This window comes from Cibotium barometz, chromosome 20, assembly GCF_041138505.1.
Source record: "Cibotium barometz isolate CiBa-2024 chromosome 20, ASM4113850v1, whole genome shotgun sequence".
Lineage (NCBI taxonomy): Eukaryota > Viridiplantae > Streptophyta > Polypodiopsida > Cyatheales > Cibotiaceae > Cibotium > Cibotium barometz.
This window is the reverse complement of record NC_141065.1, coordinates 2,365,608-2,509,786: the sequence shown is the minus strand read 5'-3', so window position 1 is coordinate 2,509,786 and position 144,179 is coordinate 2,365,608. Positions and strand designations below refer to the sequence as shown.

The 144,179-nt window shown below is 42.7% G+C and overlaps 1 protein-coding gene across 1 annotated transcript; it reads right to left on the bottom strand.

Moving 5' to 3' along the window:
• Nucleotides 1-50,650: 50,650 nt before the first annotated feature.
• LOC147627446 (protein CANDIDATE G PROTEIN-COUPLED RECEPTOR 2-like) lies at nt 50,651-114,238 on the bottom strand. Its single transcript, XM_086814336.1, has 6 exons — nt 113,750-114,238; nt 99,189-99,380; nt 72,053-72,215; nt 52,288-52,390; nt 52,095-52,176; nt 50,651-51,182 (listed from the first exon to the last, which is right to left on the bottom strand). Exons 1-6 carry the CDS (start codon nt 114,044-114,046, stop codon nt 51,108-51,110), a joined length of 912 nt encoding a protein of 303 aa, XP_086670462.1. The 5' UTR covers nt 114,047-114,238; the 3' UTR covers nt 50,651-51,107.
• Between the last annotated feature and the right edge of the window lie 29,941 nt (nt 114,239-144,179).

The window sequence follows — 144,179 nt, the reverse complement described above, 5'->3', positions numbered from 1 at the left end:
CCAGTTTCTGCTGGACTGGGACAATGCTTGGAGAGCAAATTTTAGGTGGCAAGGTACTTAAAATGAGATCAAGCAAATAATAGAAAATATGCTTGCTCTTAAATTAACCCAATATAACTTAAATTAATATAAATTAGTCTAATTAATCAAAATTAATTGAAAATATGATGAAATGATAAACAAATGATCTTTCCATACTTAGAGTGATCCAATTTATTTTTCCATAGATGCACCATTACAAGTACACTGGTCCCTATAGGTTTTAGATGATTCACATCAAAAATGTAATTTTACTTATTAGATTAATAATATTTGCAGGCCTTCTGATAGTCTGGAAGAATTTTAAAAAAGAGATCATTAAAAATCCAACCATTGGATTTGCAATTTTCACTAACCACCACATTCTACTAATGTCTCAGTATCTACCCACTCTTTTGATCTACAAGATTGAGGATTTTAAGTGGTAGCTATTGTGGGTACAAAAAGTGGCGTATATTATAACTCTTTAAAGACCTTGAAATAATTAAAGAAAATAGACAAATATCTTAAAATTTTCTCAAAAAATCAAGTTAAGCTCCATATTATATGAAGATCTAAGGTACAAAGTGGGAATCTCATATGAGTTTATATGTAAAAGATATTAGCATTTTATGGAATCAGCTCAAGTTTGGGACAGGGTGCATACATTGACTTTGTACCTAAGAAAATGAGGACTTTTGACTATCTAATGCTTAATCAAATTATGCAACTATATTTTCAACTTTGAATATGATGTTCCAACAAAAGAACTTAAAACGAAATTCCTTCATTTACTAGGAGAGATTAGCCACTAAAGGTAAACAAATGCCTGTTTTTTTACTGTTTACAGGGTGCCTGAGTGGACAAAACTGGGCACCCTGATCTTGCAACCACCCTTCATCAACATCAAATGGCTCACCAAGGTGGCAACAAAAAATACCCAACCTATAAGGGTAAGAAGGATGAATACTCTGACACCCATGTCACAAAATTCGAGGCTATGTGGAAGGTAAATCACACTTGTGCCAATGTTCTTGATGAAAGGAAGTGGGACCAGTTCTAGGCCACATTTGAGGATATACCAATGGGTATCCTAGTATGACCCATACCACTTTCACACCTTCCATGCACTAAAAGAAGCATTCCTCAAAAAATTTAGAACTGTCAAAACTAACTCTGAACTGCTGCGAAGTCTGAAACAAAATATGCTGCAAGTAGAAGATATGCAGCCAAGTTTTACACTCTACGTGGATGACTTCCTCTAGTTGATAGACCATCTAAAGCAATTCTTGTGGACTGGTTCCTGCATGGTCTCAACAAGGAACTAAAACCGATAGTGGCAGCCACCATCAACATAGAAGGGTTCCATGGGCTCGTGGGGAATGCAACATGGGATTGGAAGAGAAGTCAAAGAAAAAGAAGAGAAAGAAGTACAACTCTTCAAACAGTGACTTTGGAAGAGAGTCGGAATCAAAAGACTCAAAATTTGAGTCAAATATTGAGGAGGAAACTGACGCAACAAGAAGAGAAAACGCAAAGGTAAGAAGGACAAGGTGGATGTCTTGGTCAAGAAGGTTGTGTAGAAGCTCGTTTTGCACTCTGGTAAGACCTCTAGCTCCTTTGACTATAGAACAGGCATCTTTCTTCTGTCCAACCAAAAAAAATGAAGGACATCTGAAAGAGAAATGCAAGATGCAGATGACATGTGCCATTTGCCAAACATTCACACACCTGACATAGCCAATTTTCGATACAATATCAAAATCAGGGCAGGCGCGCAGCCGTCAATGTAGTAACAACTCAGGGAGGGTAACACGTGGGTTCAATAGAAGGGATTTTGAAAATCCCTTTTTTACATAGAGAAGGGTACCATTGAAAGGGGGTATTCACAGGTTGAATAGAAAAAGGATATGTTTTATTCATGAAAAATTCACAGATAAGGGATTTTAAAAATAGGCCTTAAACTTATGTTTATACATAGAGTTTACTTATAGTGAACCCCCCTGAGGGTAACAACAACAGCACCCATAACTGCTGCACCGGCACCTTATAGACCTTACTATGGACAAGGTCAAGGTAGAGGAAGAGCTCGTGCTAGGCAGGACAAGTTCCAATGTTATTACTGTTGGAAACCTAGACACCAGCAGAATGACTACCAGCTATTTCAACAAGAGCTACATGAAAAGGTAGGAGGGACGGATGCACCAACAATGTCCATATAAACATCATGGACATCAAAGAGCTAGAAGGATTACAACCAACGGTGGCCATCACCACCAGATCCCAAAAGGCGAAGCTGGCTGTGTCAGATGAACCAAGCACAATCAGAAGAAAAACAATGTGGAATGGGAAAAACAAAAACAAGTGAGAGACTCTACAACAAAGGAGGTGCAAGAAGCACATAAAGAAAATTGGAAGAAAACCCTTCAGATCAGACATCATCCAAGAGAAATAGAGGGAAGCCTGGAGGAGGCAAAATAACAAAAGCTGCAAGAAGATAAGCCTCGCAAAAGGAGTCAAACAAAGAAGTGACATGGGAGAATAAGATTCCCGGCACGATGGCCATGATGGGAGAACAAGGGAAGCTGTGAGGAGAAGGTAAGCCTCGCAAGGTATAGGAACAAGCTGAAGGACCAAAGGAAGAAGAGAATCCCAGGCAGCCACCACGGTCAGTAGAAGACAGTGTGTGCTCATGAAGTAGGTATAGCATGCATAAGAGTAACAAAATGGAGTGGGAGTGGGCAAGTCCACATAAAGAGCTCAAGCAGAAGCAACAATAAGGTGAAATCCTCAGGCACTGTGAAAAGAAGACAACAGCAAGCAACAAAACAAGTTCCTCCATAAAACAGCAAGCCACAGGAGAAGGCAAAACAATGTGACATATGGGAGGATATGAAGGGGTTAAAATTGGACATATCCCTTGATCAACTCATGTCCTTAGTGCCTAACTACAGGAGGAAGTTGCTGAGCAATCTGCTAGGTCCCAAGGAAGAACACAGCCGCTTATCCGATTCCTCCAGTGAGTCGAAAGCTGACTGCTGCAAGTTACTCAAAACAACAAAAATCACAGTAACAGACAATGATGTGCCCCAGATAATAGTAATGTTAAAATGGAAGCATATCCATAGAGCGATACTGGGTGGAGGCTCAAGAGTAAACATACTATCGGAATCCACAGCAGATGAACTCGGCCTCACAAACTATGACCATGCTCCTTTTGTTGTGAAGATGGCGGATCAGTGCGTAGAGTCCAGCCCCTAGGATTAGTCCGAGGGAGGGGAACACATTTAGATCGCTAACTATGATTTCCCTATCGGAATCCACAGCAAAAGAACTCGGCCTGTTAAAACTGAACATATCCCTTGATCAACTCATGTCCTTAGTGCCTAACTACAGGAAGAAGTTGCTGAGCAATCTGCTAAGTCCCAAGGAAGAACACAGCCGCTTATCCGATTCCTCCAATGAGTCGAAAGCTGACTGCAAGTTACTCAAAACAACAAAAATCACAGTAACAGACAATGATGTGCCCCAGATTATAGTAATGTTAAAATGGAATTAGATCCATAGAGTGATATTGGGTGGAGGCTCAAGAGAGTAAACATACTATCGGAATCCACAGCAAAAGAACTCGGCCTCACAAACTATGACCATGCTCCTTTTGTTGTGTGAAGATAGTAGATCAGTGCTGCGCAGAGTCCAGCCCCCAGGATTAGTCCAAGGGAGGGGAATGCATTCAGATCGCTTAGCTATGATTTCCCTATCATTTTTCTTGTTCTCCAAATGGAAAATGAGGAATCGTACCCGATGCTACTAGGAAGACCATGGCTCCGACAAGGCAAGATCATGATTGGCATAGGGAACAAATCACAATCAGAAAGGAAAAAAGAAGGTAAAAATCTTTACAAATCCCAAGAGGGAAGTCAATCTCACTGTCAAGTCATTGTATGTAGAAGGATGAACATGCCGAAGGAATTAAAGAGGACGAGGAGGAAAGAATCCTCAGAGAAAACCCACATTTCATATCCTTATTCCAATTGGACATAGAAAATATCATGTCCAAATACTCATCAGAAGTACTAAATGTCCAACCAGCAAAAGAAACTGCAACATAAAGGAGCATACAAGAGAAGCTAAATCTTCAAAAAAAAGAAGCTGCACAATCGACGTAGAAGCAGTGTCAAAAGAGCATACAATAAAAGATAAAGCTCATAGAATTTAGAAGAAGACATATCAGCCAAGGGGCTAATCAGCAATCCATCCAAGTACAACAAGAGAAGCTCATGGAGCTCAATCTGGGGACATAAGAGCAATCACAGACATTTAAAATAAATGCAAAACTAGAAGAAGAAATGTATAACAAACTCCAAGAGCTATTGATGCACTATAAAGATGTCTTTGGAGATACACAGATATGACCAGCATTGACCCAAGCTTCTACCAACACAAAATAAACCTGAAGGAAGATGTAGTTTTGATTAGGCAACAATGGTATAGGATGAATCTTAACTATGCCAAGCAAGTCAAGGAGGAAATCAACGAAACTATTGGGCAGTAGGATCCATCCAACCAATAGGAAAAGCAACCTGGCTAAGCCCCAATGTGATCGTGCACCAAAAAAGAATAATAAGCTCAGAGTCTGTGTGGATTATAGGAAGATAAATGAGGCAACCATACTGGACCCATTTCCTTTGCCATTCTCACAGACTTTGCTAGATGTTGTAGAGCAGGCCACAAAATGTATGCAAATTGGATAGTGATAGATGATGGATATGGAGTACACTAGGATGTTTTGCTTATATCTTTTACTTGTACACTATGATGTTTTGCTTATATCTTTTACTTGTACCTTTATCTTGTTCTTGATCCATGTCTCTTACACCATGCTCATGTGTACATGTGTACTCCATGGCTATGTGTGTAGGAGCATGTGTTTTTCCCCATGTTAGCAAGGCTATGCTAACACTGACATGGTTGTTCTTGGAATATCACATCATGTCCCACTATGATCTTCTTTTCCTAAGGGTCATGTAGCCAATATTCCTTTGACTCCATGTTGTAACACAACAAGATGCATACTTGGATTTTGGCATCTAATTTGGTTCTTTGAGCATTTGGAACTTGTGCATAACATTCACACTCAAAAACTTTCAAGTGTGTAGGTGAAGGTTTCTTACCCGAGTAGAGCTATAATGGAGTTATATCTTTTTGACGAAATTTATTGCACTCATGTTAAGAATGTACACAACAATATTAAATGCCTCATCACAAAAGGATTTAGGTAGATTCGTGCCATTAAGCATACTCCTAGCCTACTCTTGTTTGCCATCGCAATAATATCACGATTCTTGCACTCTGCTGCACACCATTTTTTTGTACAACCTATTTTAGACATAAGGTAAATAGTACCTCTGAAACATTTATTGAGCACTTTGCATCGTTGCCCATTGCTACCATGATGCTATCTCCCAAAGGATTTAGGGAGAAATACCAATCCTTTCAATTGGTCATGTGTCTAGAAGCCCCACTATCGATGATCCAAGAATCATTATGTTTTAGCCATCTCACTACACAATTCTTTAATGTCAATAAAGAGATCTATTTTTTTAGCATGATTAGATTCTTCCTTGGTCTTTAGAGTGTTCTTCACATCTGCTTTCTTTTTCTTACCCTCTTTGGCTATGTGCCCTTTCTTGTTTTATAGGAAAAGTGTTTAACCTTTTTCTTCTGATTTGAAGAGTTAGAATCCATATCCTTCTTCTTTGCAGCAAAGAAAACATGTTCCCCCACCATTGTAGCTCTGCATCCCCTCATCCCAAAGTAATGAATTTAAATCCTCGAATGTGAGAGCCTAGAGGAGTAGACTTAACACCAACATTCAAAGATGTAACAAAACTATCATACTTAGGTAACAATACCCCTAGACAGTGATGAACAACAAAGAAGATCCGACGAGAGCACACTCATGTTGATTATAGTCCCATCTGGTCATGGAGATCTTTGATTTTGGTGAGAAACACCTTTTATTCAGTTTCACCTTGTTGAAGCTTATTTTTTAGATTATGAATCCTTGAGGGACTTGTGGCCTTGTACTAGCTTTACAAAAAGATCCATGCTTCAGTGGGCTGTGGAGACATGTTGAACCATTGTTAGCACACTATATTCCATGCTCATAATGATGGAATAGAGAGAATGAATCCCTTTGTCTCCTATACGTGTGTGTACATGCTTGTCAATGATGGCACAGAGAGCATTTGAATCCCTTCGTCTCCGATATATGTGTGTACGCATGTATATGTAGTGTGTGTATATGCAGGTGAGTGTGTTAAGAGAGTGCACATACAGGAGGGTATATGTAGAAAGTGTGCACGTGTAGTGGGTGGGTGTGTTAAGAGAGTGTATATATGCAGGTTGGTATGCGTGTAGAGAGTGTGCACGTGTGGGTGTGGGTGTGTGTTGTGTACATATGGGTAGGAGGTGTTCATATGCACATTTTTAATTTTTTAGGGAGTGTGCATGTTTATGTGTAGTGTATGCACACAAATGTGCAGTCTCAAGTGAACATACACATGCATGTGTAGTCTGTGTACATGCTCACGGATGTTTTAGGATCATACACATACCCACATGCATTTGTACATACATGCCCATGTGTTTGTTCTATTTTTTTAGTTGTTATTAGTTTTGTTTTAGTTTTTAGGTTTTTATCATTCCTCAGTATATGTATCTGAATAGGAGGTGCTATGTACACAATGAGAGTTTAAGGTTCCACCTTACCGTGTGGACTCATTGAGCAAAGGTGGAGAACCACTTGTGCATCCATGATGAAAGCTATGAAATCATTGGTACTTCCTTTGTTATGGTTTATTGAGCTTTTAATTTCCAATTCTAGCTTCTAGCGAGTTGGTGTTATGGCATGGTGCACGTGGATGGTGTTTTGATGATATAACTATAAAGGCATGAAGTAAGATATTCTTGAATTCAAGACCCAAATATAGGGGTTCCCTTTACAGAGGCCTTGCACTTCTAGAGAATCTTTGTTGAAACCCACTAGAATGTCATTAATTTGGCACAACTGGGGTTCAGGGTTGCCGTTTGATTTTCTTTAGCTTGGGAAGTGATATGTTCTCTTCTTGTAGTACGATGTGTGTCTTCTCAATCCCCATACATATTTGAACCTATCAGCTCATAACATTCATATCCATTCTTGGCAGTATTAAATTTTTTAAGGAAAAAGAGCCCTGAGACCTCAAAAAGAAACCCTCACTAAAAAATGATGTCATGTACTTCAAATGGTGAACCCAAACAAGTGCACATCTCCCCAATGGCATAAGATGCCTGTGAAAACTCCTAAGAACCAATGGATTGCTCACAATCTACTGTAGATTTAAAGGTAGATCAAAGATTTAATTGAGTTTTCACACGTTTCAACGTGAGTCAAGGGTGTGTTACAAGCACTATTGGCTTTACAAGTTTTTCGCAAACACTCTGTGAAGTGTCGATTTTAACTATATGTGCCCAATTTCTAGTTCGATGTAAAGTTGCAACAACAACAGATTCTATGATTATGTTTGTTAGTGTAACAGATTCTATGATTATGCATATATAGGATGCACAAATGCCTAGGGAGGCTTGGGACACCTTGGTGAAGATATACAACACAAACACTCAAATATGATGATGATATGGTTTCGGGGACCTTGAGTGGTCTTGGTAAGGAATACAACTAGTTTAAGTCCTCTTTAAGAGAACTTTCATGATTTTCAGGGACTAAAATTCAAATGAGTTGTCATTACAGATATTAAAATATGACATAAGTACATTAGTTATGTGAATATATACAATGGCTAAAGTTTACCCAAGCCAAAATATTGTTGCAAGGCTATCAAAGTTTAAAGTTGATGGTATACAATGGTAGGGGAAAGTATTTTTCTAATGAGTTTAGTGACTTTGTGAGAAAGCAGGGAATCAAGAGACAATTTACATTTTGCAAGTAGAATGGTGTTGCAAACAGGAAAATGGTGTTGCAAATAGGAAAAATAGACACATTGCAGAAGTGGCAGATGCCTTGATGTCTGAAAAGAATATGCCTGATTATGTTTGGGCAAAAACAATAGAAATTGTTGTTTAATTATGAACATGGTCCCCACTGCAACTATTCATAATATGACACCTGAACAGAAGTTTACAGGCATAAAACCAAATGTGTCTGACTTGAAAGTGTTTGCGTGTATTACATATGTGTATGTTTTCGATGAAGTGAGAACAAAGTTAGATCCAAAGGTAGATAAATACATCGTCATTGGTTATGATTTGGAGCAAAGATTATAGATGTTATAATCCTACCACTCATGATATACGAGTAAACAAATATGTTGTCTTTGATGAGATGAGTAGCTACTAGCATGCACCAGTAAACACAACAAAAGGTGTAAATGTAAGAAATAATGATGTTGTCCCACATTATGGCAGCAAAGGGTTGGTCTTTATATCAACAAAAAATGGATATAAAGAGAGCTTTCTTGCATGGTGATTCGAAAGAAGAAGTATACATGATGCAGCCATCGGGTTATGAGAATGATAAACACCTACATACTGTGTACAAGTTACACAAAGCCTTGTATGGCTTGAATTAGGCACCTAAAGCATGGTCAAACAAGATCGGGGAGATTGGATTTCAGATATATAATGCAGATTTTTCACTTTATGCAGAAAAGATAGATAGAGGGATCATGCTATTAGTCATTTATGTGGATGACTTGATTATCACTAGTAATAGTGACGTTGACGTACATGATGTCATAATTCTTTTAAAGCAAAAGTTTGAGATCAAGGATTTGGGTGAGCTTCGGTATATCTTGGGTATAGAGGTAGTGGATCACCTCATCAAAGGCAATATGACTTAGACATGTTGTCCAAGCATGGTATGGCAAGTTGTAAGCCTATTTAGTGCTATTAGAGTAGAACACAAAGCTTTCTATAGATGCAAGTGAGCTTTTGGAGGACCCCACTATGTACATGTGCATAGTGGGTAGCTTGATCTATATAACCATTACTAGGTCAGATTTAAGCTATGATGTTGAACTTGTGAGTTAGTTTATGTAGGCCCGGAGGAAGCCACACTTAGATGTGGCTAAACAGATTCTCAGGTACATAAAGTCCACAATTGATTATGGCCTTGTCTATGAGGGTGGCATAGAGATATAGCTACATAGGTACATAGATGTTGATTGGGCTGGTAGTGTCATAGGAGATGTACCATTGGTTTTTTTTTTTGGGAGTGTTGTCGTGAGTTGGAGTACCAAAAAACAGCCAACAGTTGCCTTATCAAGTATAGAGACAGAGTATAGGGGATTTTCTTTTGGGAGTGTTCTTGTGAGTTGGAGCAGCAAGAAATAGCCAACAGTTGCCTTATCGAGTACAGATGCAGTGTTTAGGGGGGCACTGCTATGGGAGCTTGTGAGGTAGCTTGGTTTCAGAAGCTACTTGGTGATATGGGAGAGCCCATGGATAAGGCCATTGTTATTTATTGTGACAACATGAGTAGTATACAGTTGTGGCTAGTAACCCAGTATATCATGCTAGGACAAAGACATTGAGGTGCATTATCACTTTGTGAGAGAGAAGGCTTTAGCAGATGATGTAGATCTGGTATATGTCAGCATAGAGGATCAAGTAGCTAACACCCCCATGCCTACCTAAGAAACCAAAAAACCTGCTGGCAAGGAAACCCTATACCAAGACAGCTTAAGATCTCTCAAGCCCTCATTTCTTACAGGGGAAGAAGCCTTATTCATGAAGAGACGGTTTTCATCTACATCACTTTGAATCAAAGGTCAAAAGAAGCTATTTCTCTCCCATAATAGCAACACAATCAAGTGTGTAGTAACAACCCCCTCCAAGGTCAAGTTAAGTCAAAACGTAAGGCCATAAGAGTCAAGAGTCGAGTGGTAAAAGGCCAAAACAAGCCCAAGTGTAAACCAGAATACACCTTCTCCTCACTTCAATTTCAAGGTCTGGAGGGGTATGCATAAAGGTCAAGTCAAGTCGCCTATGCGAGATGCGATAGGCATAAGACTCAAGTCCAAGTAAAGTTGAAGGAGTGGCAGAGTGGTCCTCACAACCACGTACTATTCACAAAAGGAGAAGCCTTGACTCTAAAAGCCACTCAAGTGCATCTCTAGATGGGGGGGACCCTAGCAAGTCACTAAGGGGGAAACCTCGAAGTGTCTTGACCTAGTGTACGACCCATTACCTAAGGATCCATGATCATAATATCCCTTCTTGCATAGCATGATCTTTAATTGCTATCTCATGAAAGATCTCAGGGTGTCAGATTACAAGGCACATGCAAATAGGCATAAGTTAACTGTTTTTACCAGGGCACTTGCATGATTGCACATCATTCATGCACCAAGCACCCAAGTTAGAAGCCTCACCGATGGCCCATGACCCCCATTGATCTCTCTTGCACAACATGCCATAAATGCATTGAGCATAGGGCACTACATTTTAGGATGCAGGGATCATTGGTGATCTGACTATTGGACGATTCCACTTTTTTAACGATTTAAAATCTTCAACTGTCACCTCACTCCTACAACTAGTGATCTAAGTGCTCTCCAATTGACAATTCAAGTCATAAGACCATATTAGGGAGTTTGGGAAAATCCCATTACTTTGGGAATTTTCTTCTCAATCTACTTTTTGGTGTATCTTGAGCATACTAATTTCAAAGTTGTCGGAGAATGTGGATTTAGAACCTACTCTTCAAGAGCTTTCTAAATGATATGTCAAATTAGGGGTTTTGACAAAATCTTTAAAGGATTCACCGTGCCCCCTTTTTTTGATCTTGAGAAATGGGAATTTGGATTTTTCCAAACTCCCTAATATGGTCTTTTATCTTCAATTGGCGATTCAGGTCGGCAATTCAGGTGGAGTCAAATCGGCAATAGAGGTGCCACATCATCATAAATCGCGATTCGGTTTCTTCAATCGTGCGATTAAACAATTAAATCGTGATCCAACAAACTTTGATCATGCTATTCCAATCGCCATCAAGATCCCCAATTCTGATCATCATGGTCCGATCGTCGGATTTGATTGTCAGGGATTGTCAAGTTTCGATCGCTAGATTTCGATTGTCCCGGGTTCTGATCCGTCGATTTCTGATCAAGTTCCAATCGCCAAGTTCATCATCCGGGTTCCAATTGTCATATTCCAATCGTAAAGTTTCGATGTCAGTGTCAGATCGTCCAGTTTCAATTTATTAGGGTTAGATAGCTTAGTTTAGATTGTCAAGTTCCTGATCGCGCACAAAAAGGGGCGCCCAATTGTGATCATCCAGATTTGATCACCAATGTAAAGCACTTTCCACGTGGCCGATTAGACTAGGATTTGTATATAAAGACGCCTGTAGACCCTAGCGGGAGTGTGTTTACCCTCAACAATGGTAAACCTCTCCAAAACAACTAACAGCGACGGTGAAACACTTCCACTAGATGTCGTCGTCTTGTGAAGATCCTCACATCGATGCACCGACCTTTCTCAGCTTCCAAGGACGAAAGCCGATCTAGGCAAGAGGGGTTGTTAACTCTTTTCCGTACACGTAAAATCCTTGCCTCTAGCCTCCTCTTGTATATATACAACTTTTGATGATGTGAATCATGGGTAATTCTATCATTTCTCAAGTGTAAAGCTTTCTTCTTCTTGAGGTCTTGCCTTCTTGCTTACTTGATTGTAGTGTGCATGCTTGTGCGTGTTGATGGTGTGTATGACGTGCTCATGCTTGCTAGGCTCGAGTAAGAGAGTGATTGAGCATGATTGTAGGAGAGAGTGGCTAGATTAACCATTGCCTTTAGGAAGGATTGTTCAGTTGATTACACCTCTTGGATTCCTTAGCCTCTCCAAAGGGACTTCCATGATCTAAGACAAGTAGTCTAACCACTAGTACTATGATTTCTTGCTAGAGAGCAAGAAAGTTCATGACTTGAATAAGCACCAACAAAGCAGAAGATGTAGTACTAGATAGAGGACTAGGACACCATGTACGGATTGAAATGGATCCCTCAACCCTTCTTGCTTTTAGGCTGCCCTATTGGAGTTGATATTAGCAACAACAAGCACGGATTTGAGTGGTTCTACTAGAAAATCCAAACCAAAATGGCCCACTAGAACTAGACCCAGCTACCCTTTGTTGAAACGTTGGTGATTCTCAAGCAAGCATGTTCTTCTAGCGTATGTTGTGTTTTTCACCACTTATTGTGTATTTAGAAAAGTGGAGAAGCTATTCCAAGATTCCTCTGGGAAGCTCAAGATGTAAAGCCTCGGACTCAATCTCCTCGGAACAAGTTTGTACACCTAAGCAAAAAGGTGGACTAGGCATCACCAACTTAGCCACCCAAGCAACGAAGCTCACCCTCGAGTGGCTGCAGAGAATTGAGATGGATAGACCATGGGGTGTGATCACAAGACACAATGGAACACAGGATAGCCACCACTGGGAAATGCTCCATTAAAAGCTCCCCACTTCTCCAAGGCCTGGTGTGTGGGTGGCAAGGGATTCTAACTACACCACAATGGACAGGGCGAGTGATGATGCGGTGGTCACATTGCAATAAAAAACAAAGAAAGCCGCAAGCACTCATGCACAGACACCAAGCCTGTAAGCCTCCGCATTTGGCACGATCTCTAGGAACCCCGGCTTGCGCAGTAGTAGCTACAACATTCTGTACATGCAGCTATATTCATCACGAGTTAAGCATTTTTCACATTGCTGATTTTTTTTCATGAACAAACTTTCAGTGAAGGTATAGACTTTAATACAAAAGGAAAATCATCGAATGTACGTATTTACTTTAATACAAGATAGTAAACATGCGGTGTTTGCATGTATTTGACAGCTTTAATCTTATAACAACAGAGGACTTGGATAGTAATCCAAGCTAACAGGATCATCAAAAGAATAATTCCCCATCGAGTCGAGAAATAACATATGAGGGTTACTGAAGAAATCAGCTGAATTGAGGGTCCCGAACTGTTCCTGGTCATAATCAGCTTCTGCAAGTAGTTGCCGGATCTCTTCATGATCAATCGCATCTGCATTTGCATGGCCATGATATGTGCCATCTGAATGAAGGTCGTGATCGCAGCCATCCGAATCAAGCTGCTCGTGGTGAGAAAATGTTGATTGGTATTCATTATAATTTGAGTTAAGTTGGGAGGAGCAGGAGGGGGAGGAGGAGGATTCTTCTGAATCAACCTGCCCGTGATTGCAGCTAGGAACAAATGTGCGTGTAGCCTTTCTCCTGCTGCATTCATAAAGTGCGAGTCGCTCCTCTCCTGTTGTACTATAACTTGAGTTAAGTTGGGAGAAGCAAGAGGAGGAGGAGGAAGAGGAGGAGGAGGGTTCTTCTGTGGTGTTGTTAATCCCAATGACCTCCTCCAAGCTCCGCACCATCTCGCTGATCAGGAGCTCCTTCTTGCTGGTCGCCTCTAAACTGCAATCATCATCATCATTAATAACCTCATAGAGCTCCTCCTCCAAGGAAGAGCAAGGAGGTACGCAAGCGCGTTTGGCCAAGGGGGGGTTCGACTCATGACCAATATCTCCGTCGTCGTCTTGCAAGGCGCCCATGCAGGTCGACAGTCGCTTGAATCTCCTCTCGGGATTAATAACAGGCTCATCATCTTGCATAGAACCCATGATTATTATAGCCTAACAACGTTTTTTTTCTGTGTGTGGCAAATATAAGAAGAAGAAGAAGGCGGACGTGAAGAAGGATGATTATAACAACGTTTTTTCTGTGTGTTGCTAATATAAGAAGAAGAAGCGGACGTGAAGAAGGTGGTCACTGCTTTTTCTTTTTCTTTTTAATCGTCGTCGGCTCTAAAAAGGCCAAGAACGCGTGCGCCACGGCTTTTTTGGACGAGCATGCCAAGAATCCCGAATTTTCTAGGCTGCGCGCTGACGCGGCCCTCCTACTATTTTAGGCCGGCCGCCGACGTCAGTAGTAACGGCTACGCGCTCGATTCCACGTGTCCCCAGCGAAGCCCGCCGTCGGTGCCGCCCCCCGTGCTCGCTTCTTTTATCGCAAATTAAATCGAGACACGTAGCTTGTACCCCCCAGGGTCAGCTAGATTCGTCACCCATGGCGCCACGCTTTCCTTCTTGCGAAGGAGTTCTTACGTCCAATCCTTTTTCACCATTTGAACGACAAATACATACGCACCCACAACGTTTTGTGGGTGGATATTAATTTATTAATTTCTCCCTTATTTCTCTACTTACACGTGTATCCTTTTACTTAAAGTTTTTTTTAAATTTTCCTTCTTTTTTAGTTACGCGCATGCGCTGTATATGCACCCACAATGTTTTGTGGGCGGATATTAATTTATTAATTTCTCCCTCATTTCTCTACTCACACATGTATCCCTTAAAGTTTTTTTTGTTGTTATTTTCCTTCTTTTTTGGCTGAGTGCATATGTTGTATATGCACCCACAACGTTTTGTGGGTGGATATTTATTTATTAGTTTCTCCCTCATTTCTCTACTTACACGTGTATCCATTTACTTAAAGTTTTGCCCTTTACTTAAAGTTTTTTGTTGTTGTTATTTTCCTTCTTTTTTGGCTACGTGCATGCGCTGTTCGCCATGCCTCTGCGCGCATGTGGATTTCTTGGGACCTTCTGGCTACCTTCTGCCTTGCAAATTTTGCGGTGGTCGTTTGCTAGATGTTTCACGTCGATCTTATCTTCACAACTGTCTCTACATGCTGTAGATTTCTTCAAACCTACCATGATCTGGATTTTTCTGATTGGATTTGCTTCTATGGATCTAGATCGCCTTCTCAATATGGCAAGTTATGGTCCTATTTGCTATTTAACGATATCGTTTGCTCTCTTGTTTATTTGTCTGTCGCTGTGCTGTTTGGTAGTTCCTCCCTTGCTACTCATCATCATGGCTCCTAAAAGAAAGCCTATGCATGATATCACTAATATCATGCAATTGGATCGTCGACCTTCATCTTCTCCTTTTGATGAACCTCGTCCGTCAACTTCAACCTTTCCACCACGAGCAACAACAGTTTCGAAGACGCCAACTATGTCGACTATTCCCAGACAAGAAGGTGCTTCGTTGGTTAATCATATTGTCACTCCTCCAGAGGGTCCTGCTTCAGTTCGTAACCTGCATGCAGTTAAACAGGGAGCAAGGTCTTCTAGTCTGTATTCCCACAGCATTGCATGCATCTTTTTTGTTTAATAACTTCATTAAACCTGACTGATAATTTGGTTTGTTTTTTCCTTTATCGTCAGGTTTCATTCGTGCTTTCAGATATGAATAAGCAATATACGATGTATATATGCATCCACAATTATTCACGATAATATAATACCACCCACAACTTATATAATATAATAATATGAGTTTACTGAACTTGTTTCTTTAGTCTTTACGATATGTATTTGATAACAGTCGTGTGATTTGCTGCTTTAAGAAGATGACACAGTGTATCTGTAATGTTTGTAGATAAAAGAAACTTATATTTGTTTTTTCTATTGTCATGTCTCGGATTGCATGCATTGCATCGTTGTTTTCTACAAAAGAGCAAATAAATAATATTTTCATTAATTAAATATGTTTTTTTACGGTTGTGTTTACCCAGCACATGCATATATGCACTCACGCCCATGAAATGCAACCACATAGACATGCACTCCTACATTCTATCCAATTGTATCCCATTACATGCAACAACATACACAATTAATTCATCTTATAATTTGGTGCTATCTTGCATACCTTTTTTTGAAGGATCCAGCAAGCAAGACGTTAACGGGAAAAAACCAATGCAAAATGAAAAAAATACAGAGTCAGAGCCTTCCGTTCACAAAATTCCCTCTTTTTCGGCAGACCAAAAAATGTAGGCTCTTCGAAGTATCTGTCACAATCGCTATTGGGAATGGAGATATTAAGTTATCATGTTGGGAGCCCTTGGATAAATTTGTCAAAATGGACAGTTTAAAAGGTCTCTTTGCACTTGAAAAAGGTGGCACCTTAAACCACGTGCACTTTCAGATGGTTGTTAGTTTGATGGCCCTGTCCCTTATAAGTATACGAAAAACTATAAAAAGATATTTGGGATGATGGGATTTATTTAAGCCTGAGGGTGCATTAGTTATGTGCAGAGGGCTTAGGTAGATTAAGATGCACACCTTTGAAGGGATGGTAGGTTATTGTATGAAAGATTTGCACAAAGCACATTTTAAGTTTTTCTCGCACAACATATCTACTAATGAGATAACTAGAGGTCGTCAGCTATATGCTTTATATGGGCAAGTGGACTTCAAAAATAAAGTCTGCTTATCCCCTGTCAATCTATTTGAAAGAGCATATGTCTACATGGATAATTATATATATAATAAGCTTGGCGCATCTTCGCAAACAACTCTTCTTAAAATGGTTCGTACTGGAAAGTACTACCCGACAGCCTCATGGATAATTCCACAAACTGGCTCAGGTATGAGCAGAAAAAGATCTACTACAGTGTGGAAAGTTATGAAATTGTTGCACCTTACCCACTGCATAGATATAGAAGAGATTTTCTTTGTGGATTATCCTCCTATGAGGTACTTCAATCTTGATAATGCTAGAGCAAACAGAGATTCAAAAGAAGATGACAGTGACGATAGCAATGGACTCCAAAATATGCATGGCAATGATAGTACTATACGAGGGACAGGCTCAGGTATGAGCAGAAAAAGATCTGCTACAGTGTGGAAAGTTATGAAATTGTTGCACCTTACCCACTGCATAGATATAGAAGAGATTTTCTTTGCGGATTATCCTCCTATGAGGTACTTCAATCCTGATAATGCTAGAGCAAACAGAGATTCAGAAGATGACAGTGACGATAGCAATGGACTCCAAAATATGCATGGCAATGACAAAACTATACGAGGGACAGAAGCAAATCCAATAGTTATTAATGATGATCAAGAAGCCCAATCACCACATGACTATAGCACATCTTATCTATCTATATGGGAGAGTGCATATAAATTCAAAAAAGCCATCATGGATGGAGATGAATTTGTCCCTGTCTCTCCAGAAGTCTGTAAGTTTGTTGGCCTCACAGAAGAAGAGGCTTGTTTTGTGTAGTGTCGTCTTTTCTTTCTCCACAAATGTAATTACTCTGCCACCTTCTGTAAGCTTCTGGAATATATTTCATGTGTGGTTTTTACAAATCTCTTTGCTTCTCAATTTTTAATTTCTACAAATTGAATATGTAATTTATGGTATCCGATTAGCTTGTTGTTGCAACTTTCATGAATTCGTATACCTTCCAACCTTGTGGTTGCAACCTTAAAAATAATCATTTTTAATATTCACCTTATACTTCATAAGGTTGTAAACCTTACGAAGTCTAAGGTTCGAGTGACTATGCACCACCAAAAAAAATTGAGAACAAGTTTTCTTTACCAATTCTATAACCAAAACTTAAAATTTTTTAAAAGGCTTCTCTCTCTCGCTCGTTTTTTTCCAAATTGTGAAACATCATCATCATTCTCGTTAGGTTGTCGTGCTGCATGTTCTAAAGTTAGGTTTTAAAACATCATCCTGCAAAAAACAACTCAAGTAGTTAAAAACCTCCATTACCTAAAACCCCTCTAATTCTGTCCTTTTTTGGCCTCCAAATAGGTATCTTACAAGTTGAAAATAGTAAACTTGTGTTTTTCCTCATACTAATTCTAGAAGTGTGCGTCTATCTATGTTTATGATACTTCTATTATGTAAGACTGCATGCACATGTTACACAAAGTGTGCATTATACTTCTATGATGTGTTTGATGGGGAATGTGTACATTTGTACATATGAACCCCCTCTAGCCAATTAGTGTGCTTCCTAAGGTCAACCAAAACAAGGAGAAATCTCTCACTACCCACTCACCTTTCAAACTAGAATTGAAGCCATGTGCAAATAAATCAATCATGGCAAAAACACATAAAAGCATGAAGAAAATCAACATAAGACAAAGCACTCCCCACCCACCCCCCCCCCCCCCCCCCCCGGCGACGTGAGTGGCTTTGCTTCCACATGTAGATACTTTTAAAATTTCTTCCAAAATAGAGCAAGGAGCCATAATTAGCCTTTTTTAAATAAAATTGAGCTTGTCTTTTACAAAAACAACCATAAGTCTTCCAATGAAGGTCACAACCGAAAATAATTACACTCACATGTACACAAAATATAACATGTCCCAACTATACAAAATGGACGACAGACATAATAACGCAATGTCAGGACGTGGCCAAATAAATGAGGTAACTCTGCATGGTACTACAAGTAATAAATATACACTATGCATAACCCTACACCTATACGACGTCCTAGTCGACTCTGTCATAGTGCTCATCACCTACTACTTAACAATGCTAACCATGTTAGTTACATAATACAATCAATTGGACTCCATACAATCAATCCCAACATGAGATCATATGATAGGCACAAACATAAACACCAATGACACTAGCTCAATATATAACAAAGAATCACTCGTAATACCAATAACACTAGCATGGCCCTAAATATGCGTGCACCATAATACTAGCTGTTAGTGTTACCCATGATACCAACTATTAGCATGGTGCAATGATATTTTAGGTGTCCCCAATCCACCATAGAAGGGTATAGCTAACATCCCCTAGCAAACATCCCTCTCTTTCTCGATTTAGCAATATTCCTTATATGAGTGGATGAGGTGTGGACAAGTACAAAATATCGCTCTGGCATCCATCGAACATCTTATGTAGGATGGTTCTTGAAGGTCAAAAGATACTTGGTGTAAATGTTTCTCATGCTTAGTTCCAAGTTAATGGGGTCTGCATCATTTTGATAAACTTCCAGCTTATGTCCAAGTTAAGAATGAGGCCTTGATGGTCTTTGGGCTCTCTTATGCTCGGACATTCTACACACCGTGCTCTTTAGAGGGTTCAATGGGTGCGGATGCTAGGATTTTGTGTAGAGTTAAAGAACAACAGAATCCTTTAATTTTGTTTTGAAGTCGTTCTTGCTCTTCCATAGTCTATGAGTGCTCTATATTAGCTTTCCTTTTATCTTGCATTTTGGGCATTAATTCCTAGTTTGGTGTGACTTGTCCATGCATGGTCCTTGAGCATGGTGATGATTTTGTTAACTTTTCTTTTGTCACTCTAAGGGTTGCATCTTTTGGAAGATTGCATTTTTGGCACCCTGATTTGTATCTTCCTTGGTAGTATCCTTGGGCTATTAGTGAACTTTGTGGCGTCACCCATCTTTTTTTAATGTATGTTTATTGGTTTTTTCTTAGCTTAGGGATCCACACCATCTTGCCATCCACTTTCATCGGCATTTTGGGGATACTTTCCTTTTTGGAAGAGCTACTTAGGCTTTTTATTCTTGGACTTTGGTTGTTTGGTGGGAACATAAGATGGTTTCCTTGGCATATTTAGTACCCAAGGCTTGCTTTATATGACTCCTTATGAGAGATTGAGGTAGCAATACTAAAAGTATTAATTGTTGGCCATTGGTTTCTCTTACTGTGCCTCCTCGGTTTATTGACAAAGTGTTTGTCAAAGGGTTGACAATGGCAACCAAACAAAGAGCAAGCTAGCAACCGGAAGCTATGGTAGCAAGGAGATGTTGACCATGGCCAACACATGATCATCACCATAGATGAGGGAGATGATTACCACCATTGTGCTTATGCGTGAGAGAGAAATAATACCATGAAAGAGCAAGTGGAGAAAGAGCGAGAACTCAAGTTTGGATCCAAGAATAATGATCTTAGATTTCAGCCAAAGTAATGGCTTACCCCACACAATGGTGTGTTAGGGTTACCTCCCCTTTATAGTGGCTTATCACCACAACCCTAATTAGGGTTTCCTCATTACATGCAAGCCTTAGTGCTTGTTCACACACACACACACACACACACCTTCTCTCCATCCCACATACATGTATTGCTTCATTCTCATCAACACTCCCCTTCAATGCCTACCATGGGACTATGCGTCATGGAGCATGGTAGAGCTTTGGATACAATACAAGATCAAAACAATAGACCCCTGTTCAATGGGATTAGGTAGCCTTTATAAATGTAGTCTTTTACAAAAGAGATAGAGTTATAGTGTTTAATGTCTTCAATTACTATTCATGGTCATGTGTGCTTCTCTCCCTTCATTATAGGAGATGATTGGATGAAGAAATTTCCAAGAATGAAGACATCTTTGAGTGTGCTTGTACTTCGCTTGACATGCTTCAACCATACATGCCATTTACCATATGAGACATGCTTCTTGCATACATGCCTCTCCCACATGCTTGCTACCTTGGGCACTCTCACACCATGGCCAACACATGGCTGCCACCCATGCTTGAGTAAATTACAAATGGATCTCCATGATCATATGTCAACATGGTTCTTGCATCTCTTCTCCCCATTCCTCTTTGCACATCTCCTCCAATCAGTGTGAGGATAGCATCACCTCCTTCTTTGACCACCATGAGGGCATTCCTCTTACACAAGGATAGCAACACCTCCTCCATTGGCAATGAGGGCATCCCACACATGCATGGCAAAATGAGATACAAAATCATGGGTTTGATGGAAATAGGAGGGTTTGATGGAAATAGGAGGGTCTTACAAAATCATGGGTTTGATGGAAATAGGAGGGTCTTACCACTTGCCTCCTTTTGGGAGTGTTAAGGGCATTGTAAAGAGCTTCTATGCACATTGAATGAATGATGCTCAAGTGGATTTACAATAAGGATAAGCTTCCAAGCTGATGCTTCAATTACAGGAATGGGAAAGGAAACAAGAGATAGAGACAACCACGACTTTACCCATGTGTTTATCAATTGGTGAAGAGCTCCATACACTCTTCCCTTGTACATAGGCTTCATATGATGATTGCTTCTTCCATGGCTCTTCATGGACTTCAATCGGCACATCCCCACCATGATGTACACATCCATAACCTCTTTGAAACATGGCTTCATGCTCCTCCTTGGCTCGTGCATGCTTTGCCAAGGATGCTTACCATGATGATAAAGGATTGAGGTTGAATTGGTGTGGGGTTTCACTTGAGCAAGGAACAAGGAACAAGCTTCACTTTGTAGGGTAGAGCAATACTTGAACCAAGAGAGAGAATAGGTAAGGAAAATTGAGAACAACCTTACCAAACACCACCAAAAGTTGGTTGTCTAGAGCAAAGAAGGAGACGCCAAGACAAAACGTAACTTTGAGAATTCGACCTGTGAAAAAAACTGCAAAACAGAAGATCATCGTTTTGATCATAACTTTTTGCTCACAACTCGAAATTAGGATCCAATTGAAGCACTGGAAAGTTTGCAAGTTTTTCTATGACTTCTTAGAAGAACACAAAATTCAAATCAGATCAGAACGAGGTCGAAAGTTGGTCCGAATACAGGGTAGTCCATGAAAAAACGCAAATTGGTTCTTGAAGCTCCCTCTTTTGATGATGAGCTTGATCTTCTCCTCTCCTCCTTGATATTTGCCTTCTCCTCCTTGTGGACCTTAGCCTTGCAATGGCTCTGATACCATGTCAAAGGGTTAACAATGGCAACCAAACAAAGAGCAAGCTAGCAAGCGAAAGCTATGGTAGCGAGGAGATGTTGAGCACGGCCAACACATGATCATCACCATAGATGAGGGAGATGATTACCACCATTGTGCTAGTGTGTGAGAGAGCAATAATACCATGAAAGAGAAAGCGCATAAAGATAGAGAACTCAAGTTTGGATCCAAGAATAATGATCTTAGATTTCAGCCAAAGCAATGGCTTACCCCACACAATGGTGTGTTAGGGTTACCTCCCCTTTATAGTGGCTAGGGCATCACCACAACCCTAAAAGGGTTTCCTCATTACATGCAAGCCTTAGTTCTTGTTCACACACACACACACACACACACACACCTTCTCTCCATCCCAGATACATGTATTGCTTCATTCTCAACAGTGTTTCCTTTTATGGTTAGGATTTGGCCTCCTTGGCTTTTGGTTTTACAGGACATAGAGAAAGTTGATTAGATAAGGCCTTGAATATATGGATAACTGCACTTATCAACTTGATAGGACCTGCTTTTAACATGGTGTCTTATTGTAGTTGTCATTGTCCCAACTCTCCTTTCTCAAGAAGAACACTTACAGTCCATTGATTGTTGCGAGTTTAATTGTAGTTTTCATTTTTCAATCTATGTTGGAATCATGTTTGGCTATCCATTCCCTTCTAAGAATGATTTCTTTCGGCATCATACTTACAATCATAACATAATTGCCTTCCACGGGGTAAGAAATGATATGGAATTTGAGCTTTAACATACCTTTGCATACATTATAGAGGCGAGACAGTTTGTGCCAAAGCTTGAGTAGGATCAAGGGCAGGTTTTCCTAATGAGACCCAAGTCTCATATGACATTAAGTTTTTTCCTACTCCTATATCCAATAAAGCAAGTTTGGCTGTTGTTTGTATGTTTAGGAGGAGCCTTAGGGTTTAACCGCTTCCTTCTCGCGTTATGCATTTCAGCCATGTGGATGGGTATAATACCTCTCCTTTGCTTCTCTTTTTCTGCCTGGGATTTAGCCTCCTATTGGGCTCATCTCAGCCTCTTGTTTTCTCCTTTCTTCAACCTCATGAATGGCTTGAAGTTTTTTAAAGCGGCCCATAGTACTTTTTAAGTTCACTCCCATTGAGGAATCCTTCCATCTAGACTCCATCAAGGGTCTCTAGGCATGTTGCCCCTCCAATTGTGAGCTCATAGATCCTAAAAGGACCCATCCCTCTCAACTTCAATTTCCTTTTGTTTTTCTTGAGGTTATAAAGTAGGACTAGGTCCCCTTCCTTGAACCTCTTAGTTTTAATGTTGGCATTAAACCACCTTTTTTATCTCTTTATTTGAAAGCCTTGGAGAGATGCTACTCGAAATAAGAATGGTTCCTGCTCTTGCACAGTCTTCTGTGAAGGTTCGATAGTAGATGGTGTGATTTGTGTAGCTGATTGAAAGTGACAAACTCAATTTCTATGCTAAACTCTGGTCTCTAGGTACCATGATTAGGGAGAGAGGCATTCCCATCCTGTATCTTCTTGGTTGGATCTAGTTTTTTGAGGGCTTAGCTTAATTAGGGTTTTCTTCATCCTGGCTCCTTTTTCCTTCTCTGAGTCCATACCTACCAAAACTTCTTTACAATGAGTATGTCCACCTCCTCTAGTTCCTCAAGGACAACCTCTTGGTTGTGTGACTAGTTCCGACTCCACTAAGACTTCCTCTTCCATGGGAAGTGGTGTACATGGGAAGTGGTGTACATGTGATGTGGCTTAATACCTTGGTGAGGGGGTATGCACTAACCACTTTGTGTTGATTGATACCGACTCCACTATGTGATGCTTGGGCAAATAAGTATACAGTTCTTTGTGCAAATATTACTTCAAATTCATATAAATCTTCTGAAGTTTATGTAGGTCAATTCTATTGTACCTGTCCAACCACTGGATTTATCTACATGATCATGGACACTACTCGTCTAATCACTTCATCCGCTTTCTCCCTGCTAGCATTTTTATATTATTTTTAAAGATCTTATCCTTTAACATGGTGTCAAGATGAATGACATATCCTTCTTTTTAACTCATTGGGGTGCACGTGGTCGGGGGTATCTACATGGCTTCTTGGATGTCATCTTCTTCGATCATCGCCCTTTTATTACTTTCCTCTGGCGGCATGGTCACTTCCCTAGTCTTCATCCTCTTATCATATGACTTGATGAACTCGGTGCAGAGAGGGGCATTGATGATTCTTGGTAGTTGCTCGACGTATTGGTCCAAGTTAATAGCTTAAAATTTCTCCTTTACCTCTGGTGTTTCTAAGAAAAGAAAGCACTCTAGGGAGTGGTATTGTTGGAATTAGGGTTGCAGGAATGCACACACAACTTCAAGAAGATGAGGAAGCTTGAGCACAACACAGTAGTGTATTATGAGTGCCAAAAATGAAAGATGACAAGCCCTAGAAGATAATGGGCGTATATACAATGCACGGGGGAAAAAACCTCCTAGTGAGGGAAAAAGTGCCCCGGCGGTCCTAAGTGTGTTCACACACATCACTACTATAATATGGTAACAAATCCCCCCTGGAGTGATGCGGTGAACAAGAGCTAGCACTCATGTATAGGGAAGTGTCTAGCTATGTGGACGAATCCACAAAAGGGAGTAAGCCCAAAGCTTTGCGAAAAGCTTCGAACTTCTCACGAGGCAGAGCCTTTGTGAAAAGGTCTGCAAGGTTATCCTGTGTTGGCACATAAGCCAAACTGATCTCTCCTGCAGAGAGTCTCTCCCTGACATAATGGTAGTGCACCTCAATGTGCTTCGTACGAGCATGGAACACTGGGTTCCGCGCAACTGCCAATGCGCTCTGACTGTCAGTGAAGATGGTGGTGGCAGATGGCTGCCCAACATCGAAATCAGCCATAAGGCGTCTGAGCCACACACACTCAACCGTAGCTGTGAAAGCTGCCCTGTACTCAGCTTCACAACTAGAAGTGGCCACAGTAGGCTGCTTCTTGCTCAACCATGATATGCATGAGCTTCCAAGCATGAAGCAAAAACCACTCGTGGACACGCGTGTGTCATAACAACCAGCCCAGTCAGAATCTGAAAAAACATGTAAATCTGGCGGCAATGATCCCCCCTTGGGATAAAACAACCCAAGATGCCGAGTACCACTCAAATAGCGAAAGATACGCTTCACTGCCTGCCAATGCTTAATGCCTGGGCTATGCATAAATCTGCTCACCTGTGAGACTGCAAACTGAATGTCTGGCCTCGTAATGCATACATAAATGAGGCAACCAACAGCTGTCTGATAGAGTGTGACATCAAAGTGATCTCCAGCATCATGAAGACTCAACTTCAAACCTGTCTCCATTGGAGTAGCAATAGGCTTGCAGTCTTCAAGGCCAAATCTCCGCAACAATGTTTCAATATACTTTGTCTGACACAAAGCAATACCTCCATCACACTGCTTAAATTGTATCCCCAAATAATGATGCAAATGCCCCAAATCTGACATCTCAAAAGAGGCATTCAAATCAGCCTTAAAATCAGCAATATGACTCTTATTTGGTCCTGTGAGCAGCATGTCATCGACATAGAGAGCAATGATTAGATGTACACCATCCACACGTTTAACATACAAAGTGCTTTCTGTTGGACTATTCTGAAACCCATGTGCAGTCAAATATGCATGTATTTTTTCATACCAAGCTCGTGGAGCTTGCTTTAAACCATATAAAGCCTTTTTTAACCTGCACACTTTGTTTTCCTGCCCTCTTTGAACAAAACCACGAGGCTGCGATACATACACCTCCTCATGCAAATCTCCATTTAAGAACGCAGTCTTTATGTCCAGCTGATGTACATTCCAACCATTATGAGCTGCTAATGCACAGATGCTACGAACAATGGTCATACGACATGTGGGAGCAAAAGTCTCATCAAAATCAATGCCCTTCTCTTGAGCATAACCTTTTGCAACAAGCCTAGCCTTATGGCGATCCACTGTGCCATCAGGCTTACGCTTCAATTTGTATACCCACTTAGTGCCAATGGCCTTCTTGCCAGGGGGCAAGTCACATAAAGACCATGTACCATTCTTCATAATAGCATCGTATTCTGCTTGCATAGCAGCCATCCAATTTTCTGAACTTTGTGCCTCATCAAATGAAACAGGCTCACTTTCATCGCACATACTAGAAACAGCCAATGCATAACAATCTGACGCATAAGAGGCACCATGAGAGCCAGAACGAGTGCGACTAGACAAAGGGGCATCCAACTTGCTGTCACGCAAAGTCTGCACCAGCCATCTAGGCATATTCCTAGAGCCCTCAATCTCTTGTCTCTCATCCTCAAGTGCATCATGCACATCTGCATCAGATATAGACTGATCTGTGCCATCATTTAAAACCTGCATAGGCTGAAAAACTGCCTCATGAGGTATTGCACTTGACTGTGCACCACTGAAAAGAGGCAACAATGTATCATAGACATCACGTGAGCTGATATCTGTCTCCTTAGTACATGAAACCAAGGGCTGAACTGCATCTTCCACAAATACAACATCACGGCTAACCAAAATGCGCTTTGTCTGTGGATGATACAAACGATAGCCTTTGCTCTCAGCACTATATCCAACAAAAATACATTTGACAGCTTTGTCATCCAATTTTCTGCGATGTTGCACAGGCACTAATGCATATGCCAGGCAACCAAAAACACGTAAATGGCCAACAGATGGCTTGCGGCCATGCCAAGCCTCATATGGAGTGACAACCTGTAATGCTTTGGTGGGACACCTGTTTAGTACATAAGTGGCACACATGACAGCCTCAAGCCAAAAACCATGTGGTAGACTTTGACTCTTAACCATACATCTTGCCATTTCCATGAGAGACCTGTTTTTTCTCTCAGCCACACCATTTTGCTGTGGTGTATACGGCACTGTACATTGGTGTTTTATCCCACGCTCAGCCAGAAATGCATTAAATTCTGAAGACATATACTCCCCCCCTCGATCTGAACGGAGGGTGCCCATCTTACTTTCTGACACATTTTCAGCCATAACCAAAAACTGTTTGAAGCACAAAAACACTTCGGACTTTGCCTTCAAAGGATATACCCATGCATGCCTGGTAAAATCATCAATGAAAGTCACGAAGTAAAGGTAGTTTCCAAATGATGGAGTTTGCATGGGACCACAAACATCACTGTGAACAAGCTGCAATCTGCGTTCAGCTCTCACTGATCCATCTTTGGGAAAGGAAGCACGCTGCATTTTACCCAATATGCAGCCCTCACAAACATGCTTGACAGGTGCCTCAAGCTTAGGCAAAGAAGACACCATTTCAGATTTCTGCAGGCGCAGCAAACTTGCAAAATTCAGATGACCAAAACGTGCATGCCACAGTTTTGCATTTGAAATAGCCTGCGTATCCATAATAGCACATGCTGAATCCTCTACACATTTGCCATCCATATTGAGCTTATACAGCCCTCGACATAGTGAACCAGATGCTACAATGATGTCACCACAAGAGAGATCATGAACAGTACATCTGTCATCCACAAATTTTACAACCAAACTTGTTTTGGCAAATGCGGAGACTGACAGCAGATTCTTTTTGATCCCTGGCACATACAATGCATCAAAAAGTGTAAAGGTGTTGCCATTTGCAACATTCAGCACAATCTGTCCAACTCCTTTAACGGGATAAGAGGAGTTATTGGCACAAGTGACAGTATTCCCTGTGGGAGCAGACTCAAGGAAAGTGAATAAACTGCGCTGCGAGGTGATATGCTTAGTGGCACCACTGTCAAAGTACCATACATCTGAATCTACTGCAGACATACATGTGTCATGCAAAGATGGGTCATAACTGCACTGCGCATTGAATGCCCATTCTGTATCTAGCACAACATTAGCAGATTCATTGTTAGAAGGAGAGGCATCTGCAACAGCCATACCAGCCTCTTTCTTCTTAGCCTCTTTCGCAGCCAGCTTAGGACACGCTTTGATGACATGATCATTTCCCTTACAGTACTTGCAAAATGTCTTCTGTTTGTCACCCTTCTTCTCATCTTTGTCTTCCTTCTTTGGTTGCGCAGCATTTGCAGATTTCTGCTTACTAGAAGAAAAGCCAGCTTTACCTTTCCCGCTTCTCTGACTAGCAACGAAAGCTTGATCTGCGACACGCATATTATTCCTGTTTTGCCTTGACTGGTCTTCTTGCAGCAAAACAGAAACTAACTCCTCAAATGATAAGGCATTGGGATTGCCTTTCATCATCAGGCGAAGAGTGGAAGCAAAACCCTGATAAGAATCTGGTAGACCATTCAAAACAGTCTGCACAAGTGAACTGTCTGACAGGATTTCATCTGCAGAAATGAGCTGCTCTTTGAAATCCTTGATCTTTGTCAAAAAGCTATCCATAGAATCACCTTCGTTCATATGCTCATTCTCCAACTGTTTTCGGAGATAAGCAACACGAGCCTCATTTCTTGCCTGATACAATGTGGCAAGTACATCCCAAGCATCCTTAGAAGTCCTGCAGGAGCGAATATGTGGGATAATGGTACGTTTGACAGACAGCGCAATCAAGGCATGAGCCTGCGCATCTCTACCATCCCAACGAATCTGCTCTGCTGAAAGTGGTGGTTCTCGAACAGCTGCTACAGCACTTGTGCCTGCACCATCATCAACAGTACCTGTTTCTGATGTGTTTGCAGCATTCCCAGCCACAATAGGACGTGCATCAATACCCTGCACAATGTTCCATAACCCCTTTGCTACCAATACATGTCGCATCATATATGCCCACAATGGATAGTTGGTGCCATCCAACTTATCCTCAGCAGCCAACATGCGGAATACATCATTGTTGTCAGCCATGGCCAATGACTGTACTACTAGATGTAAATGCTGTCTGTAAGAGGTAAACCTGTATAAAATCGACCTGTGCTATGTAGCACAGCCCAAAACAGACGAATGGGCACCTGTCCTGCAGATTTTAATCTTGACAGAAAATCTGCACAGTAGGACGATTTTGCCTGCGCAGTACTTGGAATGCAAAAACGGAGGGCGAAATGACTCCAGATCAAAATTCTGAAACAACCGAGCCCTTCGGGCTCACCCACGGCATATACTAACCTGCAGACGCTCGTGAAACCTCGTTGCAATCGGAGGAGATGAAGCGGCAGGTGCCGGTGATGCTGCCCGGGAGGAGGAAGCCTGCTCTGATACCAATTGTTGGAATTAGGGTTGCAGGAATGCACACACAACTTCAAGAAGATGAGGAAGCTTGAGCACAACACAGTAGTGTATTATGAGTGCCAAAAATGAAAGATGACAAGCCCTAGAAGATAATGGGCGTATATACAATGCACGGGGGAAAAAACCTCCTAGTGAGGGAAAAAGTGCCCCGGCGGTCCTAAGTGTGTTCACACACATCACTACTATAATATGGTAACAAGGTATTAGAAAGAGACATTTCCCTTTGTCATAGGCACTTCTCTGTTGATGATGGTCTCGGACGCATCCCGTAAGTATGGCCCGAGATGAATAAGCTTATGGACCCGAGGCACCTTCTTCTTGCCCTTCTTTTTGGTAGGGGAAGCACTGGTGCCTACTGAAGCTTTGGTTCTAAAGGTGCGTACTCAAAATCTTCATTCTCCTCTAGTAAAGCGAGCCAACCTGTAACATTAGACATCAATAACATCAACCTCCATTGGTTGGTACCTTGCCTATACATACCCTGTTTTTTCTTTTCTTTTTTCTTTTTTCTTTTCTTTTTTTTGAGTTAGTATGTTGGGGCTATTTGTAGATGTTAGTGTAGCTTTCTAGAAACTTTGAGTTTTTTTGGCTTGGTTTTAGTTAGGCATGAAAAATATTAGCTCATAATGGAGTTGAACTCACACGCACACAATGCTTAGTGAGAAGAACACAAGGGGGTAGAGTGTGAGAGAGAATGGCTAGCTCAATAGCAAAGGAGCAAGAGCTCAAAGCTAGTATGAGGTGAAAGTATAAAATGAGCAACAACCCTAAACAATGGATGTAGTTTCTTGTATACTAGCTAACCCTAAGGTGTGTTCACACTTGGATGGCCATGTGAAAACCTAATGGGAAAAAAAGTGATCATGGAATCAGCACATGGTACTACCATAAATATGTAACAAACCCCCCCTATAGTACAAATGTGAGGTTTATAGAGATTGAAAAAAATAAGTCTTTGAAAAGGGATGAGGCCCAAATTTTTGTGAAAGGTCTCAAACTTTTCACACGATAAGGCTTTTGTGAAAAGATTTGCCACATTGTCGTGTGTACTGCAATAGATTTGATTGATCTCACCTGCATGGAATCCTTGGGGGGTGCACTACTAAGAAATCCTATGTATCCGTGCATTCAAGGGGTATTTAAAAAACCCCTTACCTATAAATTTTTGAAGAATAAATGATCCCTTTTTCTTTATGTACTTAGGGGTTTTTTACAATTTTGATTAAAAAACCCCTTCTATAAACGTATTTTTGTAAATTTACCTATAGATTTTGAATTAATAAATGCCTTCATTTTAACTCACGTGATATACTTACATATTTTTAAGTGAACCCCCCAAGATGGAGTCTCTCTCTAACATAATGGTAGTGCACTTAAATATGTGTTTGGTGGCATGAAAGACATGATTATTGGCTACTATCATTTCACTTTGATTCTCAGTGATGAGAATTAGAGTAGAAGTGTCTGTTGAGACACAAAGATCTTCCATTAATCTTCTTAACTATACATCAACTATTATAGTGAATTCTACTCATTTTATACTTTCACCTCTTGTACTAGCTTTGAGCTCTTGCTCCCCCGTTTTATTGAGCTAGCCATTCTCTCTCACACTCTACACCCTTGTGTTCTTCTCATTAAGCATTATGTGTTTGTGAGTTCAACTCTATTATGAGCTAACATCTTCATAGGACAAGGTTTTCACAATCTTCTTAGCCAAGAAATGCATGAATGTGCCCAAGAAAGAAGCAATTTCTAGATGTGGATTGTCGTGTATCATAGTCACCTACCCAGTTAAAATCATCAGTTGAAGTTAGAGAAGGAATGTAACTGTATTGCCAATGCTAAGTGTCTGGGAAATGCTTTAACTTTGAAAGCTATGACATACCAAATTGAATGTCTTCCCATGAGTTGCATAAATATATAAGGCATCCAATAGCTTGATCATAAGTGGTTATGTTGAATGGTTCTCTGGGATCCTACAAGCTCATCTTTACACCAAGTTCCATTGGTGTAGATATTGGTTTGCAACTTTCCATATTGAACCTTTTGAGCAATACCTTGATGTACTTGGCTTGCTTATGACTATACCATCATCTTATTATATATATTGCATATCCAAGTAGTGGAAAGATCTAACACCTCAAAATTTAATATTGTGACCATCCTACACAAATTCCATATTATTGACCAAACTTCTTTGAGAAGTAATGTTCTTGGAAGACCCACTGTTAAGATACCAACTGTATGAAGCAGTTGCACTCAGAGGCGAATCCTAGTCAAGATAAAGCTGCAAACAACCATAAGAAGTATTCAAGGAGGATAACATTTGCAGAGTCCTTTTTCTTAGCACTCAAGTTATCTGGGTAGAACCTTTGCTATATCCCTTTTTCTTCTTTTCTTTTGTCTATAATTTATAGCACTATTCAAGTGCTTTTGTTACAATTTATAGCACTATTCAAGTGCATGGCCAGGCTTCTTGTAATATGCTGTAACATTCTTTATCCTACAACTTATAGCATTGTTCAATTGCATGGCCATGCTTCTTGCAATATACCGGCAAGTAACCTTCTTTGGCTTATTGGAATCATCCTTAGCCTTAGAATATTTTATTCTTTCACTAGAACTTCTTGCAACATACTGGTGGCAAGTAACCTTCTTTAACTTAATGGAATCATCCTTAGCCTCAAAATATTTTGTACTAGAACTTTTTGACTTTTTCCTTGGTGACAAGAGCTTGATCTCACTACTAGAACTAATAGATGCATTCTACTAATACATTCTTTCTAGGCTGCACCTCTTGCAACAATAAGCTAACAAGATCTTGGTAGGTAAGAAGGGCTATACTGCCTCTGAAAGAAAGATAAAGGAAAGTATTGAAACCCAGATAAGATTCATACAAAAGAGTTAAGGGTAGTGTTTGTTGGAATTAGGGTTGCAGGAAAGCACACAAAGCTTGGAGAAGAAGAAGCAAGAATGCACACAACACAAAGTGTATTAGATTGTGTCAATGTACAAAGATAAGTTAGCCCTAGAAGGATGGGCGTATATACAAGCCGGGGGAAAAAACCTCCTAAAGAGGGAAAAAGTGCCCTGGCGGTCCTAAGTGTGTTCACACACATCACTGCCTATATATATGGCAACAAATCCCCCCTGGGAGTGATGGTGTGAATGAGAGCTGGCACTCATGTATAGGGGAGTGCCATGCCCGAAGTAGATCAATCCACAAAGGGGAGCAAGCCCAAAGCTTTGCGGAAAGCTTCGAACTTCTCACGAGGAAGCGCCTTTGTGAAAAGATCGGCGAGGTTGTCCTGTGTTGGCACATAGGCCAAGCTGATCTCTCCTGCTGAGAGTCTCTCCCTGACATAGTGATAATGCACCTCAATGTGCTTTGTGCGAGCATGAAAAACTGGGTTTTTTGCAACTGCCAATGCGCTCTAACTGTCAGTGAAGATAGAGGTGGCAGACTCCTGTCCAACACCCAAGTCAGCCATAAGCCGTCTGAGCCACACACACTCAACCGTAGCTGTGAAAGCTGCCCTGTACTCAGCTTCACAACTAGAAGTGGCCACAGTAGGTTGCTTCTTGCTCAACCAAGATATGCATGAGCTACCGAGCATGAAATAAAAACCACTTGTGGACACTCTTGTGTCATAGCAACCAGCCCAATCTGAGTCCGAAAAAGCATGTAAATCTGGCGGCAATGATCCCCCCTTGGGATAAAACAACCCAAGATGTATGGTGCCACTCAAGTAGCGAAAGATGCGTTTAACTGCCTTCCAATGCTGAGACCCTGGGCTATGCATAAACCTGCTCACCTGTGAGACTGCAAACTGAATGTCCGGCCTCGTAATGCATACATAAATGAGGCAACCAACAGCTGTCTGATAGAGTGTGACATCAAAGTGATCTCCAGCATCATGAAGACTCAACTTCAAACCTGTCTCCATTGGAGTAGCAATAGGCTTGCAGTCTTCAAGGCCAAATCTCCGCAACAATGTCTCAATATACTTTGTCTGACACAAAGCAATACCTCCATCACACTGCTTAAATTGTATCCCCAAATAATGATGCAAATGCCCCAAATCTGACATTTCAAAAGAGGCATTCAAATCAGCCTTAAAATCAGCAATATGACTCTCATTTGGTCCTGTGAGCAGCATGTCATCGACATAGAGAGCAATGATTAGATGTACACCATCCACACGTTTAACATACAAAGTGCTTTCTGTTGGACTATTCTGAAACCCATGTGCAGTCAAATATGCATGTATCTTTTCATACCAAGCTCGTGGAGCTTGCTTTAAACCATATAAAGCCTTTTTCAACCTGCACACTTTGTTTTCCTGCCCTCTTTGAACAAAACCACGAGGCTGCGATACATACACCTCCTCATGCAAATCTCCATTCAAGAATGCAGTCTTTATGTCCAACTGATGTACATTCCAACCATTATGAGCTGCCAATGCACAAATGCTACGAATGGTAGTCATACGACAAGTGGGAGCAAAGGTCTCAACAAGTCTAGCCTTATAGCGATCAACACTACCATCTGGCTTTCGTTTCAATTTAAAAACCCACTTACATCCAATGGCCTTTTTACCAATAGGCAAATCACACAAAGACCATGTACCATTCTTCATTATAGCATCATATTCACTTTGCATTGCAGCCAACCAATTTTTTGAATTTTGTGCCTCATCAAATGAAAGAGGTTCTTCCTCTTCACACATACTAGACACAGCCAAAACATAACAATCTGATGCATAAGAGGCATGCTGAAAACCTGAACGAGTACGACTAGTAATAGGTGCATCAATCTTACTATCACGCAAGGTTTGCACCAGCCATTTAGGCATACCTCTAGCCTGCTCATTTTTCAGCCCTATCCTCATGAATTACATCCTGTAAATCTGCATCAGAAATAGGCTGATCTATGATGTCGTTTGAAATCTGCATAGGCTGAATATTTGCCTCATTAGGACTTACATTTGAATTCCCACCTGTAAAGAGAGGCAACAACGTATCAAATACATCCCGTGAGCTTACACCTGTCTCTTTGGTACATGATAACAAGCGCTGCACAGCATCTTCCACAAAAACAACATCTCGACTAATCAAGATACGCTTTGACTGCGGATGATACAATCTGTAACCCTTGCTCTCAGCACTATAACCAACAAAAATGCATTTGACAGCCTTATCATCCAATTTTCTGCGTTGTTGCACAGGCACTAAAGCATAGGCCAAGCAACCAAAGACACGCAAGTGACCAATAGAAGGCTTCCTGCCATGCCAAGCTTCGTATGGAGTAATAGACTGCAAGGCCTTAGTGGGACACCTGTTGAGTACATATGCAGCACACATGACAGCCTCAAGCCAAAACGCATGTGGCAAAGCTTGGCTCTTGACCATACATCGTGCCATCTCCATAAGTGACCTGTTCTTCCTCTCAGCAACACCATTTTGCTGAGGGGTATACGGCACTGTACATTGGTGTTTTATCCCACGACTAGCCAGAAATGCATCAAACTCTTTAGACATGTACTCCCCCCCTCGATCAGAACGGAGGGTGCCCACAGTACAATTGGATACATTTTCAACCATAAGGAAAAACTGTTTGAAGCACAAAAACACTTCGGACTTTGCCTTCAGTGGATATACCCATGCATGCCTTGAGTAATCATCAATGAAAGTCACGAAGTACAAGTGTTTACCAAATGACGGAGTTTGCATAGGCCCACATACATCACTATGTACAAGCTGCAATTTGCGAGTGGCCCGCACAGAACCATCCTTTGGAAACGCAGAACGCTGCATTTTGCCCAAAATACAGCCTTCACAAACATGTTTCAATGGTGCCTCAAGAGGGGGCAATGAAGCAACCATATCAAATTTCTGCAAACGCAGCAAACTAGCAAAGTTCAGATGACCAAAACGAGCATGCCATAGTTTTGCATCTGAAACTGCCTTTTCATCAAAAACTGCATTTGCTGAATCTTCCACACACTTGTCATAAGAATTGAGCCTATACAGCCCACGAAACAAGGTGCCAGATACAATAATCGTATCACCAGAAGTCAAATCATGAACAGTACATCTGTCATCCACAAATTTGATTACAAATCCAAGTCTAGCAAGTGCAGAGACAGACAATAGATTCTTCTTTATCCCTGGCACATACAAAGCATCTGAAAGTGTGAAAGCGCTGCCATTTGCAGCAATAAGCATAATTTTACCAATGCCCTTCACTGGGTAAGAAGCATTATTGGCACATGTGACAGTATTCCCATTAGGGACAGCCTCAAGAGAAGTGAACATATCACGATGCGAGGTAATGTGCTTTGTAGCACCACTGTCAAAATACCATACATGAGAGTCAACAGAAACTGCCAAACATGCATCATGTACAGATGGGTCATACTGGCAATACACGCTAAACGCCCATTCCGTATCCTACACAACATTTGCAGAATCTGCATTTGTAGAAGCATCCGCTATTGTGGCTGCATTTGACTCTTTCTTCTTTGCCTCTTTAGCCTTTAGCTTAGGGCAATTCTTAATGACATGATCATTTGCCTTACAATAGTTGCACCTGGTCTTTTTCTTGCCTTTATCAAGAGCCTTCTCAGACTTATTGTTGCTACCTGTGGAAGGAGAAGAAGTTGCAGACCTACTAATAGGAGAAGAAACAGTGGAAGGGGCTGCCTTACCACTTCTTCTCTGTTGCTGGGCAGCAATAAATGCTTGATCAACTGCACGCTGCCTGCCCCTATTTTGCCTGGACTGCGCTTCTTGCAAGAGCTTGTTGACTAAAGTATCATACTTGACAGCATCAGGTCTGTCCTCATTAAGAAGTCTCCACGTGGAAGCAAAAGTCTGATATGTCTCAGGTAAAGCATCAAGAACAGTCTGCACAAGAGAATGATCAGGAATAATCTCACCTGCAGAAATCAATTATTCTTTGAGATCTTTAATCTCAGCAAGAAAAACATTCATGTCATCATCTTCTTGCATAATCTTCAATTCTAGCTCTTTACGCAGGTAAGCGATTTTTGCCTCGTTACGACCTGCATATAAACCAGCTAGAATATCCCAAGCCTGTTTTGCTGTTTTAGCTGAACGAATATGTGGGGTGATGTTACGTTTGACAGAAAGTGCAATCAAGGCATGAGCCTGCGCATCTTTACCATCCCAACGAGCTTGTTCAGCAGTGGGTAAAACAGCAACAACAGTAGAGCTGCTAGAACCTGCAACATCCTCAACAGATCCTACATCCACAGAACCTGGACGTACATCTATACCCTGCACAATGTTCCACACTCCTTTTGCAACCAAAACATGCTGCATCATGTATGCCCAAAGTGGGTAGTTGCTATCTCCATCCAGTTTGTCTTCAGCAGACAACATGCGAAATACATCATTGCTGTTATCAGCCATGGCCACTGACTGAAACTGATGCAAAAGCTGCCTGTAATGAAGCAAAGACTGAACAAAAAACAACTCGTGCTATGTAGCACGGTCCACAATAGAATACGTATGCCTGTTTTGCAAGAAACTGCACTGTCGAAATTTCTACAGAAAATGACGAAAACACCTGTGCAGAACTTGAAATGCAAAAACGGAGCCCGAAACGACCTCAGATGCGATTTCTGAGAACGCATAGCCCTACGGGCTGATTTGCAGAGTCTAGGGACCTGGAAGCTGTCGTGAAAACTCACCTCAATCAGAGAACGTGAGTCGGAGGGTGCTGGCGGCGTAGCCCTGGGAGCCGATGCCTGCTCTGATACCAATTGTTGGAATTAGGGTTGCAGGAAAGCACACAAAGCTTGGAGAAGAAGAAGCAAGAATGCACACAACACAAAGTGTATTAGATTGTGTCAATGTACAAAGATAAGTTAGCCCTAGAAGGATGGGCGTATATACAAGCCGGGGGAAAAAACCTCCTAAAGAGGGAAAAAGTGCCCCGGCGGTCCTAAGTGTGTTCACACACATCACTGCCTATATATATGGCAACAAGTGTTAACCATTTCCTTATCAGGAATAATCTCATCAATGTTGAGAAGTTGCTCTCTTAAGTTTTGCAACTTGGTTAAATGTTCATTTAGGACCCCTTCTCCTATGTTTTTTCATTATCAAGCTACCTTTTGAGAAACTTGAGCATCCTTTTTAGCCTCTGATATGTGGTCTCTAAAAGTTAAAAAGTTTTACAAGAATGGATATGTGGATGGAACAATATCTCTTTTTAACAGACAATGCAGTTAATGCCAAAGCTTATGCATTATTTGAATCCCATCTTCTTTGATTAACAGTAATTTTAGGGACATGTTTTTGGGTCTATTGGCCCTAACCAGGGCAGGGCTCATCACCACTGATAATAAGAACCCATAAGCCCTTAGCAATAAAGGCATTTGTAACCATGAAACTCTAAAGGAGGGAATAATTTGACCCATCTAACTTGTCTTCTTTTGAAAGAATATCATGAGGTGGCTTCTTGGTTTTTCTTGGTTTTTTCATGAGACTATGAATATCTAGAGATATTCATGCCAAATGCATGGTAGTTATTATTAGTAAAATGATGTTATAACGATTCATTTATGGATGTAAAGATTAAGTACTCTTGAACCATTTATGGAAACTTTCGGTGGCATGAAAAACCAGTCTAGTTTTTCATAGTCGTGAATATCAGGAGATATTCATGGCCAAAAAAATATGAGTGTTATTCATTGATAATGCTTTATAATGAATTAGTTACCTTTAAGAACATGGAATTAGTAGAAATCATGTCAATTACACATAATTTTTCTAGCGTGAAAAACCAGTCTGGTTTTTCATGGCCGTGAATATCAGTACATAAGTAATGTATGTAATCGAATGATGAAGTTTTAAAAAATGCAAAGTTAGAGATTGTTTAAGCATAGCTCGTTTCTCATGCATGAGTTTCATGTAGAAATTCATGACTAAGAAAATCCATTTTCATGGTGAGGGATGATGATAATCAGATTGTTAGAGGTGTCAGAAGGTTTTTTTGTTAGATTTTGGTTGGAGTCACTCAGCATGAAAAATTTTTCAAGTGTTTTTCATGGGCGTGAGTATCATAGATATTCACACCAAAATTTAAGGAATGAAATCACCATATATATCCTCTCTAGGGGGTGTAAATGGTTCATTTAGGTCATTCACTCTCTTTTAGGATGGTTGATTTGGCATGAAAAACTATCTAAATATAGAGCACAAAAAGTCACCCACTACATCAAAACCTTACAAACATAATACTCAAGGCGAGGAGTTGAACCTCGACCTCACTGTGGACAAGGATCACTTTGGTGCAGATGTCGAGCAATATTAGAGTGTTGGAGAGGGCGGACGATTGGGGAAGCATTGGAGAGCAAGAAAGCGAAAAGGAAATTTTAAAAAAGATGGCTAAAAGAGGAGGACAAGAAATTTTAAATACAAGTAATGAGTGAGAAGTATGGGTGGCAAATTCATAAATAGGGGTAAGCTTGTTATTGACCAGTCTTTTTCAAACATGAAAAATCACGGCCATGAAAATCTAGGTTTTTCACAGTGAAATGAGATTTTTCTAGACAAAAATTTAGCTTCCCCACACCCTTGATACCTCTTACTACCTCATATCATTATTTTGATGCACTTTTTTAGGTATAAAAAACTCAAGTTACTCATGGTCGTTATTATCTACTACTGGTTTTTCACGTCAAAAAATATTCCAATGTTTTACATTCTGAGCTCAACTTATGAATTCTAATGTGTCACTCTGAAATAGCCTCCATGCTTTTTGTTGCCTTTGAAGCAACTTTTTGGGCATGAAAAACTTAAGTTACTCATGGTCCTGAGTATCTACTAGTTTTTCTCGTTAAAATACTTTGAGTTTCCATATTTTGATGCATCGTGGGATCCTACTAACTTGTTGGGTATGCATTTCTTGCTTAATGCGGGGACTTTTTGGGGCATAAAAAACTCAAGTTACTCATGATTACATCTCTTGGTTTTCACATAAAACTAATTGTTGGATCTATGATGGAAACTAGGCCAGTTTCTATGATGGAAACGAGGGCAGTTTCCTCCTCAGCACTAATGGTACTCTTCCTTGGTAGCTCTGGTTCAGCTAGTTCCTTTTGGATTTCCCCGACGTTTTCATCAATGGGACAAGGTTGACTTGTAGTTTTCTTTTTCACGCCAATACTTGTTTGCTTTCAACAATTCCTCTTTTCAATCCTACCCATGGCTTCACAAACTTTTTCGAACTCCTCTAAATTACTGAATGGGATCTCCAATTTCATTAAATTTGGTCATCATCCTTGAGATGTGGATTAGATTTATTTTTCCCAACTTTGAACCTCTAGGTGCTACTTGTCAATTCTACAATGCTAGAATACGACCCTCGAAGGATCATTTTCACGGTGAAGGCAAATATGGAAAGGATGCAAAAGAAAGATTATGCAAATATTTAAACAATGCCAGAATCTGATCCTCGAAGGATGTGGCTGGACTTCTACTATCCAAGCTCCCTTATAGGTTTAATGGTTATTTCCAGTCTCTTGTGTATTCATCTAGAACCATAAGAAAGAGAATGCATAAGAACCTGGCAAATAGTTATGTATCTCACAGCCTTGGAGGATGAAGACCTTTGTCAGCAACAAGGGTTGAGTGATCAAAACCAAAAAATGGCATCATTTAACGATTTTTGCAAGTCTAATAGGATGCAATAATGAATTCTACCAAAACGCCACAATCAATCAAGATTCACGAAGACTTTGAGACACAACAAAGAGAACAAGCAACGACAACAAGAAGCAATCTCTTCCAATTCAACAGGTGTATTCTAAACTAACTCTTACATGTTATTAGTTCTTTGGTTTTAATTTCAAATGTTCAATTGCCTACATGTTCAAAATTTTCAATTATGATGACTGGTTCTAATTTCGTGTAGTTGCTAGTTAGATGACCATTAACGCTAGCATCCTTTTCTTAGAAATTGGCCTAGCCTTATCTATACCTAGACTAACATTAAGATATGGCTAATGCATGATGGCTCCACGTGTGTGTTGAGGCATGGGATGAGGGAAACTATGACCTTTGTGTTATCGATTTTGTGGAGATGCAAGTATCAGCCTACGATCATATATATATATATATATATATACAAAAAATAACTCATCAAAATATGATTAAACCTATTTTAGCTCAAATGAATCCTTGTATTCTTCTACAATGGCCAATAGATCTATTCTTGACATGCTTTAACCATTCGCTACACTAAGGTATAAACTAATTACTAGAGCATAAGCTCTAGAATCTCAATAGAACATCATTAAATTTATTTCAACTCAAATGACTCCTTGTATATTCTTCTTAGTATGGCTGGTACATCTATTCTTGACATGTTTCAATATTTATTCACTACACAAATGTATAAAGTAATTACAAGAAAATAAATGCATGCTTAGTGAAAGTTGTATTAAAATCTCAACAACGCATGATTATTTCAACTTAGATGACTCCTTGCATGCTTCTTAACATGGTCAATACATCTGCACTTGATATCCAACCATTCACAACACTAAGCTATAAAGTAATTACAAGAAAATAATTTTGTACACGATGAATGTTGCACCAAATATCAAAGCAATAAGCTATTATACATGTTCATTCATACACATCAATATACATGAAAAGTACCTAAAATAAACATTATGGTTTACCTTTAAGCATCTCTCTCAGTCAACATACCTAACATTCTCTGTATTCATACAATGTTCGTGGTTGTAACCCCCCTTTCAAACTTTAAGCATATCTTCTACTAAGTATTTATGTGGTGGTGGAACGTAAGGAAATGGCTGCGCAAAATCCTCTATCTCAAGGTTTGAATTTTCTTTCCTCATGGGGTTGGTTTTACGATTTTCAATGGCACTTATACTATGTGTGCCTACTCTCTTGGAGGTCGCAAAAGTGGCTAAGAAAACATTGTACAACTACCCTTATGAAACATATAGGTTTAAAGTAGTCCTTATAGGACACATTGTATGATTTCCCTTGTGGAACACCTAGGTTTAGAGTAGTCCTTATACTGGCTCTATACCCTTCCGTGTGTTCTCAACCAAACAAAGAGGAGATAGAACTTGATTCCGTGGTGAACTGTGTACTTTTAGGAAGACCTACATATAATGTATGTTCAAAGGGTATCTAAAAATATACTTTTCTATGAATTTTAACTTAATAAAACGATCCCCTTTTCTTTATAAACATACGGGTTTTCTTTCCAAAATGTCATTTAAAACTCCCTTATGTAAGTAGATTTCTGTAAATTTTTCTCAAAATCTTGGTTAGAAATACCCCTCCTAATGATCACATGTAGTAGACTTACATATTTTTAAATGAACCCCCCGAGGTGGTGAAGAAACTTCCATCATGGGCTCGTATTAAGGGTAGTACTCCCGCTTACACTGTGTGTGCTTGTTGGAGTGTTTTATGGAATGCTCGTCTCTAATAGTACTACTTCCTAAGGGAGAAAACCTTAAGGTACTTGGTCCTACTCTCTCTCTTTCTTGGAGCTTTGCCTAAGTATAGAGTGGTTTAATGACCTTTTCACAAAGTTGATGTGGCACTATTATAACATTGAGCCAATTGGTGAATCTAGGGCTCAAAAGGCCACGGTAGCTCCTCCTATTCCTAGGGTTTAGTTATTCCTTCGCTGACGCGTGCATTTAAATGGCTCATTTCATCCCAAATCTCATTTCTTGAGGTAGATATGAAGGAGTCTTCCAGGGAAGCACTCTATTGAGCTATGATTGTTTGCTTAAACCGCCTTCTTTACATGGGAACACTCTGAGTGCTAGTCATTTGCTGGGACTAAAGGCTTGGTGGATATTGTTACGATTGATTGGATTATTATTTCCAACAATTAGGCCACCACGAGTTCGCATCAAAGGGTTACACCACCCTGTGAATTGGTCTCTAGTGCTTCCAACCATGTTTGAATGGATTCAAACTCATGTTGTAAAACTTTTTTCTGGAGTTTGAGTTTTTTTTTAATCCTTTTCATTCTAGGCTCACGTCTTTAGGCTCACATATTTAGGGTTACATTTGTAGACTCACATCATGCATCTAGACGACTAACATCGGTTTTGTATGAAATAGGCTCACATAGTTCTTATGAGCTAACTCATGGCACGCTTTTGTGGACTAACATCTCTAAGCTTATGCCTATAGATAGGATCACTTCTTGTGGCTCATGCCTTATGACTCATAGATTTCTTTATAAAACAGGCTTACATTTTTTATTTTCATGAAATAAGCCTACTAGGGCATGGTTCCAAGCAGTGCATGGGGCTCCGGGCCTATAACAAAAGATTATGCTCCAATAATTTGGCAAAAAAAAAAGAATTTTCCTTGGAATTTGTTTCTCACAAAGTACAAGAGATTGAGTAATTTGTTTATCCACCAATAAAGGGTAAGAGATTGGATAATAATTATACTTAATGCTTTAATAATTATAAAGGACAAGAATTTTCCTTTTTTTCTCACCCAGATTGTGAGACATTAAAACCTTTATGAGTAGGTATGTCCATATAAGTCTTCAAGGTAATTTTCATTGGCTAGTACAATTTTAGGTATACCTATCTTTAGACTCAAGTCTCTTACATCTCTAGGCTCACGTGTGTAGACTCACAAATCATATCTCCAAACTAACGGCTCATGTCTCTAAGATCATATCTACTAGACTCACGTATGTTTTTCATGGTTTTGTGAAAATAGACTCACGCACCTGTTTTTCACGAGAGTGTGGGCTCACGTCTCCCAATTGAAGAGATGGTTTGGCTTGGTTTTCAAAGCTTTTTGAGATTTTTCAAACATGATTGGAGGTGATAAAGGTCCCTTATCCTAGTTTAATTTTTTTATGCAAATGATTGATGATGGGAGGTGATTAAGGTGCTTATCCTAGTTTAAGTTGTTTATGTAATGGATTAATGATGGGAGGGGATTAAGGTGCTTATCCTAGTTTAAGTTGTTTATGATGCAAATGATTCGGATTGTTTTATTGTATGATCCTCATCAGCATGTATGGTCACTCGAGTTACAAGGCATCATCCTCCAAGCAGTGTTGGTCGTGGAGTTCATGGACAAATTGACTTCTACCAGCAGTCATGTGGTGGTGGTGACCATGTCTGTGAGCACACTGATGTGGTGTAAGACGTGCAAGGTCTCCAACTAGTGCCCACAAGGGCCTAGGAAGGCGACCCATAGACCATGCCCATCTGGCACAGTCAAGAGACAACTAGGCACAGGAGCTTGTACACATCACAAGGCACACTGCATCACAAACCAATGACAGGGCAGGGGGAAAGTAGGCCATCACCTTGGGAGAGCTTTCTATTGGAACGATTGTCAATGTTGGGATAATGTTTACCTTTCTTTTCATTCAGAGTAATTATTGTAAATGTGATGGTTTGTTCATATTTCTACACCCCCAATATTGGATTTTGAAGCTAGGAGTTGGGAGTGATTGATGAGTTTTTATCAAATCCTTTCATGGAAATCTAAGCATGGAAAAAAAAACTTGTTTTATTCTTGCTTGGCACAAAGTATGTATGGCCAAGGAATGGGAGGGTTGGGTATTTTGGATATGAAGTTTCATGTCATGGCTAGATTCTTGGTAATAAGAGTACTTGCTTTGAACAAAGGTAGCTCTAGGCCTAGGCTCTATTACATTTATGAGCTTACTAGTCCTATATAGTGAGATGTTATGGACAATGGTAGGATTTCTCCTTGTATGTTGAAACATGCCTTTTGCTAAATTTCTTGTTGTTTTCTCTGAGTATGCTCCTTGTATGTTGAAACATGCCTTCTACTAAATTTCTTGCTAGAGCTTCGAAGAAGGGGTCCATGCATCTAATTGAATGGCATGGCTCTCCTAGATCCTTTGGTGATTCCTTTTTAAAGTATGATATTTTGGTGTTCTCCCATGCAACCGCTCCCCCTTCGTGCCGCCCTCCTTTTCTATCCTTAGGTTTCAAAGCTAGCACAAAAGGCTAAATAACAAAGATTTTGTAATAACTATCAAGTAAATGGATGAAGAGATATATGGATGCATTAGTTTATTTCTAAAATGTCCTATAGTTCAAGAATAATTGGGGACTCCCCTAGGAATAAGTTGTGACAATACCCCAAAATGGCCCCCCCAAAAAAAGTGTTAGAAGTTTATATTGAATGGAGCTATCTCTTTTTAGCTCATATGAACTAGAAGTTTCTTTAAGTTTGGTCTTTACGTTGTAGAGGCTTTTACTACTAGGAATATTTCTAGTTGGTAAAGGATGTATAAGACGTCTCCATGGACGTTAGGGGACTAGGTGTGGTATGGATTCATATCTAAGCATTTTAAATTATGAATGATGCTGCTACTGCTGGGGCTATATTGGGATGGTGAATGCTATTAAAGATCTTCCCATGGATCTCAAGGGATTTATTAAGTTGACCTCTAGCTAATATGGTAGTTTACAGTAGTTATTGTTATGGTTAACCTCTCTTTTAGAAATATATGTTCAAGGGAGCTTAACTTACACGTGTTGAGCCTAAGGGAATTACTCTATTATATATTGCTTTATGATTGAGAGATGGGGACTATGTGGGGGGGGCAGATATCTTCATGTTCTCTCTAGTCAATTTTCTTCAGGGTGAACTATTTATAATCTTGTATTTGTCTAATACATTAAAACAAACTCCCTTATGCCTTTGAACTTTGAAGGTTTTTTGTTCTTTCAGCTTTGAAAAGAATCTCATTAGATTTAGCCATGAGAGGTGAAACCCAATAATATTTCATAAGAATCCGCATTTTTTAGATGTTTCTTATTTATCATCACAAGATACGAGCTCCTTTTTAAAAATTATGACATGATTTGAAGCTGTTATACAATATCTGCATAGCAACTATATTCTCTCTCTCTCTCTCTCTCTCTCTCTCTCTCTCTCTCTCTCTCTCTCTCTCTCTCAATATTTAAAATTCATCTTAAATGGCAATGTCATATAGTATGGTGTTCCTAAAAGGTTCATTGTCAAATGTTGTTGGTGAATAGTAAATTCACCCAATAACCTTTATGTAAAGGTGAATTCATGGTGTTCATCATGAAAGGTTCATTATCAAAGGTTATTGGTAAATTCATGAAAAGGTGAGAAATTTTGATCTACGTTGCCTGAATTCTAGGATGACTAAGAAAATTTGTGTGATTAAATATTTTAGGGCTTAATGATGATGAGAATCAAGGAGTTAATCATGGAGAAAATAGTGGATCTAGATTCTTATATTAGAGTTGCCCTTTAATGTACCCATTGCAATAGTGAGATTGATCATGTCCTTGAGTACCCTTGCTTTTTTAGACTTCATGTTTAAGTAATTACTAGTCTCCTTCACACTTTAATCATGAATTGTTGTACTTATTTTTACCTTCCAAACTTTTGCTCACTTGATTAGTTTAGATTCATGGAATCATTAGGTGATGGCAAATTAGTAGCCTAGGTTAAAGTGATTAGATGTGCTATTTGAGAGGTTTAATGAAAATGTTTTTTCTAATAACCTTTATGCCACATCAATTGTAAAATAGAAGCACGTGAAAAAGTGTGCAAGAACTTAATTTTTATTATCTCAATCATGATCCAAAATCTATTATGTTCCAGGTGCAAACACAACGAGGCTAGCATTCATAGAAGTAGATTGAATAATCTATTTAGTGTGAACTAGATTATTGGCTACGTAGTTGGGTTTATGGATCATTTGTGGAAGAGTTCCTTTGTGAAAATTGAACTGTGGGAGAGGGCCTTCTCAAGGGAACCAACAACTAGTTAGCCCATTGACTAGCTGCACCAGTGACATTCATGAGGACTAGGGATGCATGGTATGTGGGGCCCTCACTGACAAGAAAGATCCATGTTACATGGATCTAGAATCCAAGCGCTCTCATTGGCTAGCCTTATTTTTTTAATGGGCTCCAAAAGGGCCCATTTAGGTGTGCATGGAGTAGTCATCAATAAAAGTCACAAATTAGAGATATCCATCGATCCATGGTGTCCTCTCATGAGACCACATATATCACTATGTATAAGTTGTATACCTAATCCATCTTTCCGGAATGATGTCCATGTTGCATCTTACCTAAAATGCACCCCTCACATACATGTTTGATAGGGGCCTTAAGCTTTGGCAACTCTAACACCATTTCTTGCCTTTTAAGGCTCGTTGTAAGGTTGGTGCAATGCCACTAGTTCGTGGAGATTGAGATGATGAGCTGCATCAGAAATGGCAACAGGGGTGGTTGGGCACCCACATGAACCCAAGCTGCTACCGTGTAAAGAAACATGAGAGTGAGCTATTGTAAGCTATGGTGAGGATGGGCCATTACCTTGTGAGGGGAGGCACAACCGTGTAGGCGTGATGTGAAAGTCGGTGAATTGGAAGCTGGATTGGACGACTTCTTCCATTCAAACAACTCATTGTCTTGACTATACATCTGTGGGAATCATGGACCATGTTGAGTTGTGTCATTCTTTTCTTTCTTTGGTGCTCTCCACCAATCAGTTTCATCAAGCTAAACACTCACACAAGAAGAAATGCATGCAACCTCACACAACTACATATACCATGTTTTATGACTTTTTCACCCACCTTCACCTCTCCTACTACCACGCTAAGGTGCATGAGAGTTCGTTCATTCGTGTGAGAGAGAAGAGGTTGCAAGTACTTGAAAGTGGTTGAGAGAGCAAGAGATCTTGAGAGAAAGATGGGAGAGCGAGCTTGAGAGAAAGAGGAGAGGATAAGGGATGTGAGAGCTTGATCCTCAAAGCCGAGCGCAAGAGTGTCTTAGAAAGAGCTAGAGAGAAAGAGAGTGTGTGCATGTGCACCTATGTGTGTGAGAGAGAGAAAGAGCAGAGTGAGAGAGTGAGTGAGAGAGGAAGCACGGCCTCCTGGCCCCCGCCTCTCCAACACCAAGAGCCACCAGCCACAACTTCTCTAACAACATAACCCCCGGTTTATCCAACCACCACACCACAGCCGACTTTACCAACCAAATCACCATTAGTACCACCGTCGGCATTCAAACTCAAGCTAATGGCCCCCACCTCTTAACCAAAAATCCGGCACTTCAAGCCAAGCAACCGGCATCCCAACCACGTCGTCCGCACAACACCCGCAAAGGCACCCAACCAAGCATCATCCCACAGGCAAATTCCAAGCATTGACAAAGTTAACAACCAACTTTTTCGACACCAGTGGCACAGCTGCAACCCCTCACCAAGGCTTCCGTACACCAATCGTGAAGCCAGCACAACCGCAAGCAGCCACCCCGTAACTACACACCCAACGTCGACAAGGAGGCAAAACTTCTGCAGGCAAGAAGCCATCGACGAGAATATTCTGGAATGTCGGTCCCATATACCAACATTCCGGAAAGCAACGATCAACACTATGCCGACATCCTCATTTGTCAAATCGAAAGTGCAGGTAAATCACTTCTCACCCTCTTTCATTGTGCTTATTCTGGCTCCCGCTTCTCAACGGAGGGTAGAGCAAGTACAGTTGGATTTGCTTGCAGGTACATCGCCTGGATAATCCAATTGCTAAACAACTTGCAAGTCCAAAAGAAAATCCCGCTAAGACCAAACCCAAATCAACTTCCACTTACAACTAAACCCTTGCACATTTCCCCTCGACAACCACTTCACCTCTGACTTAGTTGACGCGAGGACATGATCACAATTAAGAAGGGGAAAATGTTAACTAATCCATACGTTAACATGGTTTCACCCACCCAACCTACCATAAGACGCTTTGTCATCTTACCCACTAACGAACACTATTCCTTTGACAACGCTGGAACATATAAAGTAGCCTTACCCTATGCTTAATGTCAAACAGAGAAAGTCTGCGAATTCTATGTGCATAGTTGCTTAAGACTTGTAATAGAGACCATACCATTTTTAACTTTGACCAACCTAGTGTGAAAACTAGTCATTTTTTACCATTAGCAAGGCACATTCCCTTGCAATAGTTTACTTGTGAGCTCCCCTTCTTCCCTCTTTTTGCTTGCTCGCATGCTATTGGATTCTTACATGCTTGATGGATGCTTGTCTGAATAGGTTTGATTGCAAGTTCTTAGCTTCTTCTTCCCCCAACTTTTGTGAGAGAACCATCGTTAAGGACCATCTCTTATTGCCTCTATCTAGGCATAGAAAGCTCTCCATTCACCCCTTTGCAAAGGAGCATTCCGATGTGACAATGGAGTGAGGACCCGATGGATGAGCCAACACACCCATAGAGAAGTTGCAATTTGCGGCTCTAAAGCAAAACCCAATGACACAAGATTTGAAAAGCGTAAGGTAAGCTCGAAGAAATGAGCATTGAAAAAACCTAAGCCGTCTCCAAGATATTCTTGACCTTGATTAATCTTGAATAAGATTGATGAGATCACCTGAGAAATTCTTTCTTGGATAAGGTACGTGTGCTGGATGTAGGAGATAGCTTAGTGTTTGACCAAAAGCTTGCAACACTTGAGGATCTATCCGTTTATGTTCCAAGTGCGAACGAACCCTTTAAAAGTGCTTGTGTTCTAAGTGGTGGTTCCTTTCGTTAGAAGGAGAATATTATGTCCAGTGTCCAAACATAACGAGGCCAACATAGAGGCCAGCCAAACAGTTTACTTAGTGTGCACTGGATTAGTTGCTATATAGTTGAATTTGTGCCTCATTTGTGGGACTGACACCTTGGGAGAACAGCCCCCCAAGGGACCCAACTACTAAGTAGCCCACTAGCTACCCACACCAATGATAATCATGAGGACAAGTGTGATGGTATGGGATGTGCATGCCTTGAGGGTACGGAGTACGCCTACACTTGCATTGGTCTCTAGCTCGAGGATGGCTTACCATCATATCTTGTTATCTAGAGTACTAACCAAACCCACCTATGTCTACATGCTTACATATATTGTTTGTGTAGATGACCATGGATTACTTGCCCGAGCTTCTCAAGTATGTTATTGTGTGTATTGATCTTGGGTACACACACAAGTACGTGGACTTCTTACTTGGAGTGTTTCACCACCTCCCCTCAACAACTGTACAATAGTGATATTACATTGCATTATTCAATGACATCTCACAACAATGGGAATAGTGCCATAACACCGTACTATAGGAGTAGCAGAGAAGTGCCCCCACTTGAAAGCAATACGAAGAAAAAAGACAACATTCCATGGGGCAGATCAAGACAACCAGCAACAAGTGCACCACAAGAAGTTCTGAATCAGAAAATACAGTGGCTTTTCTCATCGCTTTCATCGCTATACCACTATGCAAAAACACCAGCTGCCTAGCATAGCACTTCTCTTCTTTCCCAGAGTTGCATAGCTTCACCTCCAATGTATGCTTGGCATTGTTCCGAGTTCAACATTCGGCACAACATAAGGTAGACCAGCTCAGCTCTCAAGGCAGAATCAAATGCAGAACAAACATTTGGTGGCCTCCAGTTCATCATCAGAAGTACAAAAACATTACGACACACAAGCTTACCTGCAGCAAGCCGACATTAATTCCCCTCCAGTACCAGCTCAATTAGCCATCCCCTTGATTGTGTGGTGATGATGGCCCAGATGTGGCCTCTAAATCTGCCCAATAGGCAGCCACAGAACCACGATAGGCTAGACATTAGCAAACCTCAAGCACGGGTTTATCTGTGTAACCTCATGAAACCATGCGAAAATCCTAAGGGCTTCCATCAAAATACATCTTATACAGGGGATTCAATTTATGAGTTTTCAATTTATGAATTTATTTCAAACATAATCTTAGCAAGTGTGAACATTTTTTTCCCAGATTTACTTTAGAGCTTTAGGCAGTTTCTGCTACTATTTCATAAGTTTACAACACGGCTCTGATACTAACTGTGAGATCCCACCGCCCCCTCTGCACACCGGAATTCCCGGTTGGTAGCAACGGAAGTAGCTTCCTCTTGCATGGGCAGGATTTCCCACTCGAGGCCTCGCCCTCAAATGTCTGGACACGAGACTAATCTGGTGATCATTCCGAAACCGAAACCAGGAAAATTTTCCTTGCTCGAAAAACGAGAACGATTCTACCTTTTTGAATTTCTCAATGAATTTTCTAACAGGGTCAAGAGACTAAACTAACCTTCATCTGATTAAACTAGATAGAAGTAAACTATAATAGACTTAACTTGAAGAATCAACGCTTTTACAGTCATGCCTGCCTGCAGTATTCATCTCTAGACATTTACAGCCTGCCTCGAACATTTATCCCTCTTGAAGTTTACACCCTTCGAACTGAAGCACCACGTAATCACAAATTTAAATCACTTGACCTTTGTTGAAAAGTATCTTGACCAAGATAACCTAAATTGTTATACTAACCATCTAAACAAGACAACGAACGGTAATAACTCTTGTATCAAATAAATGTTTATCAAGCCTTCTGCTAGTTCACTTCAGGAAAATGGATGAAATCACCAAATTATTATTTGGGTATTCACCCTTTTTTTACTACTGAGCTTCTATTCTGGACAAACAAAATGAAAAAATCTGGTTAAACGACGAAGTTCAAGCCATCTCCAGTTATGTAGTTTCCATGCCCCAAAGCAAGCTAAGCAGTATAGATTGTGATCCACGTGTGTAGCAATTCAACCTCTGGTGAAGTTTGATGTTACAACTTTCCTCAAGCAGAAAAAAAATAAGTGCAAAATAAGATGCTTGCAACAATGTTCCCTCTCATGCATGTCAGTAGTTTACAATGTCGGTAAAAAGCATCAATCAACTTCTCGCACATATAGTGGAAAGTTTGATGGTTGGAAATACACACCATCTGTATGTGCCTCAGAAAAAATGTGGGCATGTATTTTATCTGGTTTCAGATATTGGCTTATGAATGTTCTATACTGATTGCACCATGATAACAATGGCATTTTGCAAGCGTATCTATGAACAAGTGAAAATAGTTGTTTGATACCACAACTCCTTTGACTGCTAAGTGCACCAAAACCGCAGATGTGCACTAGATTTGAAAACACGTAATATACTGCAAAACCAACGAGATATGTAGCACATGGCCTTACATGATATCCTAAGACTACTAGTGTTTTTCCCTGTACAGTAGGCGGTTCTTCACACAGCAGCGAGCTTCAAAAGATATCAATCCCACGTGTCAAAATAGCCTGCATCCTTCATCTCTGAATAGTAAATATCATCAAGATGCACATCTTCTTCCTGCACAAAGCAAGAAAGGCATTCAAATCTTCAAAACGTACGCCACATTACCCTCCCTACGGACAAGTGCTTTAACCACCTTCCATCTAGTTTCTAGGTCTTATGATGTCAAGGATTCATGAGCACTTTTGATGTTCCTACAGTTTGAACCAGCAACAAACAATGTAGGAGTGATACAATGCTCCTCCAACCTGAGAACAGGAAGCACTCCTGCCACAGTATTCTCCCTGTTCCGGGCAAGTGATGAAAACCAACAAACAGACAAGACTTCCAACCTTTTCGGCCACTTTACATTATGACTCTTGCTCCCAGTGCCCACACATTCTCTCCTGCCTTCAACCTTTTCTGCCATTTTGCATAATGACTCTTGCTCCCATACAGTACCTTCATCAGGCCAGTCTGCCCTTCCACGCTAGCAATATACCAATTTAGGGTAGCCTTTCCCAAATCCAACCCTAGAAAACCATAGAGATCCGTTGTCCTGTGCCCTGAGCAGCCCAACAATTGTATGATGGGTCTCTGACCCTGGTCTACATGCCAACAGCCTTGTGCTCACTTTCCTAGGGCCTCGGTGCAATTGTCAAAGGAGTATTCTTATTTTTTTAAGGCATTAAATGGATGATTTAAAGATAAAATGTGAGATACACCATTGATCATTTCTGTAACTGTGAAAGTATACTTGTGTCCAAACCTTATATTGAATTTAGCATTAAAAATTCCAGCATTATCACTCACAAGGAAGTAGTCAAAAAGGAAGGTAACGTAGAGAAGTGGTGGATAGAAACCATTGTAGAAGAATGTAGAAACCCCATGTGAGATACACCATTGATCATTTCTGTAACTGTGAAAGTATACTTGTGTCCAAAACCTTATATTGAATTTAGCATTAAAAATTCCAGCATTATCACTCACAAGGAAGTAGTCAAAAAGGAAGGTAACGTAGAGAAGTGGTGGATAGAAACCATTGTAGAAGAATGTAGAAACCCCATGCAAGCTGCAAAAAGCAAGCTACGAATAATTCAGGCATGTACTTTTCTGTATTTTCCAATACAAACGCCTAATTTTGATTAAGTAACGCACAAAATGGAGATTCGAGGGGCTATACCAGTAACCAAAATCTGCTCCGAAGCAAATAAGGGCATTGCCGAATGCCGATAACACATTGAGTACAAAGAGGATCACAATGTAGCGGTAAAAGGAAGGTCGAGCTGCAAAACAAAGAGCTGCTGAGTGTTCATTCTAGTATATTCGTGAGCCAATACAAGCATAAGCGTGCATATGCAAGCCTAAGTGATGACATAAAATAAAATCTGCACTCTTAACTGCAAGCATTAGGACTAGACACGAGGCTTCCCGCTGCAACTAGAAGATCTGCCTAGTCTGTTGATATGCTACAATCATAGTTGTTTCTCGTACGCGTACGAACACGGTACGGTTCGTATGGTACGATATCGTATGGCAAGAGTCCCCCCCCCCCCAAAAAAAAAATTCCTTGGAAAAAAAATTTCCAAATGCTAAAAAAAATATAGAAACCCTGCTTTACGAAGATCCCAAATGCTCGCAATACTTCGCAACTTTCGTGTCCACTCAGTATTCCATATGGGGTTGTTGAGAGACCTAAAAAATCTGGCGAGGTAGACTGGTAGTGTACACTTGATTGGTAGGATGAGAGAATCTTGCTACATCACTTGGGGATCCCTGGTATTGGTAGGCTAGACAATTAGATTCTCAAGTTATGCACGAGGGAGAAGATTTGGACATGGCCATTTTGATCTAGAGAGGAGTCCCTAAACTTATTACCCTAGATGCACTCCTCGTATTTGTGCAAGGACGGTCCCTTAGTCATAAATGCTACACTGGGAGACCTTTGGTATTGCATTACCCATCTAGGTTCTTTTTTGGAGACAATCGAGAGATCCAACCGGGAGAGACACATATCCATGTTCTGGTTCCTCAAGCACTGTAGACTCCTCCCCTCCCAACCTTCCCTCACATTCAAGCTTGAAGCTCCATAGGTTGTAAGTGTAAAAAATAAAAACCGTATTTTATCGTACGGTATCTGAAAATTTCTTATCGTACCAAAAATTCCCGTACGGTATTGTATCGTACGGTATCGTATTTTCGTACTGTGACAACCATGGCTACAATGAAGAACTGCTAGTTCTCAAGCTGCGTGAGTGACAAGTTTGGAGCTGCCCCCACTAGCCACCTGTAGGGCCTTCCCTAAAATTGGGATAGGGACCCGCTAATCAAATTAGGAGATTGAGGTAAAGATCATGAGGTTTTTGGGATCGAGATGGAAGGCATTCCCTCATAGAAGCCTTGAGCTTTTAGCATCTTGATGGGCAAGCATGTTGAAGTGGCTGATGATCCTGTCACCATTGAGGTGATTGTCACTCTCTTGGGATAATCCAAGAAAGCATGTTTCTATCCTCTTTAAGGAATGACATTAGAGTTTGGGGATGGAGTTGGGGCACTTGGTGCAATGGCTCTATGAGGATACTTAACAACACAATGTGGCCCTTGCAATGGAAACATTGTGAAGATGTAGCATGCATGACATGTTATTGAAGTCTGTCTGTCTTTGTTGCACCATAGTTTGAACAAGGAGGCATAGTAAACGAATCATACCATAGACATGATTGTACAAGTTAAGTGCAAAACCCTGTGGTCGGATACTTGGCCCATTGTGACCCTAGAGAGTGGGTTTGGATCTTGACAAGTTGAGGTTTCTACAAATTAGATAACCGGAGGTCACTTAATACCGAAAGGTTTTGGGGTCTGGATGGCTAGACCAATTTGTGGAACACCTCAGATGGCAAATTTCTTGTCTATGTTTCATTTTCAGATTATGCACACTCCAGGAAAGAAAAATGTGGTGACAGATGCACTGTCTAGAAAACCATATGTGGCTGCAGTGTCAATTGCCTCACATGGGGACTTGTCTACCATGTGTGAATTGTACCATACCGATGCTAATTTTGGGCATATATGGACTGATTTAGTGGCTGGACATGCACATGCCTCTTATGTGATCAAAGTGGGGTATCTCATGAAGGATAACTGCTTATGTGTTGTGTCAAACATGAGGCAAAAGGTCATTGATGAGTGCCATGCTCCTCCGTATGCAGGAGATAGAGACATAATGCCTACTACGCGCATGATTGAGCGTTATTTCTTTTGGCCAGGAATGCACAAAGATATAGAGGCATATGTATGTGCATGTATCACTTGCCAGAAAGTCAAGTTTGACAAGCAAAAGGCTCCTGGTTTGATTCAGCCTTTGCCTATTCCCTTGCAGCCATGGGAAGGTATTGCAATGGAGTTTATCATGGATTTGCCTCGTACTCAACAAGGCAATGATGCTATTTGGACCATTGTTGACAGGTTTAGCAAGCAAGCACACTTCTTGCCGATCAGGAAGACCATTAAGCCTGAGCATATGGTCAAGATATTTGTAGCACAAGTGCTCATCAAACACCATGGTATGCCTAAATCCATTGTGAGGGAAAGAGATCCCAGGACTAAAAGCCGCTTTTGAAGAGCTCTGTTTGACAATATGGGCACTAAATTGGACTTCTTGTAGGCTTCTCACTCCCAAATGGATGGACAAAGTGAGGCTGCAAATTCAGCCATGTTGGATCTTCTCAAATGCTATGTTGCAGACCAAAAAACAGCTGGGGAAAAGTATCTACCACTGATAGAGTTTGCATACAACAACACAGTGCATGCCTCCACGGGAAAGGCCTCATTTGAAATTGTTTACAACAAAGTGATATTGCCGCCCATCCTATGCACTAAGGATGAGATCTTTGCAGCTAATGAATATGTCAGAGATCTTGATGTTGCCTTTACACAAGTGCGCATAGCCATTGCTCGTTCACAAGATAAGCATAAGAAGGCTGCTGACAAGCATAAAAGAGAGGTAGACATCATAGAAAATGATTGGGTATTACTGAAATTTGAGAAAGCAAGACTCTATAAGAGACCAGGAAAGGAGGGAGCATGCCCTAAGCTTCCTACTAGGTATTACGGACCTTTTAAGGTGCTCAAGAAGATCAATGAGGTTGCTTTCCGGCTTGCATTGCCTGATCGTTGGAAGATTCACAATGCCTTTCATGTGAGACTATTGCGCAAGTATGTGGGGCCAGAGCCAAAAGAGCTTGTCATCACAGAAGAGCCGGCAAAGGTTGATGAGCTAGAGGACGTTCTTCAACATGAACGGATTGTGTTTCACAAAGAGCTACCTGTCCGTAAGCTTTCCAAGAGATACCTTGTGAAGTTCAAGAACTATTTGCCTATCGATGCAAAATGGGTTGATGAAGACTACTTCAAAGATTACCCACAACTTCTTCAGGCATATTTGAAGGCTTTTCAATTGAGGTCAACTATTTAGAAGCCAGGGGAGGGATGTCACCATTTGGCTGCCCAAGTGGTCTTCCTCTATTTTCGTGCAAAGGTACGAGAGGCCAAGGAGCTTCATGTTGCCTGTACTGAGGCCAGGACTCGCATCACTTATAGGAGGGCAGGCCTCATGTCACCTGTAGTGTGGCCAGGACATGCAACCCACTGTCAGGGATCCCAGTTTAGGCTTCCCATTGAGCCAGTTCCGTGCTTGGGAAGACCTGCTATTTATAGGTTCCAGGAACGGGAGATTTCCATTACTTAATGCATATGCATACATCTCTGCCTGTTTGAAATTGTTTTCGCATGACTTGTTTTCGTGTGAATGCCTGTTATGACGTGTCCAGTTCACGGGTAGGGGACACCCACCCGTGAGCCGTGTGAATGCCTTGTATTCTGACATGGTTTGTGGCATGTGAACAGGTGGTAAGTATTCATTTAACCCTTGTTTATTATTGCGAAGGTTTTATATGTAGGCATATGCTCACTTATGGTAGTGCTATGTGTGAACAGGGCTTAACCAAGGGCACTTTTTCCCATGTGGTTTTTCCTCTTGGACATCAAGTGTGAAAGGACACTCTAACATATAATATTTTGTACTTCTATATTATATGGATGTGGCACACATGCAAGGGTTGACTTGCATTTTGTGGATACCACACTTTTGGCTCTCTCTCTCTCTCTCTCTCTCTCTCTCTCTCTCTCTCTCTCTCTCTCATTTCTGTGTGTGAGCTTCTCTACCCTGCACCTAACCCTAATGTGCAGGTTTATGTGTGTGAGTGTGTGAGTCCAACACCCAACATTTGGTATCAGAGCTGAGAGCTGGGAGCTGGCCTTGGAAAACTGCAGCTGGAAGAAACCCTGCGAAATTCCGTCGAAAACAGGCGTTCCGTCCATCGACTGCGTTTTTCCATCGACGCTGTGTTTTTTCCGTCGCCGTCCGTCCGTGGTTTCCGTCGTTGCTCCACCGTCTGAGTGGGGAGCCCACCGCCGCCGCCCAGCTCGCGGGCGGCACCGCCGTATACAGCCGGCGTTTTTCCGACAACGCCCCCCCTCCGGCTGCCCAGAGCTATCGACCGCCAGCACCCCACAGGTGGCCGTCCGTCCTGCCATTCCGTCCACGCGCCGCCCGTCCGTCCGCTGCTCCGACCTCCGCGCGCAACGCCGCCTCCGACCAAGTCGCCTTGCACCTACCGTCCGGCGCGCCCCTGCTCCGTCCAGCCACCGTCGCCGCCGCCCAACGTCAACTTACTCGCTCGCCGTTCCGACCGACCACGTCTGGCACCCACCTTCGACGTTCCATTCTGGCCGTCCGTTCGTGCAAGGTGACCCTCCCGCCCGTTCCGACACCAGCGACTCCAGCTCCAGCGCCCAGCGCTCGCCCGCCACTGGCTCGCTACTACAGGCCATTCGTGCTGGCCCACGGCACGCATGCTCGCCTACCCGACTCCAGCTTCCACCTGCTGCTCGCCCGACACCTGTAGGCAGCTGGGCCCGACACCTTGAGCGCCGTGCTGCTTCCGACTTGAGCGCCCGTTACCTACGGCTCCTCCACACTCTGCACGCATCTTGCTGCCCAGTTCACACAACTGCCTGCAGCTCGTTGAGGCTCCACCTACTGTGCTTCCGTACTTCCCGACTGTGCTTCCATACTTCATAAGGTACCTTTGTTTCAGCAAACAGAAAAAATAAACAAAGAAAACAAAGGAAGATTTGAAAGCTTGCAGGTGGTACAGGATTCAGGCAAATTGGGGGATTTCTCAATTTCAGGACAAATTGATAAAATTGGGCATGTTGCTTTGACTGCAATTTGGGGGTTTTTGAAATTGAGGTCAAAATCAGCAAATTGAACCTCTTTCATTTGCAGAAATTTGGGGGTTTTCAAAATTGAGGTCAAAATCAGCAAATTGAGCCTCTTTCACTTGCAGAAATTTGGGGCTTTTGTGAAAATTGGCCAATTAGATGCACATTGAAGCGATTGGAGTGCATAAAAATTGGGGATTTTCTGATTGGAGCATGTAATTGGGCATTACAGCTGCGATTTGTCGCGTATGTATACACATTGTGTGTAATTGGACAATTTGGTGCAAGTTTACACTTGCTTTGGTTTGCAGACATACATTTGCACAGGACATTTGGTTGCCTGGTAGTGCACATTGGTGCTTGGTTTGCTTGCAGATATATTTTGTTGACATGGCACAGAATGCTACAGATGTATTTGGTGTGCTCACCCAAGAGGACAAGCTGGATGGATCTAACTACTCCGTCTGGAGTTTCATGATCCGTAATTTGCTGGTAGCCAAAGGGCTTTGGGGCATCGTGTGTGGTGATGACACACGCCCACATACCATACAACCAACCACGCCTCAAAGGGGAGGTGCTCAAAGAGCTCCTGATATAGAACCTGCTCCCACACAAGAGTAGAAGAGATGGGACTCTAGAGATGCACAGGCCATGTCATTGATAGCCCTTTCAGTGAAAAGGACTATTATTCCGCACATTCGTTCGTGCAAGACATCGAAGCTTGCATGGGACACATTGGAAGCAATGTATCAGGTACGCAATGAGGCAAGAGTTGCCTACTTGAAGAGGCAATTGGATCTTCTTTCTATGGATGAGGGTGACTCTATGGCAGATCATCTCACCAAAGTGAAAGATTTGCAGGAACAATTGCTCAACATTGATGAGGTTATCCCAGACAGACAGATGGTCACCAACACTCTTCATTCTTTACCGCCTTCCTACTTGGGCTTTCACACCTCTCTCAACTTCTCAATGAGAGGAGGTGGTGATCCCGTCACTTTTGAAGAGCTCGTGGGTTTACTCTTGCAGGAAGAGCAAACAAGAGCAAACTTATCGAGCAACCGTGGTGGAGAAAAGGCATTTACAGCCAAGGATAAGGGTAAAGCAAAGAGCTTTAGGCATGGGGGACAACAGTCTAGCAAGGCTGGTCATGGACAGCCCTCTTCTAGTGGTGAAAAGTCTGACAAAGGGGATGCAAACAAGCCCAAAAAGAAGGGCAAATGTCACTACTGCCATAAGCCTGGACACTACATCAATGAATGTAGGAAGCAGATTGCAAAAGAGAAAAGGAAAGAAGCAGGCAATGCAGTAGCAGACTCTTCTGATGACAAAGCACAACAATCAGCTAATGTAATCCAGGAAGAGTACACTTTTTTGGTCACATGCACTAGTGACACACCAAGTGCTTCAGACACTGATATGTCTTGCATTGCATCTGACAGACAGCATGCATCATGGTATTTTGATAGTGGTGCTTCGAGCCACATCACTTCATGCAAAGATGTATTTCAGCACTTGGTTTATGCTTCAAATGGCCGCACTGTATCATGTGCAGATCATACCACATATCCAGTAAAGGGAATTGGTAATGTCATACTTATTGCAGCCAATGGTGCCAATATATGTATGAAAAATGTATTGTATGTTCCAGGAATAAAGAAAAATCTGCTCTCCGTCTCAGCCATAAACGACCAAGGTTTAAAGGTTGAATTTGAAGATGGGAAGTGTTTAGTAAAAGACCCATCAAAGGGTTATGAAATAGTCACTTCTGGAACACGATACAAAGGCTTTTATAAGCTGGACAGCTATGACAAGCGTACTTATGATGTAAATACAGTGGCTGCCCACACTCCTGCTATGCATGATGCAAAGCTATGGCATGCTCGTTTTGGGCGTGTAAATTTTCAGAGTTTGATGCTTTTGCAGAAGCATCATATGGTTGATAATATGCCGCCTCTTGAGTCTCCACCAAGACATGTATGTGAGGGGTGTATTTTGGGAAAGATGCAACGGAAACCATTCCCCAAAGATGGAGCTGTTAGAGCTGAAAGTAAATTACAGCTCATACATAGTGATGTATGTGGTCCAATGTGGACACCATCCATAGGGGGGCATCTTTACTTTGTCACATTCATTGATGACTACTCCAGGTTTGCTTGGGCTTACCCTTTGAAAGCGAAAGCAAATGTGTTTACATGCTTCGACACTTTGTAGCAATGGCTGAAAATATGTGTGCATGTAAAGTCCAAACACTCCGCTCAGATAGAGGTGGAGAATATATGTCAAATGCATTCAAGGATTATATGCTTCAAAAGGGCATCAAACACCAATGTACTGTGCCTTATACACCGCAGCAGAATGGTGTAGCTGAAAGGAAAAATAGATCTCTCATGGAGATGGCAAGATGCATGGTGAAAGCACAAAAGTTGCCTCACAAATTTTGGATGGAAGCTATAATGTGTGCAACTCATGTGTTGAACAGGTGTCCAACAAAAGCTTTGAAAACCATAACACCATTTGAGGCTTGGTATAGCCGTTAGCCAACAGTGGATTATATGCGTACATTTGGGTGTTTGGCATATGCACATGTGCCAGAACAACTCCGAACAAAGCTAGATGACAAAGCAATTAAATGCATTTTTGTGGGCTACAGCAATGAAAGCAAAGGATACCGTCTTTATAATCCAACTACACGAAGGATTTTTGTAAGAAGAGATGTGGTATTTGCTGAAAATTCAGAACAGCCCATGTATAGCTTGTATAAAAGCAATGATACAGGCATACAGGACATGTTTGATGGACTTTTACCCATTGCAATTAGGGGGGATTCAGATCAGCCAGCCCCTACACAAGAAAATCCACATGTAGAACATGTGGACCAGCCAGCCATTCAGCCCCCTTCTATGGAAGAAGTGGAAGATCTTGTCAGGGAAGAGCAAACAGCCATAAATACAGCCAAGTCAGTGCCAAGATGGTTGCTGAAAACTTTGCAAGAAAGCAAACTTGCAGCTCCACTCACAAGTAGAACAAGGGCTAGTTCCAGCCATGCTTTGAATGTACATCGTGGGGAGTCTGCATTCGCAATGGGTGGTCTCTTTGATTCAGAAGAGCCTTCTTCTTATGAAGAAGCACATGAGAATGAGCATTGGTTGCAAGCTATGCAACCTGAAATTTCTTCTATCATGAAGAATAATACATGGGATCTTGTGGAATTGCCTAAAGGCAAGCATGTAATTGGAACAAAGTGGGTGTACAAAGTCAAAAGAAAGTCTGATGGTACTATTGACAGGTACAAAGCAAGACTTGTGGCTAAAGGCTACTCCCACAAAAAGGGAATAGATTATGAAGAGACTTTTGCTCCTACTTCGAGAATGACCACAATAAGATCAGTGATTGCATTGGCTGCCCATAAAGGATGGAAAGTGCATCAATTGGATATCAAAACTGCATTCTTAAATCGGGATTTACAGGAGGAAGTATATGTAAATCAGCCCATTGGTTTTGTAGTTCTTGGTGAGGAACATAAAGTATGCAGGTTGCACAAAGCATTGTATGGGTTAAAGCAAGCTCCAAGAGCTTGGTATGATAAGATACATGCTCATCTAACCAGCCAAGGTTATGAGAATAGTCCAGCTGAAAGCACATTGTATGTGAAGAAAACCGATGCCGATATTCTCATAGTCATCTTGTATGTAGATGACATGCTCATTACAGGTACAAGCAAAGCACAAATTTCAGATTTCAAAGCTGATTAGCTGAATTTGATATGTCAGATTTGGGACCTTTACACTACTATCTCGGCATACAGTTTATGCATACAGATAATGGCATTGTTATGCAGCAAACTAAGTACATAAAAAGTTTGCTAAAAAGGTTTCACATGGATGAATGTAAGCCCGTTTCTACTCCGGTAGAACCAGGTGTACGGCTTACTATGCATGATATTGGAGAGCCTTTTGAGGCCGGCATTTACAACCAGGCAGTGGGATGCCTCATTTACTTGTGTAACACGAGGCCAGACATATCTTTTGGGGTGTCTTTGTTGAGCAAATTCATGCACAGCCCAGGCACAAAGCATTGGCAAGCAGTCTAGCACTCCATCCACATCCCCACCCCCCCTTATATTGTTTGTATATGGGCTCCACCGATCCATGATGATTCACACTTGTATCCAGACACATGCACACTTTTTCTTTTCTTTCTTTTCTTCCGATGACCGGAAGAACACAGTTGTATTATTTTTTGTCTCATAGGCCGACTTTGGCCTCTCGTAGACGTTAATATCTCTCTCTCTCTCTCTCTCTCTCTCTCTCTCTCTCTCTCTCTCTCTCTCTCTCTGTGGATAGTGTATCAGATGTCATATGGTTGTAACTCTCTCTCTCTCTACCCCGCTACAACTCAAGAACAAATCGGCAGAGCTGAATAAAGTTAAAGAAGCAAGAAAGAATGGCAAATGGGCAATATACAGAGGAGGACAAGCAATCATTAAAGAATTCCATACCCCACCCCCCCAAGAGCAAATCCATCCAAGGATGAAATATAGCTATTTTTATTTTGAACCTCAATTTCGAACTAGATGCAATAGAACCCATTGTAACTTAAACTCTTAAGAGTCTTAAGAGTTCATTTTGAGTTTTTTTTTTTTCAGTTTTATGCCTCTTTGGCATCGATACCCAGAGTGGAATGTAAATGGATGTACCTGATATGTCCCATAGGTCGGATTCGCCCTCCGTGGACGTTAATATAACTCTCTCTCTCTCTCTCTCTCTCTCTCTCTCTCTCTCTCTCTCTCTCTAGTGTATCAAATGTCATATGGTTGTAACTTTGGTCTCATAGGTCACTTTGGCCTTTTGAAGACGTTAATATAACATTTCATTTCATTTCATTTCTCTCTCTCTCTCTAGCTTCCCACTCTCCCTAGTTGCTGGTTCCGGATGCCCCCCCTACTGATGTACTGTGGGGCTAGATACTTAGTTCTTTCTTTTCTTTTCGAGACAGTGTATCAGATGTCACATGGTTGTAACTTTGGTCTCATAGGTCACTTTGGCCTTTTGAAGACGTTAATATAACATTTCATTTCTGGATGGGTTTGTGCAGAGACCGGGGTACATGGATGTATATATGTCTCATGCCATGCGCACTACTATTGGGCAGCTTCGGGTGGTATCTTCACACACTCTAGAGATAGAGGCATGGAGAGCTACAAGAGACCCGAGGGAGACACGTATCTACAGATTGTGCCACATAGAGGTGGAGACAGAGGAGCATTATGTTTGCCATTGCCTAGTATACTATGAGATTCGGCGGAGATACCACTGTCTCTTCAGGGAGGGATTTGGTCCACTCAGCAGAGTTATGCAGTTTCATGATCAGAGATGCTTGGGGGGATTTTTGATGGAGTTACGACGTCATAGAGAGCGGCTATTACAGCAGCTCCCACAGCAAAGGGATACTACATCTCAAACACGGATCATTACCTTCTTCTAGCCACTCAATGGTGGGACATCCTCCACAGCTCCTTCGGTCCAAACCCGGGTCACTCAGAGACGCACTATCTCTACATCTACTAGTAGAGGAGTGACATCAGACCGAGAGAGAGAGCTATAATCCAAGAGACGCCCCCGCCCACCTGGCCCTTGCCCCCCAAGTCTTCACCAGACGCAGATTGATGAGATCTTGAGGAGACATAGCAAAGAGGACACACCCCATATTGATCTAGCACAGATTTGGAGATATCTTGCCCCTAACCCGATGTATGACATCCTACACCCAGTCATTGGCACCGGTTGGAGCTAGATGCTTTATTGGATGTATTTACCCCCCCTCCCTCCCACCCACCCCACAGTAGTTAGCCAGAGCTTTGTAAGTGATTTATCTCCACATTATAGAGTACTTTGTACGTACATGAAAATGAGTACACAAGTTTTGTCTCATAGGCCATTGGCCTTTAGAAGACGTTAATAAAATCTCTCTCTCTCTCTCTCTCTCTCTCTCTCTCTCTCTCTCTCTCTCTCATTCAGCTTTTTAGTTCAGTACTTTTTCATGTTGTTGGGATGACAAAGGATACCCCACACAAGTACACTGATTTGTCTCATAGGCTGAGTTCGGTCTTTTGGAAGACGTTAATAAAATCTTTCTTTCTCTCTCACCGCCTCAGAGTGGAGACAGGTAGAGCTGAGCGCATCTTCAGAGCCGGGAAGCTCATACGGACACCCAGAGAGGAGAGGATCTGCCGACTATGCCACACAGAGGTTGAGACGGAGGAGCATTACATATGCCGCTACCCAGTATACTATGAGATCCGTGAGAGGTTTCACTGTCTATTTCGTGAGGGATTCGGTCCACTCTCCAAGATCATTGACTTCCACGACCAGCGTTGCCTAGGCCTCTTCCTGCTTGAGCTCCGCAGACATAGGGACACCTTCTTGAGACACAGGCCCCAGCCACCCCGCCCCTCCCTCGGCAGCCAACCATCACCAATTTCTTCCGGACCCAAGAGGTGGAGGACACCGACATAGTGGATCTTGTGGACCCTCCACGAGCTGCTCTGGACCTACCTCGCCCAAGAGGAGTTACCTCGGACCGAGCCTCTACACTCCAACGTGCCCGACGCCCTCGACCCCCCCCCCCCCCCCGCCGGCCACGATCACCTCATCAACTCCAGATCCAGGACATGCTCCACCGCCATCGAGCTACCTTTCCACGTGACATAGCTGAGGGAGACCTCTCGGCCATACTCGTCAGCCCCATGCTTGACATTTTGGAGAGTGGTATACCATTTACTCAGAGCTGATGTTGCTCCCATGTTTTTATGTTCTTAGTATTCCATGATGAGTTTCCATGGACAGTTTTGTATCACCCCACTGAGATAGCTATATTTATGTTTTCTTTCTGTTTTATTTTCCATTCCATGATGAGATATGCCATGGACATTATTGTATCACTTTGGTCTCATAGGCCCATTGGGTCTTTAGTAGACGCTTAATATATCTTTCTTTCTTTTCTTTCTCTCTCTCGTGCACACATGGCGGTGGAGCTTCAGTTGATTGTCGGAACATGAGAAGGATCCTCAACCTAACGGGATCAAGTGGAGTTCAAGCAAAAAGAGGTCAAGGAGGTAGAACTTACTTCAAGGAGCAAATGTATGGCCAAACTCCAAGCTAATTGATATTCAGCAGCTACGGGATCAGGTGTTACGTCTACAAAGAGCACTCATTGGTTCAGCCACTACTCCAGGTACGGTTGGAGATGCTCCTTTGTTCACGCCAAACGCTTTTGTAGGCGACAAGAAGGAGAGGACACAGGAGGTTGTAGACTCTTGGCTCAACCGTTGGAATGTGCACTTTGAGTTTCACGCTTTCCCGGATGCCCAAAAGATACAGATGGTGAGGGGTCATCTAGAGGGGAAAGCCCTTACATGGTGCCGATAAACCTCTACATGGAGGAATTCCGAGACTCAGTTTCGAGATGAGTTCCTGCAGGCCAAGTATGAGTTTGCCTTGTGACCAAGTTTGCAGACTTGGATATGCAGAACATGTCTTTTGACATGCATTTCAACGGTTTAGAGCATTGTAGTCTCGGGCGGGGCATGGACAAATTTGGTACTGGCAAGTATCTAAGTTACCGATCACTATCCAAGATTACACAAAGCCCCTAGATAAAAAAAATACATAGATCTTTCTTTCTTCCGTACAATAACTACGAGATAATCTTGGGCCTAATGCTAGTTGGAAAAAAAATTAAATCTTCTTTTCTTTTCTTCTCGGACTTATGGCAACATTTGGTCCAGGTCCCAAACCACCTAATGTGCACCATAATTCCTTGTGGAAGTCTTGAGATCTCGGGTCGTCATATTGACAACTGGACAACTATCTACAACCTCAAAGGGAGTCTTCTTCCTCTAAAAGCACCCAACAAAAGCTCTACAGATAATAATTGGCTTCACACATAACCTTCACATACACATACACAAACCATGGGGTTAGGCACACATTCACAGGTAGGTCCTTCGGCCTTTCGGAGTTCTTGAAGCCCATGGACGATTGCATGCATTGTCCATAGCAAAAAGAAGTCATAGACACATCCAAATGTCCAAACAACATGCAACACGACATCAATTCAAGACAATCAATTTAGCAAACAAGACACACATAAGCATGTCCGCAAAGCAATACAAATACCTATAATCCATAGTCACCACACATCATCGATACCATGAGGACAAAGGTGGGTTCGAAGCATTCATATCGTGTGCATTTCCAAGGCTATTTCTTGAAGGGCAGCAGATAAAGAGGATTTTTAGGACCAGAGACTGGAACTGCAACAGCTAGGCATGGGCACGAAGACTCTGGAAAAACCCAAGAGGCTGACGGACAGCTTTCATGGAGGGATATCTGTGTCGACTACAGCAAATCGGGGCCTAGCCGACAGCAAGTCGGCCAGTCCACTAGTGTTTCCAAGCCGAATAAATAGGCTCCTTGATAGGCATTCACTCCTTTGGAGAGTAGAGTCAATTAGACTAGGACTTTTGACTCAAGAACCTTTCGGTGATGGCAGCCTAAGCCTTGCCAAGACATCTACACCTTTTTGTACTATATATAATATGAATATAGTGAAACTCAGCCATCTCTCTGAGTCTCTCTCTCTCTTCTTCTCTCCATCTTCTACTTGAGTTTTGCATCAGGTTCTTCTAGGATGGTGTTTAGGGCTGAAAGAAGACTACTAGAGCTTCCACATGTGACATTAGTATCAGAGCATCAAGCTCAGCAAGGCTAAACACTGATTCAGTCCCAGATGAAGATGCACAGTCCAAGCAGTGCAACACAAGACATGGAAGAAGTTCCCAAGGTTGGTTGGTGGTGTTCCACAAGACCCAAGGAAAATGGCAATCATGTCAATCCAGTGCCACTTGCGGCATACTAGGAAAGGCTTTCAGGCAACGGTTCCAAGGGAGGATCATCCTCCAAGGGGTGGAGTCAAAGTGCCCGACTCGATACTCGGGAAAAGAAGACCAGAGAAAGTATTCAGGGATAGTGCATGAAGGGATAAGGCACAAGATGGAACATATGCATAGATCTTCATCAAATTTGGAGTGGATTCGGAGACAAGGCAAGGTTTTCAATGAAAAGGTTGCCACGAAGGGAAAGATAACATCTTTGGGAATAGGGGAAGACAAAGAGATTCAGTCATCCAAGAACAAAAGTTGGAATTCTGTCATCAAGTTTAGCAAAGGGGGATGTCATGTGCAAGACGTGTGCATTCCCAGGACTATTTCCTGAAGGGCAGCAGATAAAGAGGATTTTTAGGACTAGAGTCTGGAGCCACAGCAGCTAGGCATGGGCAGGAAGACTGTGGAAAAACCCATGGGGCTATCGGCCAGCTTTCATGAAAGGATATCTGTGTCGGCTACAGCAACTGGGAGTTTTGTCCAAGGGACCTAGCCGACAGTAGGTTGGCCAGCCCAGTAGTGTTTTCAAGGCCTATAAATACGCATTGCTAGGGTCCTTGTAACATGACTACTATGCGGAAGCGTGCTTAATGATGATTAACGCTAATCACATGCTCATGACATAGAGAAGTAGAGAGAAGGAGAAGAGAGAGACTCTTTACCTAACCTCCTCCTACTATATATTACTAAATAAATGAGTAATTACAATGATTGTCATAGATCCAATGTAGATCTAGACTATGAATGCTATGAATGAACTTTTGCTTACTGTCCTCCACTGTGCGTTAATGGAAAATGCTGATTTGGAGATGTACTTGGCTGATCCAAACTGTTAGAGATCGCATGCCCTTGGACTTTGGCTCTGCAATCTCTGTCTTTGAATGATTATGAATGACCCATCACCTGCCTTTATATAGGAAAGTGATAGCAAGTCGTAATCAGGTTGATTTTCACTTTTCAGGTCATAAAAGTCATCAAAAATGTCATAAAATGCGTTCATGTTGTGCCCATAACACGTCCCAACCATTGGTGCATGTCCTGGACACCTCCGGGCACCTATAGGGCCACCAAATTGGCTCCAAACTGCCCATATATGACCTCTAACTTTGTCCTTAAGGCGGCTGTAAGGAATAATCATGTCTACGTGGCACCAGATTAAGGTGTGCACGTGACAATCCCTTATAGGCATTCACTCTTTTAGGAAGTAGAGTCAATTAGATTCTAGACTAGGACTTTTGAGTCAAGAACCTTTTGATGATGACAACCTAAGGCTTGCCAAGACATGTATACCTTTTTGTACTAAATGAATATACTAAAACTCAGCTATCTCTCTCTCTTCCAAGGTGGAAAGGTACGTAAGGTAGGGTACGAATCAAGTACGTAAGGTATGCATTCACGTAGGGGTTGAGATTTTGAGGTACGTTAAATACGCAAGGTACGTAAAAACATAAAAAATATAGTATATAGTATATATATATACAGAAAAATGAATGAAAAACTGCAAACTTTAAATTTGAAAAACAATTGATTTCTGAACAACAACACAATTACCAAAATGAAAGCTATCAGTAAACAAAAGCATAAATAGGTTTCATGAAATGGAATCACTCAAACGTTCAGTACCCATGACTCAAATGCCACGGGTTACATACTATAAGCAATCAATCAAAATTTAAAAGTGAAAAGACAGTTTACTAACTAGAGAAGCCAAAAAATAATAGTTCTGGTCACTAGTGTCACTATCACTGCACATTGCAGAGCGCTCAATGATCAATCCACTTCATGACCATCAGATGATGAAGAAGATGAAGATTCAAGATCTCCATCTATCAACATGTTTCTTGCGCTATCATACTCTGGCTCTGTGTTTGCTTATAAAACACATAAAACTTTACAGAAGTCGGCTAAAACCGGTGACGGCAGCCAACCTAGGGTTCTTTTTTGGCCCAAAGTGTTTTTAAAAACTGCCACATATGGATCCAAACCGTACGATACAATATCGTACCATACAGTAAAACGTACCTTATCATAAGGTACATACGTACGGATGCAACCTTGCTCTCTTCTCTCCATCTTCTACTTGCGTTTTGCATCAGGTTGTTCCAGAATGGTGTTTAGGGCTGAAAGAAGACTCTCAAAGCTTTTGCATGTGACATTAGTATCCGAGCATCTCACCAAGGCCAACACTACTTCAATCCCAGATGAAGGTGCACACAAAGACATGGAAGAAGTTCCCAGGAAGTTGGTTGGTAGTGCTCCACAAGACCCAAGGGGAATGGCAGTCCTATGAGTTCGGTGCCACTTTGGGCATACCAGGAAAGCCTTTCATGCAACGGTTCCAAGGGAGGATGATCCTCCAAGGGGTGAATACAAAGTGCCAGACTCAATACTAAGGAAAAGACGACCAGATAAAGTGTTCAAGGATAGGGCATGAAGGGATAGAGGACAAGATGAAACAAATGCATAGATCTTCATCACATTTGGAGTAGACTTGGAGACCGGGCAGGGTTTTCCGTGAAAAGGTTGCCAAGAAGGGAAGGATGACAGATTTAGGAGTCTAGGAAGAGACAAAGGGATGATGATAGTCATCCAAGAACAGAAGTTGGAACTCCGTCATCAAGTTTAGCAGAGGGGGATGTCTCGTGCAAGACATGTGCATTCCCAGGTTTATTTCCTAAAGGGCAACAAATAAAGAGGATTTTTCGGACCAAAATCTGGAGCCAGAGCAGCTAGCCATGGGCAAGAAGACTGTGGAAAAACCCAAGAGGCTATCGGCCAGCTTTCATGGAGGGATATTTGTGTCAGGCTACAGCAAATGGGGGTTTTGTCCAGGGGACGTAGCCGACAGTAGGTCAGCCAGCCCACTATTGTTTTGAAAGCCTATAAATAGGCATTGCTAGGCTCCTTGATAGGCATTCACTCCTTCAGGGAGTAGAGTCAGTTAGACTAGGACTTTTGAGTCAAGAACCTTTTGATGATGGGAGCTTGCCAAGACATGTACACCTTTTTGTACTACATGAATATACTGAAACTCAGCTATCTCTCTCTCTCTTCTCTCCATCCTCTACTTGCGTTTTGCATCAGGTTGTTCCAAGATTGTGTTTAGGGCTGAAAGAAGACTCCCAAAGCTTCCGCATGTGACATTAATATCAGAGTATCAAGCTCAGCACGGCCAAACACTAATTTAGTTCCAGATGAAGGTGCACACTCCAAGGAGAGTAACACAAGACATGGAAGAAGTTCCCACGAAGTTGGTTGGAGTTGTTCCACAAGACCCAAGGGGAATGGCAGTCCTATGAGTCCAGCCCCACTTGGGGCATACCAGGAAAGGCTTTCAAACAACGGTTCCAAGGGAGGATGATCCTCCAAGGGGTGGAGTCAAAGTGCCAGACTCAATACTTAGGAAAAGAAGACCAGAGAAAGTGTTCAGGGACAGGGCATGAAGGGATAGGGGACAAGATGGAACAGATGCATAGATCTTCATCAGATTTAGAGTGGACTTAGAGACCAAGTAGGGTATCCAGTGAAAAGGTTGCCATGAAGGGAAGGATGACAGGTTTGGGAGTCCAGGAAGAGACAAAGGGATGATGACAGTCATCCAAGAACGGAAGTTGGAATTCTGTCATCAAGTTTAGCAGAGGGGGATGTCATGTGCAAGACGTGTGCTTTCTCAAGGCAGCAGATAAAGAGGGTTTTCAGGACCAAAGTCTCAAGCTACAGCAGATTGGCATGGGCAAGAAGACTCTGGAAAAACACAAGAGGCTAACAACCAGCCTTTATGGAGGGATATCTGTGTCGGCTGCAGCAAATGAAGGTTTTGTCCAGGGAACCTGGCCGACAGTAGGTCGGCCAGCCCACTAGTGTTTCCAAGGCCTATAAAGAGGTATTTCTAGGCTCCTTGATAGGCATTCACTCAGTTAGGGAGTAGAGACTAGGACTTTTGAGTCAAGAACTTTTTGATGATGGCAACCTAAGGCTTGCCAAGACATGTACACCTTTTTGTACTATATGAATATACTGAAACTTAGCTAGCTCTCTCTCTCTTTTCTCTCCATCTTCTACCTGCGTTTTGCATCAGGTTGTTCCAGGATGGTGTTTAGGGTTCTTCCGCATGTGACATTAGTATCAGAGCATCGGGCTCAACAAGGCTAAACACTGATTCAGTCCCAGATGAAGGTGCACAGTCCAAGCATAGTAACACAAGACATGGAAGAAGTTCCCATGAGGTTGGTTGGTGGTGTGGCAGTCTTGTGTCAGAGTGCCAGACTCGATACTCAGGAAAAGAAGACCAGAGAAAGTGTTCAGGACAAGGCATGAAGGGTGGAACAGATGCATAGATCTTCATCAGATTTGGAGTGGATTTGGAGACCGGGCAAGGTATTCAGTGAAAAGGTTGCCACGAAGGGAAGGATGACAGGTTTGGGAGTCCAAGAAGGGAAGGATGACAGGTTTGGGAGTCCAGGAAGACACAAAGGGATGATGTCATTCATCCAAGAACATCATCAAGTTTAGCACAAGGGGATGTCATGTGCAAGACGTGCTTTCCCAGTGCTATTTCTTGAAGGGCGGCAGATAAAGAGGATTTTCAGGACCAAAGTTGGAGCTACAGCAGCTAGGCATGGGCAGGAAGACTCTTGAAAAACTCAGGAGGCTGACGGCCAGCTTTCATGGAGGAATATCTGTGTCGGCTGCAGCAAAAGGGGGTTTTGTCCAGGGGACCTCGCTGACAGCAGGTCGGCCAGTGCACTAGTGTTTTCAAGCCCAATAAAGAGGCATTGCTAGGCTCCTTGATAGGCATTCACTCCTTTGGGGAGTAGAGCCAGTTAGACTAGGACTTTTGAGTCAAGAACCTTTTGATGATGGCAGCCTAAGGCTTGCCAAGGCATGTACACATTTTTATACCATATGAATATACTGAAACTCAGCTCTCTCTCTCTCTCTTGTCTCCATCTTTTGCTTGGGTTTTGCATCAGGTTCTTCTAGGATGGTGTTTAGGGCTGAAAGAAGACTCCCAGAGCTTCCGGATGTGACAATTCACCACCCAACCATTGGCTCCAAATCGAATACAACGGGAAGTTACCCTGGACCTAGAGACCATGCAATCTTGGCCCAGTTAGCACCTCAAGGTATGCATGCCCCATACCATTCCACCCCACTCCTCACGATTGTCACTCATGCAACTAGCCAATGGACTGACCACCAATAGCTGGACCCTTGGGAAGCCCCTCTCCCAAGGTCTGAGTCCCCCTTATGATGACTATATAGCCCAATGACCCAGTGCACAACACTAAGTAAATTGTATGACCTCATGCTAGCCTTGTTATGTTAAACAACAGGACATAATAGTAAGACTACGCTCCAGAGATGCTACCAATCATTGTAGTAAACTTAATCCACATTTCACATCTCAAGGCATTAGGTGCAAGTGTACATGTTTAATAAGATAAGAATGTGTACTTGAGTATCTACAAGTCAGTATGTGTACATTTTTCAACAAGTGCATGCAGAAAAATTGACCCTAAGCCTAACAACAATTATGTAGAGGTTGCACTCAAGACGTGAATTGCACAAGGAAGAACGAATAGTGCATATATCACGAAGCAAGATGTATCATTCTACTGCCCTGCAGCTCATTCATCTCAAGAAACAAGAAGTAAAAATATGTGACACAAATGAGGGCTTTGTAGGCAAACTATCCATAAACTGAAGAATCTACCTGGTAATCTATCTCGCCACTTTGTGTGAGGCAAAACAAGGATAAAAAGGTAGGCTCCAACAAATAGTAAACTCCTTATTAACCAAAAAGTCCACTTTTCATGATCTCCAGTATCATCTTTGGTAAGAAACAAGGGAACACCTAGTCCATATATATAGAGTGCCTGAGAAGAACATGAAAACATTATGGTAATCTGATTTAGACTTAATATTGCTATACAAACACCACATTGGAATATATGGCCTCGACAATGCATGAAGAGTCTAAAAGGGCAAAGAAGCATAGTTACTTGAACAAGAAACATCAAGATTAGCTAGATGTGACATGATAACTATGTGGTAGCATGCCTTATCTGTGAAAGGCTGTGATTAAACATTAAGCATGGTTGATGAACGCTAATCAAATACTTGCAGAAACACAATAGACAAGAGATATATAGAAGCATACAACATGATGAACATCCACAAAGACATAGCACTGGTTTCTGGATACGACAAAGACGGAAAAATTGCAGATTTCTCACAATGATCTGTGCAAATGACAAACCAAGAATCTAATCAATTTTCATCACTTGTGTTTGACAGTAATCGTTTTCTTTTGCTGATATTTCAGGGCTGTTGTAGACTGTTGTAAGATGCTAGTTACCTACATTTTCCACTTTAGAGACTGATGTAGGGTGTGAAGAAGAATTGGGGACCGAAGGGACCTGTTTTTAGGCTGGAAACCATCCCCTACTCGTCCACTGCATGACCAGCAGTCCTGGGCCTAAAAACGGCTCCCCTTCTTTATCCCCATTTTAAGGAACAGGTCACCCACTGCCCTTGGCTGGACCCTTTGGCACATTTGCAGATACTTTATATACTGTTAGGGCTGAGCTTCATTACGCCCTGGAGCAAAGAGCGGAGTATCGCTACCATACCCATGAGTCATTTTGGACTCGGATGGGAGGCAGAAGCAACAAGCACTTCTTTTCTGCTCACGGACCATCTCATAGCAGAAAAAGTGTTGGACAGTTGCAGGATATTCAAGGCACACTCCACTCAGATCCTGCTATGGTGAGGGGGATTGCCTCTGACTACTTTTATTGCCGGCTTCTTACCGCTGAACCCCATTACCACCAACCCCCCCCCAAAAAAAAAAAAAAAAAAACCAGAGGACTAGAGCACAACATTGTGGGAAAATGGTTAGAGGAGCTCATTGCTAATGAAAAGATTAGGGCAGATCAAAGCTTAAAGAGGACATTATTAGCAAAGATGATTAACACTAATGATGATGATTAAGTAGAACCACCACACTAATGAAACTCGAGTATGAATTAGAACAATCCCATGCACTTTGTTCATAATTTGGAGCCTCTTAAATAGGCAAGATTGTGAGCTCAGTTAGGGTTGGCAGGGAGGTTGCTATGGAGGCCTAAATGGATACATGATGATGAGACTAGTAAAAGTGAGTGAGAGATGTGACAAAATAAACTGTGAGGAGCTCAATTATTGCACGACTCAATAGTACTTTGATTGATGATTATGCCTAATAGAGTACAATGCTTTTTATAGGCTTTTGGAGCCTTGCCTTTTGACACCACACATTGGACAAGGGCACATTGCAAGTGCCCATGACATCACTGCTTATCACACACATAAGTGGCTACAATAGATGGTTCACACGAACGTGCACACATACTCACATAAGTGAGTGTTTTCACACATATAAGGGCTATACACACATGGACACATGCAGGTACACAAACAGAAGCTCAGAATGCCCAATAATTTCCCCTTCGGAGCGAAGGTGATGTGTAGCATGCAATTGGTTGATCGTCGTAACGCGAAACAAAGCCTTCTCTATACCCATGAGTTTATGCAATTCCACTTTGAGAGAGAAGAGAAGAGAGAGAGAGAGAGAGAGAGATAGTCAACACAGTATTGGGTCTCAATAACTCATTGAAGCGCCCCCACCCCCCCCCCTCCTCCCTGCAAGCAAGAGTATTTGCTTATATTTCTTTGGAGAACTTTGTAGAATGAATATGAATGATGAGCCGAGGACTGCCAAACGCAAGGACGAAGCAGACCAACTGCAGGCTGAACCAAATGTTGTCCAAGATCCTTTGAATAGCGCTTCAATGACCACTATGTAAGCCCAAAACTGAGGGATGCACATAAGCCGGCTGAATGCTGAAGTATCTCTTCACAAAGGCCTTGGGAATTGTAGCATGCTGAGGTGTTGAATGCTGAAAGTATGCACAAGAAAGCCAGAGGCTTTAGGCACACAGAACTGCTTGGAAATTGCAGTAGACTGACTTGTTGTATGATGATTTATGCTGAATACTGGGTGACTGTTTATATATGATTATATGCTGCTGGTCGGCCAGTTAACAGCATGTCGGCCTGTTTTATTTGGACAAAAATGTCAATATTAGCATTAAATGCTAGCGCTTCAACTTAGGTAGCATAAAATGCTATTGTCCAACATTTACTACTGGCCGACTTAGAATTGGATGCTACAAAAGCTGCCGACTGCTGTTTATGCCTTCCTAGAGGCTGCCGACTGATATGATGCTGACATTTTGTAGCGCCGAGCCAAGACCGTGTGAAACAACGAAGCCTCTCTTTAAACCTGAGTTTAGTGAGTCTTTAGCAATCCTTCAAAACAGCATACATAAATCTGAAAGAGATGTAGTAGCGATGACACCAGATGGGGTCCCGAATTACCCACTGAAGGCCCCCACCCCCCTATTGGTGTTGGACTCACACACTCACACACACAGAAACCTGCACATTAGGGTTAGGTGCAAGAAGAAGCTCACACAGAAATAAGAGAGAGAGAGAGAGAGAGAGCGAGAAACAGAGAGAGAGAGAGCCAAAAGTGTGGTAGCCACAAAATGCAAGTCAACCCTTGCATGTGTGTCACATCCATATAATATAGAAGTACAAAATATTATATGGATAGAGTGTCCTTTCACACTTGATATCCAAGGGAAAAAACCACATGGGAAAAAGTGCCCTTGGTTAAACCCTATTCACACATAGCACTACCATAAGTGAGCATATCCTACAAATCCCCCTTGTAGTGAAAGTGTGAACCTGTACAAGGTAGCAGATCCTCTCTGTATGAGAATAAGCCCAAAGCTTTGCGTAAAGCTTAAAACTTTTCTCAAGGTAAAGCCTTTGAGAATAGATCTGCAACATTATCCTGTGTAGGGCAGTAAGATGAACTGATCTCCCATGCATGTAACCTCTCTGACATAGTGATAATGAATCTCAATGTGCTTTGTACGTGCATGAAATACATGATTTCGTGCCACGGCCATAGCACTCTGGCTATCAGTGAGAATGGTGGTGGGTGTCTACTGACACTCACAAAGATCAGCCAATAATCTCTTCAACCATACACAATCTACTGTAGCTGTGAAGACTGCCCTGTACTCAGCCTCGCAGAGTAGATGTGGCAACAGTGGGTTGCTTTTTGCTCAACCAAGATATGCATGAACTGCCAAGAAAAAAACAATTCCCACTGGTGGATTGCCTGGTATCATAATCACCAACCCAATCTGAATCACTATATGCATAAGCTACAAGCTACCCCCTCTAGGATAGAACAAACCAAGATCCAGGGTACCCTGAAGATAACGAAAAATGCGTTTGACTGCTTGCCAATGCTTTGTGCCTGGGCTGTGCATGAATTTGCTCAACAAAGACACCCCAAAAGATATGTCTGACCTCGTGTTACACAAGTAAATGAGGCATCCCACTGCCTGGCCGTAAATGCCGGCCTCAAAAGGCTCTCCAATACCATGCATAGTAAGCCGTACACCTGGTTTTACCGGAGTAGAAATGGGCTTACATGCATCCATGTGAAACCTTTTTATGTCCAATTGATGCACTTTTCATCCTTTATGTGCAGCCAATGCAATCACTGATCTTATTGTAGTCATTCTCGAAGTAGGAGCAAAAGTCTCCTCATAATCTATTCCCTTTTTCTGGGAGTAGCCTTTAGCCACAAGTTTTGCTTTGTACCTGTCAATAGTACCATCAGACTTCCTTTTGACTTTGTACACCTACTTTGTTCCAATGACATACTTACCTTTCGGTAATTCCACAAGATCCCAAGTATTGTTCTTTATCATAGAAGAGATTTCATCTTGCATAGCTTTCACCCAATGCTCATTCTCATGTGCTTCTTCATAAGAAGAAGGCTCTTCTGAATCAAAGAGACCACCCATGGCTAATGCAGACTCCCCATGATGCATATTCAATGCATGGCTGGAACTAGCCCTTGTTCTACCTATGAGTGGAGCTGCAAGTTTGCTTTCTTGCAAAGTTTTCAGCAACCATCTTGGCACCGACTTGGTGTGTCTATGGCTGTTTGCTCTTCCTTGACAAGATCTTCCACTTCTTCCATAGAAGGGGGATGAATAGCTAGCTGTTCCACATATTCTACATGAGGATTTTCCTGTGTAGGGGCCGGCTGATCTGAATCCCCCCTAATTGCAATGGGTAATAGTCCATCAAACATGTCTTGTATGCTTGTCTCATTACTTTTATACAAGTTGTACATGGGCTGTACTGAATTTTCAGCAAATACCACATCTCTACTGACAAAAATCCTGCGTGTTGTTGAATTATAAAGACGGTATCCTTTGCTCTCATTGTTGTAGCCCAGAAAAAGTGCATTTCATTGCTTTATCATCTAGCTTTGCTTGGAGTTGTTCTGGCATATGTGCATATGCCAAATATCCAAATGTACGCATATAATCCATTGTTGGATTTCGGCTATACCAAGCCTCAAATGGTGTTATGGTTTTCAAAGCTTTTGTTGGACACCTGTTCAACACATGAGTTGCACACAATGCACATTATAGCTTCCATTCAAAAATTGTGAGGCAACTTTTGTCCTTTCACCATGCATCTTGCCATCTCTATGAGAGATCTATTTTTCCTCTCAGCTACACCATTCTGTTGCAGTGTATAAGTCTATCAGATGCAATGCAAGACATATCATTGTCTGAAGCACTTGGTGTGTCACTAGTGCATGTGACCAAAAAAGTGTACTCTTCCTGAATTACATTAGCTGATTGCTGTGCTTTATCATCAAAAGAGTTTGCTACTGCATTGCCTGCTTCTTTCCTTTTCTCTTTTGCAATCCGCTTTCTACATTCACTGATGTAGTTGTAACACGCAGAAGCTCTAGGAGTCTTCTTTCAGCCCTAAACACTCTTGGAAACCATCTGATGCAAAAACGCAGATATAGAGAGAGAGTAGAGAGAGAGAGAAGTGCTGGAAATTCAGTATATTCTAATGGTACAAAAAGGTACCTAAATCTGCAGCCATGGGTTGCCTTACATAAAAGGTGGTAACACACCAAAAATCTGTCCCCTTATGGGACTCCTAATGACCCATTCCCTAATGGAATGAATGTCTAAATCTATGAGCACTTGGTGCCTTTTATAGGGTTCTTGGACAATGTAGGAGCTGGCCGACTGCTGGTCGGCCAGTTCTGAATGCATTTAATGCTCCTTTTAGTGCAGCCGACTGGATCTACTCCTTGTTCATGATGCACATGCTGCTGCCCGACTGGACTCAAATCCACACATCCTGTAGCGCTTGCAGCCGACACACTTCTGGCACTGCGTCCTCCTTCATGCAGCCGACAGGCCTTTCTAGCAGCCGACAGCCTCTTTTGGTTCTTCTCCAAGCCTTGCTTCAGTCTACACTGCCAAGAGTGCTCTGTGCTCTATCATCCTGGTTCTGCTCTTTATCTGGTTGCCTCTTCTGGATCTAGCCCTAAGAATGTCCATCGCATCTATGATGCACATGACATCCCCCTCTGCTAAACTTGATGACGGGATTCCAACCTACTCTTGGATGACTGTCATCATCCCAATCCTGTCCCGAAGTCCCTCTGTCATCATCCATCCCTGGCAACCCTTTTTCTCTGAACACCCGGCCTGTTCTCCAAACCACTCTGTCTCTGACAAAGATCTATGCATCTGTTTGCCTCTAGTCCACAATCCGTTCCTGCCCTGACTCTGAACACCGTCTTGGTCTTCTTTCTTGAGAAATGAGTCTGGCACTCTCACATCACCCTTGGAGGTTAACCTCCCTTGGGACCGTTACCTGAGAACCTATCTGGATCACGGAACTGCCATCCCCTTTGGCACTGTGGAACACCACCAACAAACCTCCTGGAAGCTCTTCCCGATTTTGTGTTCCTTGCCTTGGGCTTCGTATCCGTGTACTTTCCTGTACCTTGGACCTGTACATCATCATATGGGACTGAATCAGTGTTTAGCTTTGCTGAGCCTGATGCTCTGATACCAATGTAACACGCGGAAGCTCTGGGAGTCTTCTTTCAGCCCTAAACACTCTTGGAAACCATCTGATGCAAAAACGTAGATATAGAGAGAGAGTAGAGAGAGAGAGAAGTGCTGGAAATTCAGTATATTCTAATGGTACAAAAAGGTACCTAAATCTGCAGCCATGGGTTGCCTTACATAAAAGGTGGTAACACACCAAAAATCTGTCCCCTTATGGGACTCCTAATGACCCATTCCCTAATGGAATGAATGTCTAAATCTATGAGCACTTGGTGCCTTTTATAGGGTTCTTGGACAATGTAGGAGCTGGCCGACTGCTGGTCGGCCAGTTCTGAATGCATTTAATGCTCCTTTTAGTGCAGCCGACTAGATCTACTCCTTGTTCATGATGCACATGCTGCTGCCCGACTGGACTCAAACCCACACATCCTGTAGCGCTTGCAGCCGACACACTTCTGGCACTGCGTCCTCCTTCATGCAGCCGACAGGCCTTTCTGGCAGCCGACAGCCTCTTTTGGTTCTTCTCCAAGCCTTGCTTCAGTCTACACTGCCAAGAGTGCTCTGTGCTCTATCATCCTGGTTCTGCTCTTTATCTGGTTGCCTCCTCTGGATCTAGCCCTAAGAATGTCCATGGCATCTATGATGCACATGACAGTAGTGTCCAGGTTTATGGCAGTAGTGACATTTGCCCTTCTTTTTAGGCTTGTTTGCATCCCCTTTGTCACACTTTTCATCACCAGAAGAGGGCTGTCCATGACCAGCCTTGCTAGACTGTTGTCCCCCATGCCTAAAGCTCTTTGCTTTACCCTTATCCTTGGCTGTAAATGCCTTGTCCCCACCACGGTTGCTAGATAAGTTTGCTCTTGTTTGCTCTTCCTGCAAGAGTGAACCCACCAACTCTTCAAAGGTGACGAGATCACCACCTCCTCTCATAGAGAGGTTGAGAGAGGTGTGAAAGCCCAAGTAGGAAGGTGGTAAAGAATGAAGAGTGTTGGTGATCAGCTAGCTCTCTGGGATAACCTCATCAATGTTGAGAAATTGTTCTTGCAAATCTTTCACTTTGGTGAGATGATCTGCCATGGAGTCACCCTCATCTATAGAAAGAAGATCCAATTGCTTCTTCAAGTAGGCAACTCTTGCCTCGTTGCGTACCGTATCAAGCCCTCCGTGAGCCTCTCTGGCATGGCACCTGTGAGCATAATCTCATTGAAGGCAGTGCGAAGGCCACCTTCCATGAGGTCCCAATGGCGAAGAAAGAAAGAAACAGGAAGCGCATCCGCCCCCCGGCATCTGCCCCTGGGTAATGCCTTTACCGCCTCCGCCAGCTCTTTTGCAGTGAAAGGGTCAATAAGAAAGACCGAAGAGAGGGGGGAACCACCTCTCCCTTGTGCTTACATACTCTCTCACGTGCATCCATCACCTGGGGGGGGAGGGGGGAGGTGGGGGGGGGAGGAGATAATGGGACACCAGTGAGAAGACACAGGAAGAAATCCGTGGCCATGGCTTTCACCTACAGGGGATCAGAAACAATAGCTCCATCCTGGCCACGTAGCCTACGAATACCGTATCTCCTCCTGTGTGGGCCGGATATCTCAAAGAGGTCTCCAGTAACTCTGTCACCGGCCTGAGTCCAGAATGAAGCCTTGGAATGGTATCTATACTCCACCCTCCTCTCCTCAACGGATTGAATCTCCATGCGGGCGGCAGTGATCTGACACTCAATCCACGGGCTATCTGGGGAACTCTCCTGAAGACGTTGTAAGAGGCTAGGCCCCTCCTTAGACTCCTCTCCTGTTCTTGAAATCCCTCCAACCTACTATGGGCTGCCTCCTATAAGAAAGTACTGACCTCCCCAAGGCCATCTTCCAAAGTGCATGCTACAGATCCTGAGGAAAAGTCCAGTCCCGCCCATATCTGCTCAATCCGGCTACAAATCTCGGTGTCCTGAAGGAGGCTGTCTGGAATCCTAGAGCTCACATGTCTGCCATGCCTCCATGGGTCCTCTAGGGACAGAATAACTGGGGCATGATCTCAAAATGTAGTGCCTGTCAGAATGCCAACCATGCCTCCATGGCTGCAAGCCCACTCGTCAATATAAAACCTGTCTAGCCAAGAGAGGTTGGGGCCAGTGCTCTGCCTATCCGATCGAGAGAAGCTAAGACTCCCAAGGCTACGCCCAAACTCTAGAAGATGCCAAGGGTCCTGTCCCCTACGAATCAGTATCATCTCCTCCCATGCAAAGTACTCTGCTCCTGAGACTATGACCGTGCCACCTCCAAGTCTGTCCTCTGCTGACTCTATCATGTTGAAGTCACTGCCCATGCACCAAAAATCGCCCTGGAGTAGGGCTGTCGGACAGTGCTCCAAAAGATAGCTCTACTGCAGCCGCATTCGTGTAACGCGCGGAAGCTCTGGGGAGTCTTCTTTCAGCCCTAAACACTCTTGAAGACCTCCTGATGCAAAAACGCACCATGATGCAAAAACGCAGGTAGAGAGAGAGTAGAGAGAGAGAGTGAGAAGTGCTGGAATTTCAGTATATACTATGTACAAAAAGGGTACATATCTGTACAGCCATGGGCTGCCTTCATAAAAAGGTTATAAACCCTAAAACTGTCCCCTATGGGACCTCTAAGGATCCACTCCCCTAGTGGGAGAGAATGACTATTACAAAGAGCAAGGGGGCTATTTATAGCCCCTTGGACTGCATGGGGAACTGGCCGACTGCTGGTCGGCCAGTTCATACTTCATAAATGCCTTTTTAAGCCAGCCGACTAGATATCCTCCTGCGCATGCTGCTGCCCCCCTATCTGCTGGTTCAGCCGACCCTGTTATGGACAACCGACACCTCCTTTGGTCCTGTAGCCGACTCAATTCTGCAGCCAGCCTACTGCACTTATCTGGATCCCACTTGTCCTGCTCCACGTCCACTTCAGATGAGGCACCTGAAGCTCTGATCATTCTGGTTCATGGTCTTTATCTGCTTGCCCCTTCTGGATTTAGTCTTGAGAAGGTCCATGGCATTGCTGATGCACATGACATCCCCCTCTGCTAAACTTGATGACGGGAATCCAATCTGCTCTTGGATGACTGTCATCATCCCAATCCTGTTCCGAAGTCCCTCTGTCATCATCCATCCCTGGCAAACCTTTTTTCTCTGAAAATCCGTTCTGTTCTCCGAACCACTCTGTCTCTGATGAAGATCTATGCATCTGGTCTTCCTCTAGTCCACAATCCATTCCTGCCCTGGCTCTGAACACCGTCTTGGTCTTCGTTCCTGGAACTGAGTCTGGCACTCTCACATCACCCTTGGAGGATCAACCTCCCTTGGGACCGTTCCCTTAGAACCTATCTGGCTCACGGAACTGCCATCCCCATCTGGCACTGTGGAACACCACCAACAAACCTCCTGGGAGTTCTTCCCGATCTGTGTTCTTGCCTTGGGCTTCGAATCCGTGTACTTTCCTGTACCTTGGACCTGTACACCATCATCTGGGACTGAATCAGTGTTTAGCTTTGCTGAGCCTGATGCTCTGATACCAATGTAACGCGCGGAAGCTCTGGGGAGTCTTCTTTCAGCCCTAAACACTCTTGAAGACCTCCTGATGCAAAAACGCAGGTAGAGAGAGAGTAGAGAGAGAGAGTGAGAAGTGCTGGAATTTCAGTATATACTATGTACAAAAAGGGTACATATCTGTACAGCCATGGGCTGCCTTCATAAAAAGGTTATAAACCCTAAAACTGTCCCCTATGGGACCTCTAAGGATCCACTCCCCTAGTGGGAGAGAATGACTATTACAAAGAGCAAGGGGGCTATTTATAGCCCCTTGGACTGCATGGGGAACTGGCCGACTGCTGGTCGGCCAGTTCATACTTCATAAATGCCTTTTTAAGCCAGCCGACTAGATATCCTCCTGCGCATGCTGCTGCCCCCCTATCTGCTGGTTCAGCCGACCCTGTTATGGACAACCGACACCTCCTTTGGTCCTGTAGCCGACTCAATTCTGCAGCCAGCCTACTGCACTTATCTGGATCCCACTTGTCCTGCTCCACGTCCACTTCAGATGAGGCACCTGAAGCTCTGATCATTCTGGTTCATGGTCTTTATCTGCTTGCCCCTTCTGGATTTAGTCTTGAGAAGGTCCATGGCATTGCTGATGCACATGACAATTCGGGACGTAGATGTTGAGGAAGCCAACGCTATCCTCTTCAATCAGAATGGTAACCCACTAAGCACGTCCTGGAACTATGACTCCTGATCCTGTCACAAGCGCAGAAGTTGCTCATTGACAGAGAGACACACTCCTCCCTACGTCCGAAGGATGGAGACCAAAAAGTATCTGCCTGTCAGAATCTTTCCGCAACGACGGGTACGCCCCTCAGCAAGATGGTGCTCCTAGAGGAAAAGAATGTCGATAGGTCCCCACACCATAGCTCGATGCAACTCTCCTCTAAGGACGCCTCGTCTCTGAAAGCACTGAGGCCCTTCTAAGCCCTGAATGTTCCATGAGACAATCCTCATATCAATCTTTGTGTGAGGCGGAACTACCCAAACTTCCCTCCACTCAAATTTGGGCTAGTAATTCAGAGAGACCATGTAATTAGTAACATGGTTTTATTTTCCCATTGTTCGAGATGCATTTCTTGGATTAGATTGAAACTGGCCTTCAGAAACTTGACTGGCGGTGAACACACTTAATCACACTTAAATCTCTTAACAAACTGGAATAATAATAAATTTGAAAGAAGAATAAGAATAAATGGAGCTAGAGTGCTCCTGCACAAAAGACCAATTGGCCCCAAAGCGTGGCGCCCCCGTAGGTATTTATTTATAACTCGAGGTCGGCGTAGCCCTTGTACAATTCTCGAGAAGATGCCTCCTTGCTTCACGTGGAGGAGATCTTCTCAAACTTTCACCCAGTTTGTGTTGTGGGATACAAGAGCCTTGGCCCCCTACTTATACAAGTTTGGGGGAAAAGCTTTTCCCCTTAGAAAAAAAAAACTATTACAAAGGCTTTTTCCAAAAACTATCGAATAGTTTTTCTCCCTTCTTTTATTTTTATTTAGAAAAATACATGGTGAATAGCTTTTCGAAAAATCACACGTCGCTTTGATTTGCGCGATTTTGGGGCTGCCCGGCGCTTCACTTTTTTTTTTCCTTGCGCGCTTTTGATGCCCGTCGTTCTCTCTTCTGCATTTTTGGGGTTTGCAGCTGTTTTGTGCGCCAGCTCAACTGATCGCCGTTTAGTGCGCCTGCTGGACTGCTCGCCTCTGTCGTGCCAGCCGCCTGTGCCACGTGGCAGCGCCACGTCACCTAGACGGGCTGCGCTGGCTGCTGACTGGCTATTGCTATGTAGGGCTTCTACTTGGCTGCCCCCTTGCTGCATTGGTTGCAACCCTTCACACGACTATGTGCTGCAGGGCTTGCTACACGGCTGCCTCCCTTGGCCACCTCTATGCCGCCCCACAGGTTGCCTTGAGTGCCCAACAAAAGAGAAGAAGTCTCAGCTGCTGCACCTGCAACATGGTAAGAGAAAGACCAAAAACATACATACATATGAGCATGCACACACACGTACTCACACACACCAAACATGTATCTGTACCCACACACGTGTACCATTTTACATATGCATATACAGAGCAAAACATGATTAGTGAATGTTAAACATGCTTAAAACATAATTACAATGCTTAAGAAAAAGAGGTAAAATACTTAGTCCTGTAACATACCCCCCTCTTAAAACAAAGCAATCGTCCTCGATTCAATTGTTCATTCAAAGGATCTACCAACTGACACAATACCTAAGAAAGCAACGAGAAAACTATGTCCTACCAACTAAAACAGAACATCTGAATACCAGCATCCAACTCGTGAATAGTCATGTCCCCCTGAATGCTTGACCTGCTCCGCTCATGGCCATCCCACAGGACCCACGATCAGCAGTACATCATGAACATGAGTAAACACTGATGCATATCAAACGAAAGTCTAGAATAGGCGTCCCCATTCTCTCAAAAGATTCGTATATCCATGAATCAAACCATGTGACTAGTACACATATATCATAGAAATCCCATAGGCAAATATACTGTCAGTTCAAAATCTCAGGCGTGTTGATAAGAACACCAAGCGACTTCCAGATCTCATCCAAGTGAACTCTATGACAAAGGAACGGAGTCACCCCCCTCTTGAGTAACAGATAGTACTAAAAGCTTCGAGGTAAAGTTGTAGTATCCTCAATGGATCTGCCAAGTCACCCTCCTCCATCCACTTCGAATCCATAGGTGAATAGTTCACAAACTTCACCAGATATCGACGTGAAACTTTCCCTCTGACTTTTCTTTCTTTATGTGCCAAAATCTGTTCCGGTTGAAGAATCTCATCAAGTTCTTCTACCTCTGGTTGCAGCTCATCTACCAGATCTCTAGGCACCTCACCTCTGAAAGGTCTAAGAAGACTCACATGGAATGCATTATGAATCCTCCAATGATCCGGTAACTGAAGACGATAAGAAACATCACTCATCTTCTCAATCACCTGAAAAGGCCCATAGTACCGCATACTCAATTTAGGATATAAACTCTTTTACCCTTCATTTTCCCAAGTCTAGCCTTTTCAAATCTCAAAAGCACCCAATCACCCAAATCAAAAACCAATGATCGACGGTGTAGGTTTGCTGCTTTCCTCTGTTTCTCTTGAGTCCTTTGAAGAGCCACCTTGACCTTCTTGTAAGCCTCATCCATATTCTCCACAAAACGATCTACCTCGAAGATCTTATCTTTTGTATGTAGGATTGGAAGTACTTTCTTCCCGCCTTTCACTATCTCGAAAGGTGCCTTACCTGTCGAAGTGTGAATGGTGTTGTTATAAGCAAACTCCACCAAAGGAAGATACTTTTCCCATTGTTCCTTATGATCCGAAACAAAACACTTTAGAAGATCCAATACAACTAAGTTGGCAATTTCCGATTGCCCATCTGTTTGTGGGTGAAAAGACGATGAGAACTTCAACGAAATCTTCACGTTCTCGAACAATGCTGTCCAAAATAAACTCGTCATTCGAGGATCTCGGTCACTAACAATAGATGTGGGCATCCCATGGTACTTGAAGATATTTGTCAAAAATATCCTCACCATTTTCTCTGCATTAATCTCCTCACTGGAATGAAATGAGCCTGCTTGCTGAAACGATCCACGATAGTCCAGATGCCATCATTCCCACTCTTTGTCCTAGGAAGATCAAAGATAAAATCCACATCCCTGCGCATAGTAGGCCAATAAAAGAATGCCTCCAAAGCCTTCACTATAGCCTCAATACCACGATGGCCTGCATAAGACGGAGCATGGCATTCTGTCAAAACCTTCTGCCTGAACTGAGATGTGACACACAGTTTGTCATGCATCATCAAAAATCCTTCCTTTAGAGAATAATGATCAACTCGCTCTCCTTCAGTCAAACGATCAAAGACCCGCTCAAAATCTGAGTCATAAGCATACTGTTCTCGCATATCATCAAGTTCATGATAAAAGATAAAAGAGACAGCGGCCACATGTGGTTTCCTAGACAAAGCATCCGCAACCATATTCTTTTTGCCATCCACACGAACAATCTAAAAGTGAAACATGGATGTCACATGCACTCTGCACTTAGTGCATGGTGACAAGATGGCTCATAATCAGAAGTGCAACATTTGTACAGTTTTAGAACCCAGTAGAATGATATTTGTCGTACGCCGTGACCCCATTGTACATCCTCAATCCAGGATAAGTCAGGCACGAGCTACGTAGGTCATTCCTCAGCCTTAGTGGGTCAGTCAGTCAGTCAAGTCCCTTAACCCACTTGGAGAGAATCATTCATGCATGTAGAGTCGGTAGAAGCCTTAGGGTTTGCATCAGAAAGCACTCTGCATCTTGCATAATATGCATACATATGCCTGTGCATCATTTAGAACATCCCCAAAGCCTTAGGGAATTTACTGGGATTTATCTGGTATTTTTCCCATATTTATTAGTATTTATTTATCATTATTTGCATTATTGGGCATTTATAAATATTAACTTTATTAAATGACCAACCTCCAGTTAGTATAAATAGGCTTGCCTAGAGCCTCTTTTGCTCATTCAGTCTTCATTGTGCTAAGAGCTCTCCTCTCTCTTGCTTTCAGCCCAAGACTAATCCAGTCCTAGTGCCCATAAGCTTTCTTCTCCAGCCCCTTGAGATCCATAGCTTCAGCCCAGCCCTAGGTGCCTGTCTTCAGCTTCTTTCAGCCCTGAATTCAGCATCAGTTCATGCCCATAGTTCAGCCCACAGTTCAGTATAGTTTAACGCCAGCAATCAGCCTTCATATCTGCGTTTTACACAGCCGTACAGCAGAAGACCTCTGCGTTTTTCTGTCCAGCAGCCTCAGTTCCCTGCAGCTTCTGTCCAGCAGCCCCAAGACACCTGCGTTTCAGTCCATCAGCACTCCAGACACCTGCGTTTCTGTCCACAGCAGATTCCAGCCCTGAAGCAACAGTCTACAGCAGTTTCCAGCCTTGAAACAGTTGTTTGCATCAGTGTTCAGCATTCTGTGCATCATCAACACATTCAGCAGTCATCTGGTGAAGGTAACTCAGCATTCTAACAGTGTGTAGAACAGTCCACCTTCTTCTTCTTTGAGCCTCAGGTGTGCAGCCCTTCCTCACGCCCTTGGGAGGAGTGCATAGGCTCGAGATCAAGTCATTGAGGTGTTTCTACAGCAGTGTACAGATCAGCCATGCTCCGATCCTCCGAGATCTTGCGTTTGGCTTATCTACAGTCCAAAGTCATTCTCTCTAAAGTAGCCCGCAGCAGCAACCACCATCATTCGCAGTCAACCGAATTTCAGCAAGTATGATGGTAAGTGTGATCATTCTTCAGTTAATCAATTTGTTCATCAATTTAATGCTCATTTTCCATTAGCTAGGATCACAGACCCACAAGACAAAGTCCACTTAGCGGCTCCCCATCTCACTGGTGAGGCAGTCACTTGGTGGCAGCATTGGTCTAGTATTCATACTGACCAGGCCACAGGTGTCACAGCCTTTGCCTGGGACATCTTTGTCCATGACCTGAAGACTAGATTTCTCCCGCCCCAGTACATGACCGGTCTGAAAGACGAGTTCTATGGACTCACGCAGAACGGTTCCCCAGTGCTTCAGTTTTCCGGTAAGGTTATTACTTTAGCACAGCAGTTAGGGTTATCTGAGCAGGCCAAGATGGAGCAATTCATTCGTGGATTGGACTCCAACATTCGGTTCACAGTTCGTAACTTTGAACCAAGTACATATGACCGGGCTCTGACTCTCGCTCAGAACGAAGAAATGAAGCTCAACGGGGGCAAGCCCAAGCAGACATCTCAGTCCAGTACCAAACCCCAGCAGCAGCAATCAGCTGCACAGACAGGGAAAGGTAACGCATCTTCTAAAGATGCTAAGAAGGACAGCAGTAATAGCTCCAGTTCAGGGAGTAAGAAGGATAAAGAACCTAAGAAAACCCCTGATGAAAAGGCTAAAGCAGGCATTACTGGAGGTTATCTTCCTCCAGAGGAACAAAGAAGTACCAGTCAGAAAATAGATGTTTTTTCTGTCATATTATAGGGCATGGTAAGAAGGATTGCCACAAATGGCAAGCGGCACAAGCTGCCAAAGCTCCTTCTGCCACAGTTGCCACAGCCTCCCCAGCTCCTCCAGCCCCGCCTACTACCTCAAATGCAGTTCAACTTTTACCTTCCATGCATCCTATACCATCCGTGTTCCGATGGGATTAGACTGGACCCATCAAAGGTTCAGGAGATCTTAGATTGGGATATTCCTAAGACCGCCCAAGAAATCCGTTCATTCGTAGGTCTTTGTCAGGCCTATAGTACCCATGTGCATCAGTTTTCCAACCTTGCAGCACCTCTTACCGACTTGCTCAAGGGGGTGAAGACTCGCAAGCAGAAAGTCTCAGTTACAGGTAAGGCACTTGATGCATTCCGTGCACTCCAGAAAGCTGCCTCAGAAGCACCTGTATTAAAGTTAGCATCATGGGACGAACCTTTCGAGGTCATCACCGATGCCAGCAATGTAGCCATAGGTGCAGTCCTCCAGCAGGACAATAGACCCGTGGCATATTACAGCAGAAAGTTGGATGTCGCTGAAAAGAATTATTCGGTATATGACAAAGAGCTTTTGGGTGTGATCACAGCGCTCAAACATTGGAAGCCTTTTCTTTATGGACAGGCTTTCACAGTGAAAACAGACCACCAAGCACTTAAGTGGCTTCAGACTATGCCAAGTGCCCAGTGGAGTGATCGACAGGCCAGGTGGAGTCAAATCTTCCAACAGTTTGGAGGTATGATTGAATACATCCCTGGTAAGCATAACCCAGTAGCAGATGTTCTCAGTCGAAAGTCCAGCATCCAGGCAGTCCAAGAAGCTACCATTCTCGAAATCACGGGGAAGGACTTGGATAGTATGAAAGACCAATATGTCGACTCCCCTGAGTTTGGTACTCAGTATAGTTTGGCCCTCACTTCTGAGCCTGGCCACTATTCAGTACAGAACAGTTGGTTGTTCTACAAGAACCGTCTCTGTGTTACTCGAGAAAAGCGTTCTGCTCTTCTCCACGATGCCCATGACTCCTTAGTTGGAGGACATAGGGGTATCAACAGTACCCTCGAGAAATTAGAACGGTCCTTTTATTGGCCAAAGATGAGGCGTGATGTCTATGCACATGTACAAGCCTGTAAGATTTGTCAAAAAGTCAAGGTTCCCCATTCAAAGAAGGCAGGTTTACTTCAACCTTTGCCTATCCCCGACGGACCTTTCATCGACATATCTATGGACTTTGTAGGGCCTCTACCAGCATCCACTGGATCCCGTAACACTCAGTGTTTTACCATTGTGGATCGCTTTAGTAAGTTCTGCATGCTCATCCCATGCAAGCATACGGCCACAGCTGAGGACGTAGCCCGTCTGTTTCTCAAGCATTGGTATCCAATTTGTGGTTTGCCTAGCACCATAACATCAGACAGAGATTCCAAGTTTACCTCGCATTTCTGGAGGGCATTATTTGAAAACTTTGGAACTAAGTTGCAGTTGTCTAGTGCATTCCATCCCCAGACAGATGGCCAGACAAAAATTTATAATCAGTTGGCCTTTGATGTCCTCAAGTCATATTGTCATGACCAGCAGTCCAAATGGGAGCACTATCTTCCGTTGGTCCAAGCTATCTTGAACGACACGCATTCATCCAGTGTCGGACGGACTCCATATGAAGCAGCCTTTGGTCGCCGTTTTTCTTCTCTTTTGACGAGAATGGTGTCTCCATCTTTAGAGGCTAATAAAACCACGGAAGCATTTTCCGAGATCATTGAGTCAGTCAAAGACCGCTTGACCAAAGCTCAGGAAGCATATAGCAGACAGGCAAATAAATCTAGACGAGATGTCCACTTCAAGGAAGGGGATTGGGTCTATTTGCGTATCATGAAGCGGAGATTGAAACAAGTGGGCAAACGTTGTCCCAAGCTTTCTTTCCGTAGTTTTGGCCCTTTTCCAATAGTTAAGAAGATAAGTGATGTCTCAATGAAGTTAAAGTTGCCTGCCAGTTGGACAATGCATGATGTTTTCCATGTTTCTTGGCTAAAACCATATGTTGGTCCAGAAGTGTTTGATGTTTCAGATGAACAGCAGCCAGACGTGGTAGACGAGGTAGAAGTTATTGAGCCTGAGCAGATCCTTCTTCATCGATGGAAGCATGGTTCCGGTCGACGGATTCGTCAGTTCTATACGAAGTTCCGAGATCGAGGCACCCACGAAGCCGTATGGCTCGACGAGGAGTTCTTCCAGGAGTACCCCCAGTTATTGGCGGACTACTTGGAAGCCATGAACCTGCTGCCAAGCTAATCAGGAGGGAATGTCACATGCACTCTGCACTTAGTGCATGGTGACAAGATGGCTCATCATCAGAAGTGCAACATTTGTACAGTTTTAGAACCCAGTAGGATGATATTTGTCGTACGCCGTGACCCCATTGTACATCCTCAGTCCAGGATAAGTCAGGCACGAGCTACGTAGGTCATTCCTCAGCCTTAGTGGGTCAGTCAGTCAGTCAAGTCCCTTAACCCACTTGGAGAGAATCATTCATGCATGTAGAGTCAGTAGAAGCCTTAGGGTTTGCATCAGAAAGCACTCTGCATCTTGCATAATATGCATACATATGCCTGTGCATCATTTAGAACATCCCCAAAGCCTTAGGGAATTTACTGGGATTTATCTGGTATTTTTTCCATATTTATTAGTATTTATTTATCATTATTTGCATTATTGGGCATTTATAAATATTAACTTTATTAAATGACCAACCTCCAGTTAGTATAAATAGGCTTGCCTAGAGCCTCTTTTGCTCATTCAGTCTTCATTGTGCTAAGAGCTCTCCTCTCTCTTGCTTTCAGCCCATAGTTCAGCCCACAGTTCAGTATAGTTTAACGCTAGCAATCAGCCTTCATATCTGCGTTTTACACAGCCGTACAGCAGAAGACCTCTGCGTTTTTCTGTCTAGCAGCCTCAGTTCCCTGCAGCTTCTGTCCAGCAGCCCCAAGACACCTGCGTTTCAGTCCATCAGCACTCCAGACACCTGCGTTTCTGTCCACAGCAGATTCCAGCCCTGAAGCAACAGTCTACAGCAGTTTCCAGCCTTGAAACAGTTGTTTGCATCAGTGTTCAGCATTCTGTGCATCATCAACACATTCAGCAGTCATCTGGTGAAGGTAACTCAGCATTCTAACAGTGTGTAGAACAGTCCACCTTCTTCTTCTTTGAGCCTCAGGTGTGCAGCCCTTCCTCACGCCCTTGGGAGGAGTGCATAGGCTCGAGATCAAGTCATTGAGGTGTTTCTACAGCAGTGTACAGATCAGCCATACTCCGATGCTCCGAGATCTTGCGTTTGGCTTATCTACAGTCCAAAGTCATTCTCTCTAAAGTAATAAAGCAAATACTATCTCGTTATCGGGATAGGAGGCCCTTCAGTGGGTAATTCGGGACCCAATCTGGTGTACAGTGTTCATATCTCTCTCTCAACTCTTTAAAGTTTGAAGTAAATGAAATGGATTGCTAAACTCACGAAACTCAGGATACAGAAGACGGTGTGAGCATATTGTGTGACAGGATCAACCAATACAAAGACTTCCGCTGCATATCACAATGGACAAAAAGTTTGCCCATCTCATATGCTTTTCTGAAAGCTTCGTTTGAGTAAGGAAGTATCTTACAGGGTTGGTGGTCTAAGATTTCATATCAAGGGAAGGTGTTCCTATGGTGCATGCTAGTTGTAGGCCTACCATTGGGAGACCAATTGCAAAAGCGACAGATTGCTTCTGTTAATTATGTGTTTTGTACTACATGCTTGGAAACATGCCCGCATCTTTTCATTTCATGTCCGGTGGCAAAGAAGGTGTGGGATTTCCTTACTCACGTATGGACTTCGTGTTGACAGATAGGCCCTAAAGGTTAAAGACTAGATTTTTGGCAAGATTCTGAATGGGCCAAATAATCTAGAACATTCAGTCTTCTTTCATTTTTTCAGGTGGACAGGTTTGTGGCATATCTAGTTAACTAGGAATGCCTTCATATTTGATGCAAAAGTTCGTATTACAGCTCACATAGGTCATATAAAAGGGCTACTACTGTGGCAAGTATCTTCCTTGTGGTTAGCTCATTTGGTGGAGAATTTAGAGTCTGATGATCACTCTGAACAATAAAATCAACCCCAAGAAGGTAATGCTTCCAAGTAGAAAGAGCATGAATAATCACAAGAAGCTCCTTCTCATATACTTGTAGATTCCTTTCTGTAAGCAATAACATGTCCATCCTCCATAAGAACAGCTCCAATGCTATTCCCACATGCATCACACTATACCACAAAAGGTTTATGAAGATCCGGTAAAACCAAAACTGGACCAGTGGTTAGCTTTTCCTTAAGCTTGTTGAAAACTTCCATTTCCTTCTCTGTCCATCGGAATTTTACATCCTTTTTGGTCAGGTGATGTAAAGGTGAAGCAATCTCCGCAAAGAATCGGATAAACCTCCTGTAATATGAACCGAAGTCCTAAGAAACTTCGCACATCATGAATAGTCTGCAAATCCGGTCAATTCTTTATCACTTCAACTTTCGCTGGATCCATCCTGACGCCATCCTTAGACACTATGTGCCCAAGAAAGTGAATCTCCTGCATGAAAAATTCAATCTTCTTTATATTAACAACCAACCTATGCTTTCTGAGTTCCTCAAAGACTTTGGTCAAATGCTCCCGATGCTCCTTCTCTGAATGAGAAAACACAATCATATCATCAAGCACGGTGGGGTCAAAAAATCCGATCCATCATCCTGTTGAAAGTTGTTGGACCATTCGTAAGACCAAAAGGCATGACCAAAAACTCATGAAGTCCAAAAGTTGTACTGAAAGCTGTGTTGTGCACATCTTCTGGCTTGATGCAAATTTGAAGGTATCCACTCTTCATATCAATGCGACTGAAGTATGCTGCTCCCTGTAACCGATCCAAAATATCATCGATTCAAGGTATAGGGAATCTCTTCTTGATGGTAATCTTATTCAGTGCCGTGTAATCAATGCACATCCGCCAAGAACCATCTTTCTTTTGTACCAAAAGCACTGGTGAACAATAGGGTGAAGAGCTCGGCTGAATCAACCCTTTGTCCAACAGATCACGCACTTGGCTCATAAACTCTTCATGTCAGGCTGCACTCACCCTAAAGGGTGGCTTATTCGGTGGTGAACTTCCAGGAATCAAATCAATCCCATGATCCTCAGGCCTAGCAGGCGACAACTCCCCTGGCAAAGCCTCTGAAAAACAATCTTGAAAACTTTTGAGAAAGTCCAATCTTTCCTTGTCCAACTTAAACAGGTTAGAATCTGTGGTATCCCGATTCTCTTTAACAAACACTAAGTAAACAGAAAGATGTTTCTTTATTAAATGAGAAATGGCCGAAGCCGATACTGCAGGAATAGATTCCCCTTTAAGCTTTACATCAAGAGTATGTTCCTTATTCTTGTGAGTGAGAGAGATTTTCTTGTTGAAAGTATCTACTACCGCTTTAACCTTATGGCACCAAGGCATACCCAACAAAACATCACAACCTTCCAAAGGCATAATGAAAAAATCATCCTCTCGGTCCATGTAAGTCTGCACACTGAGACGCAGTTTCCCAATGATTGGTGTAACCTCAACCAAATGTCCAAGACAAGCCAAAGTAGCCTCATGCAACACACCCATCTCCTCTGGTTTGATGCCCAACTTTGCCGCAAGCTCGGGGGTGATGAAGTTTGCACGAGCCCCTGGATCGAAAAAGATCAAAACCTGCTGATCTCGAAGTCTTCCCCATGCTCTACACAACTCTGAAGATGCATCCCCTTGCTTCATCCCTATCAAGTCAGGTACTAGTCCAGCAAACGGTTTCTGTTTCTTTGCTTTAGGCTCTTCTTGTGAGTCATCTGCGTTTTTAAGTGCTCTCTTCAGACACCTATAGTACCGATGTCCCTCTTCTCCACGAGAAACGTTTGTTGCCAGCTATAAGCTCTTTCTTTTCTTCATCTGTCCTTTGAAGTAAGGGCTGAAATTTTCTCTTCTTGGATTGCCCCTTCTCTCGAGTTCACTGTTTTTGGTCTCCTTTGACTCCTTTGCTTCTTTTGATGCTTTCTTGGAAAAGAGACGTTGATCCTTGAATCCTGACATCTGACCAGTAAGCATGGCATATCCAGTCTGAGCATTTTCTATCATCTCAGTCATATTAATGACCTTTGTTTTAATACAATAGTCACGAAGCTTTGGGTAACCCACAACAATATGTCTCTACTTGCTCAACTAGTGACACGGGCCTAAAGGATGTGACCGGTAGCAGAGCATCCCAAAATTTCTTGTTATATTCTTCCAAATTGCTACAATCTCTAGAATCTAATCGATGCCAAGCTGTCATAACATCCACCTCAAAAGTCGGTGTCAACCATAAAGAAGAGAAGATTTACTTGAACTCCACCCAAGTGCTAGGTGCTATTCCCTCATGAAGAAGTGTCGACCACCATTGAAGGGCATTACCCTTTAGGAAAGAAGCTGCCTTTCGTACCTTAGATGCCTTTGTGAAGTTACCACCAGAAAATGCCATATCAATCTGTTGAATGAAGGTGAGAGCCTTCAAACGATCCTTTGCACCACTGCAAGTATCAAACTTTACTACAGCACCACCCTTATTATAATCTTTTAGCTTTTCGCCCGAAACAAGATTATCATAGGGATGTGGTTTGAGAAAAGAACTGCCCACAACATTAGATCCCATGCCCATCATACCACCTCCCATACCAGGCATACCAAAAGCACTTCCACCACCACCACCAAAAGTTCCATACATACCTCCTAGCATACCTCCATACATACATCCATTCATACCTGGTTGCATACCATAGCTCCCAGTCATGCCCATGTTGCGTCATGGAATGAAAGACAGAGCCTCCGCCAAAGTAACCAAGGTGAGAAGTATTAAAAGGGTTTCCATGGATAGGTAGGGGAAAAGAAGAAAAAGAATCAGGGTATGGTTGAAAATTGGGGTAGATGGGAGCCGAATGTTGAGGCTTAGCTTTCTTCTCAGACTCTTGCTTCCGTGGTTTAGAATCGGCTTTGAAGTTTTGTGGAAAACGTGAGTCCTTCGCGCGTTCCATTAATCCCTCCATCAAACTCTGCATCTTTGCTTCATAGGTGGCATCATCATCTTCAAGTTCTGGCATATTGGAAGGTGCGCATGTAAACCAGCTTACAGTTGTGATTTCCCTTCAGGCATGTGGGGTGCTTGCAGACAAGAAAGAAGCTCTTGTTGTGGAGGGACAATCAACCAAAGTGAAATCTCTCAGAATCGGACAGGCATTACATTCCGATGTGCGGATGAAGCACCTTGCATCAGATGTCTTAGTTGGTAATTCCCTTGTGAGCATGTACTGCAAGTGTGGAGCCATCACAGTAGCTGAGGATGTCTTTGGTGCCTTGTCCCAACATGATGTGGTGTCGCGTAATGCAATGCTCTCGGCACATGTTGAACAGGGCCATGAAGACAAAGCTTTCCGGTTGTACAGATGAATGCATGAATGCATGACCAGCATGTGACACTAGTAGATGATGTTACACTTATCTGCATTTTGCAAGCCTGCAGGGTAGCAAGAAGATTGAAGATATGTAATTAGCTGCACCTTGACATTGTCTCAGCCGGGTATGATCAAGGTCGTTCTGTGGCAGCCTCTCTGATCCATGCATATGGGAGATGTGCAAGCATGGTGGCTGCACAATTCTCTTCAGATATCAATGCTGGTTACATGGACAATGGTTGGTAGAGCTGGGATATCCGCGGATCCCAAGGACAGCGGTTGACTTCACCCCCACTTCCATTTTACTTGAATGGTGGAGAGACTGATTATCTGACAATTGGTCGTCGTAGGCAGTCTTTACCTAAACAACCCCGGGTGCCACCTCCCATTTTTGGACGGGCAACCTCACATAGGCAGACTGTTTATCTTGAGGATACACAGGCTGTACCTTCAGCTGACTGCAATGATAATTCTGAAGGTTCACATAAAGACAGTACTACTTCTAGTAGTCAAGGGGCAGTTTTTGAAGCTGACATAGCTGTAGCTGAGGAAGTGGATACTGCGGCCAGGATGCCAAGTGATGTACGGATGTCAGAGAACCTGGAGTCTGCTGCCTATACTGAGGTTTCTGTGCTGCTTAATGGCAAGTTGCAAGTTTTGGATGATACAGTTGAAGATGGGCCCAGCAGGGTTCATATGCTAGCTCAAGATTATGAGCGGAGGAATGATGTTACCTCCGAGATTGCCATGATGGCAGAAGGAAGAACAAAAGACAAAGACAACCAGCAAGGAGATTTCCCAAATGCTCAGATAGATGAGCAGGACAGGTTGCAACATGCACCCATGGATGAGGTAGAGGGTGAGGCAGTGGAGGAGCTGTGTGGCCGAGAGAGCCCGGGAATGCCCTCACATGTCAAGAATCCTCCGATATATATGCAGGAAAGCACAGAAGGACGATCTCCAAGATGCTCCAATGCATCGGAACAAGGGTGAGGTTGGGGAGGAGCAGAGTGGCTGCGAGAGCCCGGAGAAGCCCTCACATGCTAAGGCCCCTTGGATGGATAAGCAGGTGGATCCCCAGTATGCAGTCTATGCTCGGATGTTGAGCAGGGGAGATTCGGATGATCCAGATGGTATTTCTGGCCATGATGATGGGATGGTTATGGTGAGGGTTGCAGGAGCATGGAAGGAGGATAAAGGCCGGAAGAGCCAGGTGATTCCCTTGAATGTCTCTAACCTTGCATCAGGTTTCCCTCATGGTGCAGATGGTCAAAAAAATCCAATTTCTAGTTTCAGTCAAGATGATGACATAGACTGGTTTGACATGTTGCTTGCCAATGACGGAGTGCCTATCCATCGTGATAGCTTTGCAAAGGTGGATGCAGCTTGTTTTGACACCTTGCTAAAAGGGGATATTTGTCTAGAAGCCACGAAACCAAAGGAGCTCGGTGATGTGGATTATGCAGATTATGCTTGTATGCAGGATGCAGTAGAGCATGGATTGAGGGTTCTCGTTGAGCCTACAAAGCATGATGAAGATGTGGATAGAGTGCTTAATTGGTTGCTTATGCACACACTCTTGTGCTATTTAGCAGATTTCTTCGGAGATGATGTGCCATGTTCATCAAGTCGAGCTCGAGGTGTTGTCCCATTTATGGTACATGAGCATGTAGCAGATGCTTGAGCTTCATCGACATGTCTTTTCGATCAACAGTGTTATGCCTACACTGTGTCTACTCCATGCCAATGGATTATGTACATACTTGTGAAGACATGGTTTTATGTTTTCATACTATATGATCATGGGTGGATGGCATTGTATTTGATGCGTTCCCAACCCTGGCATGTTGCCATAAAATGGTTGCGCTGTACTTACACTAGATACATGTTATGTGCACGACACTGGCATGACCCTATGCTCGTGGGTTCAAGTCGTCGAATTGGAAATCCAACCCACTGGGTGTGCCAAGTGTTGGCCACAGGCCGGACAGCCGCCAAACAGCCGCACCCAGATAGCCACCCTGCCGCCTAAGCCGGAGCAGCGCCGCCCGAATGTCAGAGCCAGGCATGCCAGGGTTAGCCCCTGTTCACCTACCTTATGCCTTTTGGGCACTCACCTCACACCCCGGGATATCACAGGAATGTATCTCGTTTTCTCTAAGCAAGAAGCTTCAATGGAAACCTTCCTTTTCTTTCTCTCTGTTTTCTTTGCACATTGTTCCCTGTTAGGGCTGAGGCCCTAACAACACACATTAAAGAACACATTTCTTGCCCTTAGACTTCTAGCCCCTTCACATTTGTCCCTTCCCGAGTCCAAGAATTTTTTTTCCCAAGGGCCGGCCAAGTTTAGAGGCTCAGATTTGAGTTCCGTCTTTTCCAGTGCTCTCTAAATATCTGGAACTCAAAGAGGTTAAATGACCCTAATCTGCATCCGGACACCCAATTTCCAATCTTATCCCAAATATAATACTGTATATGGTTTTCGTAAAATCCATAAGTCTAAAAATACGGCTCTAACAAAGTCCAGCTCGAAAACCGTAAAAGGAGTTTATTCACCTGAATCACTCTCTAGGCTCATTTTCTCTCTCTAGAAAATTAATTGGAAAGGATGATTAATAACACATACTCTTACATATTTGAGATTCCCTTCGGAAGGGATCTTACAGGAACATGCAAGGCAGGAAAAAGGGCACCAAGGAAGTGGGAAGCTTCTCTAGTGACCAGATGCCCTGGTTGATGCTACCCTTGGTCTTGCTTCTATAGCCCTTGCTTGGTCTTGGCTTGGGAATCTCTGCATCTGAATGATCAAGGAGGACCCTTTGACCTACCTTTATATAGGTGAAGTGAAAGCAAGTCAGGTTCAAGCATCCAAACGCAATGACAGCTGCTTTTTTTTCCTCTTTTGAAAGCTAAGGCAACTCTTCAAGAGGTCTAGAAAAGTCTAGCTCACAAAGCAACCTATTAGGAAAAACTCTGTGAACACAGTGCTGAACGAATTGACTAAGGTGGAGGGGCACAAGGAAGATGTCACAACTTGCTCCTCCATTTGACATGCCAAACCTTTTGAATTGAGGACATTGGAACCCATGAATCTTCTGACCCTCCTCTTCCTTTCCAGTTGCAAAACTACAGAGCATGTCATGAGAATGGCGTGGAGCTGATTGCTCATATACAATCATTTAAAGAGTGTTGATAATAGTTCGATTTGCTCCTTCTCTAACTTGCATAATGGCGCCTCTGGAGATTAGCACAGATCAAAACAGAAGCAATTCCTTGCCTGAAATGGGAATCCATGGTTTACTATGTTTTTTATGTGGTAAACATAGTGCAAAACACATTAATGCAACCATATGATATTATACACCAATACAAAAACTCTCAGATCTAGTCATAACACAAAAGCATAGAAAGAAAGAAAGAAAGAAAGATATGTTAACATCTACTAGAGACCAATGGGCCTATGAGACAAAACCTGTGAATACAATGTGTCCATCTCATAAACATCATGGAAAATGAAAAATGAAATGAAATGAAATGATATACAACTCAGTATCTGTCTAGATGAGATATAGACTAACTAGCATGCTATAGAGCAATTGTGAATTACCTTGCCCACATGACACAGCCACAAGGAAACTAGCTCACAACAAACTTAAAATAACTCTTGCAATTGTACCTTGATGAAAGTATCAGCCGTAGCAACAAGGCTTGAGAAAATAAGTGTCCGCATCAAGGCATCTGAGCCACTAACAACATAGCCTTGAGAAAGAAATACCACCACACTCACTTCCAACATTACTATCCCGAAGCTCACAACTAGTGAAAGGAAGTCCCACATTGTTGTGCGGCCACTCTTGGGTGGCCATACCTGCAACAACATATGCATTAAATAAACATTTGAACACACAGATTTGCCAAAATTTTAACTTTTCAAATACCTAAAAACAATCTGGCCCCTAAAAGTGTTGTGCCGCAGACAAGGAATGTGGTGGAATCCAACAAGATCATGTTCAACCAACCAAGGCTCATCTTACCATGCATTTGCAAACCAGAAAATGTTATGCTGGCCGACTGAATATTAAATGCTATACGACTTGTAGATGATGGATAAATAGTATTAAATGCTGGAAATTATGGGAAAAATGCCAAATAAATCCTAATAAATATTCTAAGGCTGCCAGATGCTATTTCAAGGCTTCTACAATGAACTATATGCAATGGATGAATGATATGTGATATGCAGAGTGCTTTCTAATGCAAACCCTAAGGTTTCTACTGACTCTACATGCATGAATGCGTCTCGTCAAGTGGGTTAAGGGAATTGGACTGACTGACTGACTATCTGTCTAAGGCTAAGAATGACCTACGTAGCTCGTGCCTGACTTATCCTAGACCGATGATTACAATGGGGTCATCGCGTACAACAAATGTCATCCTAAAAGGTACTAATACTATACGATGTTGCACATGAGCCAACTTGTCACCATGCGGGAAAAAATGAGAAAACACCTCATAAGGGCGGGCACACCCACACCTGGTGTATAAAAATAGACAGGAGATGACTTCCAACACCCCCTCTCAGCTCCTGGCTGTGAAACCAACCACAGGGAGCTAGGGTGCCGCCTGAGCAAATCCTGAGATAGCGACTTCATGAAGAGGTCCACCGTACTATCCTCCGTCGAACAGAACTCTAGCAAGATGTCATCAGCAACCACGAACAAAAGTGCCTCTGGATGACCATGGGTTCCTCCAGTGGAATCCCAAACCTGCAATGCAACCTCTGCATCCTCACCACCTCACAAGCAGCATCGCAAACAGCCCGGTACTCTGCCTCTGTCCTCGACAAGGCAAAAGATGACTATCTCTTACTGCTCCGTAAAACTGCTCCTGGGCCTAAAGTAGATCTCCTCGTGTCCGGATCTCCTCCCCAAACTGAGTCACTCCAACCATGGAGTCGGACTCCATCCAACAATCCCCTTCCTGTGTAAAAGAGTCCATGATCCTTCGCATGCCGCAGAAACCACAGGAAACGCAATCCTGCCTCCCAAAGAGTCATCCGCAACCATGAGCTCAACTGCCTCATCAGGAAGCTCCCGTCCAATCTGGTGTCCATCAACCAGATCAATGGACCATTCTGCTTCTGAGTCAAAGAGGCATCACACTGCTCACAAGGATCAACACTTGTTACGGTGCAAAAACAAATCCTGGAAACATGTTGAAGACCACGCAAGGCCTTCTGAAACCTGTCAACCACCCCCTCTGAATCCGGAACCACAAAGCCTGGAGAAACCACCTCCTTCTGCAAGTAATCAACTGCCACCTGCCTGGCTTTCAAAAAGGTCCCCGTGGAAAGAACATCCTCATCTACAGGAGTTTCTTTGTCCCGAATACTACGAGACATCAGAGCATAAGTTACCTGTTCAGTTTCCTCTGACTGACGAACACAAGAACTACCAACATCAATACTGGAGAGTTCCTGCCAACTGCTGCCATCTACTGGCAAGCTATCCACCATCTGGTCCCGGAAAGCCTGCACCTGCAGCGTATCCACACTTAAGTGGCCATTACCAAACTGCCACTCATCACAAACCTGAGGACCTGAGAGAGAGAGTGCTGAAAGCTTGTAAACTCCATTCTCCACTCCGCCTTCCCAAACTACCTGGCCTGTTGCTTTGTCCCGAAGAGCAACAAAGTGCTCACCAAACTCCACCCGTATGCCAGTCTTGCAAACCTAATGCACTGACAACAGATGAAAACCAAGTGACGGAACATACAACACCTGGGAGGAATGCTTCCCCCCTCTGCCATCAGGAACTATCTCCATCCTGCCCTCGCTGTGAACTGGGATAGGGGATGTATCCCCAGTAAGAATGTGACCAGAAAACTTGCAAAGATCTTGTAAACCGGAACGGGAAGGAGTCATGTGCCTGGAAGCACCACTATCTAGAATCCACTCCCATGTATCCGTTGCGGAGAGTCCTCCAATCTCCTCCCTGCCTGAAGAAAATGAAACATCGGTGTCCACCTCCAGGTTGTCATGTGCACAGTGTGTATCTACCGTGCGCTACACACACGCAAGACTAGTTTCGAGGCTTGGGGAAGCTTGGAGCTAGGCAGGCTGATTGACGAGCTGAGTTAGGGATATACTAACGGGCGGGCACCCAAGTATGGACGGGCGATGACCGGCCAAGAGCCTATAAAAGGGTGGCCAAGGTTAGTTATTGGGATATAGAGAGTCTCGCGAGTTTGTGAGAGCTCTATGGTCTTGGAGCCTAGATCTAGTGCAGACGTGCACTAGCTTTACGCAGCCAAGGCCGGCAGCAATCTCGAGGCCCACGAGGGCAGCTTCGTGGCGGTATGGGATGTCGCGAGGAGGAGATTGGTCGGTACGTCATCCTAGTTAACTCAGCTCGTGGGTCGGTGGGGACAGCCAAGTCTCTGGGCTTTGCCCACGGCTGTCATGGTTGGGAGGTGAGTCAGGCCTACACCCCCTTGTTTGTTTGTTTGCTTTGTTTGCAGGATTCGAGTCTCGAACCAAGAACGATCACGAGGGGATCCGTGGGGATTCGACAGTGGTATCAGAGCATACCTCGTGAACGAGTAAGTCGGTAGGTAGAGAAGAAGAGGTCGAAGAAAGATATGTGTTAAAAAGCTTGCTGTTTTTCTGTGCATACTGTTGTTTTCATATTCAGTATGTGTTTTTTCTTCATCAAAGAAACCCATGTTGATGGGGATGGTAGATGGTAGGGTCGTTTGCTTTGCAAAGAAGAGGAGAGACTCGTTTCTGCAGTCGCATGAACGTAGAGAGAGAAAACAGAAAAAGCACGATGTTTTTTTGGTTGATCGCGAACACGTAAGAGAGAGAGAGAGCGAGAGTAGTGCTGGTTGACGTGTTGCTGTGGCGAATGTGCATACTGGTCGAAAGAGGCCCTGTTGGCGGGCGCCCAAGGCCGCGTAGGCAGGCGCGCAGCCAGGCGACCTAAGGCCTGCATGACTAGGCGGCCAGGCCTGCCAAGCCAGGCGGCCAGGCCTGCGTAGCCAACCCAGGCAACGTCTACGCCAGGCGGGCAGCGCCCAGGCCAGCCGAGGCCTACGCAGGCGCCCCAACCAGGCCCCTGTAGGCAGCCAGTTCTATGTTGGCAGGCGGCCCAGCGCAGGTAACGGCTAGCGCACACAGCCGTGGCCTCCAACTATAGGCGACGCTGGCAGGACAGCTAATGACGGCGAAGGTGACGATAGCCAGCACGCCGGCAGGCTAAACCGGGAGGAGAAAAAAAAAAGGAGAAAGCACACGTTTTTTTTTTGGACTTTCGCTTTTTTGAGTTTAAATTTTTTTTTTTTAAGTTTAAAAGACCCCTCCTCCAAGGTTTCAAAGGTGTTTTATTTTTTTTTTAAGAACCTAGAATATATATATCCATATATATATATATATATATATATATATATATAAACACAAAAGCAAAAGCTAAAGATAGCTTTTGGGAGCTTTTAGTTTTTTTGGAAACCTTTATAAACCCCCTTAAGTGGGCTTCTTGCCACACATCTCTCAAGTTTTCAAGCTCTCAAGCTCTCAAGTTCACTCGCACTCTTGTTGTGCAAAGATCGAATTTTCTCTCCACGTACCCTCTTCACGATGTCGACCCAAGAATCAGAGTTGGAGCCCCTTGTGGAACGCGAAGACTTGCCGGCTACGGAAGGTACCGATGCCGATCTTTTTGACGATTTTGTGTCAAAATCAGATTTCCAAGAGTTCATAGCTCTCGAAGCTTCTTCGACGGAATGTCAAGCACAAATCGCAGCCCAGATGCAAGCTTTGCAGAACTCCATCACTCTATTGACCACTACCCTCTCTACTTTCTCGGGTATGGATACCTTGGCTTCAGCTTTAGGCCCCAATATTACTCCGAAACCGTTCGGGGGCGAGCAAAAGCAGCGTACCAAGGAGATCGTGGACACGTGGCTGGCTCCAACAAGGTTAGGGAAGTCCGGGATTAGAGGAAGCAAGCTGATACAACCGGCTAAGGCTCATGGTTAATAATACCAAGTATACTCGCTATTTATGACTAGACAGTTATTTATAGCAACAATAGAAACTATATAAGTGAGACTGGGGTTATTAATGTTCACAAAGAGTGATTCACTCTGTGGTCTGAGATGGACCAAGATAACATTAGAAACATGATTAGATTCAATGGATCATGGAAGTTCATGCCGAAGGCTGAGGCACCACGCAGGTGTTGGTGATATACCACTAGCATGGTTCGTGGGATTGGAGCCTTAGCCTCTGGCTCGAGAGAGGTTTGTGGACACGAACCTACGATTGGGTGGTGAGCTAGCTTGCACCCCTCTTAGGGGGTTTGTACTAATCACTCGTGTTTTGCATTTAGGAGATCTGTGGGGTTGAAACATCGATGTTGGCACAGACCAATCATGCCACCATGTGCACACATCACACGTAACATGACCATTTGCAAGAACTTTCTCCCTATCCAACCTAGACATGACCACAAAATAAGCTTCAAATTGACGTAACCAAGAATGCAAATTAACAGCATTTAAAGTTTGAACTTTTACTAAAAAGCACCTTTTCACGTTATTGCCGAGGTGGTGTGTGTGTCCTGCATGGTCAGGTAAGCTGATAACCCAATGCTTTATGATGTGCAACTCTGATTGAAACCGGCCTCTGATAGAAAACCAGAGTGCGGTAGAAGCAATCACCCGTCCACTTGTAGTCTAGATGAGAAACAAAACACAGATTGGAGCTAGAGTGCCCAAATCTGATAACACAGCGACACCTGTTGGCCCCAAAGCTTGGCGCCCCTTGCGGTATTTCTTTATTCAATTATAATAAAATGAATGGCTGAGTACAACACAAAGACCAGCCAAGAGTTTACACCTGTAAGTCCAATCTGACGGCCCACAAATCCTTCTCAGCACAAAGGATCTATGCACACAGATCTGTGTCTTCAAACAACACACTGTGCCTCCCTCTGATCAGCCAAGATCACTAAGCAGGCCAGCCATGGGCATACATCTGGCATAACTCAAGTGCATGATACATCTTCTCAGCTCAAACATACATGTGCTGTCCAAACTCTGTCTCAACCCTTGTCAATCTGCCATACCCCTCCTCTCACAAGGGGCCAGATAACACATATCTGCAACAGACATCAAGCAGTAGAAAGAGAGATAGATGAACAGAAACAGAGCTTACCAAGTTCAGCTCGTGAAACAACACTGGAGGAAGCAACAGCACCAATCTGTACTTGCAGGCACTTGTATCCACAACCCTGCTTCACACGTGTGCTTGTACTTGCCTGTATCCTCCTCCTGATGTTCACTCTTATGCTGTCCTTGAAAATACAGATCTGAAAATCAGCACAGTACCCGTCTGTACCGCCTCGGGATACGTGCCAGGAGTTGTACTTGCACAAACAGTCGGCTGTCCTGATTCTGGTCGCCTGAATTTGAGTAACCAGGCCTGTCCAGCACCTGTCCAGCACCTGTCAGCACCTCTGCAGCAACTGTACTTGCTGTAACTTGCTGCCCGTACACTGTACGGCAGCCGTACAATATGTACTTGCTGAAAAACTGACTGTACAGCCTGTACAGGTCCTCTGCGCAGCCAGTCCAGCAGTGAAAAAGTCCCACAACCCTGCGCTCCTCTGTCCACAGCAAAACCAGCAGTCGTACAGCACTGTACGGCTGCTGTACGGCCTGTTACAGCTCACAGCCCACAGAAAACAGCAACAAACTGGTCTTTTGCAGCCGCCTGGAGCTTCTATGCTTTTTCCACGCTTCTCTTCATGCGCTAGAGAAAACTCTTCCACTTTTGCTACACGACTCCCCAAAAAGGGAAGAGAGAGAGAGAGGAGAGAGAAACACTCCTCCCCCAAATTAATCCCTAGGGCCCCAAACTTTAATAAGTTCCTAGGGCCACTAAGGCCTAGGGGCAAACTTTATTAAACATTAAAGTTTAATGTTTTTAGTTCCCCCCTTCACACCTAGGGATGTCCACACATCTTAAACTTTGTCCGGGCACCCCCCATGTGAATCATAAAATATTCTGCCTCTGCAACCACCATGCCCACACTTGTCCTGCTCCATTTTCACAGGGCCATGACATACCCCCCTCTTGAAAAATGGCAAGCGTCCTCGATTGCATTCTGGTGATGCATCAAAATATCCAAAGTGAAATATACAATATGGCAAGATCAGCGTCCCAATCTCTCTAAGCCATACACATGTATCAATATTCACTGCAAACCAATGGCATAGTAATAGTCCAAGTTGTATACCACTGTGAACCATACATATCCACAAAAATCTCCATGTGACTAGTACACATATATCATAGAAGTCCCATAAACAGATGTACTGTCAGCCTCAGTACCTTCGGGTGAGAGAAAATCTGCACCAAGCGACCTCTAGATGTCATCTGAGCCTGTCTGTATCAAGGGAGTGGAGGTGCTACCCCCCTCTTGAGCATCAGGTAATGCTCCAGACCCATGCTCTGCTGAACCTGAATGAGCCACAATAAGAGTCGGCTCTAACTCAAAGGCATCGAGATAAAGCTGCAAAACCTGAGGTGAATTTGTTAAGTCACCTTCCTCCATCCACTTCGCATCCATCGGTGAATAGTTCTTGAACTTCACAAGATAGTGACGGGAAACTTTACCTCGTACCTTCCTTTCTTTATGTGCCAGTATCTGCTCTAGAATCAGAACCTCATCAAGTTCCTCAACTTCCGGCTGAGCCTCATCTGATACATCCTCAGGCACATCCCCACGGAAAGGTCTAAGAAGACTCACGTGAAAAGCATTGTGAATCCTCCAGTGATCTGGTAACTTCAAACGATAGGTTACCTCACCAATCTTTTCCAAAACCTGAAAAGGCCCATAATATCGCATGCTCAATTTAGGGAATAAGCGCTCTTTACCCTTCATCTTCTTGAGTCTAGCCTTTTCAAAGCGCAAAAGAACCCAATCACCCAATGCAAACTGTAAATCACGTCTGTGACGGTCTGCGGCTTTCTTTTGCTTCTGCTGAGTTTTCTGGAGGGCCAACTTAACTCTCTGATAAGCTTCATCCAAGCTCTCCACATACTGATCAGCCTCAAAGATCTTATCCTTTGTATGCAAAATGGGTGGTACCTTCTTCCCTCCTTCCACAATCTCAAAAGACGCCTTGCCTGTCGAGCTATGTACAGTGTTGTTATATGCAAACTCCACCAAAGGAAGATACTTTTCCCATTGTTGCTTGTGCTCTGACACATAACACTTGAGAAGATCCAACACTGTAGAGTTAGCCTCTTCTGACTGACCATCTGTCTGTGGATGAAATGACGATGAAAACCTGACAGTTGTACCCATGTTGTCAAACAACCCTCTCCAAAACAAACTCGTCATCCGTGGATCACGGTCACTAATGATAGACGTAGGCAAGCCATGATACTTGAAGATGTTCGCCATGAACAACTTCACCATATGATCCACTTTAATTGTCTTCCTCACGGGAATGAAATGTGCCTGCTTACTGAACCTACATATGATAGTCCAGATGCCATCATTTCCCGTTTGTGTCCGTGGAAGATCAAATACAAAATCCATGGCAATGCTCTCCCAAGGTCTATCCGGAATAGGTAAAGGCTGTAATAACCCAGGTGTCTTCTGACGGTCAAACTTTACCTTCTGACATACGATGCATTGCCTCACAAAGGCATCAACATCTCTTCTCAAGGTTGGCCAATAAAAGAAAGTCTCCACTGCTTTTACCGTGGCGTCAATACCTCTATGACCTGCATACGGTGGAGCATGACTTTCAATCATAACCTTGAGTCGCAATGGCCTGGTAACACACAGTCTGCCATGCATCAATAAAAACCCATCTCTGAGAGTGTAATGCTCATGCCGCTGACCCTCAGATATCTGATCATACAACCTTTCAAAATCCTCATCATGGGCGTACTGCTCTTTCATTTCATCAAGCTCATGATGATAAGCAAGTGAAACTGCAGAGACCTGTGGCTTGCGTGACAAAGCATCTGCCACTACATTCTTTTTGCCTTCCACATGCACAATCTGGAAGTGAAACATTGACAAAAAGTTTGCCCAACGCATATGCTTCTCTGAAAGCTTAGTCTGCGTGAGGAAGTAACGCAAGGTCTGATGATCTGTCTGTACAGTAAAATCAGCCCCAAGCAAGTAGTGTTTCCATGTAGAAAGAGCGTGAATTACAGCCAACATCTCTTTCTCATACACCTGCAAATGCTTCTCAGCATCTTGCAAAACTCTACTCTCATAGGCTATAACATGTCCCTCTTGCATGAGAGCTGCACATATGCTACTTCCACATGCATCACACTGGACAACAAAAGCCTTTCGGAGGTCCGGTAACACCAATACTGGGTCCGAAGTAAGCTTTTCTTTGAGCTTTTTGAATGCTGTAATTTCCCGATCAGCCCATCTAAACGGAGTTGCTTTCTTCGTCAAAGCATGAAGAGGCGAAGCAATTTCAGCAAAGTGCCGTATGTAACGCCTGTAATAGGAACACAATCCTAAAAAGCTGCGTACATCATGCACGGTCCTCAAAGCTGGCCAATTAAGTATTGCTTCCACCTTTGCTGGATCCATACGGACTCCATGACCAGACACAATATGTCCCAAGAAATGTATCTCTTGCAAAAAGAACTCACTCTTCTTGCCATTAACAACCAACCTATGGTTTCTGAGTTCTGCAAACACAATGGCCAAATGCCTTCTATGCTCTTCCTCAGTTCGTGAATGCACAATCATATCATCAAAGAATGTGCCCACAAACTCTCTATGAGGCCTGAAAATCCTGTCCATCATTCTGTTAAATGTGGCAGGCGCATTTGTCAAACCAAAGGGCATAACCAAGAACTCATACAACCCAAACGTGGTTCGGAATGCTGTCTTATGCACATCCTCGGGTCTAATGCGTATCTGATGATACCCGCTTTTCAAGTCAATACGACTAAAAACTGTGGAGCCCTGTAAGCGGTCCAAGATGTCATCGATCCTCGGTATGGGGAATCGATTCTTGATGGTATTCTTATTCAGCGCCCTGTAATCTATACACATGCGCCAAGAACCATCCTTCTTCTGCACTAAGAGCACAGGTGAGCAAAAGGGTGATGAGCTAGGCTGAATCAACCCCTTATTTAGAAGCTCCTGCACCTGACTCATAATCTCTTCCTGTTGGGCTGCACTAACACGGTACGGCGGTCTATTCGGTGGAGTACTACCAGGAATCAGATCTATGGCATGATCTTCTGGCCTCTCAGGAGGTAATTCTCCTGGCAATGACTCGGAAAAACAGTCTTGAAACCCACTTAAGAAATCAGCCCTGTCCTTATCTAACATTGACAAATTAGACTTAGACTCATCATCCTGTGCATCCTTTACATAAATCAAGTACGCGGAAAGATGCTTTTTCATTACTGATGAAATCGCCGAAGCGGATACAATAGGAACAGATTCCCCTTTGAGTTTTACATCCAATACATGCTCTTTCCCTCTATGAGTCAAAGTAATTTTCCTATTGTAAGTATCCACCACCGCATGTACCCTGTGGCACCATGGCATCCCCAACAAAACATCACAGCCATCCAAAGGCATGATGAAGAACTCCTCGCTGTCCACATAACCCTGTAAATGAAGCCGAAGCTTCCCAATAATAGGAGTAACGGGTTCTGCATACCCTGGACAAGCCATATTTGCCTCATGTAACTGCCCCATCTCCTCTGCGCGAATCCCCAATCGGCTAGCCAAATCTGGTGAAATGAAGTTGGCTCTAGCACCTGTGTCAAAGAAGATCAAAGCATTCTGATCTCTCACTTTGCCCCATGCCCTGCACAACTCTGTAGCTTCACCACCTAGCTGCTCCCCCACTAGATCAGGAACTAAGCCTACAGAAGGCTTTGGTTTCTTTGGCTTGGGCTCTCCTTTATTGTCAGGGTCCTTTTTGGACGTCCTTTTGGGACAATTGAATGACATATGCCCCTCTTCAGTACAGTAAAAACACTTTTGAGCATCTCTCAAAGCCTGTCTTTCCTCAGAAGTCCTCTTGGGCATTGGCAACTTCTTATACTTTGTCTCTGAAGACCCTTTAGCATCACGAGAAGCATGCCCAAATTTTTCAGCTTTCTTGCTCAATTTCTTACTGCCTTTAAATCCAGATGAACCACCTGTGAGTAACGCATTAGCTGTCATAGCATTTTCAATCATCTGTGACATGTTCGTTACTCTTGTCTTTATACAATAATCTCGTACCTCCTTGGGCAGCCCACAACAATACTTCTCTACCTGCTCAGATAATGGCACGGCACGATAAGAAGTCACTGGGAGTAGAGCTTCCCAAAACTTCTTGTTATAATCCTCCAAACTATCACACTTTGAAGCATCCAGCTTGTGCCATGCGGTCAAAACATCCACCTCAAATGTAGATGTGAGCCATACGGAAGAGAAAACCTGTTTGAATTGGACCCATGTGGTGGGTGCTATGCCCTGCAAAAGAAGAGTAGACCACCACTGCAAAGCATTGCCCTTGAGAAAAGTGGCAGCTTTCCTCACCTTAGAGGACTCTGTGTAATTCGCACCAGAAAAAGCAGCATCAAACTGCTGTAAAAAGGTAAGTGCCTTAAATTTATCCTTGGCCCCACTGAAAGTGTCAAACTTTACTGCAGCTCCCCCTTCCTTGTAATCCTTCGCCTTTCCCATAGGCGTTAGATTATCATATGGAAGTGGTTTCGTAAGATTGCTGCCCCCAACATTCATACCCATCATTGGGTCAACATTTCCCATTCCCATGCCAGGCATACCATACATTCCAGCCATGTTTCCATACATTCCATTATGCATACCTGGCTGCATGCCACCAAACATATTGCCTTGCATCCCAGGTTGCATGCCTGCAAACATATTTCCAGCCATACCGGACTGCATACCACCATACATATTCCCTTGCATGCCAGGCTGAAAATTGGCTCCAAAAGGCCCATACATACCCATGCCTCCCTGAGGATAACCCCCAGTCATGGATTGAAACACCGAGCCACCACCAAAATAACCTGGATGCATGTTCTGCTGAGGAATAGGTGGCTGTCCATAGAAGGAACTCTGAGAGTTTGCACCATAAGCATGCTGCATATTCGGAAACTGGCCAAAAGATGGTTCCTGTGGGATGGCACCACTATGACCCTGTGGAAGATTCTTCGAGCGAACCTTCTTCTTCTTTTTCTGGGGCTCTGTGCGAGATCTCATAAATTCAGCAAATCTCTCGCTCTGAGTGAGCTGCATAAAAGTATCCATAACACTAGCCAAGCGATCTTTGAACCGAGCATCATCATCCTCTTTACCATGCACATCTTCTGGCTGTGTTACATCCTCATAAGGCTCAACATCTGCAGCCTGTTCTCCTGCAAAAATATCCTCAGATACATCTCTTTCAGGAGAAGTCTCTTGATCTTCTTCTTCATGATAGAAGTACTCTTCCTCTGTATCAGACATGATTGCTGAATTTTCAGCGATGGCTTTCTTCAAAGCAACCACGAGCTCACCCCCTTCAGAAAGTTGATGATTGGTCCCGGGGACGGAACCTTGAAACCGGCCTCTGATAGAAAACCAGAGTGCGGTAGAAGCAATCACCCGTCCACTTGTAGTCTAGATGAGAAACAAAACACAGATTGGAGCTAGAGTGTCCAAATCTGATAACACAGCGACACCTGTTGGCCCCAAAGCTTGGCGCCCCTTGCGGTATTTCTTTATTCAATTATAATAAAATGAATGGCTGAGTACAACACAAAGACCAGCCAAGAGTTTACACCTGTAAGTCCAATCTGACGGCCCACAAATCCTTCTCAGCACAGAGGATCTATGCACACAGATCTGTGTCTTCAAACAACACACTGTGCCTCCCTCTGATCAGCCAAGATCACTAAGCAGGCCAGCCATGGGCATACATCTGGCATAACTCAAGTGCATGATACATCTTCTCAGCTCAAACATACATGTGCTGTCCAAACTCTGTCTCAACCCTTGTCAATCTGCCATACCCCTCCTTTCACAAGGGGCCAGATAACACATATCTGCAACAGACATCAAGTAGTAGAAAGAGAGATAGATGAACAGAAACAGAGCTTACCAAGTTCAGCTCGTGAAACAACACTGGAGGAAGCAACAGCACCAATCTGTACTTGCAGGCACTTGTATCCACAACCCTGCTTCACACGTGTGCTTGTACTTGCCTGTATCCTCCTCCTGATGTTCACTCTTATGCTGTCCTTGAAAATACAGATCTGAAAATCAGCACAGTACCCGTCTGTACCGCCTCGGGATACGTGCCAAGAGTTGTACTTGCACAAACAGTCGGCTGTCCTGATTCTGGTCGCCTGAATTTGAGTAACCAGGCCTGTCCAGCACCTGTCAGCACCTCTGCAGCAACTGTACTTGCTGTACCTTGCTGCCCGTACACTGTACGGCAGCCGTACAATATGTACTTGCTGAAAAACTGACTGTACAGCCTGTACAGGTCCTCTGCGCAGCCAGTCCAGCAGTGAAAAAGTCCCACAACCCTGCGCTCCTCTGTCCACAGCAAAACCAGCAGTCGTACAGCACTGTACGGCTGCTGTACGGCCTGTTACAGCTCACAGCCCACAGAAAACAGCAACAAACTGGTCTTTTGCAGCCGCCTGGAGCTTCTATGCTTTTTCCACGCTTCTCTTCATGCGCTAGAGAAAACTCTTCCACTTTTGCTACACGACTCCCCAAAAAGGGAAGAGAGAGAGAGAGGAGAGAGAAACACTCCTCCCCCAAATTAATCCCTAGGGCCCCAAACTTTAATAAGTTCCTAGTGCCACTAAGGCCTAGGGGCAAACTTTATTAAACATTAAAGTTTAATGTTTTTAGTTCCCCCCTTCACACCTAGGGATGTCCACACATCTTAAACTCTGTCCGGGCACCCCCCATGTGAATCATAAAATATTCTGACTCTGCAACCACCATGCCCACACTTGTCCTGCTCCATTTTCACAGGGCCATGACACTGATGTTCACTATATAGGAAGCAATTAGGAGCCAGACTGCTGTTATATACGCATGGGGGTTCCTCTTTGGCTGGTCGACCTACATGACCAGGTCATTGGGGTCGGCTGGTTGGCCCGACAACATATGTTATTGCGAGCATCAGTTTGTGGCCCACAATTAAGGTCTAGCCTTGATTGGACAGACTCTTAACCGCCCTACCCAGAGTTTTCAGTGCCCGGAAATGCCTAATAAGCGCTCGCAACGCCTGTACCGCTCTAGGTTGCAATATCAATGCCAAACTAGCATGATATGATATGGTGGGAAACTCACACAACTCTACCTAACCAACCCTGGCAGTAAACTCACAACTTGTTCCTGGACTAGGGATCACAAAAATGCAGTGTACAGCTTCAGGTTCTTGCATTTGTCCATGCAATACGTCCACGTGCAGGATGCTCAGGTCTCTCGAGATAATGTAGGATGGGAAAGGCTTGATCCAAGTAGCGTGCAAACCACAACAAAAGAGAGCAAGCATCTGAGCTATGGACAACTCTTTCCCACGATGATGGTCATCTTTCTGCCCCGCAAGATCACATGGTAGTTGCTAGTAGATGTTCGAGACAATCCTAGTTATAGTATGAATCGTGATACAGCATGACAATGCTTGATGAATAGATGGATAAATGTCAATGAAATAACAATATCTGATAACCCCCGACCCTAGTGATGCAAAAGATGGATCCATGTGACATATTGAATGGCCCAATTCTGCATGATTGATGCAGTGGATGAATACATGTGACATACTGATCTCTTCAAAAAGGTAAGTGAAAAAGACCTAATGGTGGGAGCTTTCCAACTACATGTTTGATGCAATATACGGATGTGTGTTGCATGCTTGTTGCAATGTCGGATGCAAAAGCGGCATCCTTTTGGCAATATATGGATGCAAGTGGCATACTTGATGCAACGTATGGATGCATGTGGCATGCTCAGTGCAATGTACGGATACTTGTGCTTGATACCATACATGGATACTGACATCTTGACAAAAAGGGCCTAGATTAAAGTACGTAGCCCAAAGAAACTACTACAAAACCCCCCAAACAAATACATACACCCACAGAGAGAGAAACTTCTTGCAAAAAAAACCTCCAGGTCACAATCCTAATGCTGCAGAGAGATATCAAACCTGGAGAAGGAACCAGACGAGGTTAAGGAAAGCGACGGCCCAGAGGAAAGCATAGTAGGTAGTCATGACATAGGATCGGCCGTGTAGAAGCTTCTGGACGCTCTTCCGAGATCGCAAGAGCAGGAAAGCGAGGAAGAGGACCACAGGCAATGCCGCAAAGAAGTTGTACCAAAGGCCATGGTGCCTGGATCGCACCAAATTCCAGCAGCTGCCCCCGTGCTTGCTTATGTCTGGCGCTATGTCCGGAGCTCCGCTAAAATAGACGGGCGAGATCGAAATCCCCATGGCGCCGCTCATCTCCAGCCGTCGATTGCAGGTGTGCCTGTCATCAAGCGCCCGCACCCGCCAATGTAATCGAAGAAATTTTGCGTGAAACGGAAGAACCAGTCAATCTCTGTATCTCTCTCTATGCCCGCGCGCGCGCCAAAGACTCTATCTGTACTTTTCCGTAAAGTGAAGTCCCCTAAAGTTTCAGTTGGGATAGCCGCTAAGGAAACGTCGCAATATATATTTTTTATATCGAAAAAAAAAAGTAATATAACATAAATGGCTTTTTTCTCTAGCTTACACTGGCCATTTACACCATGAGAGGTCTTGAGCAAAATCAATACTTTTAAGAAACACCTAAAAGGGAAAAAGATAACAAAAACCCTACTAGTCTATCGAATAGGTTGCACCGTCATCACGGAATATATCAATTATAATAATCGGAGGCTGAGGGTCGATCGATTTTGGTTTGCAAGGTTATCACATTCGAGCTTTTCCATTGCAAAAAGTTTTCTATTTGCCTTGTGTGTGTGTGTGTGTGTGTGTGTGTGTGTGTGTGTGTGTGTGTGTGTGTGTGTGAGAGAGAGAGAGAGAGAGAGAGAGAGAGAGAGCGCTATATTAAAGCATTTGAAAAGCCAAAATGACCTATGAGACTAAATACACAACATGAAGACCATGAAAGAGAGTTATATTAATGCCTTTAAAAGGCCAAAATGGCATATGAGACTAAATACACAACACGAAGACCATGAAGAACAAAATGGCGTATGAGACTAAATATGCAACATGAAGAACAAAATGACCTATGAGACTAAATACACAACATGAAGAACATGAAGGTCTTCATGACAAGAGAAAAGAATTCCTATGAATCAACTAGTAGAGTATGATGCCATGTTTTGGGTTTTTGGTTGTGGTTTGGCTTGTATAAATCCTCAATGAGGGCTCTACCCTCACAATAATAGCCTACTTATCTTCTTTGCGAGTTGCTCAAGCCTTGACTAATTCATAAGTTTAAGTTGCATTGGGAACATTCCATATCTTTATGCCCTTATGTTTATTTGGCTCCTTCAAGAGACCCAATCTTGACGGATTTTGTACGATAAGTGATTATGACATGATTACCTTATCATGAATCGTAGGCAAGTAAATCCCTTTTGATTATTGGTGCGGCTTCACGCGATTGGTCAAGTAGGTATTCCTCCTCGTCTCCATCACTATACCATCCTTCAAGTAAATCGCTCACAATTCAAGTACCATCCTTCAAGTAAATCCCTTTTGATTATTGGTGCGGCTTCACGCAATTGGTCAGGTGGGTATTCCTCCTCGTCTCTATCGTTGTACCATCCTTCAAGTAAATCGCTCACAAGAATCTGAAGGGCCCTCGGCCACCTTAGTTTATCTTCCTCGATTTCACACATGATTGGAATTTCTTAGTTTCTACACTAACATTAAATTCTTTGGTAAAAATGAGTTAAGCCATTCCCTCTCACAGATATGGGTGGAGGAGGGGGGTTGATGATCTGGATATGAGAGTATAACAAAAGTAATCCATATACAAGCCTACATTCTCAATATATTTTCAACACATGCCTTTTGAAATATTGCTTCAATATAATTGCCCACCTTCTTTTATTTTGTTGGAATTAGGGTTGCAGGAAAGCACACAAAGCTTGGAGAAGAAGAAGCAAGAATGCACACAACACCAAGTGTATTAGATTGTGTCAATGTACAAAGATAAGTTAGCCCTAGAAGGATGGGCGTATATACAAGCCGGGGGAAAAAACCCTCCTAAAGAGGGAAAAAGTGCCCCGGCGGTCCTAAGTGTGTTCACACACATCACTGCCTATATATATGGCAACAAATCCCCCCTGGGAGTGATGGTGTGAACGAGAGCTGGCACTCATGTATAGGGGAGTGCCATGCCCGAAGTAGATCAATCCACAAAGGGGAGCAAGCCCAAAGCTTTGCGGAAAGCTTCGAACTTCTCACGAGGAAGCGCCTTTGTGAAAAGATCGGCGAGGTTGTCTTGTGTTGGCACATAGGCCAAGCTGATCTCTCCTGCTGAGAGTCTCTCCCTGACATAGTGATAATGCACCTCAATGTGCTTTGTGTGAGCATGAAAAACTGGGTTTTTCGCAACTGCCAATGCGCTCTGACTGTCAGTGAAGATAGAGGTGGCAGACTCCTGTCCAACACCCAAGTCAGCCATAAGCCGTCTGAGCCACACACACTCAACCGTAGCTGTGAAAGCTGCCCTGTACTCAGCTTCACAACTAGAAGTGGCCACAGTAGGTTGCTTCTTGCTCAACCAAGATATGCATGAGCTACCGAGCATGAAACAAAAACCACTTGTGGACACTCTTGTGTCATAGCAACCAGCCCAATCTGAGTCCGAAAAAGCATGTAAATCTGGCGGCAACGATCCCCCCTTGGGATAAAACAACCCAAGATGTATGGTGCCACTCAAGTAGCGAAAGATGCGTTTAACTGCCTTCCAATGCTGAGACCCTGGGCTATGCATAAACCTGCTCACCTGTGAGACTGCAAACTGAATGTCCGGCCTCGTAATGCATACATAAATGAGGCAACCAACAGCTGTCTGATAGAGTGTGACATCAAAGTGATCTCCAGCATCATGAAGACTCAACTTCAAACCTGTCTCCATTGGAGTAGCAATAGGCTTGCAGTCTTCAAGGCCAAATCTCCGCAACAATGTCTCAATATACTTTGTCTGACACAAAGCAATACCTCCATCACACTGCTTAAACTGTATCCCCAAATAATGATGCAAATGCCCCAAATCTGACATTTCAAAAGAGGCATTCAAATCAGCCTTAAAATCAGCAATATGACTCTCATTTGGTCCTGTGAGCAGCATGTCATCGACATAGAGAGCAATGATTAGATGTACACCATCCACACGTTTAACATACAAAGTGCTTTCTGTTGGACTATTCTGAAACCCATGTGCAGTCAAATATGCATGTATCTTTTCATACCAAGCTCGTGGAGCTTGCTTTAAACCATATAAAGCCTTTTTCAACCTGCACACTTTGTTTTCCTGCCCTCTTTGAACAAAACCACGAGGCTGCGATACATACACCTCCTCATGCAAATCTCCATTCAAGAACGCAGTCTTTATGTCCAACTGATGTACATTCCAACCATTATGAGCTGCCAATGCACAAATGCTACGAATGGTAGTCATACGACAAGTGGGAGCAAAGGTCTCATCAAAATCAATGCCCTTTTCTTGAGCATAACCCTTTGCAACAAGTCTAGCCTTATAGCGATCAACACTACCATCTGGCTTTCGTTTCAATTTAAAAACCCACTTACATCCAATGGCCTTTTTACCAATAGGCAAATCACACAAAGACCATGTACCATTCTTCATTATAGCATCATATTCACTTTGCATTGCAGCCAACCAATTTTCTGAATTTTGTGCCTCATCAAATGAAAGAGGTTCTTCCTCTTCACACATACTAGACACAGCCAAAGCATAACAATCTGATGCATAAGAGGCATGCTGAAAACCTGAACGAGTACGACTAGTAATAGGTGCATCAATCTTACTATCACGCAAGGTTTGCACCAGCCATTTAGGCATACCTCTAGCCTGCTCATTTTCAGCCCTATCCTCATGAATTACATCCTGTAAATCTGCATCAGAAATAAGCTGATCTATGATGTCGTTTGAAATCTGCATAGGCTGAATATTTGCCTCATTAGGACTTACATTTGAATTCCCACCTGTAAAGAGAGGCAACAACGTATCAAATACATCACGTGAGCTTACACCTGTCTCTTTGGTACATGATAACAAGGGCTGCACAGCATCTTCCACAAAAACAACATCTCAACTAATCAAGATACGCTTTGACTGCGGATGATACAATCTGTAACCCTTGCTCTCAGCACTATAACCAACAAAAATGCATTTGACAGCCTTATCATCCAATTTTCTGCGTTGTTGCATAGGCACTAAAGCATAGGCCAAGCAACCAAAGACACGCAAGTGACCAATAGAAGGCTTCCTGCCATGCCAAGCTTCGTATGGAGTAATAGACTGCAAGGCCTTAGTGGGACACCTGTCGAGTACATATGCAGCACACATGACAGCCTCAAGCCAAAACGCATGTGGCAAAGCTTGGCTCTTGACCATACATCGTGCCATCTCCATAAGTGACCTGTTCTTCCTCTCAGCAACACCATTTTGCTGAGGGGTATACGGCACTGTACATTGGTGTTTTATCCCACGACTAGCCAGAAATGCATCAAACTCTTTAGACATGTACTCCCCCCCTCGATCAGTACGGAGGGTGCCCACAGTACAATTGGATACATTTTCAGCCATAAGAAAAAACTGTTTGAAGCACAAAAACACTTCGGACTTTGCCTTCAGTGGATATACCCATGCATGCCTTGAGTAATCATCAATGAAAGTCACGAAGTACAAGTGTTTACCAAATGACGGAGTTTGCATAGGCCCACATACATCACTATGTACAAGCTGCAATTTGCGAGTGGCCCGCACAGAACCATCCTTTGGAAACGCAGAACGCTGCATTTTGCCCAAAATACAGCCTTCACAAACATGTTTCAATGGTGCCTCAAGAGGGGGCAATGAAGCAACCATATCAAATTTCTGCAAACGCAGCAAACTAGCAAAGTTCAGATGACCAAAACGAGCATGCCATAGTTTTGCATCTGAAACTGCCTTTTCATCAGAAACTGCATTTGCTGAATCTTCCACACACTTGTCATAAGAATTGAGCCTATATAGCCCACGAAACAAGGTGCCAGATACAATAATCGTATCACCAGAAGTCAAATCATGAACAGTACATCTGTCATCCACAAATTTGATTACAAATCCAAGTCTAGCAAGCGCAGAAACAGACAATAGATTCTTCTTTATCCCTGGCACATACAAAGCATCTGAAAGTGTGAAAGCGCTGCCATTTGCAGCAGTAAGCATAATTTTACCAATGCCCTTCACTGGATAAGAAGCATTATTGGCACATGTGACAGTATTCCCATTAGGGACAGCCTCAAGAGAAGTGAACATATCACGATGCGAGGTAATGTGCTTTGTAGCACCACTGTCAAAATACCAAACATGAGAGTCAACAGAAACTGCCAAACATGCATCATGTACAGATGGGTCATACTGGCAATACACGCTAAACGCCCATTCTGTATCCTGCACAACATTTGCAGAATCTGCATTTGTAGAAGCATCCGCTATTGTGGCTGCATTTGACTCTTTCTTCTTTGCCTCTTTAGCCTTTAGCTTAGGGCAATTCTTAATGACATGATCATTTGCCTTACAATAGTTACACCTGGTCTTTTTCTTGCCTTTATCAAGAGCCTTCTCAGACTTATTGTTGCTACCTGTGGAAGGAGAAGAAGTTGCAGACCTATTAATAGAAGAAGAAACAGTGGAAGGGGCTGCCTTACCACTTCTTCTCTGTTGCTGGGCAGCAATAAATGCTTGATCAACTGCACGCTGCCTGGCCCTATTTTGCCTGGACTGCGCTTCTTGCAAGAGCTTGTTGACTAAAGTATCATACTTGACAGCATCAGGTCTATCCTCATTAAGAAGTCTCCACGTGGAAGCAAAAGTCTGATATGTCTCAGGTAAAGCATCAAGAACAGTCTGCACAAGAGAATGATCAGGAATAATCTCACCTGTAGAAATCAACTGTTCTTTGAGATCTTTAATCTCAGCAAGAAAAACATTCATGTCATCATCTTCTTGCATAATCTTCAATTCTAGCTCTTTACGCAGGTAAGCGATTTTTGCCTCGTTACGACCTGCATACAAACCAGCTAGAATATCCCAAGCCTGTTTTGCTGTTTTAGCTGAACGAATATGTGGGGTGATGTTACGTTTGACAGAAAGTGCAATCAAGGCATGAGCCTGCGCATCTTTACCATCCCAACGAGCTTGTTCAGCAGTGGGTAAAACAGCAGCAACAGTAGAGCTGCTAGAACCTGCAACATCCTCAACAGATCCTACATCCACAGAACCTGGACGTACATCTATACCCTGCACAATGTTCCACACTCCTTTTGCAACCAAAACATGCTGCATCATGTATGCCCAAAGTGGGTAGTTGCTATCTCCATCCAGTTTGTCTTCAGTAGACAACATGCGAAATACATCATTGCTGTTATCAGCCATGGCCACTGACTGAAACTGATGCAAAAGCTGCCTGTAATGAAGCAAAGATTGAACAGAAAACAACTCGTACTATGTAGCATGGTCCACAATAGAGTACGTATGCCCGTTTTGCAGAAAACTGCACTGTCGAAATTTCTGCAGAAAATGACGAAAACACCTGTGCAGAACTTGAAATGCAAAAACGGAGCCCGAAACGACCTCAGATGCAAATTCTGAGAACGCAAAGCCCTACGGGCATATTTGTAGAGTATAGGGACTTGCAAGCGCTCGTGAAAACTCACCTCAATCGGAGAACGTGAGTCGGAGGGTGCTGGCGGTGTTGCCCTGGGAGCCGATGCCTGCTCTGATACCAATTGTTGGAATTAGGGTTGCAGAAAAGCACACAAAGCTTGGAGAAGAAGAAGCAAGAATGCACACAACACCAAGTGTATTAGATTGTGTCAATGTACAAAGATAAGTTAGCCCTAGAAGGATGGGCGTATATACAAGCCGGGGGAAAAAACCTCCTAAAGAGGGAAAAAGTGCCCCGGCGGTCCTAAGTGTGTTCACACACATCACTGCCTATATATATGGCAACATATTTCTTAATAATTAAAACGTTAAATTAATCGTTGAAACATGTTAATAATTAAAACATTAAATTAATCATTTAAATTTCTTTTTACCTTTTACAATAACAAACCAGTGTTAGTAACCTTCATAAATTCCAAGTATTATCTCAACAAAAACCTTAACATATTTTCCTAGACTAGTATACTTGATGAATTCAATGAAACTAATTTTGTCTATCAATACCAAGTTTTCCAAAATTGTGCTGCTCTATCATCAAGATTGCTTCTATGAAACTATTTTTGGTTGTCAATACCAAGTTTTCCAAAACTATGCTGTATCATCAAGATTGCTTCCATGCTAACAACTTGATTTTGCCCATGTTTGTGTTATGGATCACCCTAACCCTCCTTGAAACACATCCAAAGAGAGATTGCATTGTGAATCGCAACTGTCGTGTGATGAGGATCTTTCCAATGGCCGCGAACTCGTAACCCTTGAGGTCTCCAAGCTCTACAACTCCTTGAGAAGCAATTCCACTGCACCTCCCGCGAGCGTTGTCACACCGCGTTGCACTATGGGTATTCGTCCCTCCCCATCACATTATTATACAAGCGCCCGTCCAAGTTGTAGGTTTGGACACTATTGCTTCATATCTTGAATGTATGACCCTTTGGTGTATCTACTGTGACTCCTTGATGTAAGATAATGGCGATAGCTCTTGTTAATCCTAGAATTGGATTAACACCCCCCCTTCCTGACGGCAATCACGTCCTCATGATCGTGTTGAAGACCTTTGTGTGGGGAGAGTGAACAAGCTTTGTCGATGGCTTTGATGTTGAGTGACGTTCAATGGTCTTTGTTCCTCCGGAAGAAATAAGAAAAGCTAGTTAATGAATGAAGAGGTTAGTGGTGTATTGGGAATTCCTAACAAGGTGGGGGGTGGGGTTTCGCGAATGATTGCATTTTTATATTTGTGTGAGCCCTTTTTTTGGGCTCATTTTGTTTTTGGCAATCATTGGCAAGGTTACATGTGATTTTTGTTAGTGGGGACACTAAGAGATGTTAATAATGGTAGAGAAGAGAGGGAAGGATCTGGAGGAATGTAGACATAATCATCAGAACGAGATGGTGATTCTCTGTTCCTCATTTGATTCATTGAAGCGACATTCATCATTTGAAGAAATTGGCCTTTGATGATGTTCCTTTGTGTGGCAGGATTCTTGTCAAATGTTGTTGAGTAGTAGGACGTGTTCCTGTCTTTTTCTGCCCATGTGCTTTTTATATTTTTATGTATATTGAAGTGCTCTTATGAAGTATATTTACATGAAGTACAAGAATTGCGTCATATAAACTCTTATTGAACTGCTCTCTGCTAAATTAGCCAGTTGTTGGTGAGGATTGAAAGAATTATGTCGACTTTTGTGAGGCTAATATAGAGATCTTCGAAGGATTGAACATTATTGATTTGTGAAGATGGTAGCATCATTTGGAGAGGTTTGTAATTTGAAGGGAAATTCCATGCGATGGGTTGTACCATTGACTAGGCTTTCACCCACCATGGCCCCCCATCCAGGGATGTACCTGAAAGTTGTCAATGGTGAGGCTTTGGTGCAAATGTTCTCCAGTGCATGAGTATGGATATGTACTCACGGAGCAGCTGCTACATTAATTTAGCCAAAAGAATAGTAAGCAATAAGCTTAACAGATATATAATGGCTATTGAAGATCGTTTTGGGAAAGTGTTAATGCATGATATGGCTTAATCCATGATGAGGCTTAAATCATGAAAGTGTAGGTTCTTAAGCCGCGAGACTATAATTCGTGATGAGAAACCTGAACTCGTGAGATTGCAGGTTTTTTGGACGTGAAGGGAGATTCCGTGAGATGGCCTAATCGCGTGAAAGTTAATCCCGTGAAAGTGCAAGCCGTGAGATGGAATTCCATGAAGTGTAAGGCCGTGAGATGGAATTCCGTGAAGTGTAGTTCTGTGAGATTTAATTCCGTGAATTTGCAGGCCGTGAACTACAATTCCATAAAGTGTAATTCCGTGAGATGGAATTCCGTGAAATTGCAGGTTTTGACCTTGATAGTTTTTTTATTTTAATTGATTTTATGGGTCAGCTAGGTCATGACTTGCGAGAGCAACAGCTTCTTGTGCACTTATTTCTCACATCCAGAGGGGTGACAAGAGCATTGTTATTTTGTCCTTGATGCGCTCATAAGTCTCCATTGTAGACGTGGGTACTAATTCTTGAATTTGTTGCTCAAATGTTGTCGAGGCAGTAGGTAAGACTACTGATTGTTTGCTTGAACACACAAGCTCTTGTGTTGGTGCTGAATGCACGAGAGTGGTTGAGTGATTTGCTTGTTGTTGCTTGGGCCTCCATTCTTGTCAAACTTTAGGTGAAACTGTTAGGGTTGAAATCGGTGGTGAGGTTTTCTTCACATTATTCGATTTTGGCAACCATATGATGGAATTACCATCATAGTATCCTTGTTGTTGAAGCACATGCACAGGCACCCATCTTTGATGAACATTGTAAACTGGTGGTGGATGTGCTTGGTGCTGAGGCTTTCTTCTTTGTTCAAGCTTAGGGGACTTTGTGATGGGCTTGGGGACCCAAGCTTTGGTAGTACCCTTGTGCTTGCATAGTGTTTTTGGAACCCACACTTGATGACTTGGTGGAGTTTTTTAAAGAACTCACTAGGCTTTTGTGGACTGTGTTGTGGAGTACTTTTCTTTTTCCTTGGCTTTCAAGTGCTGCGGTGTTGAGGAAGGGGCTTTGACTGTCAAGGCACCCAAATTTGATTGGCACCTTCATAGTAGCCTTGAGCTACAAGTAAGTGTTTCTCCACCCACATCTTGATACTATTAAGATACCGTGATTGTGGTTGTCTTGGTGGAGTTTCCTTTTGGGTTGATGTGGAAGGTTTGGGACCCTCCTTGACTTCGGTTGACGCTAAGGCTGCAGGTTTGAGATTCATGGGCATTGTTGACAATGATGAAGCTAGAGTCTCTTATGGAGTGGCTGTGGATGACGAAGACTTTGAGCATGTGGTTATCTCCTTTGGTGAGGTTTGTCGATGAAGATGCATAGGCTCCGGGGCCTTTCCCTTGAGTTCCTTGTTAAAGATAGATGGTTGAGCTGTGGGAACTTCTTCAGGAATAGATATTGATTGTGATGTTTTGGCATCGAACTTCATATGTGAGGATGGGATTGAAGGAGTAGATGCTTTATCGGAGTCGGTCGTTGACGTAGATGGTAGGTCATTATGTAGAGGGGCTTTTGTGGAAGAGGCTTGTATCCTTTTGCGTTCAGCGTCATAGATATCCATTAAAGTTGGATCCTCTTCCTTGCAGTATGGTATTGTCAACTTTTTGTCGTTGACCATCATGATGACTCTATCGCTAGTAGCAAAGCACAGTGGGGCTTGGGCAACAATAGCCCATTTATGTCCCAAGATCAAATCTACTTCCAACACATACTTAACCACAAAAAACTTACAAGTAAGTGGGTTAGTTTCAATATACATTATATGTTCAAAGTACCCTAAACATGGCATGTTCAAGTCTTGTGTAAAGTTTATTCTTTCTGGATGGGTTGCACGAGTGTTGGTTGACCTAACAAATCCCATAGCTTGAGGGTCATGAGATTGTGTTCTCATGTTGGATAAAGCTGTGCTTGAGCTGTGGTGATTTTATTTGAAATTTCCAATCCAACCAAAATCCTAGGGATCTTTTCAGTAAGATATGTTGGAAGTTTTAGCAAGTATAAGGTTTCTTTCTCCCGGTAACAGCAATTGTACATGCCTGGAGGAGTGTTCAAGGTGACTGTTTGCATGGATTCATCTATTGAATACAATGATTCACCTATCCAAGTTCCACCAAGGATGACATCATACTCAAGGGAATCTAGGGTAACATGGAATATGAATTCCATATCATTATCGAGTAGTGTAGTTAAAGTAACATGGAACTTCAATGTTTTGTCCATTGGCTCCTCTTGCAAAACGATTGTCTATTGGGATGAGTTTAGGTTGTCCCAATGACACCCAAGTGTCTATTGACATGATATGACTAACGTGAGGGCTAATCAATACAAGTTTGCGCTTAACATCATTGCCTGTAGGAAAATCCAGCCATACCATGATAGAATCTTGTAAAGGAACCATGGATGTTTCAATTTTTGTTTCGGCTTTAGATCTTGATTATGTTTCATATTTCTATTCACTTTCATCCTCTGTTTGGGTCTCAGCTTTTTCAAGAGTACCCAATGCGTACACTGGCACACTTGGCCCTCTCACAATTCTTAATGAGGTATGTTTGGAAACTTGTGAATCCTCACAGTCTTGTTTTATGGAGTTCTTTATGTCGGTATAACTCATGTTGAGCCCTTAAGGTGCAAGTGCTAATGTGATGCTAGCTTCATTTTTATGAGAGAAGAGCATTCCTCCAAATGAGGTTTTGAGATACTGTTTTAATATTATAAGGGGATTATCGAATTCCTCACGTGCTTTCTCAAGCATATAGTTCATACAATTTATTTTAAATGACTCTTCTGTAGAGTATGTCTTCCTCTTGAAAGGGGAAGCGGTACTCCTCTAGGCTTTGTATTTTGGGTTGCTGTTTTAGGATTGGCATTATGAGGCTCAATCACAATCGTTGACCCTGTAAGACATTCAACCAAGGTAAGCATGCTCTCCTGAGCTTGCTTTTTGCATTTTGCATATGTCATATGATCATTATTATCCATTTTGGGGTGGTTGGGTGGGTTTTAGATTCTTGATTGGTCTATGTGGTGCACTGAGCGAAGAGTAGGAACTTGTTTCATCCTCACTTAGTGATGTACTAGAACTTGTTTCATTTTCTGACTTTCTTTGGTTTGTCGATTTTTAATTATGTTTACCCATGCGACGAGATTGAATTTTCTTTTGGGTTTTTGTATCCTGTGTCGTACATATGGGTGTTGTGGTTTATGTGGTGGCTTTTGATGTGGATGATTTTGCATCCTATATAGCTTTTGGCTCTGTTGTGTTTATGTCACCTTTTGGGTTTATGTCCTCTAAAAGCTCCCTTTCCCTGTCTTTTAATTCGACCTTGGTTTCGACAGTTTGTTGTCCTTTTTTTTTTCTTGGTTTTAGAAGGTTTTGCTTTTTATTTTGGGTTATGCTTTAAAGCATGTTCTTCTATCCACCTCTCTTAGAGATGTCGATTGGAAGGTTTTAAGCAAGGCTGCATAGAGTTCAGGGAATGTCAATTCTAAGATCGATTTTTCTTTTGCCATTGCTTCATTTGGTTTAGATGAGGAACACCTCGTAGCATGATCATCTTCTAGCATGTTGTCATCTAAACGTATTACTTCTTTACAACATTGATCAAATGTTTTCGGATTAGATACAATGATCAAGTTGTGTAAGCTATTATTCTTCAAGTCCATCATGAAACATCTCTTCAATTGAATATCGTTTAATTTTTTCCATGACTCACAACGTGAGTCCAAGAGTTTTATCCAAAGGATAAAATCTCTAATGGATTAATTTGGTTGACGCCGCTCAATTGAATAGAGTTCTGTTGCTGCACTCCACTGATCACCTTGTTTGGAAAAGCCATGTATAAAGGTTGATTTCAAGGTTTTAAAGTTGGTCTTCATCGTGCAGGCATCAATGTGATGAACCATCGACTAGCTTTTCCCTCTAAGCATAGGTTCAACGTATTTACCTTGGTGGGACCTTTAGGATTTCCAAAGGCTTCACATCTCTGTTCAAACATTTGAATGAATTCAACAGGGTCTGTTGTTTCATCGTATTTGCCCATAATTTTAGAAATTTGTACGGCCGTATTTCTATATGAGTCACTAGGGCCGTACGAGTGCTCTTATTGGGACTCACTGATTCCTAGGGCTACCCCCCTTTCTAGACTGGTCAATATGTCCAGGGTGTGGGTATCCAGGAAAGGGTTGGTACTTATAGGATTTGCGAGAATGTTAGGCAAGGGACCAAAGCTCGGTGGTGGGATCGAAGTGATAGGGGGTGTAAAACCCGATGACACGCTTGTTATAGGCATAGCCAATGGTATCGGGAGGTGCATTGGGTTTTTTATATTCTCCCACAGCCCATTACAGCCTCAAGGCTTGGCGTACTCTTCATTGGATCAAACAAATGTCCGTTTGCCCTAAATAGCTTAGGCGCTATACGCACGTGAACGACCTCTGGGATAACTTTCTAGAAAAAGCGCATGCTAGTAACTTCCCAGATGGAAGAGGAGGTCCTAAAACCTATTTTCCATCACTCTCTCTCCAAACAAAAAAATGTTTCGCAGGACGTTTTTGAGGGTGTTCCAAAAGGAATTTTGAAAAACTTTGTATGAGGGAGTTGTAGTATTTTTGGAGTACTACAACTTTATTTCCCTAAGTCATCTGTGATTTTGTTGTTTAGACCGTCAAAAAGTAGCCCGAATATGGCTCGTCGCTGTTTTCGCGTTTTTTTTGGTGCTTTTTTGTAGTTTTGGGGCTATTTTTTGTCTCAATTTTTGGGTTGAATTTTGAGGCTGCTGGTCGGAGGCCAAAATGGTCTACTTTGACTTTGGACAGCCGAGTCCAAAGTCGAAGAGCTCGATGTCACCTTTCTGATAAGCCCTAGAGCGCCTTCATCCAGATATACGGTTTAGGAGATACGGGCCTCCAAACGGCAGTGCTTTCCAGAGTTTTTTTTTTTGGCCGACGGACACCTTTTCTCACACCGACGGACTTCACGGGTTATATAAATTTTGATTTTTTTTTTGTACGTGAACTCTAGTTCCGTGAAGTTGCAAAAAATGGTTCACGTCGTGAACTGGACTTCACGGAATATTAAATTTGATTTTTTTACGTGTGGTTTCTGAGGACATGAACCTTTTGGGCATGAACTCAGGTTCCGTGAAGTTGCAAAAAATGGTTCACACCATGAATCGGACTTCGCAAAATATTAAATTCGATTAATTTGTGCGGTTCCCGAGGACGTGAACTCAGGTTCCATGAAGTTGCAGAAAATGGTTCACGTCGTAAATCGGACTTCACGGAATATTAAATTCAATTTTTTTTTGGGTCTAGTGGGAAATATGAATTTTCCTTTTTGGGGGAGATATTTTTTGAATTTAAAATGAAAGGGATATGGGCATTTTCCCAAAAAGGTAAGTGGGAATCAAAAAAGTCAACCTTTTAATGACACCCCTTACACCCCTTACACCCTTCATAAGTGACCCCCCAAATGGACAATTTGACAACTCATTGAGCATCTACTCATTGAATGCTCATTAGTTTTAATGAGTTATGTAAAAAAGTGATTAATCCTTTCACTAATCTTTTTCTCTTTCATAATCAAAGACTCTAATTAACCACTAATCCCTACTTAATTCACACAATTGAGCACATCATTGGATAGAGTAAGGGAATGCTAATCTTTGTGCATCATTAATTGTGTAAATTAATCTAAAATGAAAGATTAATTAGACTCTTAATTATGGTCTCCTCTTTTAAGGTAAAATTAAGCAAAGAGAGTCAAATTTTTCCAACTGATGTGATTAGGTGTTTTGATGCATCTAGATGCTCTCAAAACACTCAGAAACACCAATTTCGACTACTCTTATGATCAATTTAGACCCCAATTAACACATTTTCTGAATTTTTACCTCTTGAGCAAGATTAATTATCCTTAATGACAAAAACCAGTCCATTAAGATAAATTAGTCAAATTCAAGGGCTTTTTAATGGTTACTTGGTGAACCGCAACTGTCATGAGGATTGAGGTCTCCAAGGTCTACAACTCCTTGAGAAGCAATTCCACCGTGCCTCCCACCACAAGCGTTGTCACACCGTCGCCGCGTCGTGTTGCACTATGGGTATTCGTCCCTCCTCTCACCTCACTTCACTCACACACACTCACTAGCATGCATTAGGGAGAGAGATTAGCAAGAGCAAGACTCAATTGCACAATGGGAGAGTATGTTGTATTATGAGAGAAATTCACTTATATACATGGCCATAAGTGTTCACACTCACTTAAATTGTGGCGGGCCGGGCACTTTAGGCTCATAAGAGGCCTAATGCTATTACAATGACTACTCTCACAATATATCCATGAAGTATATCACTTAGGACTTCATCCTAACTCGCCATAAATACTCCATCACACCATTACGGGCATCACACCATTACAGGCACCCGTCCAAGTTGTAGCTTTGTTCACTATTGCTTCATATGTTGAATGTATGACCCTTTGGTGTATCTATCGTGACTCCTTGATGTAAGATAATGGTGGTAGCTCTTGTTAATCCTAGAATTGGATTAATAGTTTGTAAGTTAACTAATTGTCTCGATACATGTCTTTCATCCTCTTTTTGGTAACTCAAAGCCCCCTTCAAGCTCTATCCCAATGCTTCATTTTATGGATTGCCATATCAATTACCTTATTTCATCCTCTTTTTGGCAACTTCAAGCACCTTTCAAGATTTATCCCAATGTAATTCATTTAATGGATTGCCATATCCAAAATTATACAAGCTTCATGAAGGTATAAAACTTGCCTCATTTGAATTAAAAGTATCAGCAAAACCGTAATTGATTAAATATCTGATAAAGTAGAAGAAGTTTTAATAATTTATTCCAAGGTTGATGAGGATCAAAAAGTCAAAGAAGATCCTTCAATGAACTTGCAATAGAGTAAAAGATAAGGTTATTTACTATACGACTGTGTTATTTGTGATTTTCAAGACTTGGAAGCCATTGCAAATTATTATAGTTTAGAATAGGGTCACCTACTATAAGAGAATGCTACCAAATATCTATTGTTAAGTGTTGATGAAGATTTTGACAGATTTGAGTGCTTTCACCTAGTCTTGCAATTAGAGAAAGCACATGTACTTTTGATGTTGAAGATTGGTGTCTATTGTTTATTGAAAATTCTTGCTAATTATGTGCTCTAGCTACTGTGAATAAGGATAAAGTGTGAATGTCATGCATAGGCTTTTGAGATGGAGCTATTTTAATAAACCTTGAGTCCATGGAAAGAAGTGTAGCCATTAATGGTAGTGATGTGTGAACATAGGCTAATAACTTTTTTCCTCCTTAGGAGGTTTTTTCCCTGGAGCGTATGTATGCACTCTTATGAGTGAGTGTAAGTGACCTTCTCATGTCACTTCACTTGTACTTCACTCATTCTCATCAATCTAATTTGAGTGTTGTGCTTCCATCTATCTCTTCTTACTTGTTGCATATGTGTGTGTGTCCACTTTGATCTTCACTACTATACAACAATTGGTATCATAAGGAGGTTCTCTTGGTTCTTAGTCCCTTGTCATCTTCTCCTGGAGTTGCTCTTTTGATTATCTTAGATTGAGTTATCCTCTTAGGTGGAGAAGGTATACCCTATAGTGTGTTGTTAACTATGTTAATAGCATTTTGGTGTATTTTGGGTGCTCATTTGTAGGTTGTAGGGTTTCCATCCTAATGGAGTGTTAGTTCAAACTATTTTTGTTTAATTTTAGGTATTCTTCACAATAGAATCATGCAGAAAAGGTCGTCGTTATCTTTGACATCGCATCTTCAAGTTCACCTTCAACAGCATCGTCACATTATCATTAATTTATGCATTCTTGCTAAGTATCATTCCACACTCTATAATTTTTCATCCCTTTTTTCATACACTTTGTAAGTTTTGATTATCATCAGTGATCTATTGGTAGTGAGCCATATCTGTTGCATTCAGTGGATATTGAAAATACCTGTAAAATAAGCAGTTGGGATATTACATTATGTATCGGAGATTATTTATTTGCACATGCAGTGATGTATTAGGTATGCTTTCCACCATTGAGGATAAGCTTCACGAGACCAGCTACCCATTGTGATCCTATATGATGCACCATGTATTAGTCATGAAAGGGCTTTAGAATGATGTAATTGACATTAAGTCATGCCCTGTCTCGCTAGAGTTGGATGGTGATACGAGTTCTAATGTAATTGTGGCATCCACTTACGCAACCCCCATAATGGAATAAGCTAGGTGTGAGGGGGCAAGGATACATAAGCACATGTATTAGTGGTATTTTCAATGAAAAGGAGAATTATTCCTCATGTTCACTTACGTAAAATTACAAAGCATGCTTGGGACATGCTTGTTGTGCTTTACTATGTGTAGTGAGGCATGAGTGGCCTACTTGCACAAGCACTTAGAGTCCAAGCATATGAATGCGATAGATTTAATGGATGAGTTTCTCATAAGGATTAAAGATCTCAAGGATGGGGCCTATTCGAACAGTTCTTTGGTGTCTATTGTTCTCATAGCTCTATTAGATTCATACCAGAGTTTTGTGCATATGTAAAATAAGATTATGACATAAACAAAAATAATTGTTAAACCTAATCACTTGAATATTTTGTAAATAAATTTTTCGTTGCACTACAATGACATCTTCATCAAGATATCCTCCACAACGTCCTCTTTGGGATCAATACAAAAAATGTTTATGCCTAATTTGCATGCTACCATAGCACAATCTCCACATCCTACATAAATCTCTACAATCACTTGCCTTTCTTTTGCATGTTGCTTCAAGAGGCTATCCCAAAAAAGTCATATCCATGTAGACATCCACCTGCAAAGAAAACATTTCTCTAAATTCCACATAATATGCAACACTTATAATTTGGAGTACTTATATGTTTATGCCATACCTCGCTATGTTGTCCCATCTAGGCATCTTCCACAGTGCATACTAGTGCAAGGATCAATGATATAATTAGGTGAAAAAGGTCTTGCATGGTTTATTACAACTATGCTTATGCAGGTAGCAACGATGAGGGTATGTGTCTGCACGAGAGTATCTAAAGATATATTGTAATAGAAAGTGTTGTTAAATGGTAACCTTTTATGAGAATCATAAGCATCTCTATGGTTAGTGTTGCTCACCTCTTGTGCGAACGCCTTTCTAATCTTCATTGTACACTACACATTTAACATGGTATCCAATACAAAGCCATATTGCTCAGTCTTCCCTATCACGGTTGTCACTTGATACATAGTACCAAATGACAATAAGGGAGCCATTACCATCAAGGATGGTCTCACAAATCTTGAGCAATAAAGGCTCATCTCCATCTATGAGACATAGACGTGAAAACATGAGAATTTGTGCCCAACGTAAATGCAATAACACTTAAGGTCTAAATGTTGAATAATTTCTCTTGATCGTTCACATGTACAGAGATTCCATGGTGGGATAACGTCATCAGGGAATAACCTCCTGTGGGTAACCTCACTACAACACAATCACATCATGTGCTTGTATTGAGACCTTTAATATTAAAGGTCTAATTTTTCTCTTTCACACTTTGTAAAATATCTTGAAGATGTACACAAAATACACAAAACCCGACTCAAATCTGCATGGTCATAACAAAAAAATTAATGCACACGGTAAATACATCCAGCTTGATTCATACATGAGAAAGTTGATACAAAATGAGTACAAAGTTGATACAAAATGAGTACAAAATGCTTTACTATGGCCCACTCTCAGCTTCAAGGCACTTCTAATTAGGTGGAAGTTGTGGGAAACGACATTAAATTAGGTCACACACTCATTTTGATCCACTTCCATTTTGATCCACTTCCATTTGACATGCTCTCGCAAGCACTTCACTTCCCCAATAGTCTTAACACAGCCATCAAACTCACCATTTCTCTACGAAATTGGGCACACCGACTTGGATATGGACTACAATAGCAATCCAATGTGATAGCAGGCCTCTTTGGGTATTCAAAAATATGGATATAAATCAGCTCCTCATTTGTATCACTTTTGGTTGGGGTTCGTGGGACTTTTCACAGATGCTATGCATAGTCATCAGAATAGCGCAACTGCCTACTTTCACGATGGTGGTATAATGCGATTGAACACCAAAATTGTAATTTAAACTTATAGGACATTTTTAGGTAGAATGGAGAGTCTTAGAATAAAATCTTGTTCCATTTGCACCTCAATTACACTATTTACACAAAAGCAAAAACAAGGTTGTCACGCATAGTCACCAACATACCCTGTTGCATCGCTTTTTTTGGTTTATGCACTCATACTCCTTTTTTACGTACCAAATGGGTATAAAAAACTATAACTAATATGGCTTTCAAGTTTCTTTGGGTTTGGACTTGATTTGGGTCATCAAAACCCCCAAAATCTCCTCCGACAGTTTTGGAACAGTTTTGGAATTGGTTGTTTCCAGAGTCATTCAAGGCTTCAAAGAACTGAAGTTTGAAGTGGAATTCCTTGGCGATGACATTGAATAGGTCACACGCTCATTTTGATTCACTTCCGTTTGATAAAATTTTGCAAGTGCTTTACTTCCCCAACAGCCTAACATAGCAATCAAACTCGCAATTTCACTATGAAATTAGGCATACCGACTTGGATATGGACCGTAACAGCAATCTAATGTGATAGGCGGCCTCTTTGGGTATTCAATAATATGGATATGAATCAGCTCTTCATTTGAATCACTTTTGGTTGGGGTTTGTGGGACTTTTCATAGACGCTATATGCGTAGTCATCATAACAGCACAATTACCTACTTTCACGATAGTGGCATAATGCGATTGAATACCCAAAGTATAATTTAAACCTATATCCCATGTTTAGGTAGGATGGAGATCCCTATGATAAAATCTTTTTCCATTTGCACCTCAATTACGCTATTTACACAAAAGGGGAAACAGGGCTATCGCGCATAGTCACCAACATACTACCCTGTTGCGTCACTATTTTTATTTATGCACTCAAAGTCCATTTTTACATACCAAATGGGTTTAAAAAACTATAACTAATATGTATTTCAAGTTTCTTTGGGTTTGGACTTGATTTCGGTCATCAAAACTCCCAAAATTACCTTCGACGCAGTTTCGGAACAATTTTGGAACTAGCTGTTTCCAAAGCCATTCAAGGCTTCGAACTAAACTTCGAGGTGGAATTCCTGGGCAATTGAATTAGGTCGCACACTCATTTTGATCCACTTCTGTTTTGATAGGCTTTTGCAAGCACTTTACTTCCCCAACAGTCTAACAAACTTGCCATTTCGCTTACGAAATTGGGCATACCGACTTGGATATGGATCGCAAAACACCAATCCAATGAGATAGGAGGCCTCTTGGGTACTCAAAAAGATGGATATGAATCAACTCCTCATTTGGATCACTTTTGGTTGGGGTGCGCGAGAACTTTTATAGGCGCTAGATGTGTAGTCATCTTAGAACAACGTAACTGCCTACTTTCACGACGGTGGCATAATGTGATTGAATACCCAAACTATAACTTAAACTTATAGGCCATTTTTAGGTAGTATGGGGAGCTCTAGGATTGAATCTTGTTCCATTTTCACCTCAATTGCACTATTTACACAAAGGCAAAAACAAGGCTCGCGCATAGTCACCAACATACCCTATTGCGTCGCTTTTTTGGTTTATGCACTCATATTCCTTTTTTACATAACAAATGGGTTTAAAACACTATAACTAATATGTCTTTCAAGTTTCTTTGGGTTTGGACTTGATTTGGGTCATGAAAACCCCCAAAATTGCCTCCGACGCAGTTCTTGTGAACAGTTTTGGAATTGGTTGTTTCAAGAGCCATTCAAGGCTTTGAATTGAAGTTCAAGGTGGAATTCTTGGGCGATGACATTGAATTAGGTCACACACTCATTTTTATCCACTTTCATTTGATAGAATTTCGCAAGCGCTTTACTAATCTATGGTCTAAACTCGAGCACTAAGCCTAGCTAGAAGTCACCTTGCACCATCAGTGTAGGCTGCATGTGACAAGTAGGCACAAAGCACAAGGCATGAATAAGTACTCAGATCTATTGACAGATAACTAGGATTAGGCACAGTCCCAACCCCAAGCATGAACCAGGGTTAGTCAAGGTATAGGTTAGTATGTCTAGGATTAGGCATAGATAGCATTTAAGACAGGTAGAAGAATCTTGTGGTAGCTATTCTACTATGCTTCTCAGAAGGGGGGAATAGAAACTATTGATTAGATATGCTACTAGGTCTACGAGGTTGGAGATGTTTGTTAAGCTCAGTTATGCTAGGTATCTTGATGAGCTTAATATTCAAATCATGGGAGTACTCGAGTTAGGGTGTTTCTAAAGATGGTGGGAGTAGGCATTTAAATGCTATTAATCCCGTTTTGGATTAACAAGTATTCTCCTCCAATTGAGGACATTAATAAGTGTCGTGAAAAAGCACTATAAAAGTTGTACATTATGAGATATTGGCCACCCAAGGCCTTAGTTAAGTAACTTTTGGGTGCCCAAGTGTGAATAAGGGCCAATTGTATATAAGGTATTTTCTCATAATGAAAAGACATAATCCCCCTTTGTGCTATTGAGAGCTCTTCTTTGTGTCTTGAGAGAGATTGAGAGAGAGAGAGAGCATTCTAGCATTTGTGCCTCTTCTATGCTTGTATGATTCATGCTTGTGTGGGAGAGAGAGAGAGAGAGAGAGTGATTGCCTTATATGCAACGGTGTGAGCGACTCTATGATGATAGCGTAGAGGTGGAGCTTGGAGGTTTAGAGCTTAACAAGTGAGCTTGGAGGCCTTAAGGGACTCAAGTTCAAAGGATTGGTAAGTGCTCTATAACAGTTGTGTTCTATTGTTCTTCCTTTAGGTGAATGCATTGAGTGTGGTAGCCCATAACATTTTTGGCGCCGCCGGGGAAACACCTTTGTTTCTTCCTTTCTCTTGGAGTTTCATCTCCTGTTACATAAGATTCATGATTGCCTTTGCATTCTGGTAGTGCATTGTGTAGGAAATGAATGTATAAGATTTGTGTGGAAGTAAAAAATTATGAGAAATTGATTGTGTTTGTTGCGTATGTGTGTGGTGGAGTGGTCTTAGAATAGAGCTTCACTGTTTTTTCTAGTTAATTTTATATTTGCGTCACTGGAATCATCAACGTGAATGAGCAGGTTGGTGTTCTGTGTTTCTTCTTTTCCAAAAATTCACAAAAATAAAAAAAATAAGGAGCCATTGACTGTGCCTTGAACTTGTATTCCACTCCTTGGACGTGGCACAATCATTTTGGAAACTATTGGATAAATATTTTGCACCCAGAATCACATTAGTAGACGTGGGAAGTTCCCACGTGAAACTACAAGAAAATGTTCACGTTGTGAACCATTTTCTGTAACTTCACGCCGTGAACCGCTCTCGACATCAACGCAACGATTAATGCCGCAATTCACAAGATTACCTTGCCAAAAATAGCTAGCCTTATCTTGACACCTGACGCCATGAGGTCTGACAAAATAAAGAATCGTGAAAGTGCAGAAATCGTTCACGACGTGAACTATTTCATAACTCTTCATGACGAGAAAATCCTTGTTAGAATTAAACCTAATGATTTTGGTTAGACTACGAGAGGGACGGACAGTAAACCTACCAATTCATTCACAACGTGGACCATTTTTAGAAACTTTCACGACGTGATCCCATTATTTTTCACAACGTGAAACCTTATCTCTTCACGGTGTGAACTTTTGCCTGCAATCTCATGCCTTAATCAAATCTAAATCACGAGCTTGGTATAGTCAAGTTAAGGCTAAGGAGGTCTTGAAATGATTGACACCCATAATAAGGTAAAGTGGAATTTTGATCTCAAGAGAATTTTTTTTAAAAATACATGAAAGTGCAAAAAATCCTTCATGACATGAACTGTTTTCTGACTCTTTACGTTGTGAACTGTTCTCTGCAATCTCACGGCCTCAGGAACAGGTCGACAGAATTTGATCAAAACTTAATTCGGACATCAAAGTAGCTTATCAAATCATACATACATGCACTTAAGATCTCGAAAGGTCATCGGAGATGATCTTACACTTGACAATAGTGCATCAAATCACCCAGGATCTTCCTTTCAAAAAAGTGTGGGTTCAGGTCACGTAGTAAGCACTCACTTGAGTGTCTTAAAGGAATCTGACCATCATTGAAACTAGTAGTGAAGAATCCATGGAAGAAGGGCTAAGGTACTCTGGGTTTGGGGAAGTGGAGAAACCACCCTCCCCAACCAGATCCAGTGGTATCATTGATATCTCCCATGGATTTTTTGATCTCCAAACCAGTCATGAGATGAAGAAGTGCAATTTGTGGGCATGGGTCTATCAACTAGTGCGCTGGACTTGGTCCAAGGCAAGAAGTGCCCATCCAAACGTCAAATTCAAGGTTGTCAAACACTGGCACCCCTAGAATGAGACGAGACATGGAAAGTGCGGCCAGGATGGGTCAAGTATTCTTTCTAACCTCAAAGGAAGTAGAGTTAGATCTAAAAAGGATCGAGGTGGAATGACCAGAGAGTTGAGCTTAAGGAAACAAGAGCTCGATACTCGAAGGGTGAGAGCTGAACAAAAGAAGATAGGAGGTTTAAACTTACTCCAATCACACGGGGTAAGGAGCCGGAATTAGTTATGGGAAGAAGTGAGCAAGAAATTCCAAACTTAGAACCATAAATGAAGAGCCAGCGCTGAGGAAGGGTTTGTAGCCCTAGAAGAAGAGGATAATCTAGCAAGAGCGACGAGTGAAGTGGAGGACCGTTTGTAAACCAAAAAAGACATTGAGCAGATGATCAATCATCCTACATTCCTACAGGACTTTTAATTTTGCAAAGGCATAGAGAGGCAACTAATGATGAGCCACTCCAAGGTGTAGTGGCAGGACCATCCCACCTAGAGATACCTAGAAGAGACAACACAGGAAGAGGATGAGGTCTAGGTAGGGGGGAGCAATTCCCCAAAGACCAAGGGTGGATCCAACCATTGATCTTAATGCAGCCACAAGGATGGACATGTTGAATATGGCCGCATAAATGGGCCAAGGAATGGTCAGGGAACTAGGCACTGCTCTAGAATCCTAACCCTCCCAGATGAAGCCACACATCATTTCCAAGCTTGTCCAAAAATTCTATGGGGATAGGGATCCTATTCAACATGTAGAGATTTTTGAATCCACATGCGAAACCTTTGGGCCTGTCAGTGATGTGACAATGATTCATGCTTTCTCATTGACCCGAGAAGGGAAAACGCATCAGTGGTTCCAAATCCTCAAACCCGAGAATAAGGTTAACTTCACACATGACACGACTCAAGAATGTGTTTGTGCCTAGATTTGCCAGAAGTGGTGACAGATGGAGCCCTGTGGCATAGCTGCACAATATCAAACAAAAGGAAATGGAATTGATGAGAGACTATGTGTCTTGACTTAAGCACTTAAATTCAAGGTGTAAACTATGGGAGAGGTTAACTGACGATCAGTTTTATTGCCTTGCTTCTGGAGAGGAGTTAGAGACCACAAGATGCATGATTATCTTGTACTAGCCTAACCAGCCACTCTAGATGCATTTTTCAAACTGGCAATTAAATATAAAGATAATATGTTGGAATTGCCGCAACCGAAAGATGTCAGAATATCTTCGACAAAAATGACTTCGCATGTTTTGAGTCACCATCCAAGAGATTGGAACTCGGAGTAAGCAAGTTGGAAACATGATTGTGGACGAGCTTAGTAATGCAATACTAGAAAATTTAAAGGTAAAGGAGGGAAGAGAAACATCTGGGCATGGGCATAACCATCTTTACCCCCGTAGGGAATTGGTGTGGTACTTTATGTGCAGATTGAATGCAGATTGAATCACACTACCACCGAATGTCCACAATTAAGAGCAAGGCCATTACTCTATTGTGCACACTGGGTAAAATTAGGGAATCAGGACACCTCAATGTGCAGATATCCAAGGTTCTAAACAGTTGCACAGCTATCGGCACCTAGAGCTCCATTAGCTTTACTAGCACCACTTGGACAAATCACTATAGCTGTAGGGCAGTCTAACTCTCCCTATTCGCCTAGGGTGATGTCCGGGTACATGACACTACTTCACCTCTACCACCACTTGTTCTACCACCATAACCACCACATGCTAAAATCAACCAAGTATTGATTGAAGAGCCATCAAAAGATATTGATATGGTACGTGAAGTAGAACTTAGCGAAGAGTTTTATGAGGAAGCTGCATAGGTCACACCTGAATTCTATGTCCTATAGAATAACACGCCAGTATACCTGTGTTTCAAACCATGGTACAGTGGAAGGTTAAGGACATTAACTCGAATATGAGGAGAGGACCACTACAATGTTTTAGCTATGGAGGACTGCATTGAATCACTGAGAGCCTAAACAAGAATGTGGTTCATACGCACCAACCCCCACAATTGATTGCTTTGCCCAATGACATGCCAGTATTCACTTGTACTAAATGTGGTATTGATCATTTGATCAAGGATTGTCCATACCGCATAAGTGGTTCGACTTCCACTTCTAATCAGGCCACTATTTTAACCATTAGTGTGCAGCCTACAAATATCACACCACTCAATGTCCAAACACGACCCAAGTCCAATTGGGAGACAAGGGGAAGAATCAAGCAAAGGCGGCCATTTCTAAAACTGACCGTAGGAGCAGAGTGAAAAAAGTGGGTAAGGGTAACACCAGGGTCACAATCCAAGATGGATCCGAAGAAGATACGATCGACATTGTATCCACCCAATCGAGAGAAGAAGGGGATCAAGGGATCAACCACAAAGAGACGGAACTAGAGGAGCAAAGGAAGAGATCATCAATTCCTAAAGGAGTTGGTGAGTACCCAAATGCCGAAGAGGAGATAAGGAAGCTCAAAGACGCCAGGGCCTTAGTAGAAGAATGTCAACGGCTTCATGAAGCCAAGCTAAGGGCTAACTAGATCAGGGATACAATGTATCCAAGAAATGAGCCAACAAGGGGGAAAGGGAATTGGATGTATCTACTTCAATTCCGGAAGAAACAGAAGAGGGATCTCAAGCAAACACAACGTCCAGGATGTTTGAGAAAAATGCACAGGGTGAGTCCATCCATTCCTTCCCTAGGATGAATACAAGACACACACCTGGGGTAAGAACCCTCAATCTCCAGAGAACCCAGAGACATAGGAAGTCTCATCGGCTGTACTATCCACACCTGTGCAAATGCCATTGGGGCAATTGCTACTACATAGTTCACCAACCCTATGGACAGACATAAAGGAATGGGTATAAGGTGGGGACTAAGGCCAACCAATACTACAGAGGAGGTTCTACCACCTCTGGTAGAAAGAACCCTAAAAACACATAAGGGAAACCCTAGTCATCAAGCTTCAACTCAAAAACCATCCCCACAAGGAGGAGAAGGAAGATAATACAGAGACAATAAGAAGGATTCAAAAAAGGGCCAAAAATCAGAATTGGCCTTTACAAACAAGCAGGTTGGCAGTACTCCACCCAACCCAACACCCCACAAGGCATTCATAAGCAATGGGTCCGAAAAAGGATTTACTCTACTGGCACAAGGATACTACCAAGGCAATACGGCAGTGTGGGTGCCCAAACCCTACCTAGTGGCCATCATCTCACAAACTGCTCCGATAACAAAGGAAAGGGTAGTAAAAGCATGTAGCACAACTCCCAACTAAAACCAATACTCAAATTGCACAAACATTGGTATCGAGGAAGAAGACAACTCAACAGGACACGGATAAAAGCCCCCAAATACCCAGAAGTGCCAAGGTGTCACCTTGGTTTTAATGGCAATAAAAGATGAAGGTATACATTTGGATACAAGGTAAAAATGGGTATCATTCACTCATTTAATGCATGTTTGAATGACTGAGCAGCATGAAGAAAAAATAGAAGGTATTAATCTTGCACACTCATGATCTGAAAAAGTTCACGTCGTGAACTAATCCAAAAAGGTTCACGTCGGAACCAATCCAAAAAGGTTCATGCCGTGAACCAATCCAAAAAGGTTCACTTGTGAATTGGTTCAAAACAGTTCATGCCATGAACTGGTCCAAAATGCCACATTGTGAAATGATTACTTCTCACCATCATAGGCCAATCACAAAAATATGCCACGTGGCATTCTTCATTAAGGTAGCCACCCAGTTGACGGCTATGTTATAAATTAAAAAATATTTCCTTTTTTTATCATTTTGCATCATGTGCTCCAATGCAATTCACCGTCCATCTTGAGCACCCGCATTCGATCGTGCATTGCATTCCCTATTTCCTCTAACATTCACACATTAAGGTGGGAGCTTGGACTCTTCATTGTATTTTTTTCTTTTTTCTCTTTTTCTTTTGTCCTTGATTATGATCAATCAATATCGTGCACTTTAAAAAGCATCTGCATTATCACCACATGAATTCCATTTTTTTCTAAAACTTTGCTTGTGGTATCATCACTTACACTCATTAAATCTTTTGGATAGACAAAAACATAAAAACGTAAACATTATAAGAACCTGCAATTTCATGGAACTGCCACGGAACTGTAGTTTCACGAAACTATTAAAAAACCTACAACTTCACGCTTCCAAAAATCTCATGGGATTCGGTCTCACGGAAATCCCTTTCACGTAAAAAATCTCACGGGATTCTGTCTCATGGAAATCCCTTTCACATAAGTAACTCTCACGGGATTCCGTCTCACAAAAATCCCTCTCATGTAACAAAATCTCACAGGATTCCATCTCACGGAAATCCCCTTCACGTAACTAACTCTCACAAGATTTCCTCTCACAGGAACCCCTCCTCATGACCTGCAAGTTCACAGAAGTACCAAAATCCTACATCTACAAGTTAACTTGTTCAATTGTTTATTGCTCCTACCACTAACACACTTCTCCTCTCAATTAACCATCATACCTTACTAAAAAAAAAAGAAGAAAAGAAAAGAAAAGAAAAGAAAAGGAGTGGTACCTACCCCACCAGTCTGGAGACTGATTTTCTTTTCACGTACAGATGTCGACCTCAGACACCAAAGCCATTAGAGACCCCCGTAGTAGTAACCCAGGCCAGTGCAACACGCTCCCCAGTGAATCAGAAGAAGAAACCCACGTGGGGACCAAAGATGAACTACTTGGGCCCATATGCACAAGCCTTCCATGGGGCACATCAAGGAGATCCATACAGCCCATGGAAAGGTAGCATTGTAGTATCACAGCCCAGAGTGCCTCCAAATCTTGGAAGAGGCAGAAGTCAAAGAGAAGCTGGAGAAAGTGGGCCTAGGCAGGATGGCACAAATTCTTCCCAAGAACATCGATAGGGAGCTTTGTGCTGAGTACATCAAGACTTATGATGACAAAGCTACCAAGTGGGGCACAATCACGAAGGCTGATGGCACAACAGAGCAGGTCCTAATCATAGAAGAACTAATTCATGAAGCTCTGCAACTCCCACCACCAGCCAAAGTACACGCCCATGCCTTTGACAAGATGCCCTTGGACGCTATGTTGAAGAAGAGTTCGTATAACTCCAATGGGGCAGAGTATGAGAATATCCGGGATGAGGCAATGGAGAAAGCATGCAGAACTATGTCATTGATCATGCAAGAGAAGCCAGTGGACTGCTACTACAACAGGGTCCCACTGAGCAGGATTGCAAAAGTCTATGAAAAGAAGGAAGAGGACTGGGTGTACTACATACATAGGGAGATGGAAAAGTATTAGTGCAAGATATGCAACCCTTACCTGCTGACACAGGTCCTCAACCATGTGGCAAAAAGGCCTCTTCCAGAACCCAAACCAGCAGAGTAGATGCAGTTAGCATTACTGCCAGAGCAACCAGGATTGTGATAGCTATAGAGATGCAAGAGGGCCAAGCTCCTAGTAGAAACACAAGCCATAATGAAGGAGATAAAGAAAGGGGGGAAGAAGAAGACAGAAAGGAAGATGAGGGGCATCATCCCGGACATGGCTACAGAATCACAAAGGATAGAGGCTGAGCTGGCACAAGAAATTAAATCATACAAGGACGTGTTGACACTCTAGGAAGTCACTGTCAGTTAGGCCACTCAAGAACAACCACAACAGATTACTCCTCCTCAGAGCCCAGCACAGCTTATCTTCATGAACTTGTCCCCACTCAAGGATTCTACCTTGGCAAAAATACCTACGGAGATGGAGCCAGAGCCAGTAGCATCAATCCTAGTGCCGACTGAAGAATCATAAGAGATTGAGACAGCAACATCAACCCCAGTGGAAGATCCAGCAGCCCAACTGGATACAGGTAAAAGACCAAGGAGTGAAGATCCATCAAGCCCAAGAAAACGAAGACGTCTGGAGGATGAAGAAAGACTTCCCCAGTTATCCTTCCTACAGAATATTGATTATGAACCGTTCATGTAGGAAACTATGGAAGGTTTGGATGGACTATTAACCCTATCGCATGTTGGACTGGAAGGGGCCACAAGCACAAATGCACCACTATGGGAGCAGGAGCAAAGGGTATGGTGCTGCCATCTCCTCACTACACACATGCTGCATGATCGTAACGCTGTAGTTTGAAAGCAGGTCCACAAGTCAAACACACGAGTACAGACCTTAAAGGAACAGTTGGCAGTAGTAGAGGCCGCACATCGGGATGCCATTATGAAGTGTTTGAAGGCCACTGAGGAGCAAGAGACCAGATACAAGTCACTGGAAAGCAATAATTTGGTTCTAAGCCAAACTATTGTTCATAGAATCAAAGAGAATATGGACCTTAAGGCAAATTTGGAATAGGCTAAGGAGCAACTCCAGAAGGAGGTTACCCACAAAAATGAGCTCACAGCTATTCATGCCCAGCAAGTACAAGAACTCCAACACAAGTCCATGGCCAAAGAGGAAGAGCTGCAAAGCCAGATCTAGAGGTTATCCTCAAGTCTGAAGGAAGTAGAAAGCACAGCCACTCACTTACAACAAGAAAGAGAACAAACAAACAAGGCACATGCAGCAGAGAAAGTGAGAGCCCTTAATGATGACATAAGTGCGAGTCAAGTTGAGATGCAAAGAATGGTGATAGCACACCAAGAGGTAATGGCAGAAGTCACCTACTAGTTACAAGACAATCAAAGGCTGGCTACTGTAAAGAATCACAGAAGCTCAAGAAAGAGAGGCTACAGCCAAACGTGCCCAAGAGGAAGCAACCTGGCGATTCGAGGAGTTGGATGTTCAAGGATGATCCGCGAAACCGCAATATCAAACCTCCTCAGCACCAATGACTCCCGTCTACAAGAGTTGGAATGCTAATTGGCAATACAGGACCGAAGTCAATGGCAAGAGCATACAGATGACATGCGCCTACTCCTTAAGCAAGCCTTGGAGATAGTTCAGTTGCCAGTAACCCCTCCAGTCCCTCCTTAAACTCTTACTCTGTTTTATCTACACTAACCTTCTCCTTACTTCAATATGATATAATCTGTCTGAGGACCTAGGCCTAGTGAACTAACCCTCATTAAGTAGAATACTGAACGTGAAGCTGACCCCACTAGTGTTAAACCTTCGTAGT

What these genes read in the sequence shown, in the direction of transcription:
- LOC147627446 (XM_086814336.1), bottom strand. Translation starts at nt 114,046, where the DNA reads ATGAGCGGCGCCATGGGGATTTCGATCTCGCCCGTCTATTTTAGCGGA. An exon ending in GGAGCAGATTTTGGTTACTG is followed by an intron (nt 52,177 to 52,287) that starts GTATAGCCCCTC and finishes TGCTTTTTGCAG; the next exon opens with CTTGCATGGGGTTTCTACAT. An exon ending in TCCTTTTTGACTACTTCCTT is followed by an intron (nt 51,183 to 52,094) that starts GTGAGTGATAAT and finishes TGCTTTGTGCAG; the next exon opens with GAAGAAGATGTGCATCTTGA.